At 46.1% G+C, this 105,270-nt stretch overlaps 2 protein-coding genes, 1 non-coding gene and 1 pseudogene across 4 annotated transcripts; all 4 read right to left on the bottom strand.

Annotated features, from left to right (window-relative positions):
- Positions 1-14,379: 14,379 nt before the first annotated feature.
- On the bottom strand, positions 14,380-14,980 carry LOC149859518 (uncharacterized; annotated as a pseudogene).
- A 7,067-nt stretch (positions 14,981-22,047) lies between these two features.
- PPP1R8 (protein phosphatase 1 regulatory subunit 8) lies at positions 22,048-46,531 on the bottom strand. 2 transcript variants are annotated; one of them, XM_090057960.1, is made up of 7 exons: positions 46,377-46,531; positions 34,351-34,411; positions 28,848-29,001; positions 27,844-28,064; positions 26,061-26,205; positions 25,357-25,421; positions 22,048-24,501 (listed from the first exon to the last, which is right to left on the bottom strand). In XM_090057960.1, exons 1-7 carry the CDS (start codon positions 46,436-46,438, stop codon positions 24,148-24,150), a joined length of 1,062 nt encoding a protein of 353 aa, XP_089914086.1. In that variant the 5' UTR covers positions 46,439-46,531; the 3' UTR covers positions 22,048-24,147. The 2 variants fall into 2 exon arrangements, with proteins under 2 accessions (XP_089914086.1, XP_089914087.1); XM_090057961.1 differs by having other exon boundaries at positions 34,334-34,411; positions 46,377-46,438.
- Positions 31,968-32,135, bottom strand: LOC149859517 (small Cajal body-specific RNA 1). The gene has a single exon (XR_016443694.1).
- A 6,794-nt stretch (positions 46,532-53,325) lies between the features above and the next one.
- Positions 53,326-83,588, bottom strand: STX12 (syntaxin 12). Its single transcript, XM_090057888.1, has 9 exons — positions 83,384-83,588; positions 68,188-68,257; positions 66,905-67,004; positions 62,794-62,931; positions 60,534-60,577; positions 58,379-58,484; positions 57,526-57,598; positions 57,242-57,324; positions 53,326-54,974 (listed from the first exon to the last, which is right to left on the bottom strand). The coding sequence occupies exons 1-9, from the start codon at positions 83,484-83,486 to the stop codon at positions 54,882-54,884; spliced, it is 810 nt and encodes a 269-aa protein (XP_089914014.1). The 5' UTR covers positions 83,487-83,588; the 3' UTR covers positions 53,326-54,881.
- Positions 83,589-105,270: the final 21,682 nt, after the last annotated feature.

Raw genomic sequence — 105,270 nt, 5'->3', positions numbered from 1 at the left:
CGTGTTCAAAATGCCTAGTCACCCTGTTAATGGAAGCCTGTTCCATTGGAAATCACCCTTCTCTGCTGTCACTTCGGACCTGATTAAGGTATTATGAGTACTGATGGAAAGACTCTCCAGGCTTTACAGGGATGGCATTCGTGCTGGGGCTCTTCCTGGGTGTGCTACACATGTGGGGCTGGGTGTGTGTCTGGGGAATCATTTGGAATGGCTGAGCAAGCTGTCTGACCTGCTAACTGGGCTCTGTCCTTAGAGCCAAAAGCTTTCTAGTTAGTGTATGGATGATGACCATCCCTTGTGCCTAGCCTGGGCTGTGAGCTGCCTGCTTGTTCCTTCGGTAGCTGGAGCCAAGCAGCGTGCTTTGCAGAATCAGCAGCTGAAGGCAGCGGCTGCCTGGTCAGCTGTTTTGCTCAGTGAGGAGGTCAAGCTGCTACTTTAGTGCTTTGCTCTCCTTCCCCCTCAAAGAACAGCACCACTTTTCCCTTTTCCCTGTTGCAGTGCACTGCAATAGCCCTCAGGATTGTAAAACTCTTGCCACTGGCTGTTTCTAAGACCAAGGTTTTCCATCTTGGTCTGTGGCTTTGAGAAGCTCCTGGAAGTGCCCATGCTTGTGGACAATGTAGGGTTTGCCTTACAGAGAAGTAAGGCTAGAAAGGCCGCAAGCAGTCACCTAGTGCAACTCCCTGCCTAAGACAGGATCATCCCTATCCAAATTATGCTGTACAATCTGTTGTCTAACTTACAAAGTCAATTCTGACAGCCACAAGACATAAGAACTTAAAGCACAGCGACCAATATCCTGCTGCTGTAAAAGTTGCTTAAAGTGTGTTCAAGCAATCCCAGGAAGAGGGCTCTGCACCAGGGCTATGCAAAGCATTGGGGCTGATTTGATTTGGAGGAGATTTGGCCCAATTCGGCAGCCAAATGCCCGAATCTGAATCAAATTGGGAGACCAGTAAAAAGGTCTGAATAGATTTGAAGCTTTTGAATTGATTCAGTAAAAATTTGGAGATTCAGCGATTCAGGCAGTCCCTGCTTGTTGCTGCAGCAGGGAACTGGATCTGGACTCTGCGATGGTAAGGAGAGGGCCCAGTCCTGTGGAAAGGAAAGGGGATGATAAATAAAATTGTGTGTGAGCCTTATCATGCCTGTGCATGTGCTATGCTGTGCTGTTCTGTGGCGGTGGGAACAAGGGGCCAGGGCAGTGCTGTTGTGCCATCCTACCTTAATAGTAATCCTTAAACTACTCAGGTGCTCAGTATGTGCTATTATGCACGTTGGGAAAGAATGACCCAATATTCATAAAGCAGACTGCTGCAGGATCACAGAACACTATTTGTTGGGTTTTCTGTAAGAACTGCAACTGAGTAAGTGGTTTTTAGGGAGTGGGGTTTCAGAAATTCAGACACAGCATGATAAAAAGGTATCTTTTAGTGGAGGTATGGGTATAACAGTGGTTCCTCAAGGCTGCTGCTTTCATGCAAAGTCTTGGGATCACTGCTCTAACATATTTTCTGCAATTTGACAGTAGCAGTTTTCACTGGAGCCTGTGAACGCTGTGCTCAGAATTGCCTGTTGCCACTGAGCGGGATGGGGTGGGTTCTGGGGAGTCAGTCTGAGGATACGAACCTTTGCCAAGCTCAGTGACCCAGATACAGTGACCCAATGACCCAGACACCAGTAACGGGGATCCCTGCCTAACCCCCAAAACTGATCATGATCACATGCCCCTTCCCTGGCATTCGCACAGACAGAAGCCTCAAGTCTGGCCCCTGATGACTTGGTCAAAAAACAGAGGAAAAGGGGTGGTAAATATGGGGCAAAGACATTTGCAGATGACTGCAGCCATGGAATTGTAGAACTGCATGATAGCTTAAAGGGAAAATGAAAGCACTCAAAGCCGATAAGCCATTATTCATTTTGTGCCAGTGTTGGATTAACAGATCGGCACAAGGAGGGGCAGGAGCCAGTGTTCCCTTGGAAATCATGGTGTGCCTGGACTTAACAAAGGCAGCACGGGCCTGGCATGCATGCTGGCTGGCTGCTGTCGTCCGTGGAGTTTCCCTGTGTGAGTGAGCCCGCTTCAGTTTTCAGCGGACATGCTTCATGAATAGCGGGTTAGGAATTGTGGAGTCTTGATTCATAGAAAGTAAAGGCTGGAAGGGACCGGGAAAGATCATCCAGTCCAAACCACCCTACTCAAGCCAGGAATACTGTTGAGATTAAATGATTCCAGGAAGGTGTCTATCTACTCCCCTGTTGAAGACTTCTGAGGTTGGGGACCATGCAACCACCTTGCGAAGTCTATTCCAGATTCCGGTCACCCTTACTGTAAAGAAATTCTTCCTTGCATCCAACCTGAAACCATCCTTCAACAGTTAATAGGCCCTCCTCCTTGTCCTCCCCTGGGTGGGCATGCCATACAGTTAACATTATTTTCTTCCAGCTACAGGTCACCCCTTACATACCTATACATGGCGACCAAGAGCCCTCCCCCTCACTCCCCATTTTTTAAGACAGAACAGTCCCTGATACCTTTAACTTTTTCTCAAGGTTTGTCAGCATTCATTCATTCATTTCTTGTCTCACTGCCTCACCAGGTATGGAGACTGTGAGCAGGGACTGGTGCCTTTACATCTGGGTGAATCGTGGCTAGCCCTCTGTTGCGCCATGGCCCAAAAGGGACCCTGTGGGTGACCCTCCTTGGCATATCCATCAGTAGTACATGGATCATTGTTTACCTATAACATCTACAGATGTTAGCTGCCTTTCTGAAAGAAAGAGCTTGGTATAGGCATAGGTGCTGGGAGACCCTAAGGTGTTAAGCCAGTTTGGCACCGGTAACAGCCCAAGTGCAAACTTACACAGGAGACTTGCCCAGCAGGGACACAACAAGATGGCAGTCCAGTGCAGGGTAAAGTCCAAGAATATGAGAGCTGCTTTCCAACATGAAGTAGCAAGAGCTCATCAGAATGGCACCCCCGTGCATAACGTGACACATTATCAGTACCTCCAACTATTAGTGGAAGTACTTAAATACCAAGCAATGAGATGACTAAAGGTATCCAGGCCATCCTCCACTCCTGAGAGCTTGTGGACCAGGGGTCTGACTGAGTCCTGCTGCGTCAAATGAGGCAGACAGCGGCAGTTCACTAGCACCGGCCCTTGATGAGTCTGCTGAAGAGGAGAGACCAAGGACATTGTCCTCCACAACCAGTATGTTAAGCCATGGGGAACCTTTAAGTCAAATGACAGAATAATAGAATCATAGAAAATTAAGGCTGACATCTGAACTGACACCTGAGATTAGACTGGGCTGTGATGTTGGGGTAGGGGGGAGCACTAATTCAGCTGAGAACTAAGTTGACAGGTGGGGGGTTTGGATTGCCATGCAGGAAAGAGAAGGGCAATGCAAAGCAGGTAGGCTCTGCTGGTGAATTATTTGCAGCTGTTCAGGGCCTGTAGTCCAACTTGGACAGGCAGGCAAGCCCTTCATGGTGTTTTTTTCCAGAACGCTGCTTATACACTTGTCTGATCCACAGAGCACAAAATAATTCTATGCATGATTTTCAGCTGTTTGTTATGCGGCCACTGCCCAAAAAATGCAGACCATGTAGGAAGCCTGATAATGATGCCTGGACAGATAGGGTCATCAGCGCCATCAGTACTTGTGCAGCATGGCTGTGGGAGATAGCAAGACGTGCATGTCATGCCTCTGCCTGACTCAGCCAAGCAATGTGGCAGGAGGCATTTATGAGAAAAGGAGACAGAAGGGCAGTCCAGCTGAGAGAGGTAGAAAACCAGTATTGCTTATATGGAAGTGATAGTCGTTGATTAACTGGTTATCAGTTGTTTGTTGGTTTAAGCATAAATAATGCCCATGGTTATTGCTTGCTGGTAAAAAAGTTCTTGTAATGAAACTTATGGCATATTGCCTAAGGTTTAAAAAGTTGAAGAGTAACTGCTTCTTGATAACAGTTACCTTGTAAATGCTATCACATTTGGTTGTTTATGTAAATTATGCTTAATAAATCAGTAGAGGTTAACGATGTGAAAAAACATTTCTATCTTCTTTGCTTTCAAGGTGGGCAGCCAGTAGGAAATCATCAGGCCAGGCTCCCACAGGTTTTGTTCCTGGCTTTGTTGTCATCACTGCCAAATCAACAGCTTTTTGCAACATTAGCAAGCTTAACTTGTAAAACTGGGAAAAACAGTAAATCCCCAAGTGGCCACAACTTGGCACAGGGGTGCAGGGTACAGTGGGTTGGGAGTCAGGGGCACTGGCAGGGCCAGGGGTATCTGGGTTGCACGTTAGGGGCTGCAGGATGGCTCAGGGGGCTGTGACTCTGAGTGAAGGACAGCAGAATGGGCTGGACCAGGGCACCTCTTTTTTTTTAAAACTGGGAATATGGTAACCCTAATGGTGGTGACTTTGATGCTTAAAGCGGTTCGTTTCTCTGGAGGCCACCAAAATCACAGACACACACTCATTAGATGGCACAAAAGGTGCATTTGCAAATAGGGTCAGAGCAGAGTCAAGAACTCAGATTACTCCGAACCCACCAAGGAATTTTGCAGGCTGTATTTATCTTTTTCCTCCTGGGCACGTGTGCAGAAACAGGAACTCTTACAGCTCACTTCCGTTTCATACAAGCATACATGTGGTTACATCATTACATACATCGCATGTATATTATAATTAACTACTTAAGTATGCAGGGCGGAGAGGCAAATATGCATCAGCTAATTTAGCATGCTCAGAGACTACTATAGGTCACCAAGAGTTTAAACCCCCCGCGCCCTTTCAAGGACACAGTCAGCTGAATTCCAGCTTCTGTAATCTGTATGAGAAAGGCTAGGGAGAAGCTGGGGGAGAGTCTGCGATTTAGTATAAGAAAAGCTGTGGCAAGGCTGGGCAAGGAAAAAAGTCCTTGGCAGTGTTTCTTTCTTATCGGGTGCAAGATGCAAGCTGTGCATTTCTAACAATACTCCATTTCTAACAATATTCCCCCCTCAAGATGCTTTCTGCTCCCCATTTTCATTTAGGCAGATCAAGATAATTACGAGGAATTTTTCTGAGTACCATGACTTTTGCTACAGTCTGCGCTTTGAGGGGGACTGCTGCAACTTGCATCCCTTCAACTGTGGTGGTTATCAATCTAGTGAGACAGGGAGTAAGGCAAGGAATAAAAATCAAACCAGTCAGAGCACACAAAAATACAAACCCTACTTTTTTCCACCAGGGTCCTCCAAGTAGATTAGACCACCAGTCTTTATCCCATGTGTTTTCCCATGTTTGTATTGGTACATGGGCTATTTTCCTAATCTCTTTGGCAATCTCTAAGACTGCTTTTCTGTTATCATCTATTTGGAGACAACAATTAGAAAGGTTGAACTTTCCGCAGACTCCGCCATCCTCTGTGAGTAAATAGTCTAAGGCCATTCGATTTTGGTATATGGCTTCTTTCATCTGAGAACTCTGTTGGGCCAGTAACTCGAGAGCAGTGGCAGTTTGGTTAGTAATTATTTCCAAGACTGCCTGCAACCTGATGATTCTATTTAGCATGTATATTGGTGTCCAGTATCCCCAACTCCCATCATCAGCCCATGTAGCTGGTCCATAATACTCAATAATCCTTTGAGGGGGCCACTCATCCTCCTTCCACTTTTTGGGAGCCACCCTGTGTCAAACTTACATCAATACTTCTCTTGGTCCTTTTCCAATCTTCATACAAAGAGACTCCCAACTTATTTCCAACCTCAGATGGTAGCAAAAAGAAAGCTGGTACAATTACCCCAATATAGCAGGTTCCTGTCCACCTTTGTGGCAGTACCGTATAGGCTCGCCTTCCACAAATCCAATAATGTCCTTTTAAGGCCCTGTTCTCCCCTCCCAAGGCCAGGGGGTCACGGTTCCACCAGAAAAGAGGGGGATAGTATTTGTTGTCCCTATGCCCTAAAGGGCCGGTGTAATGGTCACTCGGTTTAAGCTGACATCTCCATACGCCATCTTTATCCCTATACTCGCACTCAGTTATCTCATTTGTGTCATTTGAGGCACTCCAATATCTATTAAACCATGCCATCGTGCCATTCGGGTGCGCCCATTGCCAATTATAGAAGTAAGGTATGAATCATTCACTTCGGGTCTCATTATATGCCTGACATTTTGTAATGTTAGGATCGAAACGTGATACTCTTGCCCTTCTGACCTTTTGGAAGCAGGTGTCTTCATCATACGGGGATGATTGTGGAGTGGATGGGTTACATTTCATCCACCTGGAGTTTGGGAGCTTAACAGCAGTAGAGTTCCATTGACCTGCATACTTGCTGCAATTAAGGGCATAACAGGTAGTGCATGTTCGGACCCATTTCAATGTCCATGTACACTGGCTATGTCCCAAACTCCTCCCTGTACCATTATTGCTAATACAGTACTCTCCTAATGCCACTTGGGAAAGATCTCAGCTGCGGTTCTCATCCCGTTCTTGACCAGTACTCTTAACATCCGCCTTATCACTTACCAACCATTTTGGGGCCAAAGGAAAAGCCCTCCAAGGCCACTGTTCTCCGGCCTCTCGGAGCCCCCCACAGGCCCAGCAGTTGGTAAGATTGAAAGTACCTGCAATTCTTTCCATCATGTCAACACACAAATTTGTCCCTGGGGGAGCAATTGGGGGAAGCGGGGATATAGGCTGGCGGCTAGGGCTGCTCAATCCTGCTTCTCTTACTACATAGATAACAACAAAGCATATTAAGATTCCCACCATATTCTCCCTTTCTTGAGATCAAATACAGCCTAAACTTTTTCTTTTTACTTTCTCGTCTAAATTTCTGAACTTTGATTAAGCCGTCTCAGGCGCACTTGGAGATCACCAGTGGGTTCACAGCTCCACTTGCTGGCTTCTTGTTCCGAGGACGACTCAGCTTCCAGAGTGAGTTCGTCCTGGGAGTTGGTGTCCTCTGACGCTCGTGGATGTCGTTTCACATGGGTATGGTGTATCCAACAGTCATGGCCAGCAATCTTTACAGTGGTGTGGGTTGTTAGAAGTACCCGGAAAGGGCCATTCCACCTCTCAGTCAAAGGTTCCTTTTTCCACCGCTGCACCAAGACCCAGTCTCCCGGGCAGAAGTCATGTACCAGTACGTCTAAAGGCAGACGCTGAAAGGAGGCTGCATACCTGTGAAGAGAAGACAAGACAGACTGCAAAGCAATAGCATACATATGAAGCTCGCTATTACCTAATTCAAAAGTTACATTTTCTCGCATCCCAGGGGGTAAGACTCAGGGGGGCTTGCCAAACATAATTTCATATGGGGTTAATTTAATGCCCCGTCGGGGAGTGTTTCGAATGCAAGTAAGAGCTAGTGGCAATGCCTGAGGCCACTTAAGGCATGCTTCAATACAGATTTTGGTGAGTAGAGTCTTTAAGGTCCTATTCATGCGTTCCACTTGTCCTGAATTCTGTGGTCTCCATGGTGTGTGTAGTTTCCAAGTGATCTTGAGAGCTTGTGCGACTTCTTGAACCACCTTTCCCACAAAGTGTTGTCCTTGATCCGACTCAATGGATTCAGGCAGAGAATACCGGGGAATGATCTCCTGCAACAAATACTTCACTACTGTAGCCGCAGTGGCAGTCCTGGTGGGCCATGCCTCGACCCAACCAGAGAGCTGGTCTACCATGACAAGTAAAAACCCATGATGTCCGGACCGTGAGAGCTCGGCAAAATCAATCTGCCAGGCTTGTCCAGGGTACGCTGCCCAGGGTCTACCTCCCATTGGCACAGGGGGTTTCCTTCGAGGGTTTACTTTCTGGCATGTGATGCACCTGGTAGCAATACGCTGAGCTTCTACATATAGCCCTGGGGCTACTGCTTGGTGGATCACTAGATCACCCATAGCCAAGCTTCCCATATGGGTTCTTGCATGGAGCTGTTGCAGCACCTCCCGAAGCAATGGCCTGGGTATCATGACCTTTCCTCCCGGTACTATCCACCACCCCTGGGAGTTCTTTTTTGCACAAGATTTCTGTGCAACTTTATCTTCTTCAGGGGAATACTGCGGGACTAAATCCCGGACGTATGGCCATATGGCATGGGACATGGCCTGCCTGGATACTTCCTCCACTTCTCCACCAATAAATGCGGCTTTCTTTGCTGCCGCATCAGCCTTTGCATTTCCAAGCTTATGCTTTTCCTCAGCAGCCTTCCCATGGGCCCGCACATGAATGACTGCTACCTCTTTAGGCTGGTGGAGTGCCTCTAGTAGTCTAATAATCTGGGGACTGTTAGCAATTTTATTCCCAGAAGCCATAATGAAACCCCTTTCTTTCCACAATAGTCCATGCGCATGGACCGTAGAAAAAGCAGAGCGAGAATCAGTGTATACATTAACCCGCTGGCCTGTCCCCAGCTGTAATGCTCGGGTGAGCGCAGTGAGTTCCGCGGCCTGTGCTGACCATGAGCTCGGCAATGACTCCCTCCATACTACCTTATCCAAGGTTACCACTGCACATCCTGTTCGTCTTTTTCCATCGATGACAGAGCTGGAGCCGTCTACGAAGTATTCAGCATCTGGGTCTTCAATTGGGTCCTCAGCAAGATCAGGCCGCACCTGTGTGGTTTGATTCAGGACCTCAAGACAGTCATGCGTCAGTTTCCCTGGCTCCGGCAGCAAGGTTGCAGGGTTCAAGGCTGTAGTATGTTTGAAAGTAAGTCCTGGATTAGAGAGCAAAAATATCTCATACCGTGATTGCCTGGAGGGGTTGAGAAACTTTCCTCCCTCAGTCCCTAGAATCTGGGGAACTCCATGTGGGGTGTGTATTTCCATGTCCGCACCTATGACTATCTTCTGGGCTTCTTCAACAACCACTGCTGTGGCTGCCACAGCCCGAAGACAGGCTGGCCACCTGAGTGCAACTGGATCTAGAACCTTTGAGTAATATCCCACGGGTCTCCAGGTTGGGCCTGATGGCTGTGTCAGCACCCCTGATGCGACCCCTCGATTCTCATGAACATACAGTCGATATGGTTTTTTACTATTTGGGATGGCCAGGGCAGGGGGCTGGGTTAATGCTGCCTTAAGCAGGTCAAAGGCATGCTGCATTTCTTTACTCCATTTCCATTCAGTGAGACTCTCCTCAGTCAGGGAGTCATACAGTGGTCTAGCCTTCCCACCATAATCTGGTATCCATAGTCGACAGAACCCAGTTAGCGCTAGGAATGCCCGCAGCTCCTTGGGTGACTTAGGTGAGGTTAGACCTTGGATTGCCTGTATGCGATCTGCACTCAGGGCTCTGACTCCTTTTGGAGCTTATATCCCAAAAATGTAACTTGAGGCTGACATATTTGGGCTTTCTCTCTAGAGACTTTATATCCTTTTTTCCCTAGAGTGTTTAGCAGTGACCTGGTGGCTTTCTCGCAGAGTTGCAAGTTTGGGCTTGCAACTAGCAGGTCATCCACATACTGGAGGAGAGTCACTGCGGGGTGTGATCCCTTCCACTCCTCCAAGTCCTTCTGAAGGGCAAGTCCGAAAATATGGGAGGCTGCTATGAATCCTTGTGGAAGAACTGTCCACATGAGTTGGGCTTTATGAAAAGTATCTGGATCCTCCCATTCAAAAGCAAACAATTTTTGACTCTCTCGGTGAAGGGGAATGGAGAAGAAAACATCTTTCAAATCTAGCACTGAAAATATTTCAGCTTCCCCTGGTACTTGTGTCAAAATTGTGTGTGGGTTTGGGACTACAGGATGGTCTGAAAGGACCTTCTTATTTACTGCTCGCAGGTCTTGGACGAGACCCCATCTGCCTTCGGCACTCCAAGAATGGGGGTATTATATGGTGAGGACCCTTCCACTAGCCATCCGCACCTCTTGTATTTCTCTATTAACGGCTTGAGTCCAGCTCTGGCTGCTCGGCTGAGTGGATACTGCTTTACCCGAACGGGCCCCTCCCCATCCTTGAGTATGATCCTTACCGGGGAGACCGACTTAGCTCGTGCAGGGGTTCCATCAGCCCATACCGAAGGGTCTACTCCAGTCATGTGATCTTCAGAACTTACTGCAGGGCGTTGGTCCTCCAGGAGAGCCATCTGATAGTTCGAGCTCTGCTTGACAGGTAGCTGGACCACCATCTGGTCGTCTCTGAAAAATATCTCAGCTTGCAATTTTGTGAGTAGGTCCCGCCCAAGTAGTGCAACTGGGCAACTTGGAGAATATACAAAGGAGTGCTCAAACAAATGGTCCCCCACTTTGGTGAGAAGTGGCTTACAAACAGGGAGTCGGGATTGCGTTCCCTCAATTCCTTCCACAAGTACATGCTGTTCACTAATTCCTGCACAGGGGGCGTTTTCTGGAATCACTGAAAATGTAGCCCCAGTATCCACCAAGGCTTCAAAGTTTTTGCCACCAACCCTAATGGTTACCATGGGATCTTCTCAGGCTCCAACCCGAAGGGTAGTGGTCTTAGATCCCTGTCCCCTTCATTCTGTGTCCTCACCCTTTTCCTCTGCCCGCATGAGGTGACCTCTTGGTTCACCCTCTCTCTTCTCCTTTAACTTTGGGCATTCCCTCTTCCAGTGTCCTTTCTCCCTGCAGTAAGCACAAATGTCTGCTCCCACTTTCTCCCTTCCCTTTCTGCATCCCAGCCTTTCCAGGGTTACCTCCAGTTATAGCAGCTGCCAGCGCTGCCATCTGTCGCTGAGCCTTTTTATCCTCCTTGCGCTCCTGCATATGCTCACGATTCCCATATACCTTATATGCAATTTCCACCAGCTCTGAAATCGGTTTCCCAGCACCTCCCTCAGTTTTCTGTAACTTCTTACTAATATCAGCAGCGGATTGACCAATAAACATAAGATTTACCATGCGTTGATTATCTGGGGCTTCTGGATCTAGGTCCGAAAACCTGCGGAACGCCTCATACAGCCTCCCGAGGAAAGCTGAGGGATCCTTTTCTCTTCCCTGTCTCACTTCATACAATTTAGACAGATTAGTAACCCAAGGCACTGCCTTCCCCATTGCTTCCACTATAATCCCCAGATACCGTGCACTCAGCTCTCTTCCTTCTGCAGTATGATTATCCCATCTCGGTTCCTCAACAGGGCAGGTATCACGCAAGGTACGACCAGCAGCTCCCTCCGCTTCTACCCTGGCTGCTGCAATGCGCTCTGCCGTCCCCAACACTAATCTCCTCTCCTCCGGGGTCAGGAGGGTTTGGAGCATTATCTGGACATCAGCCCAAGTGGGTCGATGGGTTTGTCCAATAGATCGAAACAGGTCCCTCATCTTTTCAGGGTCTTCACGAAAAGAGGGGCTCTGATTCTTCCAGTTAAATAAATCTGAAGTACTAAATGGGGTGTAGACAAAAGTTGCATTGCCCCCCTCTCCGATAACCTCTCGCATCGGGCAATTCAGCACCGGCTGTGATTCTACAGTCTTGCGCAAATAATAGCCCTTATTCCCTGATTCAGATGGGGCACTTGGCTGAGGCTCACGCTCTGAATCATTAGGTATGCTTTGATACGCCGGTGATGGTTTCTCTGAGGGAGGGAGCGGTGGTGCAGAGGGACTGGATCCCGAGGAGGTATCTGATTCATCCTCGCTACCTGACAGGGTGACCAGAGAGCGGATCCGATACTCAGCCAATTCAGAATTCCCCCCCTCATTAGACTCAGGGAGTACAGGCGGTCCTCCTCGAGTCTTTCCTTTAACAACCATCACATGAGACTTTACTAAGCATTTATTAATCCAAGGTGGCTGATTTTGAACCACCCACAACCAACAATCGATATAAGAAAATTGATTCCAATATCCGTTCTGCATAACTATTTCATGGATAGCTATCACTTCTTTTACTACAAAGGATCCTTTTGGGGTCCAGTGGACCCCAAATGTTGGCCACTCGAGTTGACAAAGCTTAATTAAATCACCCTTTTTCATCTTCACTCCATAATCTGCCTGCTTTGCAAATTTACTGAAGTTTTGTAATATATAACTTAAAGGCGTATCCGAGTTTTCTACATGGGAGTGACCTGCACCCATATGCCCACAAAAGTGCGTCCAACGCACACCAAATACCAAAAGATCCTAGTTACAGACGGTTCGCATATACCAGGCCGAAAATTTCCCAGTATTAAACCAAATCGAACGCGTCTTTGTTCCCGGATACAGACCAAATTGGGCAAGGGAATTCATATACTCACTCAGATACCCCAGAGATCTCGATCAGAATGCCAGAATGTGTGTCTGGCGTCCTCAGAAACCAAAAATTTTGCACAGGAGCCTTTAATCTCTTGGGTACCCCGACTCACGTCTCAAACCCCCTGGGCAAGCCCAAAAAGGCAGCTCGGTGTGCACTCCCCGTGGTGGCAGAGACGATCTTGTCACTGAGCCCCGAGGTGATCCAGAGACGTCCCATCTGGGGTGCCAAATTGATGATTAAAATGGTTCGTTTCTCTGGAGGCCACCAAAATCACAGACACACACTCATTAGATGGCACAAAAGGTGCATTTGCAAATAGGGTCAGAGCAGAGTCAAGAACTCAGATTACTCCGAACCCACCAAGGAATTTTGCAGGCTGTATTTATCTTTTTCCTCCTGGGCACGTGTGCAGAAACAGGAACTCCTACAGCTCACTTCCGTTTCATACAAGCATACATGTGGTTACATCGCTACATACATCGCATGTATATTATAATTAACTACTTAAGTATGCAGGGCGGAGAGGTATATATGCATCAGCTAATTTAGCATGCTCAGAGACTACTATAGGTCACCAAGAGTTTAAACACCCCCCTTTCAAGGACACAGTCAGCTGAATTCCAGCTTCTGTAATCTGTATGAGAAAGGCTAGGGAGAAGCTGGGGGAGAGTCTGCGATTTAGTATAAGAAAAGCTGTGGCAAGGCTGGGCAAGGAAAAAAGTCCTTGATAGTGTTTCTTTCTTATCGGGTGCAAGATGCAAGCTGTGCATTTCTAACTATACTCCATTTCTAACAACTTGGCCAGTAAGGGCTGGCTTCCTGCTGCCATTGTAGGAGCACCCATGGGCCTAACTGTGGGGCGAGTCTGTGCAATTGTGACTGGTGCAACAGCACAAGGGGAAAAAAGAACTTTAATATGAAGCGTGGCGGCTATGGGGTTGCACTCAGTGCTGAGAGGGCAGGCACCGGTTGCTCTAAGAGCATCTGAAATCAGTTCAGGGTGTGGCAGATTAGGTGGTGATAGTGCTGTTCTCATTAAGGGCTGTCTGCTGCCATGGGTCTGGCTGTAGGTGAGCTTGTACATGGAGGCTACAGGCTAAAATCCTATGATCAGGAGAGAGCAAATGGAAGTGAGTACTCTGAAAGCAAATGGAAGTGAGGGTGTGTGTGTGCCCAAAAGCTTGTAAATAAATAAATTTTGTTGCATATATCCAATTGGTCTAATAAAAGACATCACCTCCACCACAAGTTCTGATTCCTTTTGCCTATAGACCAGTATGGGTCAACCTGTATCTCTCACCCCTTTAGGGCGGCCAAGCAATTCTTCATTCCTGGTTGGAACCAGGGGCAGATTATGGGGTGATAGAGCCGCTGTTACCCTGGCCAGGGCATGGCCAGGGGATGGGAGGGCATAGGTATCCGTACAAGAGAACAAAGAATGATTCATGTCGGACAGGGTGGACTGCAACATCTGGCATCCAAACAAACACATTACACCCAATTACCTAGGAAGTGCAGGTAGCCTCTTCCTCTCCTAGCTTCAATTTGAAGTGACACCTGGTGGACAAAGGGGTGAACTACACAAAAGTTGCAGCAGCATCTGGTGGACAAAAGGGCTTAGAGACATTTTTGAGCGCACTTCTGTTTTCATGTGACGGATCCATGGATGCACAGGTTTAATTCTTGGCAATCCAAACTAAAATACATTGGAATGCATTTTATTTAAAGCTCCAAAACAATATTTAAATGGCCAGAAAAGCAAACTGCAACACAGGGCATACTGTAACACAGTTAAATTGCAAAAAAGGGTAAATTTAATCACATGTACAAGAGCCCTCAGTTTCTATCGATTTTGCTTGTGAAATGTAAAGGCTGTGTGCAGACAAGGTTCTTTGGGTGAGTCTGATATCTTTTATTAGACCAACTAAATAGTTGGAGAACAATATTTAAGCAAGCTTTCGGGTTTGTCAGGCTAAGGAAATTTCAGCAGTTGATGTGTGCTCTTCCTGGATGGAATGAAAAGTACAGAAACCAGAGGCTGGTCTGGTCTGCATGTAGGACAGGCAGTCAGTGAAGATCTAGATTGAGAAGTCAATGGGTGAGAGACAGGCTGAGTCGCGGGGAGAGAAGGGAGATAAATAGTGAAGAAATACCTGGGAAATCAGATGTCAGGCAGGTTATAATGCGTCATAAATCCAATGTCCATGATTTGTAGTATCCAGGAGGTTGATGAAGTGGAGTTAGTAGGCTTGTCTCTGGCAAGTGTTTTGTAAGTTTCCTTTGACGATTAGGACTGAGAGATTGGAAAGTGAGTAGTTTTCTTGTGAGAAATCTGCCCCCACTGGTAATTGGGTGTTCGTGTCTTTGGTAGATTTCGGGTGTGTGTTGATTCTGGTGCACAGTTGTTGTTTGGTCTCTCCTACGTATTTTCCATCTAGGCATTTGGTGCTTTGAATGAGAGATACTACATTTCTGGAGGAGCAGCTGTAAGATCTGGGAATGTTGATGGCTCTGTTGTGGGGTGTAGTGATTGTGGGGGTGGTGGAGATGTGTTGGCAGGTTTTGCATTTCTTGTCATGGAGGTCTGGATCCATTTGGTGTGTTCTGGGTCTGAGGAAGTTTGCTCCTGGTGATGAGGTTGGTGAGGTTCGGTGCTTGTTTGAAAGCTAGGATGGGTGGTTCTGGGAAGATCTCTTTAAGAATAGGGTCTCTTTCTAGTATGGGTTGCAATTGTTTGAGGATTTTCCATATGGGTTCAAGGGAAGGGTGATATGTCATAGCCAGTGGTGTATGATTAGTGGGAGGTTTTCTTCTGTACTGCAGCAGTTCTTCACATGGGATCCTGGTGGCTCTTTCAAAGGCTGTGTGAGCATTCTTATTTTGGCTATAGCAGCCTGTATTTCTAGTTATCATAAGGGTAAAATTATTGCTGGTTAGCTAAGGGTAAATTTAACAGGGCTTAATGTCTTAATGACCATAAAGTCTCAGCCACCTCCACAGTGTAGCTTAGCTGAAAAAATGCTTCAGGACCTCAGGGGGTTGCACTTAAGGTTGGGGTGCTGCTGGTGAAGGCTCAAGGGCCTACACAAGACTCAAATGTGAGCTCCTAGCCCCCAGCTGCCCTCCTGTACCCCAACACCCACGTCGCCTCCACAGGCCCCTGGCCGCTTGGTGCCTGGCTCCCACCCTGGGTATTAGTCACACACCTCACCCACCACAGCTCCATCTCACACCTGTGTTTGAGCCCCTGCACCTAGCCTGCCCGTTCTCAGTTCTATCTCTTACCTGTGTCTGAACCCTGCACTGAGCATGCCTGGTCTCAGTGCCCTCTCACACCTGTGTCTGAGCCATTATGGCTGCAGAACAGTCCAGGATCCCACTGCTGAAACCTCTTAGCTCAAGTAGTTACTTGAATTTTCAAGTTGGCAAATACCAAGGTGATAATTGAATACTTTGCACTTCCAGAATCAAAACCTGCTTTATCTACTTAACCTCACTCACACCCACCCACAACAAGGAAGCATGGAGATAAGAAATTACAGGCTCTGGAGCTATACCTGGTGGACGAACTACATACTTCTCAATGCAGTCGGACCCTAAATCACATTTGTGTTATAGATGTTACAAAACCAGTCACAGACCCTGGTTCAACCACATCTGGTTCAGCTAAACTATGTCCATTAAGCTTTAGATACCATGCAATGATCGGGCCCCTAAACAAGATTTAACTCCATGCATGTGTAACATGTTACAGGTTGCGGCATATTATCGGATTGTAAAGTGTAATGTCTATCATGGCCTCCTGGGTTTAAGTCACAGAAGGAGTGTGGCACACCCCAGTCAAAATCTCCAGCCTTGCCTGAAGCTAATACATGGCTTCGGAGGAAGGCTTAAAAAAGAAAAACCCAGACATGTGCAGCAGCAGGAGCGGGGAAAAATTCCCTCCTGGCCCCCAGCTGCAAACAGCAAAGCCCAGAAACATAAGAAATACCCATAGTAGAATATTAGGCATAGCTACACTTAGATCATCCCTGACCGATGGCTAGTCAACCTCATCTTGAATGCCTCCAGTAATGGAGAGTCCATGAGCTCCCTCGGCCGTCTATGCTAGTGCCTCACCATTCTAACAGTGAAGACATTTTTATTGATAGCCAATCTAAGCCTACTTTGCTGCAACTTCAAACCATTGGTTTGCATCCTATTCAGAGAAGTGGGGTGGAAAATTTTCCGCCCCACATCTCTGCCTTTAGTGAAAAAGAATGTGGTTTAAGTAGTTCTGAATCAGATTTGCCTCAATGTGGTTCTGAAATGGAACTAATAAGTAGTGCAAGCGATTCTACGATGGAGAGAGTGAAACTGGAGGTGCTGCAATGACCTCAGTGCCTGGTCAAGCGGAGCATGGGGATTGGCAGGGCAGGCACAGGTGCTTCTCCTGTGGCTCCCCGTGTCCAGGGAGAGGCGGGCACAGCTGGAGAAGCCATGGGCAAACCTGTAGCTGCCTGGTTGTGCTTGCCTCTTCCCGGCCAATCCGAATCAGCATCGAAACTCCGAAACTGATTTGGCTGAATTGAAACGGAACAGTGATCTGAAACACCAAAACGAATCGCTGTCCCTCTGAAATGGCTGAATCCGAAACGGAAATGAAACATAGCTGTTTTGCAGAGTCCTACCGTCCCATGTAGAGCTGCATAATGGTGACAGTGGGCACAGACCTGGGCTGCATCTATGCCCTGGGAGCCGGGTAAGAGCTATGTGCCAAGCAGGCCCAGTTTTAACTGTGCCTCACTGTTACATGTACCCCCTTTGCCATTTTGATGTGGAGGAAAGCATGAATCTCTTCCTCTCCCCCACTTAGACCTGCCCTCATGTTAGATAAGCAGCTCCTAGGCCAAGCACATACCAACATATCACAAAGAGGCAGTAGTGTGCATGCGTGTGGGAGGGGGGGCACCCCACACTTTGGCACACTTTGGACACATGCACAGTTAGGGCTGAACTTACATTGCCAGCATGGGTTCCCACTGGAACTTCACAAGTAGTGAGCCCTGAGCTCACCATTTGGTTGAGATGGGTCTGGTTGGAGCCCACAAGGTGAAATCTTGCCGCTCTTTGCCCTTTCCCTCCCTTCCTGCTAAACCTAGCTGCAGGGGAATGGAGGGAATGAGCAATGGCAGTAACACTCACCCCCAGGGCTCTCTGTAGCTACACTAAAGCACGGGCTCCAGGCAGATCTGGCACTGAGAACTCACATGTGACACAGCCAAAGGGGAATGCAGCCACGCTACTGCATCTGTCTAGATCCACGCCTGCAGATGGGGAGTACAGAGGTGATCTGGAGTGGAATGAGCAACATGGAGGGAGGAGGCTTCAGGACACTGGAGCAGTGCTAAGCCCTGGAAAAGTGTTGATTTGCCAGAAAAGCTAGGCTGTGTTGATTGGATGACAGCACTTGCACTCAGTCAGCCTCCTGCCAGCAGGACTGGGGGCTTTTGAAAAAGGCTGCAGGATGGATCCTGGCAGGTTGCTGTTAAAAACACTTGGCTTTCTTCACTCTGAGATGCTCATAGTCCTACCTCATTTCTGTGTGCATTTTAAATGACGCATCACTTTGCTGCTAGGGTTTTTTTCTGTTTTCCTCCCCCCACCCACCCCAGCAGACATCCTACTCACCCTGGAACGAAAGCTGAAAGCAGAAACTCTTTCCAGTGCCACTCCCAGCTGAACAAAGAGCAGATCTGCACAAGCAGATTCAGTACAGGCTACTCTGGAAACGCAATGGGTCAGGTTCACAATGCTTGTCAGGAAGTCCTGGTCATATGCTATTGGTTTTGCATCTTTCATGTGGCATCTGGCAAGCCCACACCTTATCTTCCCCCTGCATACACCTGCCCCTGATGACAACTCTTCTCCTGACCCCACTGCAGGCTGGTCCCACATGTCTCTAATATATTCTTTGGAGTCAGATGACCACCACACCCTCACCACGTGCTGACCAGTGTCTCTAAGCGCTGGAATGCTTTCTGGTTCCCTTTCAGCTGCCCCCCCAGCCTGTAACAATCGGGAGCTGGTACAACCTCATTTTTTCCAAACCATTCCACTAATCCATTGTCTAATCTCTTAGCAAAAATTACAGTCAACCCTGCTGACACAACCCTAGACATAACAGCCTATCCTGCCACAGGTAGAGGGGGATCGTGGCAGCCAACCTCCTGCTTCTGTAAAGGTTGTTAAAATACATTAAAGAGATCCCAGGAAGAGAGCCATGCTCCCTGCTACAGAGGAAGGCAACGTTCCCCCCCACCCGACACCCAGAGAGAACATATGGACCTGACCATGGGGTACAATTCTTTCCTGACCCCAAATATGGCGATTGGCCTGACCCTGAGCAGAGGGGTAGGACCCTGTAGCCAGGAACCTCTGGGTTTAAATCTTAGCAGGAGCATTGGCATGTACCAGTCAAAATCCCCAACCTTGTCTACAGCCAGTGCCCAATGCCTCTAAGGAGGGCTTAAAAAAACCCAACCCAAAATACAAAATCCTGACACACAGCTGCAGGGTTGAGGTGGGGGGCAGAATTCCCTCCCAACCCCATGCCATAACCAGCAAAGCCCAGAAGCATGGGAAATTCCTATAAAATAGCATAGGCGTAGCTATTCCTATATCACTCCCCAAACCACATGTATGCACACAACCTCCTCCTAGGCACCTCCAGTGTTGAAGAATCCCCACCTGACCCGGGCAGCCTGTTCCACTGTCTCCCTAACAGCTCTAACAGTGAAGAAGCTCTTCCTGATACCCACTTTGCTGCAACTTCAAGCCACTACTCTGCATCCTACTCCACAGCAAGAGAGAAAAGGTATTTCTCCTCTTTTTATGGGAGCCCTTTGAGTATTTGAAGGCTATCATGTCCCTTCCTAAGCACCTTATCTTCAAGCTGAACATGCCTAGCTCCTTCAGCCTCTCTTCGTATGATTTGCTCTCCAAGCCAAGCCCCGTTTTCATCTTTGTCACCTGCCTCTGGACTCTCTCCATGTCCTTTCAAAATGTGGAGCCCAAAACTGCACATAATACTCTAGTGGAGGCCTAAACAATGCTAAGTGTTGACGCACTATTACCTCTCGTGTTTTGCACCTAATGCTTCTGTGGATACCTCCCAAAACTGCAGTCACCTTTTGTGCAGCTGCCCTGAGTCCCATATCCTTTTGTCTTCTGTCATCGGTGACCAGTGCTGTGATCCTGCCAGGTGTCACCCGTTTTGTATTTGTGAGCATTCTTCCCAAGGGGAGCTCCTTGCATTTTCAGCACTGAACTTCACCCTGTTAGCTCCAGCCCAGCTTTCCAATCTGTTGAAATCCTTCTGAAATGCACTCCTGTCCTCCACCTTCTCTCTGTGCGCAGCAGCACCTCCTTTCCCCACCCCCCCATCAAGGGCAGGGGAAGGGAGGGCAGACTTGCTTGAGGGACTTGAAGCAGTCTGCCTTCCTGGAGAGGGAGAAAAACAGGCTGGCAGGCAGGGCACAGCAATACCAACAGCTCAGGTTGCTCCTCCTGCACCCCCCTTTCCAAAATCTTTGATCTTCCCCTACCATGAAGGCAGGTGAACTTTTGCATGACATAGGTAAGAGAGCAGGGATACATTACCCTCAGCCCTGAAAGAGTCTGCTCCTGCACAGCATGTAGGGGAACATCTCTTTCCTCCCTTTGTGGCTGCACCTCTGAGCCAGTCCAACTCTGTGCAACACCTTACGCACTACCGAACAGTCCGTCTCCCCTCCCACCCCATTGCCAGCTGTGAAGAAGTGGGATGGCCCTAGCCTGGACACCCCCTCCCTTTCAGACCGATGAGCAAGGATCCTGGTTTGCTCTGTTCAGAAATTCTACAATCTCTCATCAAAAACCCAAATTATCCAATTAAAACATCCAAAATTCACATTTTTTTGTGATTAAAATGAAGCCCTATATATACAGGTATCAGTTGAACACAATATTTTATTCCTATATTTACAATATTAAAGCAATTTGGAAGCCTACCAGTGCCTCATTCATTATAAGAAAATAAATTCTAAATACTTATATATTTTGGTGGGTTTGTAAGAGCTCTGCCTGCCCCCTTTTCTCACCAGGATGCGAGTCCAGCTTCAGCAGTGCCCCAGCCCTTCCCCCCCTCAACTGTTTTCTGGTGCTGAGTAGCCCTAATATACTGGTACCACTCATTCCCAAGCCACCATACCCCCCACAGCCCTGCCGGAGGGAGCTCCCAGTTGCTAAGGCTATGGTGGCCGCTGCAGCTGAAGAGGAGCATGGAGACCTGTTTCTCCTCCTGCGAGCAGGATGGCTGGAGCCTAGCAGACCCTGTCGTGGACAGGAAAGGACGTGCTGTGGGTTCAGGGCTCCCTACCCCGCTGCCCTTCCCCCTGGAGATGTTGTGCTGCCACCGCCACCACAGGGAGCCCCCACCAGCTGCTCTACAATGGTGAGGTACCCCATGGCCACCCAGAAGCAGCAGGGTGCAAGGGGCACCACACCTTGGCAGCATGGCTAGCACAGAGGTCCTGGTAGCAGCAGCCCCACTCCACCCTCCCATGCCAGGTCCCACTCACTGAGCCATACAAGGCAGCAGGGCTGGGAGTCCCAAACCCCCAGCAGGCAGCCTGCATCATTCCCTGCCCCATGTAGAAATCTGCACCCCTCCTCCATGGGAATGCACACAACAGTGGGGAGCCAACCCTTGCACCACCCCTGGAATGAGCCACCTGTGGCTCCATCCCACTCCCCCAGCCAGGCCCTGTGGCTGAACATTTCTGTCCTGGCTGGGTAGCACCCCCAGCTGCCAACCCTGCCCCACTCCCTGTGCTTTTCTCCCACAGTGGTTTCCTGTGCTCTTCTCCTTTAAAGGAGAAATTCCACATTTTTCCATGGCAAACAAAAAACCCAGATCCCTCCTGTTAAGTAATGAAATGGCTAACAGTATTGAGACTTAGAATATCGCTGATGTCTGAAGCAACATGCATTACATGGGGCAGCTTTCACTGCTCAGAACTATTCATGGCTCTTCATAGATTGGCAAAACTGTATCAGTAAACATTTACTTCACAACTTGAAGGTTCCCTATGCCACTAGCTGGAGACTGACTTCCTTTTCTTTTTAAAAGTCAAAACCAGAAAACAACTGGAAAATCACTGCCAACCCAAGCAGGCAATGCCACACTTGAGGAAAAACTGTCCCTGACAGCAATGGGGACTCTGACAGCTACTCAGAAGTCTGCTTGGGCAGGCAGATCTGCAACTGCAGGAGTTTAAGCTCTAGAACAGCATATAGTTAGTGTTCATTTTGCAAGCCTTCCCACCACACAATTTTGAGCAGTTATTTTTTCTCACTATTCTACTGCCTCGTCTCCCAACTCCAGTCCTAGAAGCTTAGGGCATGTGTATTGGAAGAGGGTGGACAAGGCTGTGGAGGGTCTAGGCTGTCCCAGGTCTGGCTTGGGCAGAAGGTTTCTGGGCAGAAACAGTTATACTGCTGGGTCCTGAAGCATAGCTCAGAGCCAGATCGCCATAGAGAGCTCTGCCTGAGGCACACGGACTAAGTGTCAGAAACAGTGTTTAGCACAGTTTATGTAAAAGTGAAACAATGATCCTGGAGCAGCAAGGCTCGGGTGCAGGCAACCTGAAGTTTGGAGCATAATTAAGACTGCCAGATGCCCTAACCAGGAGCGTGCATCAGTCTCACTAAGAGAGAGGTATGAAGTGACAGGTAGTTGCATGAGCAGAAACCTTCAAGAAGCAATGCAAGCTCCCAATTGCAGTGGGAGTCTAGCATGGGAAAAAACACACTAAACTTTCCAAAATGGCAAAATCTGAATTTAATTTACAATGTAGTAAAGGTTACAGGTAAAAAGCTAAACAGAAAGCATGAAAAGGCCTATTACACAAATGTACAAACCTCATGGTGTCAGGCCCCATCCTGTACTGGCCTGTAAAGGCTTCAGAGCTCTGAAATAATGAGAGCTGGTACAATCCCAGGGACGAGAAGAGCTTCAAAAGTGACAAGCAGTAAAGTTCCCTTTCCCAAGGGAGATCTTGCAAGAAGTCACTTGTAAAAATAAAGTACTGTTCAATTTTTACTTGCCCTAACTACTTACACCCTAAAGAATTGTCTTCAAAACACAGACTGGCAGGAAAGAGGAAGTCCTGAAGCCTAGGAAAAAATAAAGCTGAAAATCAAAAGAATTAGTCTGAAGTGCAACATGTAAAGTACTTGGAATGAAAGAAGATGAACAAGAGCCATTTTAGCTAGCTGAGCCAAATGGGATTGAGGTGGGGGGAGGGGGATGGGGCAGAGAGGGAGGAACAGAGAGAGAGAGGGAGGGAAGAATAGAGAGGAACATCAACCCAATCCTGGATTACCAGCTCATTTTTATACATATATCATGACAGAAGTTTTCATTCTGTAGTTTACAGAAGCAAAAGCCATATTGATTTTTGGAACAGCCGTCCAAAAGAGTACAAGAGTGTACAACCAGATGGGATACGTTAAAAGGAATAGTCTCTCTGATGGCAGTTACATTTTCAAAATACTAGCTTGCCAAGCAGCTACCTGCACTGGTGGACTTTTGGGAGAGGACAGTTATGTTTAAGTGCACATAACCTGGAGAAATTCCCCGAATAGTACTTTGAGTAAGTACTTGAGCTATGCTATACTATGCTATGCTAAATGATACAAAGACTGCCCACAAATATTTAAAATACAAAATAATATATGAATGCATTCATACAGTTTGGGGAACCTACGCTTTGTGGGGCTAGAGGGAATATCCAACTCAAAATTCCCATTTTGTTTGAAATGAAAGAACACTCATATCAAACCACAGAGTGCCGCACACCCAAACTAGGAAAACTGATTTGGTTCAGATGCACTTAATTTTCATCAGAAAACTGGGTTCACTTTAGAAATATGCTAGCTTTTTTTTTCAACCCATCCCCCATTTTAACAAGGAAAAGGACAATAATGTAGAAAAACTGCATGTGGTTTTAGTTATTAAAGACAACATAGAAACTATGAGAACAATCCAATGCTGCTGACTATTTTTCACAAACTGTCATGCCTCTCATGCTCTATGATTGTCAATTTAAAGGGTCCCCTCCCAGACACAGATAGAAACGCAAAAAAGGATATTTCACTTGTGTTGAAAGGTTCACATATGTCCTTATGTGTGTTATAAGACGGCTGAGACTACAATGGTATTTGCCATTTCTTTGCTATTTGCTTTTCAGGTGTAACAGAATGTTTAGAGAAAACTGTCTACTTAGTTTCAGTTTTACTTTTCTGACCACATCTCCAGTCCTTGTGAGAGCATTAGATGTACTCATGTTCAAGATGGCAAATACAACAAGAGAATGCTTGCACTCAAACAGAAACCTGTCGTAAGGTTTTGTAAAAGTAAAAATGAAAGTTATTTTACTTATATCATTTAGTAATTGTTTAAATTTACTCCTAATGACTTGATTAAGTATTGAATTTAGGTGTGACCCTGCAAGCACTGACTTCTGAAGTAGTGTGAACTACTATGAACGCTATAACTGGAGTCAAGTTACTCACAGTATAAGCACTACACCTAGTCTTGTGTGTTTACAGGATTATGTTAAAAAGTCTGAGGCCTAAATTACTTGACACTATCCCTTTATTCTCACCAGGCTTATTGACTCTGAAGTTTATCTCTATATTAATGGCAAAGAGAAAAGGCTGCTAGACAATTTGGTTCAAAAGTAGGTGGGATATGTATTTTTACATTCATATAAAAAAGTTCTGAAGACAGATCTTTAAGGGATAAATCACCCTTCCGTTCTGGATATTACGTGCAGTTAGGACATAAATTTAAAAAAGACGATACTGCACACAAACAGTTTCTCAAGTTCATCACCCCCCGCCCCCAAACGAAGCCCATCTCAGATCAGTAGAGAAGGGGTGGGCTTCTTGCCTGGCCAGGCCTCCTTTGCATATTTCTTCTTCTTGGGTTCATTCACAGCTTCAGGATTAAAGACAGCAGGGTTCGGGGCAGGGTTCATGTTAACTGTTGATGGCACAACGGGAGTCAAGTCCACATCAGGGGCTAGATTAGGGTACGGCATGGGCAGGCCTCCAATCAGTGCTGTCCCATGAACGCCATGCGACTGGGAACCTGCCTCATTGTGGGTGGGAGGTAAGCCACCATATAATCCTCCACTGTAGGGGAAGTTTTGCATGCGCCGTGTTGAAGATTCATCTGTGGTCAGTGAGCCCGAGTTTTCCATCCGTTTTTTCTGCAGTTGGACAGAATAAAGTATTTAAAGAACTATTTAGTATTTAACAATAGAATAAGTTATTCCAGTTCCCATCTATAACCTTCTAGCACAGCAGTACCCAGCCTTCATGGCATGCCACAAATTAAACTCTCACCCCTCCGTGATGGTTGATTTGATATCTGCCCCCCTACAGGTGTACCTGATAGATTTTACCTTGGGGTGCTGGACTGGAGGCAAGGGGACTCAAGCCTCCAGATGCTTGGAGAAAAAGCATCACTGTCAAGAGCTAGGTTAACCATCCCCTGGCCTGCCAATCACTACAGGTTTATATGGCAAGCAAAGATCCAAAGCCCTGAATTTGTTGGCAGCTGTTAAGTGAGGAAATGGTTATCTTGGCTCTGGATGGTGACACCTGACACTCCCTCTCGCATCAATATCAAGCCCCTTTGCCTCCAATTCCAGTGTCTTTTTACTGAGCATCTAGGCCTCATGTATCATGCAATAGCTGCCTGTGCTACTTGTAGCACGTGTGTGGTGGGTTGGCCACCTTTATTCTAAAACTTTCACCACGCTGGAAATTGACCAGTATTTCCTACTTGTTTTTTGCTATTTACCACTAAGCCAAAAGGCATTTTAAGGACAAACATACTGATCTAACATTTTGTAAAATGGCCTAAACTTGAATTTACAGTCCTGACACTTCTTTTAACCAAGGTAACTGGAGGTAAATAGGCACAAACTTTTGGTCACTTGCTTTTTAAATAACTGAAATATTTCCATCTCTAGTATGCTACTTTTAAGAGAACAATTCATACAGGAATTATGGACTACCACTGTAGTTTCTTGTTGATAGCTTTAGAAATGATTCGTTACCTTAACTGGGACTACTGCTGTCTGTACCATGTTTCTGAAACGCCCAACGGAGGGGTCCACATCCTCTGTAAGAATGACACATTCAGTAAAAAAGCTGGAAACAGTTGGCATATGGCACACAAGGGGATTTATGACGAATCAGTACCTTCTCTTTACGAAGCTGGGATTCTAAGAGTTGTGTTTGGTCAGGCAAATCTACAGAGATGAACTAAAATGTACTGGTGGGGCCATCTAGTGGCAGCACCAAACACTGGCTCCTGGGTTTGAAGTTGGGAGGGTTTGTTGCAGAGCTTCTGGGGTCAGGCTACCTGATCATGCTTAAATTTTAATTTTTCCCATGGTTTTAACAGCCAAAATCCTCAAATGAGAAGCAAGGTACTTAGTGCTACTCTTACTGCTTAACAGTTGAAGTGGTAATGACTAGTTCATGAAGGACCCAAGGGGCAGTCAGTAGAAGTTAGTGAGAAATCTCCAAAATCTACTACAATAAAATCCCTGCTATCTGGCATGAGTGGGCAATGCCAGGTGCTGGTTATGTAAAAATTCTGGTTACCTGAGGCAGATAACCTGGAGTGGAGGGGTGGGAGTGACTGCACGTGGAGTAGGGAGTGGTGGTAGCACTTTCCTATTAACTTGCTTGTCATAGGAATCCTAATGGGGTAGAGTAGCGCTGTCGAGTTTTGAGGAGAGAAAAGCAAACTCACCTGGATTTATTATCTCATCATCATCACTGAATGTCACTCTTGAGTTCTTCCGTTTTCTCTTTGGTCTCTGGATATCCAAATTCCCTTCTTCTATGGTAAGAGTTGAAATTCTCTTGTTATGGGCTGTGTTAAACTCTGTCAGGTTCTAAGGAAACATTCATGGAATAAACGGTCGGTATGGCTGTAACGTATGCAAATCTAACCATGCACCTGTGCTAGTTAACAGCAAAACACAGCATCAAATGAAGAAAAGGTATGACGGCCAGCATCAATGCACTGTTCTCTGCCCCACTGTCAGCCTGATCTTCACTAGCTGAATGCAGGTGATAAGGCTACAATGGCTCCTGATAGCATGAGCAATAGGGTTGGGAAACTGCTATTGACCTGGTAAAAGAGCATGATTGGGTGTTTGTGAGCAAATATCCAAGGCCTGACATAAGGACTCCTGGAAAGCAGCACAAAGACAAGCCTGCTGTTGTGGAATAAGATAGCTTGTGAATGCCTACCAGCAGCAAACGCCTCTTAAACAACCTTCAAGACCAGGAAATGTAGAGACCTAATATCACTAACTAAAGGACATGAATATCATCCATCTAGAACAGGAGTGGGCAAAATATGCCCTGTGGGCCAGATGCAACCTGCCAACCAACTGGATCTGATCTGCAGCTGGGTACCTGTGCCATATTCCTGCCTGCGCCCACTGGCCCAAGCCCTAACCAGCATGTGCAGCATCTGGTGTGGCTGCTTCCGGTGCTGCTCTGCTCCCCTTGCCTCTAGCAGGAAACGCCCAGCCGAAGCTTCCCCTCTGTCCACCTGGTGCAGTGCAGCAGGGGCAGGAGTGGGAGGAAGAGCTGCCGCTGGAGGCGAGGGGAGCAGAACAGCACCTGGCCAGCTGCAGCTGCACCAGGAACCACCATGCTGCAAGCTAAGTGTGCTGACCCAGGCGCAGGCTGGCTGGGCTGTTCTGTTCCTCTTGCCTCCATTGATGGCTCCTCCTCTTGCTCCTGCCTCTGCCCCTCTGAGTGGAGGGGGAGGTTCAGATGGGAAGCTCCTGCCTCAGTGCATGGGGCTCCAGGTTCAGTTCCTGGCTGCCTTCCACCCACTCTGCCCACCCAATGTGAAGAGCAGCTGCTCTGCTGCCCTCACCTCCATCCTGCCCCCTGTTGCACTAATATGAGTGGGCAGGTGGGAGAAGCTTCAGCCAGGTGGCTCACGCTGAAGGTGAGGGGAGCAAAGCAGCATCCAGCTGGCTGCAGCCGAACCAGGAATAGACCCATCAGAAGCTGTGCACAGGCCAGGCCCAGCCCAGGGGGCCCACAGCATGGGCTGCCCCAGGTAGGGCTCAACCCCACGTGGAGCACCATGAGAACAGCCAGACCCTGCCACCCAGGCAAGCTCTGGTGCACGTGCCCCCTGCCTCCCGATCCCTCCCCTCCCATCTGGCTGGCTCCCAGGACCTAACACCCAGGCAGCTCCTCCCTCCCCCCAACAACATGCCTCTCACTCCCATACACACCCCACCACAGGGCAGGAGCAGGCAGGGAGCAGACCGCAGCTCAGCCCAGGCCCCTGCCCTGAGCTGTCACCACCCTGAGACCTAGCCCAATGATCTTGACTTCACCTGCCCCACTCCTAAAACAGCTCCCTGCCCACCCAAAGCCCCACAAAGGTGGTGAGAGGGTGCTGACCCAGCCTGTGACAGCTCAGCATAACTCCATATGTGGCCCTTGGGCCCAAATAACTGCCCACCCGATCTAGAATCTCAATATTCTGCAGTGCTCACATCAAGCTCTGTCTCTTCCTCTGGCAGGCCCAGCAAGCCTTTGAGCTCCTCATCTTCACCGCCCATCTTCTCATCTCCTTTAACTGCTGATGGCAGTGTCTGAGGCTTCTCTCGCAGAGTGTATGCTCGTGTAGAGGCACCAAATGAAACCGTGGAGTCAATGGGAATCTGCTGGGGTTTGTGAGGTTCCAAACGTATATGACCCAAGAATGTACCATGTGCTGAAGAGAACATCAGAATGGAAAAGAAACAGTTCGTTAGCTGTCACTGAGGTGTCTGGGATTTCCAACATTCCAGCTTAGCTATCGAGAAATTCAGCACCTGTGCCTTGAGTTTTGTGTCACTGAGGTAACTTCATACAGCAAACTCTTTCATTCAAGCACTGGACAAACACCCAGCCTCTGAAGTGTCAGCTCTTCCCAACAAGTCAGGAGTAGAAGTGACAAGTGCCATTCCATTTCAGGATTCCTTTAACTCCTACGGTAACCCACCTATATCCACCCTTTTCATAGAGAAGGGACCTCCCCTGGGCTCCAGCTTTTGGAAAACTGCCCTACTGAATGGTAATGCCCTTTCAATGAGAATTATGAAGAAACTTCTGATGTAGTTAAGAAGGAAACCAGGAAACTTCTTCCTCTCCTTCAACTACTCCAGAGCCTAGAAAATTGTACATTTCATGCTGGATGAGGAAGAGGTCACATGAGTAATACAAGCATTATTCAGCCCCAGCTGAACATATACGCGTTATTCAGCCCCAGCTTGACCTAGTCTCAGGATGCTGATCCAGATTGTCATCACCTAGCACCTGGTATGTACAAATGGAAAATACCAGGGCTCTGTGGACACTCAAGAATGTTTTGGTACTCGGATATAAAATTTCTACTGAGCGACAAGATTTCTGTCATTCAATCTTTCACACACAAACATTCTTCAGAAGATCTTTGAAATCCAACTTACAAACAAACCACCCCACACTGTCCCTGGTTAAACTTTAAGTTACTTACTGCTGTTAAGATCTATGAGGAAAACCCTTTTAAGATGTTTGTGATAGACCAAAGCAGCATGGACCCGAGAGCAGGACTGGTGATCAATGGTAAAATCGCACAGATCAGGGTTTCTCCCAAACAGATAATACTTCTTCTCATCAATGATCAGTTTCTGAGGTAGAATATCAAATAAATAGCAGCATTACCTTATCAGATGCATGCAGTCTCCCCGATCTTCCTAAAAACAGACTTGAGAAAATAAAGCAAACAAAGGAAAACCCACCCTAATCAGACAATCTTTAATACCCTAGTAGAAAAATATTATACACTGAATAATACATGGACTCTATAAACTAAAGTCTGTCTGGTATTTCAATTCTGTTTTGAATTTATTAAACAACTCAAGCATCACCCTATGTAGAACCTCAGCAACTAAAGATGAAAGAAATTTACTGACTCTGCTATAATCTCTGTTCACAAGGCCAGAGCTTTCAGCATAGATTTATGTCTCCATTTACCCCACAGCATCCTGTAGCTCCAATTAGCTGGTTTATCCTAGTACTGGTCTATTCTAGAAACCATTTGAGCTTTCTTCTTCTTAATTAATTCTAGTTCCATGGTGTAAACATGAATAAAGTCTTATTTCAGTGGCTTAAAGTTGGGTATTTGAGAAACCCCCTTTATATAAATCCTAAAAAACCCACAAAGAAACAAATTCCAAGATTCAATACCCTAATGTCCACAGAGCACACTTCCATTAACAAGTGGCATCAGCATAAGAACTTCTCTGTTGCCAAATACTGTAATTTGGAAATGCTAAACAGTAGGGGTGCACTGATAGAGATTTTGGGGTTATCGATAATCAATATTTAAGGAGGCCCCATAGACCCCATGCCTCCACCCCCTGGAGTTGTCAGCTTCTTGCACTAACCCTCACTGCTGATCTCTAGCCCCTCTGCAGAAGGGTGAGCACATATGTGGCAGAGTAGCAGCAGGCTCTGCAGTGGCAGGGAACACTGCAGTGAGGATGGGCAGAACAGCGCATCTCTGTACCACTGGCTTCCCCATGCCATATTAAGGTTTTGCAGGCCATACTGGATCATTTTGCAGGCTGCATCCAGCCTGCAGGCCATAGGTCACGACTTCCGCTTTAGGGGATTTTTTCAAATTTCAGTAAATAATCCCTCCTAACCACAGAGTGTTTCAAGGTGATGGCATCCTAAAGGGAGTAAGTTAATATCATCTTGTGTGCAAAGCAGCTTCTTAATTTATGAAATCTTAGCTGGGCAGCTCTTAGCTTTCTACTGAATTTTGGAGTCTCATATGCCAAACACTTAACACTCCAATTCACCTGCAAAAATGTTACCATTTTTTGTAAGTCAAGTTGTTCCTAGAATCATTCCTTAATATAGGAATATAAAACTGGAGAAGGCTTAATCCTTCATCCCACTCCCCCACTCCCACTCTTAAATGCCATTTTTTGCTCTCCAGATTGCCAGTTTCATTATTAATGATAGTGCCTGCAACATATCCATGTTCCAGGTGCAATCATATCCTAAAGTCCTATAGTTGCAGGGGGAAGAAACAGGTAACTCCATCCCGCTCATTCTGTGACAATTCACTAAATCATACAACAAGCAAGCAGCAGAACACAGAATGTGACCACATGTATCTTGATTTCTATTTTTACGCCTTATTCACACACACATTATATGGCCTCATTTTCTACAAAATCACTTTGTGAAACCACATCTAATTAGTTGTCCATTATAACCTTTAAAGTTCTTTCAGCAGTAATCTGCTTTTCAGATTACTCTTCCGCATTGAATTTTTATTTCAAATTAATTTGCCCCAAATGTATTAACCTACATTTTTCTGAGCTGAATTTCATGTTCCAGCCTACATTTTTGTCCCTCTAATCTGCATTTCTCTAGCCTCCTCCTACTTCCAGCTTCTCACAATTTAGTATTCAGTAATGAATATTTAGTGAATTCCAGCTGTTTATTCCCTCTGCTAGATCACTAACAAAAAGACGTAATAAAGACCAGAAAAAATCCTCGCTCTAATACCACACATTTTTATTTATCACAAATCCCTTCATAACTGGTCCCACAACCAGCTTTCAATCAACAAGAGGGTGCTCATATCTAGGCCACTTTGAACAAGTTTTTGGCGCATTATTTCATGAGATGTCAGGCACTATGTTATCAGTTTCTGTATTCTAGCCACCTACAGATTAGGTCACCTGGATCCAACAATTATTCCTTGCTCACATTCCCCATATAATCTCTTATTTGTACCTCATGAATTGCAGTTGGCATTAACTTTTCTTTAACTCCAAGCTGACAAATATAAATTCTGATAGAGCAGAATTTAAAAAGGAGTCAGGTTTCTCAGCCATTCCTGAAGCACGATTTAACCATCTTACCTTAAAATCAACATCATGTATATTTTAAACAACACTTCCTATTGTTGTTCGCTCCTCTGGCTAGTACTATTTTACTAGCTTTTCCTTGAAAAGCTGAAAAGATTCTGATTTGTTTGGTTATCTCCCTATTTCATAGAAAATCTTCTGAAGACCTCATATAATTTTATCTACATATTCCTTTGTGAATGTTGCCTTGCGTCCACCTTATTCTTTTAATAATTTGCTGGGAGATATTTGGTTAGTATCTGTTATGACTCCCCAAAGCTTTTATACCAGTTTTAAAAGTGCCTTACTCACAAGCTATAATTCCCTATTTGCTTTTCCAGTATTCACTATTTTTGTGCTACTGAATTCTGTGATCCCATGTTTTATCATGCAAAAAGTATATGGAGCTTCCATCTCCTCCCAGTAACTCCCTCCAACTGGGTGAACAGAACCAGATGTGAACATGCTGATCCCCATGAGTAAAGCCTCTTGTAACGTTCAGTGCCATAAGAACTAATCTAAGAATTTTTCACACCTCTCGTCTAGTTCCAAAGGACTGGACAAATCCTATGTGTTCATTTGTAACTGTCTGAACTCAGGGTAAAAACATTATCAGCATTTTGCATGTACTTTGCCAAGATGCAAACATCATCATACACTAATACAGTGAAACTTCATGAAAACTTTACAGCCTCATTTCACCACATGGAATGTGCTAAAAATACATCTGTGCCTCTGAGTTATAACCCAGTGTGATCCTCCACACAGTGAGCTTAAATACTGCATGGCTGTTTGTTTTGATGTTGCACTTCTCAGACCCAGCAATCACGAAGTGCATCTCAGAGCTCTATAGAAATCTGAGATACAGATAGCTTGGTTAGTATCAAGTGCTTAGTTCACTCCAACTCTCAGCCTATTTTGCTAGCAGTAACAATGTCAGAGAAACTGGAATATAGATATGCAGGACAACTGAAAGATGATTCTTCACACTGAAGTTGTTGGAAATGGCTTATATTTGGTAGAAAGGCAAGATGAAAGATTACAACACAACACAGGAGACTTAGATTAGGGACACCAGGTCCTCACTAATTAAATGCGTTAAGTACTTGTTACTGGACTGTGCTCTTCCTACACAAGCCAGAGACAACATAATACCTGCCCTACGGAGCTTATGTTCTAAATAGACCATACAGAGGAGCAGGTGATGGGAGAACACAATGTGATAAAAAGAACCTGAAGAGTGATAGCTTGTCTATTCAAGAAACTTACTGAAAAAACTAGGGTATGAATGTAAAATCCAATATTTACACTGCATTACTCCCTATGTGGACACCTATTCAAAATTAAGAATGCCTTTTATGTGTCAGTTTCATCAGCTTCCTATAAGAAGGCTCTCCCAGTAAGGCAATGAACTTTTTTATACTGTGGACCAGCAAACTGTAGACCAGAAGTAACTAGCATACTGAGGACCATCAGCCATGCCTTTGTGGTCCGGTGGTTGGGAACCTTTCCAGTAAGGAACAGCTTTCATACAGGGTGCTTCTTCCAGCCTGGCTTAAGTTCCTGCAACATGACACACATACAAACCTGTGACTAGAGCAGTGATTCTGTACCAGGGCACTGCTGTACTCTGGGGTGCTGCAAGCCCCTTGCAAGGATGCTGTGGTGCCAGCACCACCAAGACCAGGTGAAAGTGCCCAGCGCACCTTGTGTGGAGTCTGACCAAGAAATACCACAGCAGAAGCAGGCTGCCTGCATCAGGTTTATCAAATAAACAAAGCATGCAGGAGTGCCTGCTCCTACTGTAGCTGCTTCTTGGCCAGGCTGTGCACTCACAGGACATGCATGGGGCACTTTCACCTAGCAGCAGCAATTATTACAGTACCCAGCAAAAGGTAAGCCGAGTCAGTACAATATTTCATAGATTTCATAGACATCAGGGCTGGAAGGGACCTCGGGAGATCATCGAGTCCAGCCCCCTGCCCAAAGGGCAGGAAGTCAGCTGGGGTCATAGGATCCCAGCAAGATAAGCATCCAATTTACTCTTGAAGGTGTTCAAGGTAGGTGCTTGAACCACCTCCGCTGGCAGACTGTTCCAGACCTTGGGGGCTCGGACCGTAAAGAAATTCTTCCTTATGTCCAGCCTGAAACGGTCTTGCAGGAGTTTGTGACCGTTCGACCTCGTCATCCCTTGGGGCGCTCTGGTGAACAAACGTTCCCCCAGATCCTGGTGACCCCTGTTCTCAACTAGGGTGCCACTAAATTTAGAAAAGCTAGGGGGAGGTCCCTGAATTTAAAAAGATTGAGAGCCACTGGATTAGAGACTCTCAGTATCTTTGGCTCGCCTTCACTTAGTCTCATGTTTATTTTTAATGCTGGATTTCTTTTTTATCATCATTACTTTGTTTCCCTCTATTTTGTAATCTTTTGCTCTCATTGATGAACAAGGTAAAAAAAATCATCTTTATTGTAAAATAAAATTGAAAAGCAAACCGAAGTAACACATCCCAGCAACAAGCAGCTCAGAATAAGTCTTTTTAATGCTATTATTTGGATTTTAAATTTGGGCTCCCCAGCCTTATTTAAACAAGAAAGGAAACAACTATTCAGTCTGGTACAAGCCATTTAAATCTGGCAAATAAGGATCTACATAAAGTAATTTTTCTTTTTTGTAAATAATTTCATTACTTCTTAAAATTTAGATGCATGTGTAGGTTTTGTCGTCACTGTAGTTTGTTTCTTTAGGATCTGAATACGCCACTGAAGTAACTGCAACCCAACCACTGCAGCTTTCTACTTCTTTAATTAGCAAATCCAATCACCTTCTAGCTAACATACACACAGCACAGCTGTCTGACTGGGATCCACAGCACATGCACAACAGGAATACTGTGCTTCAGCAAAATCAGTTTAAAGTTTATGCCTGCCTAGCTGTAGTAAAAGGTTTGGGAGTTACTGTATCACTGCTTATAAAAAAAAATTAACGTATGGTTGAAAAAGAAGGGTGTGTGAAGAGGAAGAGAATGAGGAAGCAAAGCAATGGGATTTAATTCTACATACACATTTCCTATAGCATGCATCAAATACTTACTGCATCTATTTTCATACCTCAATAAGTTTGTCTCCTTTCACAACATCCAAATGAAGGCCAGGTGGAGGTTTTCCTGCCCTATAAATTTAAGGGAGAAAAATATTTGTTTTATGAATAGTTTAATATTTGTTAACAACATGACACTATAAATATCAAACTAACTCAAGTTTTGTCAGATTTACTGCGCAGTAACAATATACTGTCTCAACTGCTCTCCAAGGTATTTCAGATAATTTCTGCTTGCAGATAAACACATCTCTCACTGGTTATGTTATTCAGCCTCCATAATTCACTGAAGTTAGACAATCTTGAAACATTCAAATACCTATTGCCAAAGCATTAAACCAGTCTGAATGAAAGATTAGATAGAGAGGGTGCTGCTGTTGTCAACACATTCGATGGTTAATTAATGCTTGATGAGAAACCAAGGTAACCCCCAGCTAGAGGAGATGGAGATGGCTAGGATTTATTAAAGGGAACTGTCCCAGAATCCTCTTTGTAGGCTGTTTTTCACATGAAGCCCTGTAGTTAGTATAATTCTGATAAAATATAAAGCCTCCAGGCTGTGCCTTCAACTGTCAAAAATGGAAAAAGTATCTCCTCAACTCTTGAATTTAAATTCTTCTATCAAGGATTCACATCCTCTACTGGTTCTTCACTTGTAATGATTCACCTCCAATATCCCTCCATATGTCACCATCCTTTGGATCCTTTTCCATCAAGAACCATTGCTCATCTCTGGGCTCCTGCAATTTATTTGTAAAGCAATGAGAGTGAAACACTATGTTTCCGAACTGCACTACTACCCAAATATTTCTGAATAACTATAATTTAAGAGACAACACTTGTTTTTTCTTTGCAACTGTTGGAAAGCTCTGGGCAAAGCAGCAGCACTGGAGCACTTTGACAGCAGACTCATGAAATCCAATTAGTAATTGAAGTTTTTCTAGCTGATTACCTATAAGATTCATGCTTATTAAAATGTGCTTAGCATTTGGCAACACAGCTCAGAAACCCTTGCAAAGCAACGTGCACAATGCTCAACAGCCATATCGTCCCAGAATTTAACATCTGAAATCAATGGCAGAGCAGAACCACAGCCCTCCATCATCTTTTGCTTTATTTAGAAACATGGTACAAAGATTTTCTACTAATAACATCTCTTTCACCATCCAAACCACCATCTTGATCCATTTTGACATTTCTTTGTGAATGCTCAGTTTTCTAATTCAAAACAGGCAAAACTGAGCTCTCGATCCTTCTTGCCAAGGACTTCTTGATCATTGTGGATACCAGCATGTTGTTAATGGACAGAGGGCAGACAACTATTCCCTTTCTTTTGAGCCTTTCTGCAGTACTGAACACTACTTAATTTATTTTGGGCTGCTCTTAATGCTTTCAATATGCTTCAAGTATTTTCACTGAAAATACATAATGACATTCTTGAAGTCACAGGAACACAGGACCAAAACAGGTCTCCTACATCATCAAGTACAACTAACTCATTGCTATTGCAGGCAAACATGTCCTGTTCATACCTTGATCAAGTTTATCTTAAAACCGTTCCCCCTTCTCCCTCAAACTCCTGCTATGTCTAATAAAACACTGTTTCAGAACCTCCCTCCTTTATGGTTAGAAATCTTTTAATTTCCAGTGTATACTCATGGCCAGCTTACCCATTTGTTCTTGTGCCAACTATAAAGCCTTAGCTTTATAGTTTTGTTTCTTCCTGGCAGTTACCTCCAACATGGTAAGAAATTGCATCCCATAAGCTAAATACGTAAAATTGTTTTAGTCTCCTCTCAGAAAATAAGCTGTACCTTCCCCAGCTATCTTAGTAGGACTTTTAAACTTGCCTTGATTTAAATGAATGTTTCTTGTGTAGAGTTTTGGTCCCCTGTATCCAGTACTTCAGATGCTATCTCACCAGCACCTTGGTACAATGCCTTAATAGTTCACTATCTCTAGCGGAAATACCTTGCTTGACATGTTAGGATCACATTAGTCTTTTTCATTAGTGACTCAATCCTACTTTCACTGACAAACGCACTCACAAGCCCTTCCCTCTGTTCCAAAAGAACTCCCAGCTTATACGAGAAAGTCTTGTCAGTCCCTAAATGCACTCTGCATGCTCACCTCTCTCACAACTAACAACAGTTCCTCAGCTACATCCAGTTTACTTTTGGAAAGCCTCCTGCTATAGCAACATTATGTTTAAAATAGGTATAAAAGGAGAATTCTCTGTTATATATAAAAAAGTGTTAGCTGCTAATGATGCAAACAGGATGAGTTTAATTTTAACTTGTGTTAATTTAAACACCTGAACAATGGCCTGATTTAAAATGTGAATTTAGAACCCTAAATTTAGCTGTACCTCTTAAAACCTTGAACTATGCAACCAGGCTATTACATACATCTCTGTGTCTGAGTTGAGGGGCAAGGTGAAATTTCATGAGCTTTAAAGGACCACATTCCCTTGGGATTGACACATCTATGTCAGGCACAACTTGACCTTGGCTCAAAGAACAACAATTCTGGCATCGAAATGTAGTAATTTACACCAAATTACATAGATCAGGGGTTGGCAACATACTGCCTAAGACCCCAGGTGGCAGTGCTAGGCAACAGGTTGTACTTGTGCCACCGCTTCCAGCTATGCCCGTTAGAGGTGCACTGATGCATCAGTCCATATTGTATTGCACGGATAAAAGGAAAATTGACATTAATCGGCAATTGGCTTTTTTTTGACCAATGTGGCCGATAATGTCACCGATAATGTCACCTGCATGCGTGCAGCTGCAACATGCACGCAGCCAGGAATGCAGCCCGGAAGCTTGGAGAGCAGCGTCTGGGCAGTAAGCCTGTGTGGAGGGGTCTCCACAGTGGAGGGTGGGAGTGGGGCCAAGGCAGGGGCAGACACTGCCCAGTCAGGCTGAGGCAGGGGACACAGCCACAGGTGGCTCATCTGGGGGGCAGCTCTCTCTGGGGGGCTGCAAACCTCCCCAGGGCTGGCACAGGGGGATGTGCCCCCCGATGTATGTGTGGGGAAAGGGCATACATGGGGGCTGCACTGGCAGGGGCTGGGATGAGGCTGTGTTTGGGGTTGGTGGGGCCAGGACAGGCAGTGACAGCTCTGGGAGGGGAGGCTACTGGGGGCGGGAGGGGGGAGAGGAAGGGGGGGGCCCTATGGCGAATTTTGGGGTGGCTGTAGCTCACCACCACCTACCCCACCCCACCACAGCCCTGCCCTCCGAGCACAGCCCTGACCTAGCCCCTGCTGGGAAGAGACCAGCACAGCCCCTGGCCCTGAGCCCATAGTGCACAGCCTGCCCTTGCCCTGCATAAAAAATCCAGGGGGCACATACCCCCCATGCCTCCCCCAGGGGTGCATTCAACAGCAGGAACTGCTCCCCCCACATACATTCCCCACATGAGCCACCCATGACTGCATCCCATGTCTGCCTTTGCCCCACCCCTACTCCCTCCCTCACTGTGGCAGCCTCAAGCTGCCCCCCATGCCCGTTCCCTCCCCCATACCACTGCCCACCCTGAGTTCAGCCCCAGGCCCAGCCTCCCCACTGGGAAAAGCCCGATGCTGCCTTGGCTCCAGCCCACAGCAACAGCCTGCCCTTGCCCTGTGCATAGATCCAGGGGCACACAGCCCCCATATGCCCTCAAGGGGTGTATGCAGCAACAGGAGGTGCCGTCCCCCCCAGATGAACCATGGGTCCGTTCCATGCCCTACCTTGGCTGTGCAGCACCTGCGCCTGCCCCTGCCCCAGCCCCCATTCCTCCCTCACTACTGTGGCCTCAATCTCTCCCCACCACTTCCCTCACAACAGACTTACCAACCAGACCCAGCTGCTCTCCATGCTGCTGAGCTATGCCTCTGGCCACCTGCACACTGCACTGCAGCTGCGCGCATGCACAGGGCATTTATCAGCCGTTATCGGCCACATCAACCAAAAAAAGCCGATTGCTGATACAGTCAATTTTCCTTATATTGGTGCCGATCTGACATGGGACTGATGTACTGGTACACCTCTATAAAACAGTATTTTTTTCTCATTTGTTCTACACACCCCTACAACCTTTTTAAGTACCCCCGATTGACAACCACTGAGTTAAATGAATAAAGGATATCAATGAATGAGATTGCACATTTTGTAGAAAACAATCATTAAATCGAGGCTTCCTGACCAGTGATTTAAATTGATGCAATTTAAATCAAATCCACCCTGCTCATGTCCCAGCCAGAGAGTGGGGGTGGGGAAATTGGGAGAAGTAGCAGCAGTGCCTGGCCCTAGTGAGGGCACAGGCAAACCATGCTTTCCCCAACTGCTGATGCACCAAAGCCAGCTCAGTTTGTGCCAGTCTGGGGCCGACCTGTTCTGGCCTACAGATTATAAAAGTTGTTGGCCACCGACAGATTCTTGACAGGTCTTAAAATTCAACCATTGCTGTGTGGTACAGACAGTTTCTGGCCCAAGGGCAGATAGTCATAAGAATCTGAAGAGGAATGGAAACATTTTTTAACAAACACAATATTCTATTCCAGGGTGTCAAACATATGGCTGACAGACTTCATCACCTGGCTCGCGGAGCTGTATCGTTCAGCCTGGAATGTTACCTGCAGCATGCAGCCAGCGCTGGCTCTAACCCCCAGGTGCTCCATGTAGAACCCATCTGATATGGGCTGTATACAGCACAGGACTGGTCTGAGCTGGGCATTTCACATGGTGCCTGTGTTGAACTAACCCTGCATGCTAGATCTGAGGCTAATCCAGATCAGGCCCACACACAGGCCACCTGTGCTGGATCCAGTGCTCAGGGCCAGTCTGGCACAGGCACCACATGCACTGTACACCCTAGACCAGTCCCATGTGCCACATGTAGTGCATCCTATGTGTAACACCTGGCCAGAATGGCCCTATGTGCTGAATGCATAGTACAGGGTTGGGGCTGGCACTCATGTTGCAAGCAGCACGACTGGTGCAGGGCATGCACTGCATGCAGTGTCCATACCAGCCCAGCCCTGAGGGCTGGTCCTAGAATATGGGGCCTAGCTGTGCGCCCAATCCAGCCTGCAGACCAACTCTGGACCCTGTATCCAGCTTACTGGGCCCGATGAGTTTGACAACCCTGCTCTATTTAAACCACATGCAAAAAATCACTTGTACCTTATGCAAAAATGTTGCTTGTCACTCATCTGATCCCTGGTGATATTATAAATCAACCACCACAGCTTAGTAAACAGGCTCTCACACCTTTTTATAGTGTAAACCAAACTTAATTTAGAAACTTTATTATAGATACCTCTCCTTCTATATGAAATTGTGTGGATCTTCTCTCATTACCATTGAACCTGCCTATATCAGTGATAGCAGTTGCTTCTCAGAGAAATCATTACGAGAAAGAATTTTGGTGTATTTTTCATCTGCTGGAAATAAAGGAGAAAAATCAGTAGAAAACTATTATTTCTTGTTGGAATGCCTGTAGACCACAATTTGAGAACCTGATTGTTGGAGGGGCTCTTGATTGCAAGCAAAAACAAGGTTTTTGTGGAACGGATATTGCAACCATAACCTAGATCTGGGCACAAGATACAGAGATAAGGGCAGAGCACAACGCATGATCACAATTTATTGAATGAAAAATATTCCTGATTACATAACAATAATTTAGTAATGGTCCCAGCCCCAGGAAACAGCTTAATACAAAACAGGTAAATGAACAGGTTAGTCAAGGAAAATATCTCTCTCTCTCTTTCTGTCTGTCTGAAGTACAGATCAATAAAATTCACTAAAGACAGTAGTTTACCACAGATAAAACCCACTGTTAATCCTACAGCTTCTCTGCTGCTAGGTTACCTACTCCTGAAACTTCCTTTGCTACAAAGTCATGAAGACTGGTTCTAGATGGATGGTTTTATTCTTCAGCTACTGCTCTCACACTAATACGGGGTGCTCAACTTCTGGCCCACGGCCCAAATGCAGGCTGCAGAGCCTTGGAATCTGGTCTGTTGTGCTCCACACAGGTAGGGAAATTTGGCAGCAGGGGAGCAGTGGCAGTTACTAGTACCACTCTCCACACTGCCAAAAATCCCCAGCCCCACGCGGTGGGTTAGAGCTGAGCCACAACAGTCCCCTTGCATGGGCAGATCAGGGCCAGGCCAAGCCCCCCTCTTTGCATGTGGCCCAGCTGGGGCTAGCTTGCACACCTTTTCCCCACAATGCTGGGCCACACCCCCTTTCTCTACATGGTCGGATCGGGGTCAGACTGTGATCCCCCTCCTCTTCACTCGTGTGTGGCTAGATGTGGCTGTGCTTTGCAAGCCCCAGGCACCAGACTGCATTCACTGGCTAGATCTGACGCACAGAGGAACTGCCCATCTGGCTCCATGGACAAAAAGGCTGGGTATCACTGCACTAATATAGCTGTAAGAGTTCAGCTCCACCAGTACTATCAAATGCAAAGTACTATATTAAACTAGCCACTGATTCTACCCCCCATGTTGTTTAATTTCTGTTAGACCACAGAGATAGTAGCACCAGGAGCTAGTATACACTGGTACCAATATTCCACGGGCAGAAACTTTGGGGGTGTAGCAGTTAGACTTAGAGAATTTCAGACAAACCTCACCCTAGACAAGACTTGGTAGACTCATTGCAATAGCTAAACTAGCTTTAAACTTACCTCTTTCTTACTCCCTGTCCCATAAGTCAACATTCTTTCCCATGCCACTAATACAACTCAGTGTCGAACAGGCCAAACACTACACTGAATCCATTCTCTTCTACCTAGCTTCCCAATCCAACAGGCTGCTTACATCAGTTGCCAGCTACATTTAATATGCATGCACTATAATAGATATAGTACACTCAACAGACATGGACACCCAAATTATACGAAAGTTGCGGAAGACATCTGAAACTTTTGGATAATCTGGGATTCAGATAACCAGGAGTGTAAGAAGACTGCTCTTGCAAATCCTACCTACTTTGAAGAATCATAAGCAAAGGGTAAAATATCATGTTTTATCTATGTAACTGTGATTCACATGGACAGCACTTAAAAATCCACAACTTTTGTTCATGTTACTATTTTGCATTCCATAGCTGCATTCAGAAGAAAGTAAGACTTAACTCATGGAAAGAACTTTAGAAGCGAGTAAGAGTCAGCAGAGCTTCCAACAGTAACTAAAGCTCTGTTTAAAAGCATGAGGCTACATCTTTACTGTAAATTGAAATTTCAAGTCAAATTAAAAAAAATATCTACCTACTGTCTTCCTCCCTTATACTGGTTGGTACATTTAGACATCAATAGCCACAGCTGCCTAACACTTTCTATTATAAAAAACTCATTCTTGGCTTCTTATAACTGTGTCAAAATGTGAACTTTTGAGCTAAACTATTTTATGCAGGGTGCCTGCTAGAAGCTGAAATTTTAAAATATTAAATGAAAACAGCTTAGTTATTACCAAGAAATACTAGGGAATAATGTTATATTGTTCCTTAAAAATATTGTAATGATTTGAGAAGTTTTTACTTGCATGCTCTGCAAATTGGCAAAAATGCTGCTACTGTATCAGGGGTCCAAACTTTCTGCTTTTGCAGTGAAAATCTGCCAAGTCTGGATAAATTATAAGAGTCTGAAAAACTTCAGTTCATTCACAATTAGTACAAATTTGCAAAAGCATACAGTATATTTTTCTATGAAGTTTCTGCCTGTGTCAAATATACTTCCTTCCCACACTACTCCTAGATGCTAGTCAAACCAAGTATGCTCCATATCAAAGTTAGGGGCACACAGGACACTATGGATTCACTGTTAACTACCCAGGGGAACTCTTAACAGAAGATACAAGAAAGGCAGAGCTACATAACAGCTATTTTGCCTCAGTCTTCACAAAAAAATTAAGCTACAGCAAGGCACCCAATAAGGATTATTTGGATAATGAAGGGGGCCAACTGAGGGAGGAGATAATATAAGAGACTGTCAGAGAGCTTTTGATGGGTCTGAATTAACTGAAGTCAGCAGGGCCAGATGAACTTCAGCCCAGGGTACTGAAGGAACTGGCAGAGGCACTCTCACAGTCCTTGGCAATGCAATGATCTTCATGAAGTTGTGGGAGACAAGTGAGGTACCAGAGGACTGAAAAAGGACCAATGTAGTGCCCCTCTTAAGAAAAGAAATAAGGAAAAAAAACAACAAAAAGGGAGGACCTGAGATTAGCCTCACCTCAATAGTCGGGAAGTTATTGGAGCATATCTTAAAGAAGTTCATTTGAAAGCATTAGGAGGAGGAAAGGCTGATTGCAAGTAGCCAACATGGATTTATGAAAAACAAATTGTGTAAAAAGAAAAACTCTTTTGGAAAAGTAACTACTTGGGTGGATGAAGGGAATACTGTGGATATAGTATATCCGGACTTCAGAAGGCTGTTGACAAGGTCCCCCCGCAAGCTTCTTGTAAACAAATTGAAGAAATGTGGGCTAGACAAAAATGCTATAATGTGGACAGAAAACTAGTTCAAAAGCCACAAGATTAACAGGTCCATGCCCGAATGGCAGGAGGCTTTGAGTGGAGTCTCAGAGAGAGTCTAGTCTGTACCAGATGCTGTTCAATGCATTTATTAATTATCTGGATACGTGCATATAAAGCTTTTTGAGAAAGTTTGTGAACTACATGAAACTGAGAAGGACTGTGAACAGGGAAGATTGTGAGGGCAATTCAGAAGGATCTTAAGAAACTGAAAAGCTGGGCTGAAGCTAACAGAATAAAGTTCAATGCTGACAAGTGCAGTGTACTAGATCTCAGGAAGAATAATCAAAAGCACAAATACAAAATAGGTGTCACCTAGCTGAATGGCAGCACTATGGAAAAGGATCTGGGAGTCTTGGTAGACTACAGACTCATCTGCAGTGTGACACAGATGCACAAAAAGCAACCGTGGTTCTGGGATGTATCTGCAGAAGAATTAGGTGCAAGATGAGGGAGGCGATGGTGACTCTCTACTCTGCATTGGTTAGGACTCATCTAGAGTACTGTTTGCAGTTCTGGGCTCCACATTTTAACAGGACATGGAGAAGTTGGAGAGGGTCCACAGGCAGGCAAGAAAGATGATAAAGGGCTTGGAAAGCAGATCATGAAGAGAGGGTGAAGGATTTAAGCATGTCCAGCTTACAGAAAAGGATGGGACATAATAGTAGTCTTCAAATACTTGAAGGGCTGCAATTAAGAGGAAGGAGAACACTTTTTCTCTCTTGCTTCAGCATGAGGTATACCAACGGCCTGCAGTTGCAGCAAAATTAATTTAGATTGGATAGCTGAAAAAAACTTCTTCACTGTTAGAACAGTGAGGCAGTGGAATAGATCAGGGTTTCCCAACCAGTGCACTGCGGCTAGTAAAGCAAACAAAACGCTAGCTTGCATCCACACGTGCTTCTCAAGCAAATCCCGGGATGTTATTTTCCCATTGTACTCAGCCTTGGTGAGGCTGGAGTACTGCATCCAGTTTTGGGCTCCACAATTCAAAAAGGATGTGGAGAAGCTTGAGAGAGTCCAGAGAAGAGCCATGCGCATGAACAGAGGTCAGGAAAACAGACTTTATGATGAGAGGCTGAGAGCCATGGGACTCTTCAGCCTGGAAAAGTGCAGGCTCAGGGGCGATCTGGTGACCACCTATAAATTTATCAGGGGTGTTCACCAGGCTGTGGGGGAATGTTTGTTTACCAGAGTGCCCCAAGGGATGACAAGATCGAATGGTCACAAACTCCTCTGTGACTGTTTCAGGCTGGACATAAGGAAGAACTTCTTTACTGAGCCCCCAAGGTTTGGAATAGACTGCCGCTGGAGGTGGTTCAAGCACCCACTCTGAATGCCTTCAAGACACATTTGAATGTTTATCTTGCTGGGATCCTATGATCCCTGCTGACTTCCTGTCCGTGGGCAGGGGACTGGACTTGATAATCCTCTGGGGTCCCTTCCAGCCCAAATGTGTATGAAATCTATGAAAAGCGTGTTGTCAGAAATGAACAGGTGTGCTGTGAAATTTTGCCACGGCAATGAGCTATAATAGGTATGAGGATGGAGAATACTTTAACAGGTGTGCTTCAGAAAATTTTTATTAACGTAAGTGTGCCTTGGGCTGGAAAAGGTTGGGAAACACTGGAATAGACTGCCTAGGGAAGCTGTGGACTCTCCATCATTGGAGGTGTTCAAGAAGAGGTTGCATAACCACTGGTTGGAGATGATGTAGGCATAGCTAGTGGGGTGGGGTGGGCAAAATGATGGAGCTGGCTAACAACTGGACTCCATTTCCCAGCAGCCCCTGCCTGCATGGCTGGGGCTGGTCTCCACGGAGACCCCAGCCATGATAGCGCAAGGCAGGGGTTGCCATGAAGACCAGCCCCAGCCATGCTGGTAGGGAGCGCGGAAGGGCAGGGGGCTGCTCCAGAGCCAATGGGATCTTGTGGCAGAAGCAGCTTGGTCAGAGCCAGGGCAGAGCTGCAATCTGCAGCGTGCACGGTCTGGACAGTGGTGTGCAGGCAGCGGATCATGGCTTTGCCCCTTCTCCAGACCACACTGCCACTGCTACAAGGACCCGAGGCAGAGCCGTGATCTTCAGCCTGCATGTCCCTGCCTGCAGCATGGAAGTTTTCCACCTTGAACAAAACCCTAGCAGAAAGTGGTGAGGGAGGTGTCCATTGGTGCTTCTGCTCCTGTTACATTCTGACATGCCTTCTCTGTCAGGGCCCAGGGTTTGGGTCCCACTTGCCCACCCCTAGTTATGCTACTGGGTTGGGTTGGGTGTAGGCTAGAAATAACATAAGCAAAGGTGAGCAGAGCAAGGACATTCATAGAAAAAACTGCATAACCCTTTCCAAAACATTGAACTGAACCAAGAATCTGGAGTTTCAGTATTTTTCTGTCTGGAAAATAGCTGTGAATCTCACTGACAAAATATGGGAGCTCCATTTAGCACCTGGAAGGTAACAGGTTGCTACAGCTACCAGCTACTTCATCGTGTTATAGAAGTCTGTAGGGTCAAGCTTCCAGCCCTGGAGATGATTCATGTGGGAGTCAGTATCATCTAAGAGATTTTCTTTTTACTTAAAAAAAAGATATAAAGAACAACTTGTGAAATAAATAACATTCAAACTGCAGAGGCAAATACTCAGAGCTTAGTGACTGCCAGAAAGGAGGCTACACGTGGAACTAGACGTCAAACCTCTTGTTTGTATACGTGATCACACTGGCTCTAATTGCACACAGGCTTTTTCTTGTGAATGTTAACTGCTATAAAAATGTCATAGACATTATGGCTGGAAGGGACCTCACAAGATCATCAAGTTTATACTCATAATAATGTACTCAAAATGTTTGTGCTCAAGAAAAAGTTTTTGAGATACCTCTAAATGAGCACCCGAAGAAGCCGGCAATTCGTAATTCAGCCTCGATCTCTTTGTGTTACATAACTGTTTCACAGGTGGAGAACCACCAATAAAACACTGAGGGGCACCTACGAATGTGCTCCAGACCTTCAAAAACAACGGGGATGAAGAACAGAGAAAACCCCGTGAGTAAATTACCAAAGTTTTTATCTGGCGCAGGGTTTAAAGGGGGTGCAGGATTATAAAGCACATTCAATGAGGGACGAGGGGGGGAACGATCAAGTAAACAGTCGCTCAGAAACTACCATCAACCGGCCGCTGAATGAGGCAGGGTCCCATGGAGGAAAAACAACACTGCTGCAGGCACCGAGCCATCCTCAAGGAACAGCCTCGGCCCCAGCCCGCCTCCCTGGAGGGCGCCGTGCCGCACAGCAGCGCTTCTGGTCATTTCAAGCCGGGCTGCTCCTCGCTGCGACGGGCCCGGGGAGGCAGAGCCCACCACGTCCCCTGCGGACCTTCCTCCCGGCCTGGAGCTGCAGCCGACAGAGCTAGGAGCGGCCGCAGGCCCCGGCCCGGCCGCCCCGCACGAAACCGCCCCCGGCCCCGCCCCGCTCCGCTCCTCCTCCCTCGGCCCGGCCCGGCGCTCACCAGCTCGGGCACTCGAACAGCGACCCGCCGCCGCCGCCGCCCGAATTCGCGTTCGCAGCCATCTTGCGTCTACCCCATTCAGCGCGCCAGGGCAGGCTGGGAAACAGGCGGACCGCCGCCGCCGGGCGCCATCCCAGGATGCATCACGCGGCGCGTCAGAGCGAGAGCGCGGTCGGGCGGAGGGGGCAATACGCATGCGTGGGCGCCGCGTGAAGGAGCGGGGGAGTGTGCCATGTTACGTCACGGCGCGTCACACCAGAGGCGCGCGGGGTTGGAAGAGGCTGCGTGTTTGGAGGCCGGCGCAGCGGGGCGGGAAGTGTTAGGAGCAAGACTAGAAAGAGGAGCCGCTCAGCACGTGGGTGAATAGGGTTCGTTTTCCCTGCTTACTATAGCGGTGTCGAAAACAACCTGCAGGCTGGGCCCGCGAGACGTTGGGAGCAGGGGAGTCGCGGAGGGCCCAGCCCCTGTTGTGGCAGCGCAGCCCTGGCCGCTTCCCCACTGTACCCCTAAGGGCCAAGCAAAATGCCTTCGCTGCCAGGCTCTGCGCCTCCACCTGCCCCTGTGCCACGGTCTTTGGGGGTGTCATAAGTGGGTGGGTTGCAGTGTTCAAGCTAAGTCCGGACTTGTGAAAAGCCTTTGACAAGGTCATTGAATCTCAGAAAATGACAGCTGCGAGGGACCTCAGGCGGTCACATCTTGTCCAACCCCTGCTCGGAACAGGACCAGCCCCAACTAGATCATCCCAGCCACTGGCTTTGAATTGCTGGGTTTTAAAAACCTGAAAGGATGGAGATTTCACAGCCTCTGTGGGTAACCTGTTTTCGTGCTTTACTACCATACCAGTGAGAAAGTTTTCCCTAATATCCAACCTAAACTTCCCTTGCTGCAACTTGGGACCATTTGCTAGAAATATTATTAGAAACGCATAATGAATAGAGTGTTGTTAGAACTGCACAGTTTGCATCTCGTACCTGATAAGCAGAAACACCGCCAAGGACATTCCTTCCCATTTTTCTTATACTAAATCACTCTCTTTTCTTCTCCCCCTGACAATTCACATGCAGATTACAGAAGCTGGAATCCAACTGACTGTGTCCTTGAAAGGGGGGGGATTTCAACTCTTGGTGACTTAGAGAGCTTTCTGAGCGTGCGTAATTAGCTGATGCATATATGCCTATCCGCCCCGCATACTTAAGTAGTTAATTATAATGCACATGCGACGGATGACGTGACATAATCACATGTATGTTTGTATGAACCGGAAATGAGTTGTAAGAGTTCCTGTTCTGCACACGTGCCCAGGAAGAAAGAGATAAAAGCCAGCTAAGAGTTTTCCTCGGTGGCAGAGTAATCTGAGATTTTCTGTCTCTGCTCTGACCCTATTTGCAAATACACCTTTTGTTCTGCTAATAGTGTGTGTCTGAGAGTTCTTCGCCTCCCGAGAAACGAACCACAACATTTTTGCAACACATTGATCCTTGTTCTGTCAATTGCCACCACTGAGAACAGTCCAGCTCCATCCTCTTTGGACCCACCCTGCAGGTAGCTGAAGGCTGCTGTTAAATCCTTCAGTCTTATTTTCTCTACGCTAAGTAAGCCCTGTTCTGTCAGCCTCTCAAGTTGTGGTCCCCAGCCCTATAGCCATCTTTGTTGCCCTTTGCTGAACTTTCAGATTTGTCCTAAATGCTTTCTGTTGAGGGGTTGGGGGACAAAACTGGACACAGTACAGATGTGGCCTCAACTAATGCTGAATAGAGGGGAATAATCATTTGCAGCACAATATACTGTTATTCTTCTTTGCAACAGGCAGTTCACAACAAGAGCTCATATTTAGCTTATTGTCCACTGCAACCCCTAGGTCTTTTCCTGCCGAGCTGCTGCTTGGCCAGCCTGAACCAGTGCAAGGCATTGTTCTGTCCTAAGTGCAAGGTTTTGCATTTGTCCTTAGTGAAACTCATGAGATTGCTTTTGGTCCAATCCTCCAATTTGTCTAGGTCTTTCTGAATCCTAGCTCTACCCTCAAGTGTACCTGATACTCTGGAGGCTAGGGTTAGGATTCAGGGAGACCTAGACCCATCAGAAGCTCTTAATTAAGTTAGGATTCCAGGGATCACAGGATTACAGTGAATAGCCACTCCTGGATTAGAAATCCGCTTAAAGATAGAAAGCAAAAAGTGACTATAAATGGTTAGTTTTCAGGATGGAAAGAAGCAAACGGGGTCCTCCAGGGATCTGTGTTGGGACCAGTGCTGTTTAATCTAGTGACAAATGATCTGGAAAAGGGGGCAGGTAGCCAGCTGGACAGGTTTGTTGATGACACAAAATTATTCTAACTGGTAAAGACCAAAGTGGACTGTGAGGTACTATGGAAGGTTCTAGCATGACTGAGCAAAGAGACAACTGAATGGCAGGTGAGATTCAGTGTAGAGAAGTGTAAAGTGATGCACCTGGGCAAAATTAACTCAAACTGCACCTACACTATAATGGACTCTACATTACTTGTTACCACGTAAGAAAGTCTGGGAGTCAGTATAGACAGTTCACTAAAAACAGCTCAGTGCTCAGCAACCAACCAAAAAGTTAAAATGTTTGGGATTGTTAAGAATGGAATTGAAAACAATTCCATTCTTAACAAAATGGAAAGTATTATCGTGTCCTTCTGTAAATATCCATGATATGTCCACACCCCGGATGCAGTGCACAATTCTGGTCCACACAACTCAAAAAGGATTCAGAAGGACAGCAAAGGTGATTAGTGGTGTGGAGGGACTTCCACCTGAGGAGAGACTAAAGAGGCTAGGCCTATTCAGTTTAGGAAAGAGGGGGGACATGATAAACGTTTACAAAATACTAAATGGCAAGGAGAAAATAAATAGGGCTTTATTATTTACTATTTCTCATAAGAACTATGGGTCACAAAATGAAACTAGCAGGTGGTAAATTTAAAGCTAATGAAGTTTTTTTTCACACAATTTACAATAGAAATGTGGAACTCGTTGCCACCAGATGTGGAAACTGAGTTTAGCCAGATTCAAAAAAGGGATTGGACAAATTCTTGGAGGAAAGGGACATCCATAGCTATTGAGCATGGCAGTTAGGGATACAGCCTCTGAACCGGCACTTTCTAGATCTTAAATGCTAGAGGCTGCAAGCAAGAGGAACAGTGGGAAAAAACTTTGATCCTACCCAGTTCACTTTCCCATTCAGCATCCACTCTCTGCTCAGGAAAAGCGGGAGCTGGGCAGAGGCACGAGGCAGTGGGCGAGCAGTGGCAGCCTTGTCCCAAGCCCTGAGCAGGGAAGGAGGTGCCTGTGGGCAGCACAGAAGAAGTCCTGGGGCATGGGTGGCTTTTGCGAGGCGCAAAGCTCACCTGCCCTTGCCCTTGCCCTTGCCTAGCAAAGAGGTGCACGGGTGGCAGCCAGGCGGCAGCATGGGCAGGTGCACCTCCAGTGTGCTGGATGAGAGTAAGTACAAGAAGGGATTGGTATCTTCAAATGTTCAGCCTATTTTATTTAAATTTTATAAATATTTATTTAATAAATATAAAAAGTAAAATCTGTTTGTTTTTGTTAGAAATTCATCCATCATTCTTGATGGGCATTTGAGTCCCTGAATGAGTCAAAGGAGCCTGTAGACATTAACTGGTGAAACTGTGACCAGAGGAGTGACAGGAAGACAGCCTCACACTTGCCTGGGGTCCTTGGTTTTATAGATGGCCAGTTTGGCTAGAGGCAGGATGAGGTTGACCAGGACATGTTGGGGCTTGATGGAGCCACGGATGGGAAGTACACAACAAAAAAGGTGCAGGGAGAAGTGCAGCCAGAACCACAGCAGGAGGTTTTGGAAGAGGCAGAAGGGGGCCTGCAATCTGGTGCACTTGAGGTAGACATGTACCAGGGTCCACCTCTGTTGGCAAAAGGGGCAGATGTTAGGAGTGCCTATAAAGCACACCAGATACATGCCTGTGGTGATGGCTCCATGCAGGAGCCACTAGCTGAGGCCCCTGTTGGCTCGTAGGATCAAGATGGAATAGAGACTTGTCTACCAGGGACTCTCCTCCCTGGCCTCGCCTTGGGTGTCCCGCCACTTGTTGTTGGGGCAGGACACAAGGATGAGATGACGGACTGTGTGGAGCATGAACTGGTGGCAGTGGGCCATTCAGAGGCAGACCAGCTTGAAATCCCCCAGCTTGCTGAGACAGTGGGGTAGGGAGTGCCATGGGGCCTGCTGAGGCAGCAACTTCATGGCCAGGGATCCTGGTTTTCTCTGATAAAAAAATCACAAATTCTGTGATTAAACTTAAACTCCACTATGTATAATAAGTATCAGTCGAACACAATGTTTTATTGATATATTTACAATTTTAAGGCAATTTGGAAGCCTACCAGTGCCTCAATCACTATAATGAAATAAATTCTAAATGCCTACACATTTTGGAGTCGGAGTTGAGGTTTTTTTGTCATAGAAAATCAGAGCTTCCCCTGCCCCCTTTGCTCACCAGGACATGGGTCCAAGTCCTTTCCACCCCATCCTCAGAGGGGACCTCCAACTGCCAGGGCCACAGGGTCAGGGACCTGGATCTGCAGTGCCCTGCCCCTCCCAGCAGTGCCCAATCCCTGGCTGCCACCCATGGGAGGTGGTGACTGCTGCAGCCCAAGTGGGGAGCAGAGCGCAGAACACAGCTCCCCTTCTTGTCCCAGGGGCACAGCTGGACCAGAGCCTTGGGTGTGGGGGCAGCTGTAGGCTTGGGCTTGGCCACAGGGGGACCCCAGGTGCCCCCCCAGACCCAGAAGGCACCAGTTGCCTAACTGGGGGGTGAGGGGTGGCTCCCCCACAAGCTCTGTAGCAGACCTGGAAGTGGACTGGAAGTACTGCTGGTCCAGTTCTGAGTCTGTCACTGAGTGCATGAGAGACCACCCCCTGTGCTTCCACGGGATGCTTCATCTGGCCCACCATCTCACCATTCACGAGCTACGCCTGGTACCTTGAGGTATGTAGAAAAAATGTATGTGTCTATGACCGAATTGTCAAATTTCTCCACGTCTCTGTGAATGAATCAGAGGCTTCTGATTTGATTTGGAGAGATTAATGGGTTTCCAGATTTGATTCAGATTTGGCCGCTGAATTGGGCCAAATCTCTGAATTGAATCAGCAACCGAAGCTTTGCGCATCCCTAATGCCTATATCCTCCTGAGACTGTGCAGCTTCAGGGAGCCAACCCCAACCCCGTCTACCGGATGAGCCTCCTGTTCCTTGCTGGGGCCCTGCAGGTATGCATGGCAGCCCTGGGCCCCAAGCGCCACCTGGTTGGGCAGCACCCCCAGCCATGCAACTCCCTATCGGGACCTCAATTCTCCTCTCCGCCATGAGACCTACCTGCAGAGAGCTGCTCTCCAGGCTGCCTGGTGGCCATATGCATGTACATGCTTATGGTGCCCCCTGCCTGACCACCCTCCTTCCACTCCCCCCAGCCCCTTGCAGGCTGAAACTGTCAGCCTGCAAAAAGCTCTTTGCAAAAGTGGAAAATCCATGTTTCTCTGTTAAAATGGGAAATCTGCATTTTCTCAGGGAAAAGGGAAAATCTGTGGGTTTTTTCTGGCATAGTCCAGGAAACCTCCAATATGAGTGATGTTTGCCAACACTACCACCTGGGTGTTTTTTTTGCAGGGGCTTGGTGAGGAGATTAGCACCCTGGGTGACCATCTCTGGGGACCTGGTGACAGAGACCAACCTCTAGGCTCTGAGGAGGTCCTGGTAGAAATCCAGCAGCCTCTCCAGGTCCTACTTTGGAAGGCCTCATAGGTAGAAGAGATGCTGGTCAGATCAGAACCCTTGGAGGCAGCAGAGGAAGGCAGAGCTGATCAGGCACCACGTTGCCTTGCTCCTGGTACCATACAGGAGCCTTTGAAGGGCCTGAAGATGCATACCTGGTTGTGGAGGCAGACCAGGCCTTGCCTGCCCTCCTGCAAGGGGAGGCTCAGGACACCTGCAGAAACCCAGTGCCATAACTGCCAGAACCCTAGCACCTGTCTCTAGAGACTGGCCAGGAGTTCTGGAGGCATAGCCAGTGCTGAAGCAGTGCCAGAGCATGGACGGGATCAGCCGATTGATGACCAGCACCCTCCCACAAAAGACGACACACTGCAACAAGCTTGCCCATGCCTGCAGTCACTCAAACACCCTGACCTCTAGCTGGTGCCAGTTCTCCTGTGGGTAGGGATGCCCAAAGGCACAAGCAGACCCCCAAATAGAGCAGAGCCCACACTGCATTGGAGCGCAGGGGAGATGAAGCACAGGAGGGATGAACTGAGGTTCTAGAACTACTAAACGGTGCTGGCACAGAGACCTTCTTCATGAGGCAGCAGCTTTCTGAAAGCTTCTAAGTACATTATTCAGAGCACTTCCTATAGTTGTAACTTGGAAAGGCCACTTTGAAAAGTCAACTTGTTTTTTTCATGCACAGATATAGCACATTGGAAAGGTACAGTTCTTGATGTTCTGTGTACTAGATACAGCATACAATCCATAAGGAAGTCTTATGTCCTGAAGAAGCAATTCCTCATGTGAAGTATAGAGCGGGATAATAATTAATTGTTACAAAGATTTGGAGAACCAGAGCGATAGGACGCTTGTTCAAGTGTACATGACACAATGTTCAGTAAGGGCCATATTTATTGTGCTTTCAGCAGAAATATAACCTACTTCATTTTTGCATGGAAATCTTGTACACTTCACACGAAGGTCAACTATTTTTCTCTTTGAATGAGACTAGTGAATTGTGAACAAGGGAAAAATGCTATACAGGTTGATGATTTATGATGTTGGCATGAATACAACCTTTCACCCTGGAGGGGATACTTTCAAGAGAGTACAGTAGTTACCAAGTATTATATTTTTTCTGTCTCAAGGCCTCTGTTCACATTTCATATGAGAAAGAAGATCTGACAAAGACTTTTAAATCTGTTTATTTATTGATAGTGGATGGAATGATGGTGCAATAGTGCAAAAAAGTGTGCAATTATGAGAGTACATTTTCTCTCCAGCTTCTACATTTAATTTATTACACAAAAGACAGGGAATAAGGTTTAAATACAAAATAAAAATGTGGGGGGAAAGGGGGGGGAAAAATTAATATGCTGCAATCACCACATTCTAAGTGTTAGCTAGAATCTCATTCCTTCAGTGCATTTCATTTCATAGCTACATCAGAATGTGTGACAAGTACAATTCTATCAAGTCCTATTTGCAAGACATTAAGAGGAACCAGAAATCTCTTCCAAGGAGCAGTTGGTCAAATGATTTTCAGCCATTCAAAAGAGTACCACTGATTTACTAACCAAGTTCAGAGTTCTGTTTGTAAAATGATGGACGTTACCAGTCATAAGTGGCATTATTTCACAGAACGCCTACTACACATTCTAATATCAATTAAATATTATGAACAAGCCATTTCTAAACAATTTGGCTTCAGCTACTACTGAACCACCTCACTAGCTAGTAAACTTGAGGCCAAAGGTTTACAACCTTCATATGGCTTTATCACTGAAAACATGCTTAAAAATTTAAAAAGTAAATTTTATTAACTGCAAACCCCCTGAAGTGTTCAGTTGCAGATTTCAGACTTGCACCAGTCATAGTGCGTTTCAAGAGATTTTTTTAAATTTTACCTCAAGTGCTGAAGGTGTAGCATGAGAAAGATTTAAGTGTCTGGTGACAGTAATCCACCAACAGGTTTAACTAAGGAAAATGTATTTTTAAGAGTGTGTTGGGTTAAATGATGTACTGTCACCAAGAACACTGCATTCGAAAAAACCCTCCAAAACAAAAAACCCATTACCAGCCAAACAAACCAATCAAATAAAAACCAACCAGGTACAAATATCTCTAGGCCAAATAGATCAGTAACTTGGCCCATTTGAGATTTCAGCCTTGGCCACCTCATGCACATATCTCATCTTTCAAAGATACAGTGGTAACGTTTCTCTAGAAAAGAATGGCTATGGCCACTTGGAGACTATTTAAACCATGGGGTGGGCACTATAGATTTTAGAAATTACTGGTAATGAGAACCAGTACAGTGCCTTCTTGGGAGTCATTCTACTCCAGTACTACAAAAGTTAAACTATACATATAAAAATGTTAAAACTGTGTCACTTGTCAAAAAACAAAGATATCTCCAAGTATTTATCACACTATTCAATATACAGTTGGGTTAGGGAATAATAATACAGTACAGAAAGCAAAAACCACAGGAGATTAATTACATTAAGCAATATAATTTGTACATTAACTGATAAATACTGGTCTCCATGGTTCACTAATTCCAAGTACTAGTTATCTGCACATTAGTTTCTAATATCTATCACTAGAAGAAATTCTGGCTTGTGCTCTTTCAAGCTGGTCAACTCATTTCCAAGACTAGTCAGCCTGTTTTCTCCTGTGGGATGTGTGGGGGGAATGGGGGTGGGGAATCTCTGCAATGAGATTACATTCCACGTGGAGATTTCATTTTGTTGCCTGCCAGATAACAAGTCCTAGGATTATGGAAGCCACAGCAAGGCCAAGAATCAGAATGCAGATCTTCTTACGAGATTTCTTCTAATGGAGAAAATAGAAGAAAAACCATTAACAAAAATCAGCCGATACAAGGCATAGCAGATTATGAACAGAAAACAAGAAAATAAATTTGGAGCACAGCATATCCATCCTTACTCAAGGGGACAGTGGACGAGATTCCCAAAGTACAAGTTACTTTTTGTTGAAGCTATTAGCATAATGTAGTGTGAAGACTAATATTGGATATTCTTAGTTGCAACAGTATAAGGTAGGATGAGCACTTAAGATGAGGTGGGATGAAACTTGCTGTTCGTAAAGCACAAGCTTTACTTTGAGTTGACTGAAACAGGGAAGTTTTAGCACACTGAGATCAGTATATGCTACAACTATAGAAGTTAGGATATTTTTTTCCTTACAATTCTGAAACAGCTGGATTGGTGAACACTGATAAGCTGTTTATGGATGCACAGTCTCTCTTCATGCACGTTTATATTAGCTGTTCCAAGAAGCTCCTCTATACAAGGGTCTTTGGACTGATTGAGTCAGCCATTGTTGATGTTATTTTTGTCTTTTGATACCTCTGCTTTATTCACATCCTGATCGAGTACTAGTATAGAGTAGTTTTTAACTTTACCCACAGCAGCCTTGTCAAGTCTCAGTCCTCAGAAAGGGTGAGGAAGTTTCAGAGGATGAGGAACATGACAAAAGCATGAAGGCTTAGTTTTGGGTGTTTTTTTTGTTTCTAACCCTTCGGTCTGTGAAGAAACTTATGAACCAGGGGACAACAATACTAAAGGTTGCTGCATGACAGAGAAGCTGTTGCTTTGTCAGATGGAGTGGAATCGTTACCATCTCAATTCAGAAGTAGCTGCCAGTCATCAATGAATCTTCAGGACTTTCTCCTCTGGCCAGATCGATCATTTCCTTCCCCTCAGCTAATAGCAGAAGCATAGCACTGCTGCTTTAATTGTATATAAATTCACAGTTTCTAGGGTCGGAAGGGACCTGAGTAGATCATCTAGTCTGACCCCCTGCCATGGCAGGAAAGAGTACTGGGGTCAAATGACCCCAGCAAGGTGTACATCTCACCTCCTCTTAAAGACCCCCAGGGTAGGAGCCTGCACCACTTCTCTTGGAAGTTGGTTCCAGATCCTAGCCAACCTGACCGTGAAGTAGCGCCTCCTGATGTCTAGCCTAAACCTACCCTCTGCCAGCTTGTGACCGTTATTCCTGGTCACTCCTGGCAGTGCTCGGGGAACAGGGACTTCCCCAGTGCCTGCTGATCCCCCCTGACTAGTTTGTAGCAGGCCACTAGATCCCCCTTCAGCCTTCTCTTGTGGAGGCTGAACAGGTTCAGGTCCCGTAGCCTCTCCTCATAGGGCCTTCCCTGCTGCCCTGATCATGCGAGTGGCCCTCTGGACCCTCTCCATGTTGTCCACATCCCTCTTGAATTCCTTCCATAGTGACCCAGCAGAAATCACGGTTACATGATTCCTTACATCAGAGAGGGGCAAAAAAATCCCAGAAAAGGTATCTTAGATGTGACAGTGCCTGAAGTAGGATAATTTTTCTGCTATGGTATCAAAAACTTCAAGTGCAACAGCCAGGAGATGTGCCTGCCATCAAGAATTCCCCCCACAAAATAACATACCATTGGACTGCAAGACCAAGAGGGGCTGTAGCACCATAAGAAATACTGTAAGAGCCTCCAGAGGATAGATATGAAGATAGCTAAGGAGGGAAGAACTGAGGAGGTGGATAGTGACTAAGTAGGTCAAGCTGCAACTGAGCAAGCAGGGGAAATGGAGTGATCAGCAAATGGCACAGTAATGGAAGCCTAGGTCTGTGGGTGAGAAATAATCCAAGTATAGGGGGCATATGCATTTAAGCTACATGCAAATATAGTTTTGTCTTAGCTGCTAAAGGGACAGCTTTACAAGGCCATTCTAACATAATTTGTTATGTCCATTTTAACATAATTTTGTAGGATGATCAGTCCCCGGTGATAATACCTTTTTTTTTTTTTTTTTAACATCCTTAAAATTGTACGATACTGGAGATGATAAAAGTCAGCCAAATTACACTTTAAGTTTATGTATCCTAATTAATGCCTTCTGCTTGAGAAAGTAAACCAAGTATAAGGGCCCAAGGGAAATCCATGAGGTGGGACTTTCACATGTTCACACTTCTCACTTGTACTTGTCAGGTTGGTTACAAGCCCACAGTATTTTTGCTTTGTTCCGTGCAAAGTAGTGCAAGGAGTAGGATTGATCCTTACATGCAATAATGCAAAGTATGCATATGTTTACCTGATAATAAGCAGCTCTCTGTAACTGTTCACTGGCTCCTTCCACATGGACTTCTGCACTTTCCACACTTGCTTCTATGCTATCTACACAATACAAAGAAGAAAAAACTCAGATTATTATTTTAAAAGCCTAATCAAATTTCAGCAAGGAATACAACGGGATAAGACACCATATGATACTTATATACAACTTTTAGCTAATCCACACCTCTTTTTAAATGGAATTAAAACAGGATTAAGAGGATACAGTTATTTTCAGGGCAACTGCTGTACAAGTGTACTTACCAATCATGTCTCCTTGATCATGAATCATCATTGCTAAATCCTTAAATATCTGATTGACATCCAAAATATCTGCCTGAAAGCAACAATTGACAAGTTACAATAGATATCTGTATTTACCCAAACCTAAGACAACTTCAAATTTAAGATGACCCCCCCACCAATAATTAGATTCTATATAGGGAAAAGTTATATATTTGTTACAATTTTCTATGTATAGAATTGGAGGGTCATCTTAAATTCACACTCCCCATATGGAAAGCACTGGTAGGGGGGAGTCAAGCAGCCTATCCCCACCAGATTTTGCCCACCCCAGTCCCTTGCTCTCTTTGCCTGTGTCCCCCATCCCGCCTTGTCTGTACCTGCTCCTCTTGCCACCTGTCCTGTTTCTTGTCCTTACAAGTTCCTGTTCTTCCTGCCCCCCTCATGCCATTTTCCCTCCCACCCTTCACCCCTACCCCTGTGCCTGACCCCCTGCCATGTCTGTCTCCTCCCTGCCCCTGTGCCTGCCCCTCTGCCTCTTATCTCCTGCGATCACTCTGGCTCCAGGGCATCAGTGGCAGCAGCCCTGGCCTTGGCCCAGGTCAGCCAAGCAGAAACAGTGGAAGCAGCTCTGGGCCCATCTGGGCTGGAAGGGCCAGAACTAGAGGTAAGCAGGGCAGGGTGGCAGAGGCTGTGGAGTTTCCCACGTGCTCCCCACAACCAGCACACCACAGGTATCCTTACATCACTCTTAAAGGAGCTCTTGATTCCACTGAATTCTCGAGCCCGGCCCCAAAGAGAAAACTAGAGAATACTCTGTTTTGGGTGTCACTGCTGAAGAGGGCTGAAAATGCAGACAGGATCTACTGCTCACCTCCAACTGCCTGATTGCAGTTTCTCTCTCTTTAATGAGTTCAAGATCCTGTTCAGTTATAGCCGTGTCTTCTTCCTGAGACTGCATTTGATTCCAGTCTTCATTACTGCAGAAAGATAGCAAAACAAGCAAATATTTCCCTCCACAATCAGAGAGAAACACTAGTATGTTAATAGTGCATTAAAGCCAGAAAGCCCTCTCCAGAAACAAAAGCACCTACATCCAGAATTGAATTCCAGTACTGCAGCTGTATATAGGACATGCTGGATTATTGAGTGATTACTTGTTTCAGAATGGGTGAAAAGAAAGAAAAAAAAAAAAGCAGGTCACACATATATTTTTATTAGGGGTGCAGCAATAAAGGTTTTTTGGGCTGATACCGATGGCTGATTATTGACCAGCCATATTGGTTGATACCAATCTGACTGCTGATATGCAGCTGGGCAGCATGGGGAGCAGAGTCTGGCTGGTAAGTCTGGTGAGGGGGAAATGGGTGTGGGGGGGGGCAGACTGAGGCCCCTGCAGTGAGGGAGGGATCGGGGCTGGGGCAGGGGCAGGCACTGGCCAGCTGGAGTAGGTTGCGACATGGGATGGAGCCAGCGGCTCATCCAGGTGGGGGAGGGGCAGCAGCTTCTGTCACTGCGTGCACCCCCAGGGGAGGCATGTGCCCCCTGAATCTGTGCATGGGGCAAGGGCGGATTGCCAATTGTTCGCTTGGGCAGGTCAGGTGGTGGTGGCTTTGAGGGGGGAGGGGAATGCAGTGAATTTTGGAGTGGTTATAGCCTCCCTTCCCAGCACTGCCACACCCTACCCGCCTGCCCCAAGCACAGCCACTGGGAAGAGACTGGAGCAGCCCTGGCCCCGAATGTGCAGTGGGCAGCTTACCTTCACCCTGTGCACAGATCAGGGGGCACATGCCACCACCATGCCTGCCTCAGGGGTGCGCACAGCAGCAGGACCCTCCCCCCCCACCAGACAAGCCACAGCTCTATCCTGTGCCCTGCCCCCTGCCCGGGCAGCCCCAACCCCAATCTCTCCCTCACTGTGGAGGCCTCGATTTATGGCCCCGCCACACCCATTCCCCCTCAATGGACTTACCAGCCAGATGTTGCTCTCCAAGCTGCTGGGCGGCATTCCTGGCCATGTGCATGTTGTGCAAGGGCGCATGCACATGGCATTTAAAAAAAATAGGCCACATCAGCCAAAAAAAGCCAATTGCCAATAACGTCAATTTTCCTTTTATTAGCACCAATATGACATGGACCAATGCACTGATGCACCTCTAGTCTTTATATATTGCTGCCTACAAGCACATCACTATTTACAGACTAAAAGGGTTCTGCAAGGATCTGGCTTCAAAAGGTACCCACTAACATCAGACATCAGAACTCTTGGTGCCTGTTAGTCTTGTGGTTCCCAACTTTTGCTAGCCCACAGGCAATGTCATACATTGCTTCATATATTCACTATATCCAGTCTAGGCACATAACATCACTTTGTGCATTTTGGCATTCTGAAGTTTTGAAACATATCTACTGAAGTATTCTTGAGACTTGTAATTGAGACATAGAATCCTGACCCAGTTTCCCAAAGCATTTCTCCTGGGGTGGAGAACCATGACAGCTTATTCCTAATAAAATCCTTCAATCCTAAAGATATTAAAAAAAATCCTGCATTGTACAAGCTATAGGCTAATTATGCTCAAGACAGCAACTATAGTACAAATATTAAAGTGTAGAAGGTCTCCAAGATGCATTAAAAGTAATTCCAACTGCCTGGTTACCTGTTTCTACTGGTATTCCCCACTCCTACCCATGCCTGTAGTTGGTCCCTAATCCCTTGTTTAAGATTAACATGTTGCTTATGAGACTCTGACATTACTTACAGCCAAAGAAAAATAAGACTAAGGTCATGAAGAGCAATTTAGTCCTGAAATAGTTAATATGTTGATATCCAGGTTGCAAAGGTCTGAGGTATAAAAGTTTACCACATTCAGTAGAATATTATGTGATGCATTACAGCTGCTGTAAAAATTGGATTGCCTTATCTCTAGGTGTTGATTTCAATTATGGTGCATTATGGGGCTTACTCTAGCACCTTTTTAATTACAAACAGAAGTGATAAAGTGTATCGCCAGAGCGTGAGTACTTGTTACCTATCAAATGAGACCAGCTGCTCCTCTCTGTGTTGCTCATCTGCCTAGAAGAAAAGGAATGGGTCATTAATATTACAGACCATAGATACTAGGGCTATGCGAAATGTCGCCAGGTGTTTTGTTTCAAAACTGTTTTGACACGTTTTGAGCTTGAAACAGCAAAATTGAAACAAAACAAGAGGCTTTGAAACAGCTTTGAAACAAAACGAGGGCACTTGAACATTTTGAGTTTTGAAGCTGGGTTTACTTGGCTTCAGCGCCGGTCCCAGGTGGCAGCAGCAGCAGCTACCTCCTCTCATCTGGCATGCATATCTAGGGGCCCACACCCCCAGGAGGGCTGTGGGGCTGAGCTGGACTCCTCCCGGAGGTGCTAACCCCTGGATCCATGCGCTGGATGAGAGAAGGCTGCTGCCTGGGACCAGCAGCAGCAATCTTCCCTGGCACTGGGTGCAGGCTGTGCCCAGTGCTGGTCCCAGGTGGCAGCAGCAGCCTTCTCTCATCCAGCGTGCAGATCTGGCGACCTGCACTCCTGGGAGGAGTCTGGCACAGCCCCACTGCCCTCCTGGGAGTGCGGGCCCCTGGATCTGCCTGCCAGCTGAGAGGAGGCTGCCACTGCTGGCAAGTGGTCAGGAGTTGTGTTTTGAAGAGTTTGAGGTACAGTTTCCCAGAAACCTCTGCACCGATCTCTTTTAAACTTTGCAGGCTTCATGTCTTCAGAAGGGGCTACCATCCCTGCAATTTTCATCCACATCAGGCAAGAAATGACAAAGTTTTAGGCATTTTCATGATTCCCCATTATAGTCTATGGGCAAAATGTCGTAACACGTTGAAACAGCGAAAGTTTCAACAAAACAAAACAAAAAACCAAAATGGGACAGTGCTTTGAAACAAAACTAAACACTTGTCCCTTCAAAATGGTGAAACGAATGTCGAAACTAAACGATGGTGTTTCGCACAGCCCTAATAGAAACCACAGACCAAACCAACAATAGCAAGGTAGGACTCTTCCTATGTGAAGCTAAAGACCCTTGTCACGATGGTCTGAATCCCTTTAGCCGACTGTATTTGTAACTGCTTGTCAATCCATTTCTCCATGTACATAAGGAAGTCCCATCCATGCATAATGGAAGATTATAGATATCAGCAAAGGAAAAGATCCAAGTATATATTCCAAAGGTATTGGTGCAAAGCAGGAAAGAGATTGAAAATGCTTTGATCATCCAGAATTATTACAACTGCTTCTTAATAAATCCAAGGATTACCATAGACCAGGGATCTGCACTGTTTTTGGGCAGAGTGCCAAAAACACCCGCAACCTTGATCTGTAAAATGCTGCCATGCCAGAGGCACATGGCAGGGGAGCTGCTAGGACCCTGATCCTTATTGTGGCAGTGCAACCCCAGCCCCTTCCTTGCCATTTGCCTGGAAGCACACGTGCATCCGTCACTGGCAACAAGTGGGGCCAGGAGTCTGCAGATGCCAGTGCAGCTGCTTACAGCTTCCATGCCACCTGCTGTGAGCAGCCCAAGCTCTGTGGCAGGCAGCAGGGGCCTGCCCAGAGCCCAGGCTGGCTGTGGCAGGTAGCCTGCAAGTTGCAAGCAGTTGCACTGAGGTATGTGGCACTCCTGCCTGGTTCACTGCTGGCAGTGCAGGCATACCTCAGAGCAGATGGCAGGGGAGATGCAGGGGATCCAATTCTTGTAGTGGCAGCAGAGCCCCAGCTCCTTCCCTGCTATCTGCTCCAAAGTGCACATGCCAAGCAAAATGCCTCCATATGCCATGCTCTGGCACACGTGCTGGGGGTTGCTAACCCCTGCTATAGACAGAATAAGTAGAACAAGTTCTAATCAGCCTCAGAGGGAGGAAACTTGAAATGGTATTGAGGCAGTAACAGGATATAAAGGTCTTGGGGGAAGAACAAGAAGCTTGGAGCTCTACAGGCAGGTACCAATACATACCATAATGGACAGTATTGTTTCAGACCTAAGTGAGTATGGTTCCCCCCCTCCAGCTCCCAAAACATATTTTCATCTTTCTGGCTTTCCGCCTCCACTAACATAGGCAAGCATGACATCAAAACACAAGCAGCCAGCACTGCAAGTGCTTCAGAATATAGAAAGCACCAAGGCCTCACCTGCACACTTTGGGGCCATAGCAAAATAGTTATGAAGTCTGTAGACAAGTATACAAGATCAAGATGCCTCAATAAAGATTTCAGAACTCATCAGAATTATTAGAGAACTTCTTTCAAGACACTTACTGAGAGACGAGAGCCAGCTCTTGCCCGGGCTACAGTCTCCTTCTCCTTCTCTGACACTCTTCTCTGTACTGCTTGGAAGTTATTTAAAGCTGCAGAGAAGTCATTCATTAAACGTTCCTTCTGAAGTTTCTGTTGACGCTAAAGAATTGAAGAGAAACAAACAAATGGTTCAAATGTTTACAATTCACTAACATTATAATTCAATGTCCCTCAGCAGTACAATGAGTTGCAACAGACCTCTGATACCAGCGTTCAAAAATGTTCAGGAGGAGACTATTTAGTCATCCAATCTATCTGCACAATAAAGATAATTTCTATAGTAGGGTTATTTTGTTTGTTTCAGTCTAGTTTTCAGTCTAAATTAATGAAGCTTCCTATGCTTTTCTGAAGATGAACTGTGAAGTACTAGATTCTAGCAGTTTATTTCACCTAGTTACATCATCTAATCATCATCATTATGTTAATATAACTGTCTCTCCTGCCCCCTTCAAGTCTTAGTCAAGGTAGGAATCTGTAACCCCAGCCTTCTCTTGTCAAATTACTACCTTCAGCTTTAAGAATAAAGGGAGATTGGAGAAAAAAACCTCAACAATTCATGTAGAGAACTACAGCAGCCAAAACAGTGTTTCAGAGTTATAGAACTGTCTGGGACTGTCAACAGCAACTACCTCCATGCTCCATCATGCGATTTTGTTGTGCATGGCGTTACTTGTGACTGTACTACCTTGCAAGGCTGCTTCTAGTTTGATGTTATAATTACCTCCTCAGTATTAGTGCTTCCCAGGTTGGTTTTAGCCTGTTCCCTCCCCTTTCTAGCCCCCCACATCCTAATACATTAGCTTCTGAATTACTTCTGATCTCACTGGGGTTGGAACTCTTGCCCTTCAGATTTTTTATTTATATATGATGGCACAGCTCATGAAAATTACATACTTTCTTTTCCAGCATGTCAAGGATATGAACCAATATTAGGGCTAACAAATGGCACTGTCTGTAACCAAAATTATAATCCTTCAACCAGTTCTTGGTCATACTATTTTAAAAGGAGTGTTGAAATATGAATAAGTTTTCAGTTCAAGTTTTATATAGTTGTCCACTGTCCTACTGTTTTACTTGTGGCAAGCTAGGGTACCATGCCTTGCAGTTGTGTAATAGAGTTGATGATATAGTTTTAATAATAGGTTAGACAAGGATTTGTATAGGATGGTTTGGACAGGGATGATCTTGCCTTAAGCAAGGGGTTGGATTAGATGAACTCTAGAAGTCCCTTCCAGCCCTATTTTTCTATGATTATCATGCATTTGATACTCTAGCATAAGTATAATGCAGCCTGTTAAAAAATAATCAGGAATTTCCCCTTCTCAGCTATTTGACTTCTGCAGCATTTCTTTTGGACGAGATCTGCAATATGAGGATCCAGCCTTCTGTGAACTTTGGGGTAGATTGGTACAATTTGGTTGATTTCACCAGCCACAGCCATGAATGAATGAAGGAAGAAGCAAGACAAGGATTTTTTTTCTACTAGAGAGACATTGAAAGGCAAGCGCTTATCTAAACTGTAGAGAAGAGGGAAATTGCAGCTGTTCTTACTGGCACTTAAGCTTTTGAACAGTAGACTAGGCAACATATACAACTCCAACTTCATTGCAGGCTATCACACAAAGCATTTAAGAGGATGAAAGGTAAGATCATCTCCATTGATTGTGTCATATATCTATGGGAAAAACTGCCCTGGAGGGTTATGTCACACAAGCTAGGCTTAAAATTGCTTCCTTTGTAGCTGAATTTGGCAAAGGGGGAGGGGGAAGAGAAGAAAAACAAGGGTTTGTGATTTAATGGTTATGTTTTCAAGATTCGCCTTCCTAGTTGCCATAGAGAGGTCACCTCTTTCGTTTAATATCCACACACTTTGTTTATGTATTAGCTGACCAAGACATTGGAGCAAGAGCCATCAGACACTCAGAGACTCTTCACTACTTTCCATATGGGGAAAGCAAAATATTTACTTTGAATGCTACAGGTGTAAAGAGCTTTGACACTAGCCAACAAGGGTTTTACAATATTGTATTTCAGTATGAATTTATACTACCTTTAAATTTGACTTTTCCTCTTGGTCAGACTTGTCATATAGCAGATTATTCAAGTTGCTAAATAACAGCTCTTAATAAACACCTATTTGCATTTTAATGTTATAGTACTACCCATCCAAAGATTACCATAATGACATTAATGAGTTTCTTCACCTAGCAGCTCTGCTACTTCCTGGTAAAAAGTTGGTGGGACTTGAAGTTGGAACACACAATTTTTCCTTCAGCTGCATTAGTTTGGTTTCAGGACCAGCATCCATGGCTTCTACAGCCAAACTAGTGGTCTGCAAAGCTGGCTGGGTTACATAGCAAAAGCTTCCTAGTTCTCACCTACTGAACTGCATTCAAACAGCAACCGATAACTTCTATGGGAAAATATTAGGAATGCCATGTAGGTAGTTGCTGTAATTGCCATAGGAATGCTATGTTGATTAATGGGAGAAACACTGTATCCCATTGTACACAAAGGGAGAAGCACATTACACACAAGTAAAAAGTGGTCTGTGCTGGGAGGGAGAACAACCCTGTACTACTGGTCTGAGTTCCATCTTTCCTTCTCAATGCAGAGGGTAAAGGCAGGGTCAGAAGCATTCCTTGAAGATAGCTCACAATCTGGAATTCATTTTTATTTTAAACAAGCAGTAAAGTTGTCTGCTCATTTGTTTTACTCAGTCATTTCCATTTTGGAATCTGTAAAAGCAGGACTGTTTTAACAAGTATTAGTCCCTACTTCTTCTAAAAAGGATAAGAGCCTGCGTTTGAAGGAACATCCCTGTTTTATGTAATTCAGAAGGCAGGCAGCAAAGAGTTCCCGTTCTGTTCTCCTTATGCAATCTATAAGATACAATAGCATGTTTTTATATTGAGCTGCATCAAGAAGCAGAAGTGTTCATTAGATGCCTGTAATTAAATCTAAATTCCCTTAAGCCTCATCACATGCTTAGTATATGGGAAACATGACTCTTGTTAAAAAGTAGAATGTATACTGCATTTCTTACAGTAAGCAGTCAGCCTACAAGGCCTACAGCCTTAAGTGTTCGCTTGTGTATGAGCACTCTGCACATAGATATAGAAATCATATGTATAGATCTATTCTTTAGGGATGCAACAGCCTGAAATTATTGTCTTCTCAAATTATAAGCCTTTCTTATTAAAAAAACCCCAAAAACCCCCACAACCCCGCCCCCAGATTCAGATGTGGAAGGCACACTGGATACCTGCAAGTCCTGAAGAATGATCCTGAGAAAACCAGAGTACTTTTTATACAAAACAAACAAACAAAAAACTATATGCTTTTCCATAACCTGCTAAGCAAGACCTACTCTCACATTAATAAGGATGATATAAAATGGAACACCGTGGTTGTCCTGAATAAAAAGTCAGAATCAGAACTTAAGAGATTCAAGACTTTTACCACCATTAATTCTACTAGACAGAGCCGCTTCTCAGGATGCTAAGCAGACCAAAAAAATCCTCTAATTTGCAAAAAGATGTCATGGTTTACATCAATGGAGGCCAACTTTTCGGGCAGGTGTGCTACAAATTAGCCTCACATTCCCAGAGTGCCACTCTGATCCCTTTTCCTTACCACTATGAGGCTGGCTTCCTCTGCAATCTGCTGTTGTGCTGCCTGTTCCCTTCCCAATTTGCTATGTGCCACATCCAAAGGCTGCCAGTGCCATTTACGGCACTTGTGCCACAGGCTGGCCCCCTCTGGCTTACACTATGCTGTGAAACATGACATAACTCTAAAAAGAGTGAAGTGGTCAAATCAAACGAAGTACAGAAACCTGTGCCAGCGTATAGCTTAAACTTACGTTTTACAAACTTGCAAGTGACATGGTGCAATAAGGATTCTGAGCTTCATTTGCCATTTAAAGCACCATAAGTTTGCCATCTTTAAAAGCCATCCTACCAGAGGACCTATATTTTCTGGTTCTTGTCATGAAAAAGCAGGTTACCAGGTTTCTTAACAGAATAAGAACACTTGCCTTCCATTCCACTAAAACTAGATGCATACAAACCTGTTCAGAGGCAGATAACGGAAGTGGCAAAGAACCCAGCTCTTTGAGGTACTCATTTGTCTCCTTGGCAAGCCGATTTGCAGAATGCTGTAGCTGTTGTCTAGAACAACAACAGATTCTTATGTAATTGCTCTGAATTGCAATGAAGAGTCTTGTTTTCAAACAATTTACATTAGAAGCAGCAGGAGTTTCATGATCACACACAATTGTTTAAACTGTTTCTGTTACTTTATCCTAAAGATACTCTCAGTGTGACATCTAGCTATACACACACACAAAACATTTGAAGTAGCATATCTTGTATGCACTTAAATGTAACATTAGGTTCTATATCTCTTTCACTCCCCCTTTTAAATCATCTTAAAGTGATTGCTAAATTGTTTTCTCTCTTTCTTGTTGCCCTGAAACAAAATCTGTGGAAGCAAGAGATACTACAATCAAGTCTGCAGAATTTCTGTTTCTTCAAACTTTCTATTTGCCACTGGAAAGAGCATTTTTAGACAAAAGTGCAAGTTTTTAAATTAATGACATACCCACAATCAACAACACAAGGAAGTTGTACAAGTTATTACATATGCAGAAGGTGAACTATGTGGTGGACAAGAGTACTTAAATAGGAAGGATAGAAATATTAAAATAATTGCAGATTTAATGAAGGGCTGACTCCTGATCACAGTCTCATACATCTCATTTGCGATCTTTCAGTCAGTTTTAACACAGGCAAGTGTTCATATAAGCAGACTTGAATAAAAACAAGATTCTTCCCCAGACAGAAGACCCAAATAAAACACTGAGGGTGCCTATACACATGCTTCAACACGTTCCAGTTAGAATGTGTCAGAGCAGACTTAATTGAGTCTGGAGGGTTTTAGTAAGAGGGTTTTAGTAAGAGTGCTCCAGCAGTGTGCTGCAGCGTCTTGTGTATTCAGCATCCCATGTTTCAAAATAGTGGTGGAGGCGCTTTAACTAAAGCTCATCAAACCAGCTTTAGTTAGAGTGCCCTTGTGGCCACTTTGAAATGTGGGACACTGAATATACAAGATGCTGTGGCTATTTAAAATCCTGCCCCCCAGCATGTATAGGCACCCCCAAGTTTTCAATATCTAAGTACACCTTTTTGGTAACACTACTGTCAAAGTTATCTAGCAAAGTTGTATTTCCCAATGATGCTCAGTATAGCTTTTTACTCCAGACACTGTTAAGACTAGTGAGAAGAAAACCAATCACACCTAACTTTCTATCATTTTAATTCACACTGAAGTGTTTACTTAATTAATACTCACAGATTTTCCTGCAGTTTGCTGGAGTCCTGTTTGGTTCCTAGCTGGCTCATCAAATTCTTTATCTGAGCAGCTGAGCGGGGGGGAAGTTTACAATGGATTAATTATTTTTGTAAAACAATATGGTTTTAAAGTCATTACGTTCCTTTTTGTTAGGTTTTCTTAAATCACATCCCCTCTCCCATAGGGATATTGCCAAAGTTTTGCTTAATTAAGGCTGAAAAATTATTTAAGCAAATGCTTACATATTTCACCCTAAATGCTTTCTACATTAGTCTTATTTCAAAAACTTGGCAAGTGGCTAATTAAAATAAAAAGGTATTATCAGTTTGGAAATTACACTTCAGAATTTAGCTACTTTTTATAACAACCCAGTATTGCTGTTAGAGATGCAGAAATTTCCTAATTTTATTTATTTTGGACAGTTTTCACATTATGAAGAAACAGGACTATATATTTGTGGGATATAAATAGGAAAACGCACTCAGATAAGAGCGGCAAAAGCATAATTGTGAAATCTAAGGCAGACATATTATATAAAACAAACTTATGGGACATTGAGAAGTTTCCAAGTTCACCATGTACCTTTATGAACCATGTAAAGTTACAACTCAACTAGCACCCCACTTCCCACCTCCGCTAGGCCAATTTTGGAGTAAAGAAATGGAAGTTGCTCCTAAATAGTTATGTTTACATTTAAAAAAAACAAACCAACCCCACACACAACTTCAGAGCTTGTCGAATAAGGGAAGCTCAATTTTCGGATTCCCAAAAGCAGATCCTGGGAAACTTCATTACGCATTTTGTCTGTGACGTCATCACTGAGATAAGGTGGGTCATCACTGGGAGGAGTTCAAAAGCATATTTATACTAGTGGTTCTCAACCTTTTTTAGATTTGCTTATATCTAAAAAATGTCAGCTCTTAGTTTTTATTTATTTTGTGACTATAGGAAAAAATGATGATGATCATGATAATAAAAATAAAGCAGATTTTCTGTTGCAAACAACTTAGACCCTCAACAGGTCAAGTTATTAATTCTACGGATTCCTAGAAATCTCTGGGTTCATCTTCTAAATCATGTTTGCATACCTCACAGCGTACAGTTTGCATACCTAACATTATACAGAATTGTGGAGCACCTTTGAAAGGATCAAGGCATTCCAGGGTCCTGCATCACCCTGGTTGGAATCGCTGGTTTATACTCTTGTCAGCAGCATAGGGACACAGCTGGGCACCAAGGACACAGCAGCAGCAGTGACTTCCAGTTGCTGCCAAGATTATGACCATGCTTGTAACTGGAGCTAGGCTGTTCTCACTGGTGGCAGATGACACAACAAAAAGTGATGGTCTCAAGTTGCAGCAAGGAAAGTTTAGGTTGGATATTAGGGAAAAGATTCTCAATAGGAGGGTGGTGAAGCACTGAAACAGGTTACCTAGAGAGGTGGTGGAATCTCCATCCTGGGAGGGGGTTTAAGGCCCAGCTCGACAAAGCACTGGCTGGAATGATCTTTTTGGGGATGGTCCTGCTTTAAGCAGGAGGTTGAACTAGATGACCTCCTGAGGTCCCTTTCAACCCTAACTTTCTACAATTCTATCATAGTGTGCATTAAAAAGATGGCCGAAAAGCATGTAATGCAGTAATGGCTCAGTTAATAGACAGTGATGCCTTTAGTAATGACATATAGGATGTCAGAATAGGATGTGGGCCTGGATAGTTCAGTTGGTAGAGCATCACACTTTTACACCAGGAAAATCTTCTTCACAGTCAGGATGTCCAGGCTGTAAAATTAACTCCCTCCAGAGGTAGTGCACCAATGACACGGCTCGGAGCACCCCCAGCCAGGTCATGAGGCGCTACAGGGAGTTGGGAGTGGGGCTTAGGGGTCTGGGAGCTCAGGTGGTGTTTTCGTCGATCCTCCCAGTCTCGGGCTATGGGCTGAGGAGGGAGAGGAGGATCCACGCAGTGAACCAAAGACTGCGGCGCTGGTGTTATCGGGAAGGCTTTGGCTTCCATGACCACAGCCCGCTCTTTGGAGAGAGAGGCAGCGAGCTGCTGGGAAGAGATGGCCTCCACCTCTCTCCCCTGGGGAGAAGGCTCTTCTCAGCCAGGCTGGCTGACCTGTTCCACCAGGCTTTAAACTAAGCCCGCTGGGGGACGGGGGGACTACTGCACCTGCTGGCCCGCTGAACGGCCCTTGCAAAGCCAGCGGACCAAGGCACTTAAGGGAGCCCACCCCTGCCCCAGCCCTGGCACAATCTGTGGGCAAGGCAAGAGCCCCCAAGGGCACACTTGCCTGCCTGTACACTAATGCCAGGAGCCTGGGTAACAAGCAGGACGAGCTCGTCCTCCTGCTCAGTGCAAAGAAATATAATGTCATTGGGATAACGGAGACCTGGTGGGACTCCACCCATGACTGGACCACGGGTATAGAGGGCTATACCCTATACAGGAGGGATCGTGTTGACAAAAGCGGCGGGGCTGTAGCTCTCTATGTGAAGGAAAGCTACATGTCCCTGCAAGCTGATGTTGGCGACTGGCATGGACAGCTAGAGACCCTCTGGGTAAAAATTCGTGGGGAATTCGGCACAGGGGACACAACAGTGGGAGTCTACTACAGACCTCCCACTCAAAGTCCTGAGCTTGACCAGGAGTTCGCCTGGGAACTGACTGAGGCCGCTTGCTCCAGGACCTTGGTTGTCATGGGTGACTTCAATTACCCGGACATCTCGTGGGAAGATCACTCAGCTAAATCTGAGCAGGCGCAAAGCTTTCTCTCGTGCGTGGATGACCTCTACCTGACTCAAGAAGTCTATGGGCCAACGAGAGGCAAAGCGCTGCTTGACCTGGTACTGGCTACGGGGGACGACCTAATCGGCGACCTAGTGATTGATGGGAAGTTGGGTGACAGCGACCACGAGCTGATCACCTTCACCATCCGCCGTAAAGCTGGCAAGTCAGTCAGCAACGCAGAAGTCCTTGACTTCAGAAAAGCCGACTTTGACAAGCTCAAGAGGCTAGTCAGTCAGGCCCTCAGGGACCATGACCCCAGGGAGATGGGAGTTCAAGAAGAGTGGTTGCTTCTGAAGGAAGCGATCCTCGATGCACAAGCTAAATCTATTCCAACACGGAGGAAAGGCAGCAAGAAGGCACACCAGCCCCCCTGGCTCTCCAGAGACCTAGCGGACCTACTGTGGCTAAAAAGGAAAGCCTACAAAGGATGAAGGACGTGCTGGTCCGGTCCTGCAGGGACCAAACCAGGAAAGCCAAGGCTGCAACCAAACTCCAACTAGCTTCAGGCATCAAGGACAACAAAAAGTCCTTTTTTCAGATATGTGGGGAGCCGGAGGAAAAGCAAGGGCAACACTGGACCCCTGCTAAACCAGATGGGGCAACTGACAACTGACGCCCAGGAAAAAGCCAACCTATTAAATAGGTACTTTGCATCAGTCTTTCATCAGTCCCATGGGACGCCCATGCCTGCTATGGGACAGGGAGATCCGGGTGGTGGGGATCCCTTACCCTCCATAAATGCTGACCTCGTGAAGGAACAGCTTGAGAAGCTGGATACCTTCAAGTCAGCCGGCCCTGACAATCTGCACCCCAGGGTACTCAAGGAGCTGGCGAGCGTCATAGCCCAGCCCCTGGCACGGATCTTTGAAAACTCCTGGCGCTCTGGTATAGTGCCCGAAGACTGGAAGAAGGCCAATGTGGTGCCGATCTTCAAGAAAGGGAGGAGAGTGGATCTGGCTAACTACAGGCCCATTAGCCTGGCTTCTATCCTGGGGAAGATCTTAGAAAAGTTTATTAAGGAGGCCATCCTTAATGGACTGGCCCAGGCTAACATTCTAAGGGACAGCCAGCACGGGTTTGTTGCGGGTAGGTCTTGTTTGACCAATCTCATTTCCTTCTATGACCAGGTGACCTATCACCTGGACAAGGGAGAAGAGATTGATGTCATATATCTTGACTTCAAAAAAGCCTTTGATCTGGTAGCCCATGATCACCTCTTGGCCAAACTGCCCAGTTGTGGCCTTGGCTCCACCACGATCCGCTGGCTGGGAAATTGGCTTCGTGGTCGGACCCAGAGGGTTGTGATTGATGGCAGTCACTCATCACGGTGCCCTGTGACCAGTGGGGTCCCTCAAGGCTCTGTCCTGGGACCCATACTGTTCAACATCTTCATTAACGATGTGGACATTGGAGTCAGGAGTGGACTAGCCAAGTTCGCCGATGACACCAAACTTTGGGGCAAAGCATCCACGCCAGAAGATAGGTGGGTGATCCAGGCTGACCTGGACAAGCTCAGCAAATGGGCAGATGAGAACCTGATGGTGTTTAACACCGAAAAATGCAAGGTTCTCCACCTTGGGAGGAAAAACCTGCAGCACCCTTATAGGCTCGGCAGTGCTACGTTGGATAGCACTACAGAAGAAAAAGACTTGGGGGTCATCATTGACCACAAGATGAACATGAGCCTGCAATGCGATGCTGCGGCTAGTAAGGTGACTAAAATGCTGGCGTGCATCCATAGATGCTTCTCGAGCAAATCCCGGGACGTCATTCTCCCCTTGTACTCGGCCTTGGTGAGGCCACAGCTGGAGTACTGCGTCCAGTTTTGGGCTCCACAATTCAAAAAGGATGTGGAGAAGCTTGAGAGAGTCCAAAGGAGAGCCACGCGCATGATCAGAGGTCAGGAAAACAGATCTTACGATGACAGGCTGAGAGCCATGGGACTCTTTAGCCTGGAAAAGCGCAGGCTCAGGGGTGATCTGATGGCCACCTATAAGTTTATCAGGGGTGACCACCAGGATCTGGGGGAACGTCTGTTCACCAGAGCGCCCCAAGGGATGACGAGGTCGAACGGTCACAAACTCCTGCAAGACCGTTTCAGGCTGGACATAAGGAAGAATTTCTTTACTGTCCGAGCCCCCAAGGTCTGGAACAGTCTGCCAGCGGAGGTGGTTCAAGCACCTACATTGAGCACCTTCAAGAGTAAATTGGATGCTTATCTTGCTGGGATCCTATGAGCCCAGCTGACTTCTTGCCCTTTGGCCAGGGGGCTGGACTCGATGATCTCCCGAGGTCCCTTCCAGCCCTAATGTCTATGAAATCTATAAAGTCTATGAAATTAAGGAGGAAAAAATAAATCTCTTCACATCCTTCTTGATGCAACACGAAGCAAAAGGCCATTTGAATAGCTCCACTCTTATAGCTCAAACTTTCAAAATTGTACTCAACTTCAGATTGCAAACATTTTCATGCAGACACCGTTTCCAAATTCAGGCAATTCATGGCACATCAGGGCCTGATCTGGATGCCTACACATAGCAATATTCTTTCAAGTAATGGTTTGCTTAAATCATAGGTTTGTTATCATTTGCATGATACGCTAGTTCTCATGGTGTTACTTATAAAGATGCCCCGGCAACTTGCTATTTCATAAGCAGGTATCTGGGTTTTGTGTTTCCTGCAGAAAAAATGGGAAAAAATGTATATTCTCCCTTTTAAAGATGAAAAATGCAGATTTTTCATTTTAATGGAGAAACACGCAGATTTTCCACTTTTGCAAAGAGCACTCTGCAGGCTGGCAGTTCCAGCCTGCAAGGGGCTGGGGGGAGCAGGAAGAGGGCGGTCAGGTATGGGGTACCATGTGCTTACTCACATATACACATGGCCACCAAGCAGCCTGGATAGTAGCTTCAGCAGGTAAGCCTGGCAAGGGGGATGGGGAGATTGAGGCCCCATAGGGAGGGAGATGGGCAGGACTGGGGCTGCTGCCCAGCTAGGGTGGTATGTAGGGCTTGGAGCCCAGGGCCCGAATGTGCAGCCACAGGGCCCCGGTGGAAAGTGGGACAGAGCAGCTCATCTGGGGGCAGGGGAAATGGGGCTGGCTTCCCACTGCTGTGCATGCTCCCAGAGGTAGCAGGGGGCATATGCCCCCAGATCTGTGCACGGGGCAGAGGCTCGGGCAGGCTGCCCACTGGGGGCTCGGGCTCTCTGCCCAGCTGCCTTCCTGCCATGGCTTCTGCAACCCAGCGGGCAGGACCTGGCGCAGCAGGACACGGTGGGGCCAGGCAGGGAAGCTCCTTGCTGCTGCAAATCCCGCACTGCCCTGGCGAGGCAAGCTGTTTGCATGGCAGCAGCGGGGGTGGTGGCGTGGAGTTGTGCCCTGCACTGCTGTTCGGAAAGCAGGGGCTGCCTCACCATGGTGGCATGGAGCTCCCAGTGGCAACAGTGAACTTTCCCACCAATTCCCCTCTGCCCTGCCATAGCAGGCCCTGTTCAGTGGGCTGCAGAAGTCCTGGGGAGAGGGCAGCAGGGCAGGGAGCCCAAGCCCACAGCAGGCACCCCACATCTGCCCCTTACCATGGGTTCCACTCAGGGTGTGCCACTTATGGGGAAGGGGAGCATGGCTACATGTTTTGATCTGCTGCAGGAGCTGCTGCCTCCCACAGGGCTCACATGCTGCTGTGGGGGCAGGGGGCTATGGATCCAGGTCTCTGGCCTCAGTCCTGGCAGCAGGGCTGGGGGGAGCTGTGGGTGTGGAGTGAGGGGCCAGAACCCATGTCCTGGTGGGCAAAGGAGGCAGGGGGAGCTCTGATTTGTCATGATAAAAACCCCAAATCTAATACTACAATTTATAGGTACTTAGAATTTATTTTGTTATAGTGAGCAAAGCACTGGTGGGCTTCCAAATTGTTTTAATATTGTAACTATATCAATAACACACTGTGTTCAACTGATACATATACATATAGTGGTATTTTAGTTTAATCATGGATTTTGGTTTTTAAAATCATAGAATTTGTGTTTTTTTAATCAGAGAATTTGCAATTTTAAACACAGAAAACCAGGATTCCTGTAAGAAATGGAACAAAGGAAGCATAATAGGAGATCAGAAAGGTTTAGGGCTTCGATGCTTCTCCCTCTTGGACCCCCGTGGAAGCTGCTCTATTTTGTTTTATATTTATACACTAATAATTGAACTAAGGATTCTCCAGGGTTTTTTTTGGTTGATGACAAAAGTTGAGCAAGTTCCTGTTCTTATTTTGATGAGTAGCATAAAGATCCTGTGTCAACTAAAGAGTACCACTGGTCAATGACCTCTACAAGAAAGAGAACCTGAGTTCATAAAAGAGGGAAGTCAGAGGCTGACGCAAGGAAATTCCACAAAAACAAGGTCTGTTGCAGAAGTTCAGAATAGATTACTTAGCAGAAAGCCAGAGAACCAGGGTGTTGTCATAGGCAGATAGAGCCCAGGTTTCAGCTAAACCTACATCGTCACAACTACATGAATGGATTAATCTGACAAAACAAGTAAAAAAAAGAAGGGCCAAGTTGCAAGGTGAACTGCCACATCTGGTAGACCTTGTTCACAAAGCTTTGCCTATTTACTTAAGGATACTTGAGGATATTTCTAGCTTCCACGTAAAACCTTTTGAAAGGTCATTTATATGACTCTCCTGCAAGGCGCATGCAATTTTACTGTACTCCAATAAGTTATTTACTTCTGAATGTTAATGAGTAGCTTGTGATGGTTCAGGACGGAGAAAGCAAGTGGTTGAGAAATGTCAGTACCATTTATTTACATTCTACTCCGTAAAATGTTGATAAGAGGGCTAAGAAAATCTACTAATAAGTTTAAGTTCTTGCCAAGTTCAAGTCAACCTTCAAAAAAATTCCAGATATAGCAACTATTAGACCTGTACGAGTTGGCAGCAATCTAATCTGGCTTCAGATCTGGCCGCAATCCGACCCAGAGCTCTGGGCCAGGTTTTCACGTTGAACCGGCTGAAGTGGCGCCGAAGCTTTGGAGCCACTGTGGAGATCCAGCCATAGGGTATAATGGGGAATCAATGAAATATCTATAACTTTGTTGTTTTTTGTCTGATTTAGATGAAACATGCAGGGATGGTATCCTCTGCTGAGAGCATGAAACATGCCAAGTTTTAAGAAGATCGGTGCAGGGGTTTTAGAGGAACTGTACCCCAGATTCTTGAAAGCCAAACTCATGTCACGTCTATGTATTATAACACAGGGGTTCAAAACTGCTGGGCTGGTAGCTCTTACTGAGGACACCAAGCCTGCCAAGTTTCAAGGAGATGGGTGCAGGGGTTTGCAGGGAACTGCACCTCAAGCTGCAGACAAGCAAAACTCATGCCATGGGTGATACTATGTGTGTTATGGCGCAGCAGGGTGACAGCTGCAGGGATGGTGGCCCCTGCTGAGGCCACGGCGCCTGCCAGCTGTCAAGGAGATCGGTGCAGGGGGAGCCTGGGGCCCAGCACCCCTAGCTGCTGACAGGCAAAACTCATGCCAAGACTGTGTCTCTTTTGGGGCAGTTGATTGTGTGTATTCATTCTTTCCTCTCCTTAGCCTGGTTTTGTAGGTGCTAATAGATGCTCGTTAAGTCATTACATAGTTGCTAGATCCTGTGTATTGAGCTGGACCCTGAGTGAATCATGATTGACTGATGGGTAACTGGTAACACAGCAGCTTAGCAACCAGGCCTGCAGAACTGTCTCCCCTCCCCGCCCCAAGACAGTCCCACAAGCACCCAGGCACAAATTTTGCTTGTCCACAGCTTGAGGGGCAGTTCCCCCAAACCCCTGCACTAATCTTCTTGAAACTTGGCAGGTTTCATCCTCTCTGCAGTCTACCAGCCCTGAAAAATTTATCCAAAAATCGGCGAAAAAAATAACATAGTTATAGATATTTTATTGTTTCCCCATTATACCCTATGGCCGGATCTCTGAGGCAGCTCTGAAGCTGTTCGGGAGCTCCGAACCGCTTCGGGAAACCTAACGAGGCCAGCACTTCGACCCGGATGTGCTGCTTCGGACCCCAAAGCATCCAAAGCTTCTCCAGATCCAAAGTTCTATCTGAAGCCTCACACAGCCCTAGTCACCATTATCAGATTCATGCAAGATGAAAACGACAGTGGTAACCTTTTGACTTTTCACTTGTACCAAGTACCATATTTTCTCACATACAACATGCCCCAGTATAATATCTGAAAGGCAGAATGGGGTGGGGGTGGAGATGTTTCTGCATAAAGCAGGGACAGACCCTAATCTTCAGCTAAATCACCTTCCTTTTCCTACCTAAATAAAGCTGATATAAGAGAAGAGTTGCAAACAGACAGCAAAATTACCCAGAGAATGGTTAGCTTGATTTGTGGAACACCAAGACAGTTAAAAAGGAAGAGGCTATTGTTAATGAAGAACAATGAGGCATTGAGCCAACTAACTCTCTCAGCTACAGCTGCTGCATTGTAGACAGGAATCAAAGCAGGGTGCTTCTATTCCCATCAAAATCAGCTTCCCTGCTTAATGTACAGACCCCAATTTCAGGGGGTTAATTTTTGTGGAAAAAGGTATGTGTTGTATGTAAGAAAATATGGTAGCCTGACATGCTTTGGTATCGACTAAGGACACAATCCAATGTAATTCTAGCAAATGACACAGGAGCAGAGCTGACCTGAGCAGGGTGTGGGGCAAATCAGCCCATGCCAGGCCCTGCCTCTGCTCAGTTCCAGGCCCCAGACCTGAAGAAGCTATCGCTGCCAGCATCAACGGGGGGGGGGCCTAGGGAGTGGCTGGACATTGCTGCTGCTCTGCCCAGCTCCATGCCACCGCTGCTCTGCTCTACTTCATGGGGCCTCCCGAAGCGGAAGGCCGGGGCAGTCACCCCCCCACGGGAGATTTATCTGGAGTTCTGATACTGTCAGGAGAAATAAGCCAGCCTAGGGGGAGGGATGGTGGGGGAAGATCTCAATAGCCGCAATCAAGAATCCTGCATACACTTTCCTCAGCCTGGCAGTAGGTAGCTTCTGTTACCGTAAGTGTTTTGAAAGTGCATCTATGAGAGTAAGATTCAATTGAAAGTTCTTGGTTGTGAACCTATAACCAAGCCATATTTCTTTCTTTACAAAAGAAACTAATGACAGAAGTGTCCAATTTAATCTAACATTGGCTCTCACAAAAGTACCTGAATATTCAGTACAAGTTTAAAAGTTCAAGTTTTTTTCCCATGTTATCTTACCCAAGATGTGGGGCAGAAAATTTTCCAGTGCTTTATTTTTCTAAAAATTGATTGTTTCATAAAATTCATTAGTAACAATGAATGGGTGCCAATACAATATTAGGCAAGCTTACCAGTTTCAAAGTTGTAATTAATGTTTTTCAAGTGATTATCCCTAGGAAGTGTGCCCAAGAGTACAAATTTGTTTTATTGCTTTGTAAACATGAGGGTAAATAGACTCACATAATAATCCAACCCAAAAATCAAGTTATGAAATCATTTAATTGGCTGCGCAGGTCAAATCAAAACAAAAGCCAAAATTTTTATTTCATCTCAAACTGCAAATGAAACAAAACCAAAACTAAAACTGTGATTAATTTTTGTTTCACTTTCAGTTCAGCAAACAGAGCAGCATCTCATTTCTTTTCTTGAGTTGGGGAAGTTGGAAGTGCTTGCATAAGATCTGCTAGTTTTTTAGTGCTTTTGGTTTGAAATAGTCACAATAATGCCCAATCAGAAAAAAAAACTAGTGTGTGGCATCATTATAGTAAAGTCCAAGCCACTGAAGGAAGGAAGAAAGTTGGTAGATGTTGTATTATTAGCATGCTCCTGCCCACAATATTTACAAGAATGAAGAAACATTTACTGACATGTAGAAACTGTCCTGAAAGAGTACAACCCATATACAGAAAGCTAATACAACAAAGAGGTGGAACAACATCTGAGAAAAGTCTGCTTCAGGAATCCTATGCAAGTAAACAAATTACTAATGTTAAACAACACATAGTATAGACTACCACCTATCTTAAAATATTATAATTTTAAAAGTTGCTAATGCAACTCTGGACTATTATTTATTTAAAATATTTGTATCCTGCTTTTCTGCTTGCACTAAGCACCCAAAGTGGCTTAGGCTTAATAATTTTTTTCTTAATTACATAATAGATAAATAGTTCGCTATTTCAACCCACCAGAGCGAGCTTAGTCCTATGGCCTATGGCAGAAGCCAGACTATGCTTCCCTTTGGCTTTGCAGTCCCAGGGCAACTGGGCAGCAAGGTGAGCAGCAGAGTGTTTTTTCTGGCAAGGAAGGGGGAAGCAAGCTCCCTGGTGCTTCTCCTTCTTCTGATAGATGAGGCCAGACTAAAATAGGCCAAAATAAAAATCTTTCCCCCTTTTTGTTGCAGGAACTTGGTAGCTCAAATGAAATAGCAGATTTGCAAAAATTGGAAAAAGTGAAAATGTTTAGCTGCCAGGACTGGGGGGAAATGAAGCAGGATCCTTGCTTTCAAGATTGTCACCAGATATGAGACCCACCATAAGTAACTGTTTAAGACAGTCAAGCTTTTTAATTAAGCTTTGTGGAGAAAGTGTAAAAAAAAAAAGATAAAGGAAAAACAGATGAGACGTTAGCTCAAGCTATATTTGCAAGTGGTACACCTCTTCCCATAACTGAAAATCAATACTGGAAGGAACATTACAAATTAATTCACCCATCATATAAGATACTGTCATGTTATTGGTTAACACATTCTCTCTTAGATAGTGAGTATGACAGAGTTCAAACAATGGTTATTCAGAGAATTGGTCAAGCAGAATCACTGACTCTTGTGTCACATGGATGGACTGATATACAAGGAAATCCTTTATTGAACATTATGTTAGCAACACCTGAACCAATACTCCTGAAAGCAATTGCTACCAAATCTTCTAGTCATACAGGTGAATACATAACTAAATTACTGAGTGAAGAGATTGGAAGTGCAGGTCCCTCCAGGGTACAAGCCTGTGTAACTGATAATATGAATAATATGAAAGCTGCATGGCAAATATTAAAGGCAAAGCATCCTCATTTAATAGTACTTGGCTGTCTTGTTCAATCTTTTGGCAAAGGACACATTAAGTGTAGATACAATGAAGACAATATTGACAAACTGCAAAGCGATTGTGAAGGTATTCAATAATCATCATGTTGCTAATCAGACTCTGAAGAAATTACAGAAAGAGAAGCAGGGGAAGGAAAGTGCACTTTTATTGCCAGGAGAAACTAGACGGTGTTCGGCTACAAAGTGTTTACATAGTTTGCTGTGCACGAAGAACTGTTTGCAGCATGCTTCAATAGATGACAGTATCCTAGATGAATCCCGTGAAAATTTGGAAGCAGATACTCGACAACAATGTGTTTTGGTTTCGAGTTCAAGGAGCGTTCAGTTTGCTACTACCAGTCTCAGTGGCTATCAAGAAATGTGAAGGAGATGCACCAAGTCTTTCAAATATTTCAGAGATATTCAGACAACTGAGTGAAAATCTAATTGAGCTTTTGCCTTCTTCACCTCTATCCAAAACAGGAGTAGTAGTAAAACAAATGTTTACTAAGAGATCTGAGTTTTGCTCTCATCCAGTTCATCTGGCAGCAAACCTTTTGGATCCTCAACACAGAGGACAGCATTTATCAAAAAATGAATTATCTACTGCTCTCAATAAAATTATGGAAGTAGCAAAGAATGTCCCCAATATCGATGAAATGACAATGTTTGTCATCATGGCTAAGTACCATGCAAAAGAAAAACTTTGGAGCAAAGACATCACTTGGAAGGCAGCACAGAATACATCTCCTCTCACATGGTGGAAGGGATACTGTAACACCCGACTGTCGTCCAGGATTGCTCTAAGGATCCTAAGCATTCCACCAACAGCAGCTTCTTGTGAACGGAACTGGAAGGCTTTCAGCTCAATCAAGACAAAAAAAAGGAATACACTAACAAACAAATGCACTGCTAAGCTTGTTTCTATTTCTCAAAATCGCTTGCTTCTGGAGAATCAGTCAGAAGCACAATTAGTGAAGAAGATGTAGTGTGATAAGTCATCCTTGCCCATAGACTCATTGATAAAACCACCATTTAGCAAAAGAGAATGTAGTTCAAGTAGTTTTGAAACAGATTTGCCTCAATAAGTAAGTAGTGCAAGTGAGTCTACAGATAGTGAGATTGAAACTGGATGAGTCACAATTACCTCAGTGGAAGAAAATTAAACTGTTGAAGTAGATGAGTGGACAACTACGGCACATCATGCATGCACAGTTCTTTGGGTGTGCTAAAATTAGTGCGTCAACAGTTTTCAGAGCTTTCATTTTTTTCTAAATTTAAACAAACAATGTAAGGGAAGTCCATGCTATTGTGTATTGTCTTTACATGTTTACAAGTATTCCAATAAAAATAATTTCTTTCCACATAAAGCTTTGAATTTGTTTGAATATAACATTTAAACCACATTAAGTATGCTGTATTTAATTTTTTTTCCTAATCAAATATTTCAGTTCAAATACTTGTGGCTATTGGGACATAAAATTAACATGGGAAATTAACATGGGGGTACTTTTTTAGTTTTGTTTACTAAAACAAATCAAATAAATATGCTAAAATCAGATCATGCTCTACTTAGGGCATTGAAAAATTTTCCAATTCAAAATTTTCTGAAAAACCTACATCTCTGGATTCTACCCTGCTAGAATCCAATAAATGCCAGATGCCCCTAAGCATTTTAGAGATTTGGTGAGCTCATGAATAGATGCATTTTCTTTTACACTTTACTTCATAAATGAGCAACCATAGGAGCTTGAGAATGAGAGTTTTTGTGTTATAATGTACGTTATGCCCCACAGGATCACCATGATCTTGTGTTCAACATCTGACATCCCATCTATTAGCTACCAGTTCAGGCAGCTGCTCCCCTTTCCCATTCCACAGAGAGAGAAACTGGGATTTCTGCTTGTGACATTACAAGTCAGGTTCACCAGTAAGCATTTTCTTCCATAATGGACTTCCTGTTTCTACAGTCAAAGAAGGCAGCTGCTATTTGCTACAGGAGAGATCAAAGAGCTGTTTAAAAAGAGCACCCACAAAGCTTACAAGCCAAGTGGGACAGATAACACAGGTTAGAAATGTCACTGGTCTCAAAACAATATGAAGTCTAGCTGCATTGCTTATGCACTGGGGTAGCTCTGAAAGCCACATAGGGCAAGTACACTCAAAGGTGAAATGCAAGTAGAGATGGAAGGCATGACATAAAAGAAAGGCGGCTCCAAGTCAAAAAGGTCAGGAAATGCAAAGACGATAACATGAAAACAAGGGGAAAAAAGAATCATAGAAGCAGGGCTGGAAGAACTCTCAGGAGGTCTGGTCAACTCTCCCAATCAAGGTATGATCGCCCTTATTTAACCATCCTACAAAAGTGTCTGTGTAAACTGTGCTTAAAAACTGCATAAACAACTACACACAAAACCCCCAAGAACACCCTAAGTGGCCACAGTGGGGCACTGGCAATTTCCTGCCACTTCACAGACAGGCCTATTTGTTGCATACCAGGAGCTGCGGACCTGGCCCAAGCAGAAACAGTGGCCCCTCTAACATCAGAGCTACTTGTTCAACTCTAAAAGAAAGTGTGGGCCTAGCCCACCAGGTCACTCATTGGCCTCCCTGAGGTAGGGAGGCCACAGGAAAAGTGACAACAGAATTTGTGGGACAAAGAATGAAAAAAACAGGGACAGGATTTCAGGTGAGAGGTTCAAATTAAGCGCGCCAAGTGGGGACACCGAGCAGAGCACACTCTCAAGGAGCAAGCAGACATTGCCCAGGGGTACTCTGGGGAGCGGATGAGGGAAAGAAAAAGGGCCCTCCCGGCCACAGCCTCCTTCCTGGTCAAGCACATGGCTAGCCTGGGCAGAAGGTGGTTGACCAGGAGGTCCAGGGACTGGGTGGGGCCACGGACAGGGAGAGTGTAGATAAAAAGGCGGGGGGAACCTCAATAAGAGGCTGGGCTGGGTCCGCGTGCGCCAGGATCCCCCTCTGTGCACAAAGGGGGAAGTCAACAGAGGCATCCACGAAAGGCGCCGGTGGCATGAGGATGACAGTGGAGCACTTCCTAATATCAGACGAGCTAATGAATGGGAACAACAGCGCTCGGGACACGGACACGCTGCAAAACCAGGCAACCACCCTGACGACGAACACCGGAGATACCCAAGGAGGAGGACCGTGCCCCCCCCCTGCACAACTGCCTGATTTGACCCGGGGCCGGCTCCTCCTTGGCCCCACCTGCGTTGGGCGGCCTGGGCCTGAGGGGAGGGGCTGGACCCTGAGGCCAGGAAACCCGGAGGAGGGGCGGGGGGCACTCACTGCATTGCGCGATGCGCTGCACGTTGGCGCTGCAGGTCTGGATAATGCCGCCGAAGTCGCGGGGCGGCCCCAGCGTGGGACGAGGGGCGCGCGGGCCCGACATGGCGGCGCCGGACGAGCTGCAGCCGCTGGAGCACTCGGGCCGGAGCCGGGACAGCGCCGCGGGGCCAGGCGCATGCGCTATGCGGGAAGCCACCCCGGCCGGGCCCAGCCCCGCCCCCGCCGCCAACGCGCCGGAAGCGGCGGGAACCATGGCAACGAGGGACGCGCGGCGCCGCGCACGTGTTCTCCTGCGCTCCGGCCCCGCGCGGCGCCTCGTCCTCATCTCCCGCCACGGACCCCGTGTCGACAATCGAGGTGGTGTGAGTACTGCGCTGCATTGCCTGTCCTGATTACGTGACTGTCAGCTCGACTGTCAACGCTGCTTTCGTTCCTTTAAATCATTCATTTCTATCTGCACCAGCCTCAAACTCATCTGAAATGGCATGGTAGCTGTGGAGGCCAATGTCAGTGTCCGTTGCTGGGACAAGGCTCCGCGGAATCGCACAAACCTGTTACAGCCCGAACGAGGAGCGGGTGGGTGCAGGCCCCGATTCTGCAAACACGTCGGCGGCTCCGGGCACGCGAATAGCCTCGACTGACTTCAAGCAAAAACTAGTCACTCAATCACACATTTTCTAAAGTGGTGAATCGGGGGTCCTGGTTTTCTCTGTTTAAATGGCCGAAATTCTCCGGTTACAACCTCTGTATCACTGTTTTTTCGTGATTAAAATGAAAGGCCGCTATGTATACACAGGTATCAGTTGAATGCAATATTTTATTGATGTATTTGCAATTTTAAAGCAATTTGGAAGTTTACCTTTATCATCATAATACAATGACTTCTAAATATCTATACACTTTAGCATTTGCTTCTGGTTTTCTTTTTCTTTTTTTATCATGGAAAATCAGAGCTTTCCCTGCCCTCTTCACTCACCAGGACCTGGGTCCAGCTGCAGCTGTCCCTTCCCCTCCCCCCCCGCCGCTGCTTTGTGTCACTGAGCAGCAGTGATATGCTGGTGTCCCTCACTCCCAAACCACAGCCTCTGAATCTCCCCAGCCCCACTGATGCCCCTCCCAACTTGCTGCCCCCCAGTGTGGGGGCAGGTGTAGGACAGGGTGGGATGCCTGACCATAGGCAATGCCATAGGCAACTTGTTAGAAGGGTAAGGGGGGCAGCATGCCCACTCTTAGATTTGTGTGCCCACAGCGGGGCGTGGGGCTGTAGCCTGGCCAGACTAGCACAGGCAGGAGCTGCCAGCACAAGAGGGCAGAGCAGGACGGTGAGACTTATTGCCGCTGCCACCAGGACTGCTGCATTGGCAGCAGTGCAAGGAGTAGCAGATCAGAGGTGGGATGGGGAGTGGGACTGCTGCCCTCACCTCCTCCTGCCGCCACCGGCTCATGTGCTGGGCCATGGGTCTACCCCACCACCATGGTCCAGCTGCCACTACCACTCCCCTCAGGCTTCCTGTGCTGCCCCTCTCCCCATGTCCCCTCCTGGATAGAGCCATGGCTCAGCACAGGAGTGGCTGGTGGCAGGAGGAGGTCAGGGCAACGCAGCCCCGACCATGCGTTACTCCTCACACTGCTGGCAGCATGGCTGGTGGAGGGTTTATGGTGGTAGCAGCAGTGAGTCTTGCTGCCCTGTTTGACACTCCCACACTGGGTCTCACCCGCTGGGCCATGGAGGCGACTCCTGCCCATGCCAGTTCAACCAGGCTGTAGTCCTGTGCCTGCTGTGGGTACACAAATCTTGGGGGGCACATGCCCCCCCCCACCCCACTGGCACATCACCTATGCGTCCCTGCCCCCTCACACCTTGCCTATGCTCCCCAAAATTGACTTAGCTGTGGGAGCTGATCGCTACCATGATGCCTGGCTGCCATGTCCATGTGTCCGCATGCACATGCATGTGGCATCCCCTGCCTGTGATCGCCCTTCTCCTGTTCCCCTCAGCCCCAAGCAGCCCCTTGCAAGGGAAACCCACTGTTTCCCATGTTTTTTGCCTTTATAGGAGAAAATCCTCCTTTTCCCACAGTAAACAGAAAACACAGATCCCTGCTGATAATCATGAAAAACTGTTCAGATTTACATGACATGAACAGAGAGCTAGACATAAGACTTAGAATCATAGAAAGTTAGCACTGGAAGGGACCTCAGGAGGTCACATCTAGTCCAACCCCGTACTCAAAGCAGGACCATCCCCAACTAGATCATTCCAGCCAGGGGTTTGTCTAGCTGAGTCTTGAAAACCTCCAAGGATGGAGATTGCACCACCTCTCTGGGTAACCTGTTTCAGCATTTTACTACCCTCCTAGTGAGAAAATTCTACCTAATATCTAACTTAAACTTCTGCTGCTGCAACTTGAGACCATTGCTCCTTGTTCTGTCATCTGTCACCACTGAAAACAGTCTAGCTTCATCCTCTGTTGAACCCCACTTCAGGTAGGTGAAGGCTGCTATTAAATCCCCTCTCAGTCTTCTCCTCTATAGACTAAATATGAACATTTTTATATACATAAGCCAAGTGTGCATTTAGGCACCAGCATTTAATGATTTCAGACTTTGGAGCATAAGCCTTCTTGACTTCACATGGCAAACCCTGATGTATTAGTCTAATCTTGGTAAAGCATTTAAATTCCTTTGATTTGTGCAAGTTCAGTAGATCAAAAGGGCTACCTGCTTACCAATTTTGGCTTGTTTACACAGTAAAGATGTTGGTGGAGCCCCAAACTCACCTATATCATTGAAATATGAAATACCTTAGTAGGAAGAAATCAAATTCTATTAATTAATGAATACAGGTTTCCCTCGCTTTATGGTTCTGTATGTGCGAATTTGTGCTTATGCAATGACCCTTTTTATACCAAAAATTTGTTATATGTGAGGTAAATTCACTCTCATGCGATCAAGTGGGGTGGAAGCCCGCAGTTAACTACTTTGTGCAGTGCATTGTGGGAGTGACGTGCACCAAAATATAGTCTCCTGGGTGGATCTGTGCTCCTCACTTGTTGTCTGCGACATGTGTTTCTGTAGTTGCCATCCCCATTATGATAATACCCTGTGCTTGTGTACTGTCTGCTGTTGGGGAGTACCAAAATTTTCTTGTAAAAGTGCTAGAAATGGGTTTGGGGGTCAGTACAGTCCAAGTCTTGGAACATATCCCTATTTGCTAAATTGTAAAGTGGGTTCCCTTTATGCAAATTCTAGTTATGTGCCATTTTCCAGGAATGCAGGTACAGCATAAAGCGAGGGACGCCTGTACAATTATCTTTCTCAGTGATTGAAGACAAAATGGTAAGAGTGTACACAACAACATAAAAATAACTGATCAGTTAATGTAATTTAAAATCATTTAAATGTAAAAATGTATTTTTGATAATGTGTGCTTGTACACACAATGGTGGTTTAATTCTCCCTAAACTGAAATGGTGCTTTTTTAAAAACCTGCCATTCCCACCATTTCAGTTTAGAGAGAACTAAACCCCCATTGCCTGTACATGGGTGAGGGGGCCCAATCCTTTTTTTTTTCCTTCCCAGCCTACCTGCTTCTCCTGCACCATGGTCCCTGAGCTGCGTGGGCCCAGTGCTTCCTTACACAATGGCAGCACCCCCCAGGTGGCACCTGCCCGCTAGCACCTGGCTCAGGTAGTCCTGGGGGGTGCTGCCACCGCGGAGGGAAGCACTGGGCCCCACACAACTGGGGCTGTATGACCTGGTGGCAGCTTGTGCAGGCAGGCTTAACTGAGGGGAAAAAAATTGCGAGGACCCTAATCTTTTTTATTTTCCTCCTGGAGCCTGCCTGCCTGAGCTTTGCAGGGCATGGTGCTTTCCTCTGTGGCAGCAGTGTCCCCTGGGACCACCTTGGCTGGGTGCCAGTGGGTGGGTGCCACTTAGGAGATGTCACCACTGCAGAGGGAAACACCTGGGTCCCCCACAGCTCAGGGGCCATCAGCCCGCTGGCAGCTCCCCCCTCCCCCCACTGTGGGGGAGGCAGGTAAGGTCCAGTACCCCATGCACCGTCCCTGCCTCTTGGGACAACCCAGGAATGGATGGCTTGCCCCTGGAGCGGAGCGGAAAGGCAGCAGGAGGGCAGCTGGGTGTGCTAGCGGCAGGAAAAGGGGGCGGGGACAGTGTATGGGGTGTTGGGAGCCCCCCCAAGCCTGAACTTCTCTGAGCATGTCTGTTTCCAGCGCCCCATGCACCGTTGCATTTTGTTAGGTAGCAAACTAAAACACCTCAGAGGTGTTTTACTTTGCTACGTAATGAAGTCCTGTAAAACGGAATAAGCCACTGTACATGTAAATAGCAACACCATTAAAACAGAATACACTGCCAAGCATGTAAATAGCAATGCCAATAATGGTGCAAAAGGGCATTTTGCTGCTTTAAAGGCCAGTTTTGTTGCATGTACAAAGGCCCAATGATTTTCTTCACCCTGGAATTCAGTTTACTTATCTTTCTCTAGTTAGAAGTATCAGGCCAGATTCTATTCCACTTTTTTGGCATCTAAGTGAACTTAAGTTCCTAAGTGCAATTCTGTTCCATCCTGTCTGAATCCCTAACAATCTATTAATGCAGGGGTGCTCAACCTCCAGCCTCTGTTGTCATGTCATCTGGCTCATGGAGCTCCGCACAGGACCAGAAATTTGGTAATGGGGAGTGGTGGCACTGCTATCCTGCTGCCAAATTTCCAGTGCCAAGGGGAGCCCCAGGCTCTTCATGCTGGATTGGGCATCCAATCCCAGTGTGCAGGGCCAGGCGCAAGTGGTGCTAGGCCCCAAGACCTAATCCTGGCACATGAGAGTGCTGCTGTCCAATTCTGGCACAGGGGCAAGAGAGGATGGAGCTGCACCCCAGGGCCCACTCCCGGCAAGTGGAGGCATGAGGGTGTGGTACTATCCCCCAGGGCCCAATCACAGCATTCGGGGCATGGAGAGGGCAGTGCAGAGTCCTAGGGCCCAGTTCTGGTGTGCAGGGCTTGATCTAGACCTGCAGACTGGCCCCGTGCCATTCATCTGACCTATAGGGCCAAAAGCTTGGGCACCACTGCATTAATGTAGCTACTTATAAAACACACTATTATCTGACCCTTAACTTAAGTAATAAAAAAGTAGTAAGTAGAAGGAGGACCCATCTCCTTTTACATTAGCAGTTTTTCTACTCAAGCAGGGTGGAATAGAACCACAGAGGCCCAAGTCCACTTACTGATATGTTCCTAATAGGTGGAACAGAATGTGGCCCATAGTGATGGTTTTCAATTCAATAATATAAAAGTGTAAGTTAGGTATCCATTTCTTCAGCTTATTACAGATACATTGTAACTATTCTAAAGAAAGTATTTTTGATATTGGGAGAAAGGTAAATTCACTTTATTAAGAAAGTTTGAAGTCAGGCTATTTGATAATACATCATCAAAACACAACTCTGTTAGCATATTTCTCTAAGAAACTACTATTCAGGGATGTACATCTCCAACAGACAAAATCCTTATTAACTATACAGTAGGATTATAGATACTGGCTATAATCCTCAAAACATTTACTTTAAACATGTGCATAGTCTCATTGACATTAGTGGGACTGTTTATATGCATAAAGCTCAGCATACATCTAAATACTTTCAGTGTCATTTCCAAAGTTGTGAAAATACATCCCTTGAAGACAAAATGCTATACACAGTGGCCTTGTCAACAGAGATGCATTGGACTATTATGGTCTGGTATGGTACACTGATAAGTTGTTTTGTACCTAAACGGTGCAGAGAGATTTCCAGAGTTTTTGGTTGTAGCCGTGTTGGGCTAAGGACATAGGTAGGCAAGGTTCTTTGGGTAGATGTGATATCTTTTATTAGAGTAACTGAATAGTTGGAAAAATGTTCTTTGCAAGCACCCTTCTTTAGGCATAGGGAGTCTCTGCTGTTGTTCTGAGATCTCCAAGGAATGAAAGAAGCTAAAAGTGTGACAGGAGGTCAGTGCAGGGGTGACTGGTGCCTCCTGAGTCTGGGGGGAAGGGAGGGTACAATTTAGGGGCAGGCCCAGGGGCAAGCCAAAAGCCCCATATCCACTCCTATACTTCTGTGCCATGGCTTAGTGCCCCCTGCAACATATCACCAGCTTGCACCGCAAAAATCTGCCCCGTCCTGAGCAGTGCCGAGCTGGGGGCCAATCCTGGGGGAGGGGGGAGGGCATGTGCCCCCCCATGCCTCCCCTACCAGTTGCCTGTGGATCAGTAAGAATGTAAATAGGTGGAAATTAAAGGTTGAAAAGGGAAGGGGAAACAAGGGGGAAATAATTCCAAAGGTAAGCAAGGGAGACTCTGCTGTAGTTGAGGTCTCCAAGGTAGAACGAGGCAGTATGTGAAAAAGTAAATAGCTGGAAAATAGGAAGATAAAGGGTAGAAAATGGGGTGGGAAATACAACTGGTAAGGTCAGGCAGGTAGCTGGTGAATCCGATGTCAGGCAGGTTGTAATGTGTCATAAATCCAATGTCTATATTGAGTCCATGATTTTCGGTATTCAGTAGTGAAGTTTGTAGGCTTGTCTACGAAAGGCGTTTTGTAAGTTTCCTTGGAGGATTAGAACTGAGAGGTCAGAGAGGGAGTGATTGTCTTGTGAGAAATGTGCACCCACAGGTAATTGGATATTTTTGTATTTGATGGATTTTCGGTGTGCACGCCTTCTGATGCACAGTTGTTTGTTTTCTCCTACATATTTTCCATCAGGACATTTAGTGCACTGGATGATATGTATTACATTTCTGGAGGTGCAGATATAATATCCAGGAATGGTGATGATTCTGTTGTGGGGTGTGGTTATTGGAGGAGGTGTGGAGATGTGTTGGGAGGTTTTGCGCGTCTTGTTCTGAGTGGCCTGGATCCATCTGGTATGGTTTGGGTCATAGGAAGTTTGCTTCTGGTGAGAGATTTCCAGTGCTGTTCAACACTGCAAAAGGAACTAGCTTGTTCTTAGTATTTAATAACATTAACTAATTAGTTTTCTATTTGTTTTATAGTTCCCCCAAATTCTCAAAGCCTTCTGCAAAGGCTTACTAACAAAATAAAAGTATAGGGCAAATTTCACATAGTAGATAACCAAAGGGCACATTTACGGGAAGGGTGAGGGGAAGGGGAGCAGTGCTTTAATTAGAGCAGCCCCAAGAGCTACTTTAATTAAAGCATCACAGCACCTCATGTATCAGCATCCCCGCACTTCAAAATGGTGGTGGGTCGCTTGAACTAAATCTTGTTCAACAAGCTTTAGTTCGAGCAGCCCCACCACCATTTTGAAGCACGGGGAGGCTGATAAACAAGATATGGGAGGCTGCTAGAGCATGGTAATTACCGTGCTGCTGGAGTGTAGTAATTATTGTGGCATGGTAATTGCCATACAGATTAATCGAGTCTGCTCTGATGCACTGGAATTACAATGTGTTGGCGTAGCATCTGCACTCATGTACAGGCACCCAAAGTGACCAACTCTTGAGTTACTGACTGAAGTAGGAGCAATTCTGCTACCACCTCTGGCCATGCAAATGTTCCCACTATGAGCTCTGCCTTCCAGAGATGTGCAGACATCTCCCTATTCTTATAACAGGGGCACTTCTGTGCCTAGAGGGAGTAATAGAATTGCTCTTACACTTTAGTCGGGGGATTTAGAATTACTTGCAAGCTGCACTTGGGTCATTTACCTGGTGAAAGAGAATTTTGCTCTTAACGTAATAAATGGAAGCAAGACAGACAAATTATGTAAAGTTTTTGTGTCACTGCAGCTGCTAATTCAGACTGAAACAGAAAGAGATCTTTCCAGTTATGCTAAATTGGCAAACTATTAAGTGAATGAAAAAAACCACACTTTTTAAAAATAGGGCACTTTAAAAGAATTTCCTCTTCCTCTTGACAGCAAGATTACAGGAAAATCAAGTACATTGTCTTGACAGCAGTAGATTCAAGATTTCAAAAGATCTGAAATGACAGTGGAATTGTCTGCCTAGAGTTGAGGGGTACAGTACGTCCTGAAAGAGCTATACTTATAAAAAGACTTCCATTTCAGTCTGGAGCATGCATTGTCGTGAAAACTCTACATTCCCTCCCCTCCACCAAATGTTAATGACTTTCTTGTCTGGGAAGAAAAAAGGGCCTTTTTTTCTGTCTTTTGTTCTCTTTTGTCAAGTGTCAGCTTTGGATAGATGACAGACAGACAGCTGGTCACTTGAAGACAGATTTGCTTTATTGTGTAAATTTTCAACCTGATAATTTATACTTCATATTGTCTGGTTGAAAAAAGAGAAACATCTTCCTTAGATGCTTTTCTGTCCTGGGATTTGTACTTGTGAGGAAAATTGATTAAAAAAAAAACCTTCAAAGGCAAGAAATCTACGGGCTATGAATTCCTAATGCATGTATACTGGCTTTGACCACTTCAGAGCAAAAGAGAGGCACAGCCCAGGTTTGGCAAAACATGCACTTCTCCATCCCATATAAAATGATCCTTTGTTGTTAGCTAAATGTTCATTTTGTCCACTATGTTTTATGACAAGGTTTTGTGAATCACTTCTCCTTCCAACCTCTCAGTCCTGATCTTGTACCACTGTGGGCTCAGACAGAAGTGACAGTTTTCAAGCAATCTGGCTTCTGAAAGTACCCTGTAGACATGATTTAACACATGTACACAGATGCAGAATGCTTTAAAAATGACCAATCACACGAAAAATTAACCCTGGTTAAATCAGGTAGGCGCTCAAAAGCAGAGTGCCTTAGGGAACTTGTGTTACCTCCAGGGTTAATTTTCTACCCCTTGGGTTGTCAGGGGGAAAGAGGGAACTGCTGGCTACTGAATGGCCAAAGCTGGGGGGGAATGGAGCCCCCTCAGCTCATGGCCCCCCCTAGCTACCCTGGTTGGGGTATTGGGGAGCTGGGTTGGGCCACTGAGATGAGAGGGCTCCATTCCCCTGCCCTGCCCCCCCGCCGCTCTGGCCATTCAGCAGTAGGACTTGATTATCAGAAGAAGTAATATTATAGAAGTACTGAGTATGTTTGCTCACGTACAGTCATTAAGCCTGCAAAGGATTGTGCTATTACTCATGAAGCCATGAATATAAAACTTTACAATAAACTTGTGCCAAAGGTCACTCCCAGCTGATCCTGCTGTAACTAGGTACCCACTCATTTGGGCTGGGAAGTCAAAAGCAGCTGGACTTGAAGCAGCTGAACACCCTGTCTGCTGTTGGTTATAAAAACTGGCATGCATTAACTATACTAGTTTGATGGGCTTTTTGGCTCAGGTGGAACAGGCTAAGATAGGATTTTGGGCAATGGAATATTTGCATGGTGGTTAGGGGCCTCTATATCACTGCCTATATATGCTGAGACAATCTACAATGAGGGGGTCCCAGCCCACAGACCACACCTGGCCCATGGCTCCATGTCTTCTGGCCATAGTTCTAGAAATTTGGTGGTGGGAGAGTAGTGGCGCTACTCCCCTACCGCCAAATTTCTGGACCTGTGAGGAGCCCCAGGCCCTGTGTACTGGATCAGGTTCCTGATCCCAGTACACAGGGCTGGGTGGAAGTGGTGCTGGGCCCCAGAGCCTAATCCTGTATACAGGGACTGGGAGGGGGTGACACCAAGACCCAGGGCTGAATCCCATGTGGGGAGCTGGGAGGAGGTGGTGCCAGGCCCCAAGAACCAACCCTGGGGCTTGGGGGCAAAAGGTAGCAGTGCTTGGTCCCAGGGTCTGCTCCTGGTACTTGAAGCAGGGAAGGGTTGATACTGGACCCCAGGGCCCAATCCTGGTGTATGGGGCTTAATCTGACCTGCAGACCAGCCCTGCACCACTCCTCTGGCCCACAAGACCAAAAGGTTGAGCACCACTGATCTATAAGGTAAAGAGGACAGCAAGCAATTCAAGAGGTGTGAAGAAGAAGAGGGACTGACCAATGCCAACCTACCCTTGCTCTGGTGATTCAGTGGGCCTCAGAGGGTCTGTAAGCATATACAAATCAGGACCTGTCTACAGAGGGGGCATCAGACTGCATGTTTCCTAGGTCCCTTCCCTTCTCCCTGCAGCACTGGCATTGTTCTGAGAACATACCTGTGCTGCCCACGGATCCCCAAGTAATTCCTAGACTTTATTGCAACTCCCCTGGAGTTTGCTTCAGCAAGTATTGGTCCTCTACCACTGGAGAGGAGCTGGAGGAATGATCTTTCCCCAAGACACTGATGTGGGAGACTATTAGGTTTGGTGTTGCACCACTCAGTCTGATGTTCCCCAGCAGTCAGTCCTGGCCTGTTTTTTTTTTATTTCAGTGTCCCAGTAGCCTCTCTGGTCTCACCTGCCACATGTTTGATATTTTTGGGAGTCAGGACTTGTTCATCTGAAGTGACACTCAGGTGCCTCTCTCCACAATGCTTATCACTGGCTGTCTCAAGTCTGGCCCAGCCGGGATCACTGCCTGATGGTACAAGTAACTGCTTGCTGGTCTCTCAGACCCACTAATTTAGTTAGCCTATCAGGCTCATCAGCTTCTCAAGTTCACCCAGAGCCTTCGATTACTATCCAGTCCTGGGCCTCATTATGCTCATAATCAAGCCTTGATGAGCCCTGCTCTCTACTCCTGGGCCTCATCCTACCCCAATCAACCAAGACACAGCACCTTCACCAGGTCCCCCACAGGGCTAACACCCAATATCAGCACTTTTCATGTCAGTCTTCCTCAATGGCCTTTCTACTCCCCTTAAAGCCACCCCATGCCTCATGACTTATGGTGATGATGTTTTTGTTTCCTAGTTTATCTTTCTTCTTTACCATTCTCACACTCTCCTCATTCCTGCTCTTCAGGGAGCCCAGCCAAGGTCACACTAACTTACTAACTTGATATCCCCTTTTAGTTGCACTGCTGCTGGTCACAAGGATCCTCCCCTTCCCCCCTCCCTGCCTGACAGGGCACTGGCATTCTTCATTACTTGATTAATATGCCCTCTGCAATTTGCAACTTGGGGCTCTGTGGCCCATTTCTCCATACCCTGCAGTCTCCCTAATAACAGGGGTTAGGGGCCCCTTGCTACTTACCCTCCTTCCTTTTTACAGACCTACGGTAGGAGGTTCAGCTGCATGCAGTATTCCTCTTACCGTCTACACCATCACTTTTGGCGTGGGTTGTTGACTTCCAAGCACTGTAGCCAGACTGTGGCTCTATGCTGCACCACCTATCTGCCTCACTCTGGTGCAACACAACCTCTGCACCTTCCTTTAACATTGCAGACATTACCTTTTCTCTCCTTCTACCGGCAGCATTCCTTGGGTCTCTATTCATTTGAGTTGCACTGATGGGCTGTTCTTCTGGTCCTATACCCATTCCAACATCCCCCAGACCATGGGGTTAGTGTGGCACTTAGCAGTCCACTTGGAGGCCTTTGTGAGAAATCGTCTTGATATCCATTAGTACCTATGTGAGTCTGCAGAACAGAAACTGTCCGCTGACTATTGATATAGCCTGGATTACTTCAATGGATCATTCAAAAGTGACTGTTTCTATGTCTTAACTCTTGCCATCTTGATTCATCTGGATGTCTGCACATTGTACTGTTCCTGCAACACTGAATACCTCTCTCAGCTTCTTCCAGCCCACTTAAAAATTATCAACTGAAATGGTGGATACAAGTCTACCTGTAATTTCCTGACCACTTTAGGAGGAATGTCCAGATTGCTGAAAACCCAGGGTGGTAACTCTTGTATCCTGGTTTCCTTACCCAGACCCCATATTCTTCAGGCCTGCCTCTTATGTACTGCAGTACCCTAAAAGCATGCTGACCATCTTGGGTCTTCTTTAATGTTCACAGGTCTCCTGTGAAGTCATATTTGTTCCAAGTCTCTAATACTTTCTTCATAAATTTTTCATCTTTGAATTGAACCACACAACCACTTGACTATCCCTTCCCATGTCTTCCTCTGTTGTTCCTGGTGGTCAGTTATGTCTTCCTCTATGGTCCCCGGTGTTGCTGCTACTGCAAACTCTGGTTCCTGCTTGTCTACACTTATGACATGCACCCTTCCATCTTTTTTATTAGGAGCCCTTGTGCAAGTCCTTCTGAAACTGAGGTGACTAACAGGACCTCTTGTACTCTCTGAGGTTTCACCAAGCTTCTGTGGTCTTGGTGAGGCTTCCTTTCACTGTGCTTCTTTTTAGATCAGGGGTGGGCAACGCGGGACGGGAAGTTCTGCCCCTACCCCTGACCTTTGCCACTGGAAACCACTCCCCTTGCCCCCAGACATACTCCTTTTGGGAAAGAGGGTTGCCTTCTTGGAACTGGAAAAAAAAAACCAAATTATATATTAAAAAATCAAATATCTATTATAACATATTTTAATTTTATTTCAAAAAATACTTTTGTCCCGATTTATGTATGTTTGCATAGTGTATATAGAGGCAATTACATAATAGCTAAAAATAAAGTCTTACTCTTGTATACTGTTTGAGGGAGGTGTAATGGGGGGTGCAGTGGCACTGGTTATTGCACATTAATTTAATACCTGATAACACAGGTACTAAACTTAATGCACCATATCAATGGCACATTAATGAAGATGTAGACATGTCCACTGTCTCTGACATTTAAAGCAACATCCCCTGGCTTCCTTAGGTGGTGGGCCCTCTGTCTCTAGGATCATCCCAACCTCCTTCATGTGGGCCTTTCTTTCCATTGGACTGAGTCCCTGGTTATCCCACCTTGACTTCCCCAGTCATTCCAGTTTGGCCACATCCTCTGCTGATGATAATCTCTGGCAAGCTTCATTGCCTCTTCAAATATTTGTGGGGGCACGTGACTCACCAAGTCAATAACCCCATTCTCTAAGTCCCATATGAATTGCTGCAGTACCACTTTTTCCACTATTTCCACAGCTGTCTCTACCTCTGGGTATAACCATTTGTGGGTGGTGTCCTGTAGGGCTTGACCCAATACTTGGTGCTAGTGGAGCTCCTGGCTTTTTTGCAGCTCTGCATCATTGTTGCTGGGACTTTTCCAATACATTGATCCACCAAAGTATAACTTTAAAAAACTTGTTCATAGTCATGAGCATCATCCAACATTTATGCCACTTAGGCTTCCCCTATCAGGAGGTTTTCTATTACAATCCAGGCCTGGGACTCATTATGCCAAAGTGATGTCCTCAGGCCCTAATGAGCCCTGCTCTCCATCCCCAGGCAATTGCCAGCCTACTTTCTGCTCCTGGGTCTTAGTCTGTCCCAATCAAATGAATATGCAGGGCCCTTGCTAGGTGCCCACTGTGACCTCATACAGGACTAACTCCCCTTATCCATGTGCCCTCACATCAAGCACTCTCAGTGACCTTTCTGCTTCCCCTAGAACCACCTTTTGGCTTAGACAAACTCAGAGACAAAAACATAACCAACTTATCTTTCTCCCTTATAGTCCCCAGGCTCTTCTCATACAGGAAGCACCTTCCCCCAAGCCCAGCTTAGCCCAAACTGACTCACTCTTCCAGAGTTAGGGTTATATCTTACTTTAGCTCTGTCTGTTCTGGTCACCAGGCTACCTCTCCCCCAACAGGGTACAGGGGTTCTTCATTACTTGGTTAACAGGATGGCAGTCCTTGCTGCCTGCAGCTTGCAGCCTGGAGTTCTTCAGCCCCTTTCTCCATGCTTGGCAGCCTGCCCTCTGGATTCTGCAGCCTACATACACCCCATAGCCGCCAGTAATAGGGTCTGTAAGCAGGTTGGTGTGACTGATACCTTCCATTGCTTTCTCGTGAGCTCCTCAGCCAGTCCTCTACACACAAGCACAATCTTTGTACTAAACAAGGGAACAAAACTCAGCCTTCCTCTAGGCAGTAGAAAGAGGCCTTTTAGCTCTGTCCCAGTAACTGTCACATGTGTTGGCAAGTCCTGAACGCTCCTCACCTCTTTGTGCTGTGCTTGGTGTGTCACTACATTCTTCCTCCCAGATACTCTGATCCCAGAAGCAGTTCAATCTGAATCATTGGACACTGCAGATGTTTAAGCCCCACCCTCCCCCTCAAAAAATGTGCTTTACCAGAAGCAGTGTATTACTTCGACCTGGCTCCATAGCATCTGTATAGATCATATGCTTCAATAGGGTTTTTTGGCACTTTTAGCAAAGCTGGATCAATCAACTATTAGATAAAAGTGCAAAAAAAGCCCCATTAAAGTGCCTGATCTGTACAGATGTTGGGTGAGCCGGGTTTAACTAAGGCGCTGCCTCTTCTGGGTTTGCACTGGGCTCAACATGGGAGTGTACTGAATTTAAAGTAAAGTGGTGTTTTGGGGTGTTTTTTTTTAACATCTGCAAGTAGTCACAAAAAATGCCAGGTACCAATGCATCAGCCTGGGGTTGGCTTCCTTCATTATGTGTAGCCACTTCAGTGGGAATGGTCCATGACTAGAGCAAAGGAATTTGCAGCTCAGATATAGGACCGGATGTTCTCTGTCTTCAAAGTCCTGGGAAAGCAGGGGTCTAACTTCCCATTTCGTAACGTGTACTCTGAATAATTAATTTCCCAACAGGCAAGTCAGTATTTTACTAGCTTTGCCTTTAGTGCAAAGTGATTACAGCACTGCCCTGTGTCACAGTCCCTGGAATTCAAACCCTAGCTCATGGCACCCGCAGAGGACCAGGCTGCAATACCACCAGGAGTCTAGATATGTACCTCCCCCAGCTCATCCTGGCACTTCCCACAAGGTTCCTAATGGGATTAGGTGATCTAGGAGGACCAATGGGAGCCACAGGCCTTGGTGGGAGGGCTATAAAACCCTCCCATTTCTTGGAGAGGGTTATATGCCTTATGCCTACAACAGTACTGCCAAAATCCCTGCTTTGAACCTCCTTGCAAGATTCCTGTGCTCTTGCTCCTGTTTTGGACCTCCTAGCTCTGAACCCCTTTTTTACTCCTGTTTCACCTCTGCCTCAGTCTCTCCTGCCCTGCCTCCAGCCTTGTTCCAACCTTGCTCCTGCCTTGGACACCCAGTACTCAGGCCCCACCTGGAGTACTGTGTCCAGTTTTCGGCCCCCCACTACAGAAAGGATGTTGACCAATTGGAGAGAGTCCAGCAGAGGACAACAAAAAGATCAGGAGGCTGGAGCACATGATTGATGAAGAGAGGGTGAGGGAGCTGAGCTTATTTAGTCTGCAGAAGAGAAGACTGAGAGGGGATTTAATAGGAGCCTTCAACTACCTGAAGGGTGGTTCCAAAGAGGATGTAGCTGGACTGTTTTCTATGGTGGCAGATAATAGAACAGGGAGCAACGATCTCAAGTTGCAGCAAGGGAAGTTTAAGATAGATAATGAAAACTTTCTCACTAGGAAGGGTAGTAAAACACTGGGACAGGTTACCCACAGAGTCCTTGCAGGTTTTGAAGACTTGGGTAGACAAAACCTTGGCTGGGATGATCTAATTGGGAATGGTCCTGCTTTGAGCAGGTTGGCCTATATGACCTTCTGTGGTCTCTTCCAACCCTAATTTTCTACAATTCTATGATTCTCTAAGAGGAATTTGCTAGTATCCCTTTTCAGGTCGAATGTGGACACATATTTGGTCTTCCCCAACCAATTTGACAATTTGTTGACTTGAGACATTGGGTGGGCATCAAACTTCCATGCTGCATCCAGCTTGCAAAAGTTGATGCAAAACCAGATCGTGTCGTCCGGTTTAGGAACTAACAGGCTGCACCATTTACTCAATGATTCTTCAATTACTCCCATGTCCAACAAGCACTTCCCTGTTTCCTGTAGAGGCTCGACTGTCCAGGAGAACCCATTTTGGATGGGATAACCTAGGTTTAATATGATTCAGTGATTAATTAAGGTGGTCCTCCCCATTTGGTCATAAACAAATATAGAAACTCTTTCAGTAGGCCGTTGGTCTCCTCCTGTTGAGATACTGGCAAGCTATAACCTCACTGGTTGGGTGGTGATCTGTGTTTCCCACATATCCCTTACTCACTGGGAAAGTGGTTGAGGTGTTCAGTGCTCTGCAGGCCTGCCAGTGTTTCAAGAGATTTGTGTGATATATTTGTGACTTGTGTTATCTTCCCATAAAGCACAGTTTATAAGTCCACATCCCCAACTTGCCTTACAACCTGATAGGGTCTCTTCCATTTAGCGAGCAATTTGGTTTCTAATGAGGGGAGAAACAGCAGGACCCAGTCTCCAGGCCGATAGGTCTGGAGCCACACATTTTTATTATAATGTTGTTCTTGTGTTTGCTGCACAGCCCTGAAGTTCTTTTTGTTCTCCCCACTAGGTCTAGTTGTTCCCACAGCTTAAGAATGTATTGAACGACGTTCTGGGTCTTTGTGTCCTGTGCTTGCCAGGTCTTGGGAAGTAATTCTGACATACCTTGAGCCTGCTTCCCATAGTGAAATTCAAAGGGGAAGAACTCTGTAGATGATCAGAGAACGTCACCTAGCCTCCTTATACAGGCCAGTTCACACTGTATACTGGGTTTTTGGCTAGTTTTATTTTTCATGGGGCAAATGTGTCCCCACAGAAAATCATCAAACCATGAAACCAACAAGAATGCAAAAGGACAGATAAACAAGGAGATCAACCAAAAATCAGCAGTCTTTCCTCAGATCCCAAGAGAGCAACCCAGGCCTTGTGCTTCTTCCCAGCACCACAGCCTTCCCCTCCCATTTTCTACTCTGCCCCTGGAGCTCTTACGCCTCTCCGGGTGCATCTACGTTGTCATAAGGCTTTGTAGTGATGCACGACATTGCCGTATGGCGCACTACAGTGATATACTGATCACACAGGTCTATACGTGATCTCTATCTACATCGCTGTAGCAGCACTCTCCCCCGGTATAGTGCACTGCTACAGTGACATAGTGATGAAATCTAATCGTGCATGGCGTAGTAACTGCCTGTAATGTGTTGTGCTTTAGTACTTTCAAAAGGAAGTACTAAAGCATGGCACCATAGTAATGTTGCTGTATGGTGATGGGTAGATGCACGCTCTGTGGCTTTATCCTAATTCTCTCATCAGTTGCAGCTGCTGTCAGCCTTCCAACCAGGCAGACCCTTAACTGCTGTCTACCTGCAACTGGGCCTCAGGATGAGCTGCAAGCTGTGCAGGTCCTTTTAGTCCTAGATCATGAAGAGCAAATAAAGCAGAAGCACATCCCATTTCTGAATATCCCCTGGTACAAACTATCTTAACATCCCCTTCACAGTCCAAATGAATTTCTCCACTAGACCATCTGTTTGGGAGTGGTAAAGAAATGTTCTGACTGGGTGGACTGTCAAAAGCAACCACACCTTTTGAAGTAGCCAGGACATAAAGACAGTGCCTTGGTTGGTCAATATTTCCTGCACAAGGCCCATCCTCAAAAAGATCTTTAGTAGCTCCATGAATGCTGTTTGGGCTGAGGTGTTGTGGATTTCTGCTGCCTTGGGATACTGGATAGTGTAGTCCACAAGCACCACAATCAAGTGGCACCTGCTGGTACTGGCTTCTAAGGGCCTGATGATATCAACCCCAACTTGCTCAAAAGGGGTATCCATCAAGGGGAATGGCACCAATGGCATCCAGTGTTGTGGGTGTGGGACAACCAGCTGTCACTCAGGGCATGATACACATCAATATTTAATGTCCTGATAAATCCCTGGTTGAAGAACTGGGCGAATACCTTTGCCTGAGTTTTCTTGACCCCCCAGATGACCTGCTTAAGGCATCTCATGTGCCAATTTCAAAACTTGATTCTAGTGCAACTTTGGCACCAGCAGCTGGGTTCTTCAGGTTCTGGTTATGCTGTTGCACAAGACCTTCATCAGGACATCCCACTGCTGCTGCCCACATGGGTGCCTAGGTGAGGGTCTATTATTGTGTCATTCACCTGGGCCAGCTGGTCATATAGCGGGAGCAGGGCAAAGACTTAGTCTTCCCTCTGTCTTTGAATGAAATCAGTCCCCACTTCCAGGGCCCTGATCTCTCCCTCAGGCAGACTGCCCACAGAACCTGGTTCTGGGGAGTGCCCTCTGGGCCAGCCCAGCTCATACTGGACCCTGATACCTTTGCCTTGCCTCTTACTTAGTCTTTTCTCTGCCACAAGAACTTCCCTCCTAGCCCTTTGGCATTCCCAGTTTGATGTCGCTTAGGGTCCAAAGATCTCAGGGTCAAAACGAAAAATCTCCCCCACTTGGTCCTCAAACTGATCTTGCAGCTCTAGCTTCTCCTTTTTCATGCTGTCAGGTATGGCAGCTTGTTCAGTGGGCCTTAGTTCCAACCCACCACTACTGGGAGGGAAAAGTGGCTGGCCACTACTGCAACTAGTTTGACTGTTTGGCCTACAATTAAGAGTTGCACATTGTGGTGGGATAGGGGCCAGTATCCCCATGCATACAGTTATATAAACATGCTCCACACCCACAACTGATGGCTGGACATGATCCATGAGTTGTCCACAAACAAATGTCTACCTGGGACCTCTCAATGAGGCCAGGACCTAGATGTCCCCAACTGTTATGGGGAGTATATAAGCTCTCTACTTATTGGACTGTATCAGAACTACAGAAAGCCCAGAATGGACAACTGCAGCCCATGAGTGGGCAATCCTGGTGCCAGTGACCAGGCTGGCCACACAGAAAACAGACTGAGGGTTCCCCTTTCCCTGGGCCTACCGTTCCCTCCCAGAAAGGATCTTCTTCAGGCCCTGATTCAGTGTCTCAAGGTTACTGAGCCTGCCCCTGTCATTTTGGGGAGCAAGGCAGGACTCCTGGATTGAGTGCGTGACTACCCAAGAGCTCATGAGCCATGATTGGTTTTCCCTGCTTTACATTTATTCTTTGTTGATCCTGTCCCTTTGGCCTGGCCAAAGACTTGCCACAATGTAATTTGGCCTCCAGTCTTCAATGAAGCGGACTGGCTCTTTCACTCAGGATGCTGAGGACACCTTACTCTGTGCTTTGATGGAACAGACTCCCTGTGCAATCCCCTTTCTGGATCTAAATGGAGCTAGACCAGTAGGACTCAACCTCCAGCCTGTAGGCCAGGTTTGGCCTGTGAGGCCATGTCATCTGGCCTGCAAGTCTTTCTATGTGCCTAAAAATTTGGTGGGGGAGCAGTGGCAGCAGTAATTGTAGCTCCCCTGCTGCCAAGTTTCCAGACCTGTGGAGAGGCCCATAGGCTGGAAGACGTGCCATGTGGTGGGCAGCACGCAGCCAAATCTGGTGCGTGGGGTTGTGCTGGTGCACAGTCAGATCCAGTGTGTCAAGTCAGGCCAGCATAAAGCTAGATCTGGTGTGCAGAGTCAGGCCACACATGCTGTTGTGCTGATGTGTGCAGCCAGATCCAGCATGCAGGGACAGAGCAGTTCACTAGATGACATCTGTGGACTAACCTCATGTGTTGATCCCATGCTGGATCTGGACTCTTGCCACTCATATGGCCTGCAGGGCCAGAAGGTTGAGCAACACTGACCTAGAGCGGGGATGCCATAGGCAACAGTGGTCAGTGTGGGTGACATTCAGGTCAGTGTGGGTGACATTCAGCATACTGGGGAAGGGGGAGGCAGCACAGGAGCAGATAGGGCAGGAAGCAGAAAGCAGAGCAGAAAATCAGGGAGGTTGCACAGGGCAGGGAGTAGATAACAGATTGGGGAATTGGGCAGGGGAAGGGGAGGAGAGTGGCACTTTTGAAAGTGAGGCCTAATTTGTGGCATGCTGGCAAAGAAGATTGGCCCCCACTGAACTAAACTATGATGTTTATCCAAGAGCCACCAGAGGGCAGCAGCATCCTGTGAAAGGCTTGAGGTTCATTGTGGCCCCAGAGGAGCTTGCTGAGATGGATTTAGTAAGTGCACTTCCTTCCTTTGTTTGCTTTCACTAGCTAATTGCAGAACATCACTAGCTGGTGTATAAAGGCAAGTATCAGATAAGCACAAAGCACAGAAATCCCCTCCCTCCTCCACACATGCACTTAATCAGTCTCAAAGCAGGACTTCCTCACTAACACAGCTTATGAGGAAATGTCAGAAACTGAGTCAGGTTAGGGCTCTGGGTGCTGCTTACTGCAAAGGTAGACTCCTATCTGATATGAAGTTGCAAATGTGCCCATTTTGGTATAGTCCTGGAAAGTGATCTGGGTCTCTAACCTGTTACAATGCCAGACACCTCCATGTGATAATAATACAGGAGATCCTTACCATTTGCGGGGGATACGTTCTTGTATCCCCCATGAATGGCGAAATCCATGAATAAGGCACTGCATTCATGAACACCATTTGTGTTCATGAATGCAGTGCCCCAGCGGCTGGAGGTGGGACATGGCTGCACTGGTGGCGGCAGTGGGAGCTCAGCAGCGGTAAGCGCAGAGCTCCCGAGGAGCTCCTTTAAGTATTTAAGATGCGGGTTTGGCATTCACGAATATTTGAAACTGTGAATGCCGAACCCATGAATAGTGAGGGTTTTCTGTACTCCTGTTGCTTCAGAATTCAGCTCTCTATTACCGATGGCATGATCACATCTTACTCTGCTCCTCACATTAACTTCCCATTTAACAGTCAAGCGCAGGGCCTTATCATTAAAGACCTCACCACTCCTTGTGCCTTCCACCGCTTTGCCCTTTGGAACAAAGGAATTTTTACCTGCAAGGGCAAGACTGCTGTCACAGAGACACAACTTCCTCAGCAGCTGGTTCATGCCTGTCAAAGGCACTCCTAGACCCCTTTGGGGTGAGTCAACATCCCAGGCACTAACTGAATCAAATCAAAGCAATTTCTCTAGGACAATGGTGCCCAAACTTTTTGCCCCATACACCAGATGGACAGGGCCCAGTCCATTCATAGGCCAGATCCAGCATGTGGAGCAGACGTGGAATGGCTCTATCTGGCTGCACAGAAAGGTCAGGGGGCAGCTCAGCACCAATCAAGCCATGCAGAGAAAGGGGGCAAGGCCTAGCCCCAACCCACCACTGAGAGGGGTGAGGGGACATGGCCTAACCCTGACCTGGTCAAGCAGGGCTTGAGAATTTGGTAATGAGGAAGGAGTTGCAACATTAATAGCCATTGCTCCTCCGCTGCCAAGTTTCCTAACTCATGGGGAGCCCAGTGAGCCAGATGCCATAGCTCTGTGGGCTAGATTTGCTCCATGGGTGAGGGGTTGAGCACCCCTGCTCCAGAGCTTGAGGACTGAGAAACAGTGGGCCAACATATCTCCTTTAAAATGTGCTAGTGGTAAGAAAGTGGTGACATTGGTAGATAGGGCTACAAAGTACCTTGATTTCTGGTGTTTAAAGAGGAGAGTGGAGAAGATACTTATACCTGCCTGTGTTCCCAGAGCAGTGCTGCCCTGTGCTCAGATCAAGCGACTTTGTGCCAGGACTCCTGGTTTCTTTTCTGATCTTTGTGAGTACAGGTTTCCCTTGCTTTATGCTGTACATGCATGCGTTCCTGGAAAATGGTACATAACTCAAATTTGCATAAAGGGAACCAACTTTACAATGTAACAACTAGGATAGCTTCCAAGACCTCAACTGTACGGACCCCAAGAGCCCTTTCTACCACTTTTACAAGACAATTTTGGTGCTCACCAACAGCAGACAGTACACACAAGCACAGAGTGGTGGTGAATGTTACCATAATGGGGATGGCAGCTACAGAAACATGTCTCTCAGAAAACGAGTGAGGAGCACAGATCCGCACAGGAGACTATATTCTGGTGCACATCGCTCCCGCAATGCACCACACAAAGCAGCTGTCTGTGGGCTTCCACCACACCAATAGCATAAGAGTGAATTTACCTTGCATATAACGAACTTTTGGTATAAAAAGGGTCATTGTAGGGGAGCGAATTCACACATACAGGACCCA

This window comes from Crocodylus siamensis, chromosome 7 (genome assembly GCF_052110815.1).
Source record: "Crocodylus siamensis isolate JL-2025a chromosome 7, ASM5211081v1, whole genome shotgun sequence".
NCBI lineage: Eukaryota > Metazoa > Chordata > Crocodylia > Crocodylidae > Crocodylus > Crocodylus siamensis.
The sequence above is the reverse complement of the archived record's forward strand: the minus strand, read 5'-3'. Positions and strand labels throughout refer to the sequence as shown.

Coding starts and splice junctions, on each gene's coding strand:
- PPP1R8 (XM_090057960.1), bottom strand. CDS start 46,438: ATGGCTGCGAACGCGAATTCGGGCGGCGGCGGCGGCGGGTCGCTGTTC. Junction 26,206..27,843: donor AGGAAGAGACAGAGCTTGAT/GTGAGCACTGCA, acceptor ATGTTTCCTTAG/AACCTGACAGAGTTTAACAC. Junction 24,502..25,356: donor CAGCAGTAGTCCCAGTTAAG/GTAACGAATCAT, acceptor GTCCAACTGCAG/AAAAAACGGATGGAAAACTC.
- STX12 (XM_090057888.1), bottom strand. CDS start 83,486: ATGTCGGGCCCGCGCGCCCCTCGTCCCACGCTGGGGCCGCCCCGCGAC. Junction 62,932..66,904: donor CGTTATCTGCCTCTGAACAG/GTTTGTATGCAT, acceptor TCAATTCTTTAG/CGTCAACAGAAACTTCAGAA. Junction 60,578..62,793: donor GAGCTGGCTCTCGTCTCTCA/GTAAGTGTCTTG, acceptor CTTTTCTTCTAG/GCAGATGAGCAACACAGAGA.